Here is a 144,179-nt window from a genome sequence, read left to right as displayed (position 1 = left end):
TGCGCGGATCTACCTGAATCTGGGCCACTGCCAAATACAGACTAAATAAACCTGAAATCAAGTTGCATTTGACCATCTACACAGGCCATATGGATACCATTATAATAATGTCTAATGAAGTAATTTTTACATGAATTTATTAGACCCACAGTGCTTTAAAGGCTACCTTTTTGTCTGTGTCATCATCAACTCCTGTTGCTGTCTTGCTGCTGCTGGTCCTCTTTCTTTTTTTTTTTGGGGGGGGGGGGGGGTATTTTAGTATTTATTTTTTATGTATTGCTTTTTTTTCTGCAACAAAAAAATTTATTTCGGGTTCTATTGTTTTTAAGAGCGGCTTAGAGTTTGGGGTTTTAGTTACATTTTCTTGGAGTCAGCAATGTGGACCCAGACAAAGCTGCCTATTGTTAGCAGCACATCACTTCTAAATATTGCTGTCCAGTTTACTGCACAAAAACACCACAATGTAAATTACACAAAAGCTCCACATCTGCAATCCCCTTATCGCCATAGCTGCTAATAAAATGAGACAATCCCCTATTGTTATCATGCCAGGAAGCCATAAAGGAGAGGCAGAGGTTCATCACATGGAGCTTGAAGGGGGTGTTCAGGTTGTGCATCCTTAGGCCAACGTGGTAAGCTGTACCACTGAGAGGGAGGCCAAGTCTACCATTCTGTTTTGGTGGTGGGCGTGCTATACAGCCAGAGAATGCAATGAAAAGAGGTGAAGATTATAACTAAGCCTTCGTTGTCATTCTATTTCTCCTTCTCCCAGGTGCAGATCAGTGCAATGCTATCAGCAGCTGCAAATATGCCCTCTTCATACTCCTCTTCAATATATAATCCAGCCATGGCAAATTTGCATTCAGGTGTCGACTGAATTATTTGAGCACATCATCAATAACTTCCTGCAGGAGAAAATGAGAGAAAGTAGCAAAGAGGGAGGGGACAACAGGCAATAAGACGCAATTGCCCGTGATGTTCCTGCAGATCAACCCTACTGCCAAGTGGATTAGAGGAATGAAGAGGGTAGGGATGATGAAGTGGCAGTCCCTACCTGGGTGCCTAAGAATATAGATGAAGAAAGTGAAGGAGAGACATTGGTGAGGCAGGATGTCATGCAAGGGAAGCTTGCAGAGGAGTGGAGGGAGAAGCTCCCCAGCAGGTGTAGGTCACTGGAATCCCGAGATCCACTCCGCAGGATACAGCTGTCTGGGCCTTTTTTCATGCATGTGCTGTAGACAGCTTTGTAGTGTTGCAGTCTCTTCTTGCAGCATATGAAGTGTTGTAAATCTATTATTTATTTGGGTACCACATGCATAAGGAGACACATAACTGTTTATCACGCAACTCCGGGGGAGCAGAAAATGCATGATACCGATCAGCAGTAAAAAGCCCACAATCCTTTCCCTTCTCTTCCTTCCTCTTTCACCTCTTGCAGCAATCCACAGGAATCTCTATCCACATCTATGACTGCATCTGTGTCCATGAGCGATACAGATAAAAGTGTGACAAGGGTTTTGAGAGATATACATTTAGCATTTTAAATGGTAAAGTGGGTAAGCATAGGGGCATGCTTAGCAGGGCCAATTGTAGGTTTCAGCCAGGTTCAAAATCTTCTAACCCTATTTTTCAGTCTCCAGCTACATCCTTGATCAGGTAGGCGTCTCTTTTCCAGCTACTGGAGTAGAAGAAAAAGTAGGCACCAAGTCACCCTGACCAGCTTCCCAATGCCAGTTTGGCAACATTGGTGGCTTACAGCTGCTACCATTGCAGCTAGTGGAGTCTTCCCCACTCCTTGAATTTGCAGCCTGTGCTGTACCACAGTGACGGGTAATTGTTCATTATTATTTCATCCAGCAGGCCATCCCAGCCCTGTGTAAGCATGTGGGAGGTGATGTCTCTTTTTCTCTGGAGCATGCAATCACAGTCCATACGATCACAGACATTTGGTCCAGAAAGCATGGGCAGGGATGTTACATCTCCTCCACATCCCCCTTGGTCAATATGGTTGCAGCTGGGAAGGAAATGGTTCTGAAAAAAAGGCAGAAAAAAGCATGACCCCACACCATCTTAGAACAGGAAAGGTCATATGTGACAGGGGCACCAAACAGAGAAAGTTCACACACTTGCCTTGTCTAGCACACATCTTCAGTATGGTGGTGCAGTGGCTCCTAGAATGGTATTCTTGCTTTCATGGTGTCCCATGGCAGGCCAGGAGAGTGTGCAGCAACTTTAGGCAGTCATAGCCACCCAGTGGTTGAAATTCAGCAGCAACACCAACTGCCTGCCAACCGCCTGATATTTGATACTTCAGTATAGAACTTGACCTTGGTCAGTTGCTAAGGGTGCACTTGCATCAGCAGACTGTAAATTAGTATTTATTCAAACAAAGCCCAAGGAGTGGCTATAGAATTCAGTTTTTTTTTCACCACCTCAATGGCTCCTCATTCAGGATGTGTTTACTGTATTGTCACCTTTGCAAGAGGTGATCAGTATGATAAGCCATGATGAGGTGGGGATTAGCAACATGATTCCTCTGGTGTTTCTGCTGGATCACACACTGTGTGATGTAATAGACCAAGCACTAGAGGCACAGCAGCAGGAGGAAGACAAACTTCCTGATGTCTCAGGGCCTACTTAATTCTAATACTGCACTGTGAGGTAGCACCAGTCACTGGAGGAGCATAAAGAGGATGATGGTTTGAGTGATAGATGTGAGGAGATGGAAGTCATGGGGCAGACCTCCAGTGGTTCAGTTTACCCCTTCCGAAACACTGGGAATTCAATGTGGGTGTGGGTTAGATGGTTGAGGATACTCAACTACCAGACATTTGTGGCAGATGGGTGCCCCAGAATTTAGGGAATAAAGGAGGAGGACCATTATTGGTTGGTCACCCTTTTGAATCCATGTTACAAGGGGAAAATGTCAGAGCTCATCCTGTTAACCCAGACGGAGCAAAAATGCACCAACTGCAAGAGGTGTTGTGAAGAAACATTTTAACAGCTTTCCCAGAGAGTGACAGAATCCCTTTTCATGGCCCACATGGTCTGGATATGTATGGTTTTGATAGGAGGAGAAGAGGTGAGGCTGCCTAAGTAAGCTTTCAGGTCCTCGTATGCACTATTCATGCCTGGTTGCTGCAAGTAGTCAATGATTTTATGGTGGTAGAGACTGATATGAACACCCTGACAATGGAAGACCCCTTTGACTCTTAGGCGTTGAAGGTAGACAAGTGGCCAACTGTGCCTCTGAAATAGTATAGTCTAAATGTGATTTTTTTTTAACTGCCTGATCTCTCCAAATAAACTGTGGGCTGACAAAAGTGCTTACTCACATACTGTGACATAAAAAAAATCTGACTTTTTTTGGTTAAATAATGCAGTCCATAGACACACACATCATGTCTTGGCCCTACCCCCTGTTCCCTCCTCACAGGATTTGGCTGACAGCAGGATAAGCCAATAGCTGCTGCTGCTGCTCGATCCTGTGAGAAGAGAAAGACAGGTGGGAATAACTGTAGCTAGACAAAGTGCTGGATTAATATCGGACTCAAGAAAGTGTTTGGGGTGGGCACAGCAAGTGTCAAAATGTTTTTTTTACCTCCATGCAGGGAATGCATTAAAGAAAAACATGTTTTAGCTTTGGAACTTTAAGTACATTTTTGACCTTTTTCGTCAAAATATATACACTGATAGAAGAACTATCACCAGAAGAAAATGTTTTTAAATCTCAGTGAATAAGTTGCACAGAGCACTTGTCCCCATCTGAATCCATGCAGAGGTTGCTGAGCAATGGTATTGGATAGCTAGCCCCACCCACCTAGCTATCCAACAATGATCAAAGGAGATGGATTTTTGACTGACAGGAGATGCATACAGTGCACACAGACCCCACAGACTTATGCCCCCTCCTCCAAAGCTACCAGATGAAACTCTGGTGTGCATTGCTGTCTGCCCACCTCTCATTTTAAGTTTACACTAACCCTAAGGCCGCGTACACACGGTCGTTCAAGACCGATGAAAATGGTCCGACGGGCCATTTCCATCGGTTCACCGCTGAAGTGGCCTTATGGTCTGATGTGCGTACACACCATCGTTCCAAAAACCGATCAGGTCAGAACGCGGTGACGTCAACCACACAACGTGCTGAATAAAATGAAGTTCAATGCTTCCAAGCATGCGTTGACTTGATTCTGAGCATGCAAGCATTTTGAAACGATGCTTTCTGTACTAACCATCGGTTTGGACCGATCGGGCAGCGGGCCATCGGTTCGATTTTAAAGCATGTTTTAAAATTTTGGACCGAAGGACAACAGACCGATGGGCTATACACACGGTCGGTTTGGACCAATGAAACTGAACCTCGGTCCATTCTCATCGGTTTTGTCCGACCGTGTGTACGCAGCCTAGGTTTTATTCTAACACAAGTGGAGCTTTGCAGTGATGTCATCACGTCACCTCACCACGGGTGAAGGTTGTCAGTTTTAATGTTTGAATTTAATCACTTGCTTTTGAGTATTCTACTTTTTTTTAATAAATCAATCTGAAAACTACTACACTATGTGAATTATTTCTTCTCTTGCATATGAGATCTGCTTCTAGTAAATGTGGCCACTTATGAGCTGCACAGCGCTGAGCACCCTCCATCCATCTATCTGCAGGCAGTAAAAATCCATATTCGACCTCCTGTGTATTGAGGTCTAATGTGGTGGCCAGGAGCACTGTAATTGATAAAGGTGGTAAAAGGAATACAAAAATCCACAGTGGACTTTTTCTTTTGGAATGTTTATTGATTATGGACTTTTTTCTATAATTTACAGATGAATCACTGAAATTATGTATTTAATTATTTATTGGATTTGTAACAGTGCAACGCATTGCTTGTTTATATTGAATGTGTAATATTTATGCCTTGTGTCTGTGACATGATCTACCGTCATTGTTGTTTCTGGATCAAAAAATGCCTCATATCTTCCTCTTGAAAATGCAGCCAATTAAATAGGCTTACATGATGTTCAGCATGTCTCTATAATATTTCTGCTTTGTGTATATGATGTAATTTTATAATCGTTAATTTTTTTTTCTAAAATAGCCTCATCTCTTCATCTTACATTGCTACACAGTTGCACTGCTTACATGCTCTCCGGAAACTGTCTGACAATTGTCTCTGAAATATTGCTGTGTAATATTTATTTCTTTATAATAATTGCCTTGTAGACAATACAGTGTGGTACTTCATTAAATATAGTATTGATTACACATACAAAAATGATTACACATACAAAATAATGTGATGCCAGAATACAGTATTTTTGAATTGTACTCTTTGGTAAACCCACATATAGGTTAAAAGTGTGCATCTGTGAAGCATATAATTTGAAGAATTTGTGTTTTTACATGTCTCTCTCAAATTTGCATAAAATAGAAGGCCCTCTCCCTGCCATTTTTTTTTTACTTTTTTATTTGCATTGGTACATGTCTCCCTGTCAGTGCCTGTCTCCCAATGCCCTTTGTAAATCCATTGACTATTATGCCGCGTACAGACGGTCGTTTTTTGTGATGAAAAAAAACGACGTTTTAAAAAACGTCATTTAAAATGATCGTGTGTGGGCAAAACGTTGTTTTATGTCTTCAAAATTCGAACATGCTTGATTTTTTTGTGTCGTTTTTCAAAACGTTGTTTTTTGTTTCACAGAAATTGACCGTGTGTAGCAAAAAACGACGTTCAAAACGACGTTTTTAAACCCGCGCATGCCCAGAAGCTAGTTATGAAGCGAGCTTCAATGGAAAAAAGTGGTGAAACGTAACCTCGCTTTGCTAGAGCATTGTGAGAAAAACGATGGTGTGTAGGCAACTTCGTCTTTGAAAATGATGTTTCAAAAACGTCGTTTTATTTCATGATTTAAAACGTCGTTTTATTTCATGATTTAAAACGTCGTTTTTTTCATCACAAAAAACGACCGTCTGTACGCAGCATTAGCCTTGAATAAATGGACAAAACTGATTTTCAAGATTTTCTTTTACACTTTGAATTTTACAGTTAGTTGTTCAAATGTTCCTGCATATTGCACTCTTGCAGATTCAATTATCACTACTGGCTACATATTTCAGTGTGCTGGTTATAATAAAAATACATTCATGTAGTTAAAATTAATCTGACAAACCTGTACAAAACTGGGCTAAGTAACAGATTCACTTGATAATGCCCTTCACCCAGTGGTGTTAATTAACTTTCCTGAATTCCCCTTATATTCTGTTTACCCACCTGATTCAAATCTGGTACTTCCAGGGGCATGTTACCTTCTGCCTTGCATCCTTTGGTGCAGCACTGAGTGTTTAAAGTGACATTAAAGGCTAATTTTAGGTCTCCTTCCAGTGCTCCTGGTGCCTCCTCTTCAGCCAGTGTCCCCAATAGCAAGCCGCTTGCTCTGGGGGCACTTGTGTGTGCTCGCTTCCAAACCCCACTCTATGCGTTCATAAGACACATAGAGCCTTGGCTCAGCCATGCCCCCTGCTCTGTCCTCATTGGCTCACTGGCTGTGATTGACAGTAACAGGAGCCAATGGCTCCCACTGCTGTCTAAGCCATTGAGTAATCTAATGAGAGGCCCTGGAGAAGATCACTGGATTGAGAGGGAGCTCAGGTGAGTATTAGGGGGGACTGTCTGGGCCGCTACACACAGAAGGTTTTTTCATCTCCATGCATAGAATGCATGAAGGTAAAAAACCTTGAGTCTTTAAAATCACTTTAAGTATCTAATTGCTTAAAATCATTGTTGTGGATCCATAACCCTGGTGTAGGCTCCAACCAGATCCACTTGGGTGAAAAGGCAATTAGGGAGTTTAGTAGAGTGAATATTGCTTTGTCCTGAATGTGTATAATACAGAGGACACATAAGAAATATATAAGGGCTTGTTAGTGGGAGACAAAAGCACAATCAAAAAAAAAATCAATGTGCTAACGTGACCTAATGAATCTGCTAACTTTTTATGAAGATTTTCTTATTATCTTCAGTTATTGCTATTAATTATTTGTTCTAATAATTAGCACATTTTGGAAGCCAAACCCAATGGAAATCTCAGCTTTGGGCTTTGAAGTGTAGGTATAGCCATAACTTTTTTTTTTAGTGTTGCATAGAGTAGGGAAAGGTTAAAATCATTGCAGGATATTTTTTTTTGTCTGTGTCCTGTTGGGCAGATTTTTCTTCCTTTTCTGTCCCTTACATTGACATTGATCATTTCTAAATTCAGTAATGATTTAGTAGTTATAGACTGTAAGGCCTCATACCCACGATAGGTTAACCAGAGGACAATGGTCTGATGGACCGTTTTCATCGGTCCAAACCGATCGTGTGTAGGCCCCATAGGTTATTTAACCATAGGTTAAAAAAAAGCCAACTTGCTTTAAAATTAACCTATGAATTCCTATCCACGCATGCTCAGAATCAAGTCGTTGCATGCTTGGAAGCATTGAACTTCGTTTTTTCAGCACGTCATTGTGTTTTACGTCACCGCGTTCTGACACGATCGTTTTTTTAACTAATGGTGTGAAGACACGACGGACCATCAGTCAGCTTCATAGGTTAACCTATGACAACGGTCCTTCATACCGTTGTCCTCTGGTTAACCTATCGTGTGTACGAGGCCTTACCGAATCATGCATTTGTGTAAAATGCTGATCACAGCTAACAAAGAAATGTTAGTTTAGGTTTATAAAAGCACACAACTGCAATGCATTTTATTAACAGTTATATAATAGAAAGTATGGGTTTCTGGCAATAATACGTGTCAGTTGCTATTTCTTTCATCTGAAAAACAAAGATAAATTAACGCTGAGATTAAATGTTCAGTCATGCTCAAATTAAGCATGTTGTTTCCAAGGTAAGCATGCAGCTGTCTTGCTGTCACTTAATGTTGAAAAAGAAAAGTCTAATAAAATGTCTACCTAAAACGCCTGACAGAATAATCCTTAGCAATCTAATGGAATTTGTCAGAATTCAAAAACCATGCATATACTGCAGTATTTTGTGTTGCTTCTGGCTAACAGGAAATCAAAAGTCCTTACCATCTGCAGGAAGATATGTCTCTGATTTTAGACTGGGGAGTTGTTAACATATCAAATGTAATTATGTCTCACTTTTACTATTTGTAACTCCAGATTAATAGTTACATGAACTTAGTGCAAGGGGATTTATGCAAATGAAAGTGAGGAATGCTTAAACATTTAATATGGTGTATGTATCTAAGTCAAATAAGTTACATTTTATTGCAGGGGAATGACCTTATCGTTAACATTAAGCAACTAATAAATATTTTAATACAGATTTGATTTACTTCCAGATTCTCTGGAATTTCAGGCATTCATAATAAAATTTGGTACAAACAAACCTAAACCAATGTATCACGAGAGAAAAAAAATACACCATAAATGTAACATTTAACAAGTTTAAGTAGTAGTAACTGTCACAATAAATTTGTTTAAGTGATATAGTCTATGTAATTATATCATGATATAAGGTTTAACAAAATATTTATTTTACAGCATATTTAACATTTAATTATCAGTTGTATCAATGTATCTTAAGTTGATGCTGTTTTAGGAATCATCGGGTTTTTCAATAAACCAATGCATGGACTAAAGCACTAACTGAAAATGCAGTATCCCTAACAACCTGTACTGATCTGACCTCACTTATGCGAACTTTGGCTTGTGAAACCAGTAGTTTGCACTTAGTTATTTTCTATTTGAACTGTTTATGGAATATATGTTTTACCTGACCCTGCTAATTTATTCCTTTCTACTCAACACTAGCCTCTAAGATCCTTATTACCGTTGCCATCACTAAGCATCACAGACCTGCACATTACAGAAAAGTTCCACGTTCTTAAAAAATATTTTATAACATTGATACATCTGCCATTTTGTTATTTAAAGGACACCTATTAGGAATTAACATCGGACATTTACCACAAGTGAATAAAAGATGATGATAAGACAAAAATGACAGAACAACTATTTTAATTATTGTATAAAATATTTTTTTTCCTAAAAAACAAAACAAAAAAAACCCCAAATAAAATACTTAAAGTGGATGTAAACCCGAAATGTTTTATTTATTTTTTTGATGTCACAATGTACAGTATGTAATCTATAAGATTACAGTATACTGTATGTAATGTGTTTATTTACTTTTTTGAATTTGGCGCCGATCTCTGCCCCCGTGCGTCGTAACGTCGCAGGGAACGGAGATCGGCGGCACACAGGGACAATGTGTGAATCGAGCTAGGACGCCGCTCGCTCACACAGCGGGGAGGCATCGCAGGATCCATAAAAAAGGTAAGTAACATTGTCTGTGGCTGCTGCGAGGCGATCCAGAGTCTGGCTCAGGGATACTGATTTTGGTACAGAAATCTTACCCCGAGCCAGACTCGGGAATACCGCCAGGGGGGTTAAATGTTAATTGCGCGGTCATGTAACACTGTACCCAAACTACATTTTTATCATGTTGGTCACACAACAAGAGCTTTCTTTTGATGGTATTTATTCATCACTAGGTTTTTTATTTATTTTTTTGCTAAATAAATGAAAATAACTGAGACTTGAAAAAAAAAGTAGCATTTGTCTTAATTTCTGTTATAAAACTTTTCATACAAATAATTGTTTTTCATATATTTAGACCAAACTGTATTTGGTTAAAAAATGAATTAATGTATGTTATTAAGTCTGTAGGGAAGTTATAGAGTCCACAAACTATGGTATATATCTGAAAATTGATCAATCTCATGTCATGAGGCACTAAACTGCCAGGACAGTACAAATACCCCTTTTTGTAAAGTAGACAGTCAAAGGTATTTAGTAAGAGGCATGACGTTTTTTTTGAAGTTGTAATTTTTTGTTATACGTTTTGGGGAAATTAATGGTCAAAAGTTTAGTACCGTGTCATTGTATAACTGGTGTGGTGGTGAATAGAATGAAATAAAAATAATGATAATAAATAAAAAAAAATAATAAAGAAAAAAACAAGAAATGTTGGAAGCGGCTAGACTGTATCCATCAAAAAAATTATGCACAAAATGAGGTTTTGTACTAATAATTATAAAGATAATTAATCCACCCTAATATCGAGGGCAATGAACCTTCATGAATACTACAATTTGGTGTGTAGTACATGGCTAAAATATTTAAAACCAAGCATGAAAAACTCTAATGCCCTGTACACACGATCGGTTCATCAGATGAAAACAGTCTGATGGATTTTTTCATCAGATATCCGATGAAGCTGACTTTCATCAGTCTTGCCTACACACCATCAGTTAAAAAAACGATTGTGTCAGAACGTGGTGACGTAAAACACAACAACATGCTGAGAAAAATGAAGTTCAATGCTTCCAAGCATGCGTCGACTTGATTCTGAGCATGCGTGGATTTTTAACCGATGGACGTGCTCACAGACGATCGTTTTTTTCTATCGGTTAGTTAACCATCAGATAATTTTAAAACAAGTTCCTAGTATTTAACCGATGGATAAAAAACCGATGAGGTCCACACACGATCGGTTAGTCTGATAAAAATGGTCCATCAGACCGTTTTCATCAGACAAACCAATCGTGTGTACGCGGCATAACATTAAACAACATTATGTACGTCCAGGGCCCCATTAAGGCCATTTGGTGACAAAGATCCAAAATTATAGATCCAAAAGACTGCCCTCCTACAAAGGAGAGAAAACCTCTTGTTGTCAGTGAGGGTACCTTCAATCACCATCACCTCCAGGCATCTAAAAATGTTGTTATGCGCCTGGAGGAAATGGCGAAGAACACAATGTTTATCACAGCCCTTGTGTATGAATCTGCCAGAACTTACCTATGCACTTGCAAATGGTACACATAATGCAACCTTCAACCAAGGTCTTGAGATCTAATGAGAAGCTTTGTAATAGGTCAGAAGCAAATTTCATGTAGGTGATTGTATCGGCCAAGAGGCAACAAAAGCCTCTTAGAGATAGTCAACCCTATTTTGTACCACCAGGCTGCCCCCCTTATCGGCCTGCTTGACAATAATATGCTTGTTATTAGTTAGCTCATTAGGAGCCTGTCGTTCTGTTAGGGTGAGATTGCAGTGTGTTCTCTTTTTTGAGGACAAAGTTTAAAAAAAATCTTTATATGCAGCTTGATAATATGTTTCAATATATGGTCCTTTGGAATAGATTGGGTTAAATGTGGATTTTGGTTTAAAGGCTGGTGTGTCTAATTTCTGGATCCAAGAATGGGACCATGAACTGACTGCCAGTATTATTATCCAGCCATAATGCCTCTAAAATGTGTAGAATATGATCATTCTGTAAAGAAGATTAGTTTTCTGATGGATCTTGAATAGAGAGGGACTGAATTTACCCTGTTTGAACTGTTGTCATTGGCATAATGTTTCTTAATTGTAAGTAGGCGTGTGAATTTGTTTAGGTCTTTGAAAAGACCAAACACTTTTTGGTTCTGTAGAAGGAGAAAAACCAACACCACTTTTTAATAGTAAAGATTCAGCATTGGTAAGGATGTGGGAAGATAAATTGTACATTTTAACCGTTTAATTTGTTACCTCAAGCCCACTCTTTCTTTTATGTTTACTCTTGAGGCGCGAACTGAATCTTTGTCCTCGTCTAGTTTTATCTTTTCTTTTGGAGCTCCCTTTGGAGGAAGGATTGGAAAAACCAGACCATCTAAGAGAGATGTCTCTTCTATTTGATGGGACCGTCTTAGAATCTTTTAGGGATTGACAAGATTTGGGCCTTGCTTCTTTCTTTATATAGCCCTCAAGATTATTGAATATATATTTAAAAGCCTCATGTTTATAGGTTATATGTTCTTCTCATGGAAAGGGCACATATGGGTTAACTGACAAAAGATCTTTCCCTTCAGCTCTGCCCACTCCCCGCCCCTACATCGGATTTAAAAGGCTCTTTTAGCCATCATTCCCGTGACTTGACAAAGCGGATGTGCACAAAACACATTGTCATGGCAAGAGTGATGCATGTGTTCCACGCTGGCCATGGCGGCTTCCACTTACAGGTACTGTGCTTCCACCCAGGACTCCTTACACACCGGCGGGTCTGGCTTGGATACTGTCTGCTTGTTCCACCTTGTGGCCATGATGGTCTATGCCTCCCATGGATTTCCCTGTTCTGGACACAGTGATCCATCAGTGCCCGAGGTAGCCTTAGGCCCCGTACTCACGACCAAACATGTCTGCTGAAACTGGTCCGCAGACCAGTTTCAGCAGACATGTTTGGCCGTGTGTAGGCCCGAGCGGACCATTTTTGGGCAGATCGGACAGGTTTCCAGCGGACAACTGTTTCCTGGACTTGCTTTAAAACAGTCCGCTGGAAACCTGTCCCCCCGACATGTACGGTCGTCTGTACAGACCTACCGTACATGTCCGGCCGCCCGCCATCCCTCGCATGCGTCGAATGACTTCGACGCATGCGTGGAAGCATTTTAAAGGCAGGCCGCCCACGTCGCTGCGTCATTGTCGCAGCGACATCGCGGACACGCCCCGCGTATTGTTTACGCGCGGACCTCTGTTCGATGGCGTGTACAGCCATCGAACAGAAGTCCCCAGGCAGACATGTCCGATGAAAACGGTCCGCGGACCGGTTTCATCGGACATGTCTGGTCGTGAGTACTCGGCCTTACAGTCAGCACAGTAATGTTGCAACCATATGTTCAATGCATTATGTACTGTTTTTAATCTTTCAATTATTTAATAAATCACCAGCTAGTCTCCTGGGCACATTCTGTGGATTATTGCAAACACCCTTTATAATTAATCACTTCAGCCCCTGAGCTCTGTCAGCCTTGTTTGTCTTTAGCTTTTCAGCATCCAATCCTATAGTACTGGATAGCAGCACAGTTGAGCTTTGATTACACTAACCCCATATTGGGTGACTCTACAGCCAAAAGCACCTGGAACCCAGTTTCTATTGAAGATTTATACGGGACTCCAAAGATCCGGGTGGCATAGGGGGCACAGAAAGAATGGGTATCAAGCAATGTAGCCAGGGGACAATTTGAAAAACTAGGTTCTGAGGTGGAAAAAAAAATATATATGAGTTTTGTTATTTTATCTGACTAAGAAAAAAAAATACTTTAATGCCACTTTAAGATTTATCCACTGGTTATTTACATAATTTAGCTTCAGTAAGCAAAGTTATTAAAGTAAGCAGGTTATTGGAAATATTCCTAAGTTGTTGCTGGTCATGGCTACCACTATTGTTTTTAGAATTATTCTACTAAATACACTTATGTATAATTTTATGGTAATACATTGTGGTAACATTCTGAGGTGACATTCTTTATATTTAGAAGACTTGCCACTGCTTTATATAACCTACACATTTTGATAGAACACAAGCACACCCAGGCACATGCATTTCCATTATTCTTCAAATATATTATTTTATATATTTATACTTTCTATTTGTAACAAGTAAATGGGGGACCTTAACTGAGTATGTTAATTATCTAGGAAAAACAAAATGCACTCCACAGGAGATGCAACAGGATAGAAGTTTGCAATGTGGCATTTTCAAGTTTTAAAATGTTCTGTTTCACATCCCCTTGGGTATTTTCTCTGGCTTGTAAGAAGAAAGAGAGCTATCATTTCAGATGTTTAGAAGATATATTTCCAAGTATAGCCTGAAATTTTCTGACAGGCTATCAATTTTAGATTGTTGAAAGTTTCATAAACTTAATTGCAAACAATTTAAAAAAGCAGAAAAAGTGTTTATTGCTTAGTGCTGTGCTGCTGGTTTGATACAAGTGGTGTAAAATTAGACTGAAGTGAGAACAGCATCTGCCATTGCCATTAGTGCAAATTACTTTCTCATTTGGATCCAAAGTCAGCTATGTCTTCAAAAGACCTGTAACTATAATGGTATAATTCTTTGTGGAGATTAAGACATATATAAAAACAGTTGGAATCCAATATACAGTTCAATTGGTCGTGAATGCAGACTTTAGAAATACATATTTATTGGCTTTAAAAAGATCTGATTTTTGTTCTTATCTCTGTTTATGTTTACTTAATTTATCCTGGGGTTGACAATTCCAGTGACTGTTAGTTGCTTTAGCCTTTGGATATGCAATTATATATAACGTTATATAATACATCCTACATGATTTAAAGGAAAACCTATTTGCATGATTTATTCACTGTAAATAATATAACTACTCGATCAATCTTTAAACACTGTTTAACTGTATTATGTATTAGTCTACCATAAAACGACTTTCATTTATTTTTATTTTTTTTATATATAAATTTTTAGACACTTAAGCCTCGTACACACGCTCGGTTTTCTCGGCAAGAGCCAGCAAGAAAACTGCTGACAGAGCGTGTGTACGAGGCTTTGAGGTTTCTCGTCAAGACAACTGCCCAGAATCTAGACGAGAAAAATAGAGAACCTGCTCTCTATTTTCTCTTCGTGATTCTCGGCAGTGTTTTCCTGCTGAGAAACCAGAGCGTCTGTATACTTACCTGTCGCCGTGGAAACCCATGCATGCTCGAAATGACTTTGACGCATGTGCGGTAGCTTCCAAGGCATAGGTAGGGTGTAGCAAGATGGCGGCGACGGCATCGAATGTGACAAGCGCATGCTCATCGTAAGTTGATGACGTCACCGCGTTCGTGCCATTCAAAAGAAGTTCTTTTGAATGGAGTCTGAGTACACTCGGCCGGCGAGAAAACAATGTTTTTTTCCTGACGAGATTCTGGGCCGTATGTACAGGGCTTAATTCTTCATGCAGCTTTTGGTCTCTTAATTTCTGCACTAAAAGAGAAGCATGGGGTTGGGAAAAAATAAACATTTATTCTCACCTAGGTGGATGCAGCATCAATTTGATGCTGCATCTGTCCCCCATTAGCTCTCCACTCAGAACTGTACTAAGTGATGAAACACCACTGATTTCTCAGTTCTCCCCTCCATTCTGAGCAGAGAGCAGTGACTGTCAGACACTGGCTTTTTGCTCTGCCCCTGCAGTGGAGACTTGGACTGTGGAGGGAGTGGGAGCGGCTGGCTCCATTTCGGCTTGCATAGAGGATGTTCCAGCTTCCGGTCCCGGCACTGGGGTGTAATCCAACTGTAAAGTTGGGGTTGATCCAGCACCTGGATCAGCTGAGTGGAAATGGGTCACAGGGGTGCAAAACTAACTACACTCATGTGATCCATAAGATAAATAGGGTCAAAATAGCTTTGACCATACTTCAACTTTAATATTGCAAATAGAAACTGGACACGTGTTCCCACTGATATAAAGTTTACCAGACTCCAGCTTGCTTTGTCAAGAAGCCACACTTTACTTTATTTATCAACTTGTCTCAAACAAAGATTACCTCTATTGCCCCAGAGTAACCAGATTGAAACTTTCATCCAGCAATTATAATTTTTCAGGGCAGGTTTAAGTCTATTCTTATTTGAGTCACTTTGATAAATAAGAGAGTGTCCACACACTAGAGAGGTGTCCTAGAGGATGCACAACTCTGCACTACATTCAAGGTGCACCCAAGCTGCTGCTTGCAGGAACTTTGCAGGGCACAGCCAAAACACACTGCATGTAATCTTATATATTTCAACTGAACCAATGAATAAAATGGTATATTTCTCTACATGTGCAATTTGTCATGTGATGTACTGCTGATGTACTAGATGTGACCAAACTCCAAGACTGACTGTAAAAAGATATCAAATTTTTGTCAAAAGACATAATTGAAATACAGTTAGCTGCTTCATCAAAGGACTATAAAATGATCTTGGATGGTCAAACATTTGGCTATGCTGTGCTACATGCACTGTTATTCACTTGGCTTGTGACCATTTATCTTCTTTTTTTTTAAACTAAATGTGCATATTATACTACAGTTAGTTTGTGTCCTCTGGAGTCTGTTTATCATATTACTGGTTGGGGATATTCCATGATCTTAAAACTGCCGCAAATGTAATGAGATGGAAACCTGTCGACTTCTGATGTACTGGCCTTGGTGGACTTTTTAAAATACTATATCTATGAATTAAGGCTCTGTTAATTATGTGCACAGTGGCCATCTTTGCGCCCCTGACTATCTTTTTACTAATGTCAAGAAAAGAGTTGGGACTGAAGATAAGTGGCTAGAGACATTAAACAAGCTGACATAAGATAATTGTAAGATTAATTAACGAATCCTTGTAGACTAGCTGGGGCAACACCCAGAACATTGGTCAGTTGAAATCCACATGTCCAATGTGTATCACTATCATGCATCGAGATCGGGCATTGCTGATATGTTCCACAGTATAGTTGAAAGTTAGGGGACATTAGACCATGTGCTGGTATGTAATCTAGAGGTTGTGCATGTAACAAGTTTATTGCACACTTTTGCAATGCATTGTTGTGTTTGTATACAATAACAAATGTAAAGAAAGTTACAAATCTACACTCAAAAGGTTTTTACTTTTGCATAGAGCATATTGCAGTCTGCGCCCCCTCGCTATCTGTGCTGATAAAAAAAGAAATAGGAAATCTAAAATGCTATAGTTGTAACTAAAACAGGAGGTGAGGGGGAACCTGTTTCAGGGGCAATTATCCAATGGGGGAATTTATAATCACATTGGAAATATTTCCTCTCACTTTCTGTTTTGTCTTTAGGATAGGGAATGATGGAAATCTCTGGGATAGCCAATAAGATTTAATTTTTGTTCAATAAAGTGTATTGACTTTAGGCTATCTAGATATAGGCACTCCAGGCAGAGGTTACTAAAGTGAGAGATAATGGGCTAGTGTGATTGTCTAGACCGCAAAGAGATTTTTCCCAGTGGTAGGCTAATCATGTCCAGTGTGTGTGTTTATCATCAATAACACTAGTAAACCTGGTGAGGAGGACATACATCTGTATATACAATGAATACCATCTTACTTTAAAGATACTATACACTTGCTTATTATTATTAGCGGTATACAGATCCCAGAAAAAAAAGAATATTAGCAGCTACTGCTGTGGAACCATTATATTCATGTATTCCATACTGAAAAGGACTAAATGGGATTAAAAATTCTAAGTGAGCAAGGACAACAATACTTGGAGTAGAATGTATTTGTTGTTGAATTACTAGAATTTACTTTGAGTCATAACTTTTTTGCATTTAATGATTTCCACTGCCTTCAGGTACAGAGCATGGCAATGGGCACTGCGTGATATGTAATCTTTATCTGCAAGTGAGAAAAAGCATATTTTTTTCTGATAAGGCCTTGTCAATTTACCTGTGCCATGGTTTTACATGACATCCTTATCATGTGGAGTCTTGTGGACAGGCACAGACAAATTGAGAACATTTGTTCATTAATAAGGTGCAAATGCTGGAACCAATTACTGAAATTGCTCCAATCAATTGTCACTACAGCAAATAATCTATCCTCTGTTGACCTCCTCCTGGGCCTAATGGTTCCTACGTGGCCTAGAAAATCTTAAACCTTGGTCACCCACATCCTTATTGCCGCAAGGCTGGCACTAGCAAGAAAATGGAAAAGTACTCATCCTTCTAACATCCAGGAAGTAATTACAATCTTAAACAGCAATTTTAAATTGGAACACAGCTTCTCCGAAGCCCAACTTACCACTGAAAATTTTTACAGAAATTATGACTAATGGGTCAATAACCCCAGAAGTATACAGCTGGACTGACTTTCCATTCACAAAGGTTTCATTTTTCTCAGCACGTCATAGTGTTTTACGTCACCGCGTTGGACACAGTCGGATTTTTGACCAATGGTATGTAGGCAAGACTGATGAAAGTCAGTTTCATCGGATAACCGACAAAAAAATTCATCGGATTAGATTCCATCAGATATCCGATCATGTGTACAGGGCTTAAGTCTCATAACGTTTTTGTCACTACCTATAAAAGACAATGTATACGCATGCTATAGCTCTTTTGTTAGCACTCTTGAGAAATATATACCTAAATGTTATAGATACATACCAATGTGCATACATACCATGACCTGAGAATGTATCATTGTACTCTTTATGTTGCTTCTTGTACATTTTGGAAAATTAATGAACTTTGAAGTTAAAAAAATAAATAAAGCGCAAATGCATTTAGTTTAAACTCTCTAATTTGATTTGAATAAGATATTTTGTAGATGTGGAAATTTTAAAACAGAACATTGAAACACTGGAAACAAAATTATATAGTAAGCCTATGCTATACATAATACAATAGTATACAGTATGTGATAAATGTACATGCAAAATCCCTCATCCATGGTGTCTTTTCAGGCCAATATTTAATTTTGAATTGCATTTGCTCAAACTTGGAAGATTTTAAAGTGGAACAAAAACTGAGTAAAAACTTAGTAAAAACTCTTTCTCAAAAAGGTATGCAAAAAGGGAAGGAATAGCTTATGATATCAATTATTGTATGAAAGTAAAAAACAAACAAACATAAAGAACTCTTTGAAAAGTACGTATTATAATGAAATACAGGCATAAATCAATTTTGTGAAAGTATTGAGTTATTGTGATGGAGACAAAAAATTTGATAGGTGTATAGACACTTCCCCAGGTCTGGTCTTTATAAAAGCAAGTTCCATATGGGCCACATTAGGATCCAGCCATTACAACGGCTCCAGATGAGTGAATATTTGTAAATATCTAATAAAAGGAATATTTCCCTGTAGACATTGTGCTCAATGTAAGTATGTTAGTAGACAGCAGAACATTCATTTACCTAATGGTGCAGAATACATTCTTCGCTATTTCGTAAATTGCAGATAATAGGGATCATTTATTTGTTGAGCTTCAAATGCAGGGCAATCTTTATTAGTAAAGCCAAATGACCTTTCCACAAGAGGATATACAATATGTATTAGATATCACTTAAGGAAATAATCAGACCCCTGTGGATCAATTACAGACCAATACCAACCCTAAACGTAATGAGCATATTAGTTTTACATTTTTTTATAAATTCATTGGTTACACTTCCTAGTGATTGTGTAACATCTGAGTGAGTTAATATACTCTTAATTACATTTGTGAACCTCATTGAAAAACTCCCATGATTTGTTAACTATCACGATATTTGCACAAAGGCATTTTTTTTATTTACTATTAATAAAGTATATTCAATAAAATGGCAATGTTACAGTATTTCTCTACCCGCTTTCTGGTTCTTTTTTTGTTCTATGTATTTTTTATTCGGATCCCCCCCCCCCATCTTCCTGTTGCTGGGGTAGACAATAAATACTTAATGACCATGTGCCATTGATCACACCTCTTTTGGTTGTGACATCTCTGCACATCTTTCCCAGAACACAGCCTGCTCATTTTGTTTGATTTGGAAAATGTCAACTAGTCAGTGTGATCTTGGAGGGCATACTTTATTTATGAGCCATGCCACACATACACACAGGGGTTGATTTCCTAAAATCTGGTGATTGCAAAATCTTCTGCAGCTGTGTATGGTAGCCAGCTTCAAACTTAGGGCCCTTTCAAACAGACGTGGCCATGTACGGGCTCCGCTTTGCTCAGTGGGGATCGCTCCATCGATCCTCGCTGAGCAGGCAGATGACAGGTCTGTCTCTGCACACTGTGCAGGGACTGACCAGTCAGAGCACTGCTCTCCTCAATGCGTGATCATATGAAGATGATCCGTCTTTAGACGGATGGAAAATAGGGTTTCCATCCGTCACACTTTAGCAGACCGAAGCGAGTCGGATGTCATAGCTATGAGTAAGCATCGGTTATCGATGTGAAACGCGTCAGCTCTGTTACCCCACTGTTTGCAGTTTTTTTGCTGTTGTAGTTTTCGTTTTACTGGAATAAAAGGCACCATTTTTTACACTTTTTTGGAGTGCGGCTGTCCATCATCTCCTCCCTCTTATTTAGGGTTTCCCTTGAGAAAGGAATAGAAATTCATGCTTTTTTTACCATGCCATATCCTTGTGATATTTTGCTGTAAGTTTTTTGTTGACATTTAAAAACACCATATGCTGTTGGATGGTTATGATTAATAGCATGATTTTTTTATTAGAAATATAACTGTGCTTTTTTTTTTTTAGATAATGAACACTCATCTGATCAATTTACTTTGATTAAGAAGACATTTCATGGAATTAATAATGACTGGGAGAAAGTGTCTCCCATGAGTTCCCAAAGAGACCCAGCATGCAACAAAATTATGTACCTGTCTAGAACTTGCATTTGAATTTGGCACATGTTGTGCCACTTTTACAATGCATGAGAGGCGCATTCACAAAATCTCTCTGCGCCAATTTTTCTCTCTGTATGCTACAATAGTATAATAGTATGGTGGTGTCAGTGCTTCAAGAGCCACCACACACAAACTTATCCAGGACATGGGCTACAACGGTTGCATTCCTTGTGTCAAGCCACTCCTGAACCAGAGACAACGTCAGAAGCGTCTTAATTGATCATTGTATCACTGTGCTCGATTGGCCAGCAAACTTGCCTGAACCAAAACCCCATAGAAAATCTATGGCAAGTATTGCAAAGAGGAAGATGAGAGACACCAGACCCAACAATGAAGATGAGCTGAAGGCCCGTTTTTAAAGGAACCTGGGCTTCCATAACACCTCAGCAGTGCCACAGGCTGGTCGCCTCCATGCCACACCACATTGATGCACTAATTCATGCAAAAGGAGCCCAGACCAATTATTGAGTTCATACTATATAGTACATCTACATACTTTTCAGTAAGCCAACATTTCTGTATTAAAAATCCATTTTTTATTGATCTTATGTTGGGCTGTAACTAACGTTTATTTTCATAATCGATTAGTTGGCCAATTAATGTTTCGATTAATCAAATAATCAGACTATCAAACTATATATTATAGTGCATATATTAGTTAATATGTAAAGTTTAAAAAAAAGACAATTTATTCTTGAATATCTATATGCAGTGGTAAATACAAATAACCAGCTATATGGTTAGGTAACAAAAGATATAATGCACTCTGATAATAACAGAACAAATATATATAGTATATTAAAGGTTGAATTGGGTCATTGTTATTTAGAGAAAAAGAAACAAAAAAAGACCTATAATGCTGTTTTTCAGAGTTTCAGAGGGGATTATAATATAATATTTTGCATGACAGACCACCTTGTCATAGGCAGGCAACTTGATACAAGCTACCTGTGCTTGCTGTCACCTACGCTGGACATGCACAAACAAAAATTTTCCTTCAAAAAATGTATTTTAAGAATATTTGATGGGGTCGTATCGATGTTCAGTTTTCAACCGCAGTCACAGGAAAATTTGAAGGAGCAGAATAGAAAACTTTTCTTGATCAAACTAATTTTCAGGCAGTTTATGTGGTTATCATTAATAAATTAAAATTAATTTACAATTGGATGTTAAAAGCAAGTGAAATATTTGAACAACAATTGTCAATTTATCGGATGTAAAAATAATTTTCGGATGAATATTGATCTAGATATTCTCGTCCAAGAATTAATACTTGTATGTCCAGCATAGGACATTTAGTAGCAGCAGCATGCTTTTTGTATCACCTATCATTATTAAGTTAAACAAATAATAATAATTAGCCCTTTATAGTACAAAAATAGCAGTCACTACTAAAGTGTTAATTTATACTGTGAAACAGTGAAAGTAATAATAATATATATAAATTAATTGTAATGCCTTATGTTATCTCCAGTCTATCAGCCTCCAGTCTCTGGATTCAGATACAGATTTTTCCCTGTAGAGAGCCCTTAAAGTGATTTTAAATGTTGGATTTTTTTTAAACAACAAGCTTGTCATACTTACCTGCTATGTGCAATAGTATTTCACAGAGTGGCCCCAATCCTCTTCTTTTAGGGCCCCCTACCATCGCTTCTGGCTCCTCCTGCCTTCAGAGTACCCCTATAGCAAGCCGCAACGTATAGTATAGAGTGCCTCTATAGCAAGTTAAAAAAAAAAAAAACATCTGCCTTTAGAATCACTCACTTCTTTCTCCTGCCCAGGACTACATGTCCCACGAGGCATTGCGCCTCGCACATTCACAAGTTCTCAGAAACTTACTGACATGTATAGAGGGTGTACTGAGTTGTATGTGTGCTGCACTGTATTTTCTAATATGTAAGCAAATAATGCATTCTGTTTGCAGGCCAACTAGTTGGCTGACCAACTAATTGATTAGGACAGTTGACAACTATTTTCATAATCTTCATAATCGATTATAATCGATTATGTTGATTAGTTGTTTCAGCCCTAGTCTTATGAAATCATTTTCTGAGATACGGAATTTGGGGTTTTCACTAGCTGTAAGCCATAATCACCAAATTTTGATAAATACATGCTTAAAATATATCACTCTGTGTGCAATGAATCTTTATAATATATGTTTCACTTTTTGAATTGAATAACTGAAATAAATTAACTTTTTGATGATATTCAATTTTTTTGAGATGCACGTTAAAAAAAGGAATGGTTTGCATAACATTTAGTAAACAAAAAAGTTGAGGATGTGTTTACCACCTACTAAACTTGACTCTAAATTGAGTTCTTATGAAAATATATGAAAATGTTAACTGATTAAAGGCAATCTGTCTTCCATTCTAAGTATTTGAAAATAAAAGTGCTCCTTAACTTGCTGACCTGCCGCCGTCATTATACTGCGGCAGGTCGGCACGATCCAGCGGTTGTGATAACCGCCGGCAATGCGCGATCGCGGGCGCGAGAGGAATAACAGGGACGTGTGTGTGTAAACACACACGTCCCTGTTCTGTGAAGAGAGGAGAGGTGATTCAGATAGTGAGTTCCAAATAGCTAGGAACCCCGATCTGTCATCTCCTATAGTGAGTCCCCTCCCCCCACAGTTAGAACACACACTAGGGAACACAGTTAACCACTTGATTGCCCCCTAGTGTTAACCCCTTCCCTGTCAGTGTCATTTTTATAGTAATCAGTGCATTTTAATAGCACCGATCACTGTATAAATGCCAATGGACCCCAAAATGTGTCAAAAAGTGTCCAATGTGTCCGCCATAAAAAAAATAATAATAATAAAAATGCCATAAATCTTTCCCCTATTTTGTAGACGCTATAACTTTTGCGCAAACCAATGAATATATATGCTTGTTGCAATTTTTATTACCAAAAATATGTAGAAAAATACATATTAGCCTAAACTGAGAAAAATGAGTTTTTTTTTTTTTTAATTGGGATATTTATTATAGCAAAAAGTAATTATTATTTTTTTCAAAATTGTCGCTCTTTTTATGTTTTTGCGCAAAAAATAAAAACCGCAGAGATGATCAAATACCACCAAAAGAAAGCTCTATTTGTGGGAAAAACAATGAAGAAGTGTTTCTGGACACTGACAGTGTGGATAAGGTTACTGGACAGGGTACAGGTGAGTGAGGCTTAACCGTGGGGTGGATCTTTTGTCTAATGTCAAAAAAAATAAGGCTTTGCTAGCAACCCAAAAAAAAATCTTATACAATGCACCAAACAGACCTGTTTCCTGTACAAAGGAGGCAATAGCAGCCACCTTTTAATACCTGCTGTTATGAGAATCTTTTAGTTTCCAATAATGACAATGGATGATAGGTTCAGTAATGCTATTTTCATTATAAAATGGAGAAACATCCTTTCACTGCTAGTGCCTTAAAATAAAAAGGTGTCTAAGTAAAAATGTCAAAGTGATATGTATTACTGATTATGATCCATTTTGCAGGGATGAGGCTGCCTGGTGTGTTTAACATATGCTGTTATCCAAATGACCTGTCAGGAAATGCACAAGTTCTCCATATGCTTGACTATTATAATTTGCCAATGATGTGAGAGTCCAGATGTGTAAATGCATATGAAAGTTTTACAGGCATGTTTTACCAAAATTCACTATACCAAAGTTAATCACAATTCAGTAGCTGAAGTAATATATCTTGGACAAGTTTAAAATTATACGTGCACGTTAAATTACAATATGGTGGTAGTTCCAGGTGGTAAATGAGCAGTCCACCTAGTAATATATGCAATCTTGTGTAAAGTAAAGATAGATGCCAGTAAAGCAGGAAAGGTAAAGAATAAGAGTGTGTAAACAGAAGGTTTAGTGCAAAAAATTTACAATATGCTGAAAGCAGTTATTAATGGGAAACACAAATACAGGCAAAAAATGCTGTTTTGGAAGTGCTTGGAAAACAAGTGTATGTTTGGAAAACAGTGCAATTGTTCACCCAGTCACTCTACTTTTGAGGAAGCCAGCTACGATGCCCCCAAAACTTGCCAGATGGCAAATTTCAGCATAAAGCAACAGGGTTTTTTTTTTTTTTTTAAAAGAACATGGATGATCTCCATTCTGCAACCCCAGCAGCCCTGTCCTCTCCAACCTGGTATTGGTAAATATATAAGCTGGAAGAGTTTGTTTTCCCGCACTAATCACTTCCTGTACCAGCTTCCATGTTTACAGTAACAACATGCCTCTTCGATGTGCTGAGCTTCCAGCCTCACTGCCCCTCCTGAGGACTTCTCCCTGACAGGTAAGTGGTGGGATTTTTCTGTACTATATGTGGGGGGCTTTGTATTGTGTCGGAAAGGGATCAGTACTATGGAGGGAGGACTGTACTGCGTGGGTGGCTCTGTACAGTGTGGGGTGGCTCTATACTCTTATGCTGCGTACACACGATCACTTTTTGTGATGAAAAAAAATGTCATTTTTTATCATGAAAAAAAATTGAAATTTTTCCAACTTCATCATTAAAAATGATGTTGCCCACATACCATTGTTTTTGAAAAATGATGAACAAAGCGACGGCACTCTAAAGGGGAAGTTCTATTCGCCTTGAGACTGCTTTTAGCTGGTTACTTGTTAGTAAAAGATGATTTGTGCTTTTTTGTCTGTTACAGCGTGATGAATGTGCTTACTTCATTATGAATGGTAGTTTTACCTCCCGTCTCATAACTTGCTTCTGGGCATGTGCGGGTTTAAAACTTCGTTTTTGCCCACACACGATTATTTTTTACGACACAAAAAATGACATTTTAAAAAATGACATAAAAAATTGAAGCATGTTCGAAATTTTTTTTGCTCGTTTTTCAGAAGACAAAAAAATATGTTTAGCCCACACACGATCATTTAAAAATGACGTTTTTAAAAATGTCATTTTTTTTCATCACAAAAAGTGATTGTGTATACGGGGCATAGGTGGTAGCTCAGAACAGACAGAGAAGGGTGTGGGGAGAGCCCTGTGCTGTGGAGGAGATCTCTGTACTAGAGGGGAAGGGAGAGCTCTGTATGGACCACACCTATTATTCAGTGCAGCATTCTAAGCCTGCCACTTTACTTGTCTCCCCCAAGGGTTGGCAGGGGTTTCGGAGTTGTCAGAAAGGGGGTGAATACCTGCACCTATTCTCTGAAAAAGACCTGTGTAGCAATATATAGCAACAGTGTAATAGAAAAACCTATACCTTTTATAATTTAAAAGCAGTTTCGTGGAACCATTGATTTGACTGTATTTAGGTCTGATTGAAATGATTTATGGAAAATATGTCAGCAGTCTACTGCAGGCAAGTGCTCTAGAACTGTTGTAACATTGTCACTTTCTAGCTGGTGAAAGGCAGAAATGGGGGGTCTAATCTGTGTGACACTGCATGTATACACATTTATAATATATACACTAATGTACATCCATTAGAGATGTCATGATTTTGTCATCTTGAGGCCAGTATCTTCATCCAGGACATAGATACTTCATACTATGGATGATGCCAGAAAAAAGATGATTCTGGTCATCTCGGGAGAAAGCCAGATGTTAGGAACAGTACTGTGAGTTCCATTAGGACCCATTCACACCAGACCAGTCCTCTGCAGTGCATTAAATGCATGTGTGTTAAAGTGGTAGCCAATTAATTAGAATTTATGCTATCTAACACACCACAGCGGACCAAAAAATGTGCATGCATTGTTTTTGCCAGTGCAGAGCACCACAATGCATGGTAGTGCATTAGCACATGTTGTGTTGTTCTGAAAAATTAAGCCTCGTACACACGCTCATTTTTTTGGGCAAGAACCAGCAAGAAAACTGCTGGCAGAGCTTTCTTGCCGAGTAAACTGAGCGTGTGTACGAGGCTTTCAGGTTTCTCGTCTGGAAATCTGCCCAGAATCTCGATGAGAAAAATAGAGATCCTGCTCTCTATTTTCTCGTCAAGATTCTTGTCGGCCTGTTTCCCGACGAGAAACGCGAGAGCGTGTATACTTACCTGTCACCGTGGCTTCCACAGCATAGGTAGGGTGTAACAAGATGGCGGCGACGGCATTGAATGTGACGAGCGCATGCTCGTCGTAGGCGATGACGTCACCCCGTTCTTGCCTTTCAAATGAACCGCGGTTCTTTCGAAAGGACTGTGTGTACACTCAGGCAGCAAGAGATTCTTGCCAAGAATCTTGTCAGGAAAAACTATGTTTTTTTCCTGACGAGATTCTGGCCCGTGTGTACGAGGCCTATGTGTGCTGGGAAGCTGCATTGGGGTGTCATTCATGATGCATGGCACTGCACTACACTAATGCGCATACCACATGCTTTCCAGTAACAGACACATTATTGGAGTGCACTGGTGTATGTATGATCTTAATGTTAAAATATCTGCAGGTGTTGCACATGTGTTGACTGTTTGCCGACCAGCCGCCACAGTTTTACTGCAGCAGAATGGCACGGCTGGGTGAAGCGACTTTACCTTATGTCACTTCGCCTTTTGGCCACTCAAAAAAAGCTTGTGACAGAGCGAGAACCAGGATTTGTGTGTGTAAACACACAGATCCGGTTCTTTCAGGGGAGAGGAGACTGATACAATACAATGTATGAACATCGATCTCTCTCTTATTCTATTTAGTCCCATCCCCCCTACAGTTAGAACACAGTGAAGGAACACATTTAACCCCTTGATCGCCCCTAGTGTTAACCCCTTCCTTGCCAGTGACATTTATACAGTAATCAGTGCATTTGTATAGCACTAATCGCTGTACAATTGTCAATGGTCCCAAAAATGTGTCAAAAGTGTGTCCGCCGCAATATCGCAGTCCCAATAAAAATTGCAGATTACTAGTAAAAAAAAAAATTATAATAAAAATGCTATAAATCTATCCCCTATTTTGTAGACGCTATAACTTTTGCGCAAACCAATCAATATACACTTATTACGATTTTTACCGAAAATATGTGGAAGATTACATATCGACCTAAACTGAGGAAAACATTTATAAAAAAAAAAAATTGGGGATATTTATTATAGCAAAAAGTCCAAAATATTGTGTTTTTTTAAACATTGTCGCTCAAATACAAAAGAAAGCTCTATTTGTGTGAACAAAAAGACGTTAATTTTGTTTGGGTACAGCATCGCACCACCGCGCAATTGTCAGTTAAAGTGGCGCAGTGCCGTATTGCAAAAAATGGCCTGGTCATTGAGCAGCCAAATCTTCCAGCGCTGAAGTGGTAATATGTACAAATGATAGTATTCATTTATTAGAGGTATTTATATATCGCCAACAATTCACACAGTGCTTTACACACTGTGCATTCACATCAGTTCAGTTCCTGTCCTCAATGAGCTTACATTACAGGGGCTCTATCTCACATACACATACTAGGGCCAATTTGGAAAGGCGACAAATAACCTACCAGCATGTCTTGCAGGGAGGAAATGTGTGGGAGGAAATCCATGCCAGCTCCATGCAGATAATGTCCTGACCTGGAAACAAATCAGGGGCCCTAGTACTGCAAGGCAGAAGTGTTCACCACTAAGCCGCTGTGATGCACAGGTAAGAGAGGTGTCTACCCAAAATTGCTTTAGCGCTATATGAAACTGTTAGAATTTTTCCATACAATTAAACAAATTCCTTTGAAAAGAGCATCAATGTTTATATTAAGTTGATCACTTTAATGTTCAAATTTGATTGGTCTTATCCTACATTTTTTCTACATGAAGCATGCCATGGTCCCCAACACATGGGTGAATAGCTGATGTTTGCTAAATGATACTTTCGTACTATAAATAAACTGTACAGAATATGTACAGTATAGGGCCACAAAATATAATACAATACCAAACAAATATTTTTTCTACCTTTGTGCGATGTACCACAAGTAACTGTAATCAATTCTGCTCCAATTCTACTGTATTTTTACACAACAAGGTTACAGTACAGGTTACACACCTAAAATATCTATCCTGTCACAAAGTGCCTCTACTTTATTATGATTCATCCCCAGTTAAGTAATGTTTCTTAGCTTTACTCAGTAGCACTTTTTTCCATGTCAGTTAATGACTTTTACTCTTTCCTTCAGTTCATGTTTCTTTGCACATGAAAGAAATAGAACCTGACAGAAAGTCTTGACAGATGCACTGTGCAGGAAAGCTTCACTTCTTTTCTGTTATTGTAAAACCAGCTTTGGCGATAGTTGCATATATATATTGTATATATATCTATATATAGATATAAATATACTCTATGACCCGGATTCACGTAGGAGATACGACGGCGTATCTCCAGATACGCCGTCGTATCTCTGAGTCTGAGGCATTGCATCTTGGCGCCTGATTCAAAGAATCAGATACGCCAGAATTAGTATAAGATACGACCAGCGTAAGTCTCCTACGCCGTCGTATCTTAACTGCATATTTACGGTAGCCGCTAGGGGCGTGTACGCTGATTTACGCCTAGAAATATGTAAATCAGCTAGATACGCCAATTCACGAACGTATGCCCGGCCGTCGCATTACAGATACGCTGTTTACGTTAGGCTTTTTCCGGCGTAAAGTTACCCCTGCTATATGAGGTGTATATGAGGCGTACCAATGTTAAGTATGGACGTAGGGCCAGCGTCTAATTTTCCGTTGATTACGTTGTTTGCGTAAGTCGTTTGCGAATAGGGCTGTGTGTAAAGCATTGGCTTCTTGCGGGTTAATTTGGAGCATGCGCACTGGGATACTTTCACGGACAGCGAATGTGCCATTCGTAAAAAGCGTCATTTACGTGGGGTCACAATAAATTTACATAACACACGCCCACATCTTCCACATTTGAATTAGGCGGGATTACGCCGGCCTATTTACGCTACGCCGCCGCAACTTTGGTTTGTGAATACTGTACTTGCCTGTCAAAATTGCGGAGGCGTAACGTAAATAGGATACATTACGCCCGCACAAAGATGCGCTCTTCTACGTGAATCCGGGCCTATTTCTATCTATCTATCTATATCTATATATATATATATATATATATATATATATATAAATATATATCTATATATATCTATATATATATATATATATATCTATATATATCTATATATATATCTATATATATATATATATATATATCTACATGCAGCCAGCAAGCCAGCAAGTTGAGAAGCGGGGTGAGGGGCCAAAAATGACTTCTCACCAGGGCTCTAGTAATTTGGGGGCCCCTCCACAGCTCTGTGGGGCCCTAAGCGGCTTGCATAGTGAGCCAATAGGGCGGATCGGCCCTGCATGAGGCAGGGAAACCCAGGGACAGTCCAAGAAGGTTTGTCCTGCAATTTTATTTTTGCAAGGCAGCAAACAAAAAAGCTTAAATCTTGGATATCAGGATGCCCCTAATAAGTTCCACAAAACAAACAAGCAGCACTTGTACTCTTTATTGTATTCTGTCAGCAGTCAGCCTTTTCACCCAGCAGCAGGATCTCAAAGCAGAAAGTTCTGAACATCAGTCAGTTCCCATATATAAAGGCCAATGAACAGGGGGAACTAAGAACAATATTTGGCTGCCAGGTAAGTGGACCTAGCAATGGAGGCATTAACATGAATGTCTTAATGTGAACTTGCCCCTGAAAATAATGGGACTAAGGCAACACAAATCATGATGGGTAACTACCCTGTGATGCCTGTAAATACCTGTGTTAGTCTTCAAATCAAAAAATAAAAGAGCGCATAGGATTGTACAGATACCTTAACAATTACCGTAACTCCAGCATTGCCTTCGGTCTTGAACAGTTGTACTGAAAAAAACAAATAGTGGAGCACTGATCCAAAGAGTGGCAAACAGTCAATGATGGATAAAATCCATGTATACCATATGCAATTTATTGGTAGTATAAAAGTAAAATAGTGTAAGAAATTGTATATAACCAAGAGGTACAAATGGCAATGATAATCAATGAAACAATAAAAGTGCCTAAAGAGCAAATGGGCTCACAGTAGCCGTGCCAGTCATAGAAGCCAGAGCTGATGACAAGATGGCTGTCTCACCTCAAAGGCTTCCTGGAGTAACCTGAAAAAGGGGTTAAACCCCCAAAACATGTAATTTCAACACTGTTCAAGCTTCGGCACCTCTTTGCATTGTTTCCTGATTCCTTACTCCTCTCCCTTCGTTCTTGGATCACATGACCCGCTGTGGTCTGCTGGAACCTGAATGTGGTTGGTATGCCTTACATGGCTAAAGTCGACGAAACCATAAAATACCAAATGAATCCAAAATTAATTTTGTTTCATTTGTTACTTTCAGATGTTCGCAACTCCAGTTAATATCCTTCAAGATCGTTTCATTTCTCTTTATGGGTTTACCACTCTTTGGATCAGCGCTCCACTATTTGTTTTTTCTACTTTCCTCATTTGGTCACTTGAGTCTGGGTGCAGTGGCCTACTGTGGCCCCATTACAAGGCTTCCTTGGTTTTCATTTTTTGTGCCTGGCTTTCTGTTGTATTTTTCACAGTTGTACTGAATCCACTCCTGTACGTACTGTATTTAGCTTACTCTGATTATACTGCATAATTCAAGCTTCTCATAGTGGGGAAGGTTTATTAAAACCGGAGAGTGCAAAATCTGTTGCAGCTGTGCATGGTAGCCAATTAGCTTCTAACTTTGGCTTGTTCAATTAAGCTTTGACAAAAAAAAACATGGAAGCTGATTGGTTTCTATGCAGAACTGCACCATATTTTGTACTCTCTGGTTTTTAGTAAATCAACCCCAGTGTGTATTGAATGCTGCAGCAAGTCAGCTCTTTCATCTTCCTTGGCCTTCTCCTTTTTGTGAGAGCAATTTAGTTATTTTAATTGAGGGGACTCAGCATCACTTGTGGGCAATTCTTAGGGCAGTCTGTATGCAAATGCAGCCTCCCTCAGAACATCCAATCCTCCAGACTACCATCCACCTATCAAGGTGGATATTCACCTTGGCATTTGCATAACTCCTTCCTAGAGCTAGTCAACTGCTCAAATCAGGGCTGAGGGCTCTTGAAAAAAGTACTGGAGCAGGGAGAGGTAATATTTTCAGGAAGCTACAGTATATACAGTAGACATGTGCGATTCATTTCATTACAAATTGAAATTCAGACTTGCATTTTTTTTGTCTTGAGATTCTAATGTATCTGAATCTCTGAATCACAATAGTAATGAATTTCAACTAATCCAAAATAATTATAATGAAAAACAACAATTCATTTGTATTTATTAGTTTCATTTGGATGATATGATGTGATAGTTTGGGGCTTTTGTTAATGTTTGAAGCATCTGAAATAAAATAACCACATAACAAATGATCCAAATTGATTTGGATCCTTTCATTTTATTCAGATGAGAGTGTGGCAGTAATCTTTGATTCTTGGATAATCAGATGATTCTTTTTGCATTAACATTTTCCATTATAATAAAAATGCACTACTACATATGAAATGGAAACATATTGCAATAAATACAGTAAAGCATAAAAGTGAAATCAGATGATTCCTACTTATTGTGTTTGGGTTGAATAGAGAAGGATCCATCAGAATCACCAAACCATAACCTAACAAATGAATCTGAAATAAATTTTGTTTCATTCGTTTCTTTCAGGTGCTCGCAATTTCAGTCAATATTGTTCAAGCTCATTTCATTTCTCTTCATGGGTTGGACTAGCAAGGATGACTCAGAGTGCGGAAGTAATCTCCCGAAAATTACAAATTGATTCAGAACAATAAATATACAAAACAAAACCAAATATACCATAGGAATGCCAAAAGAAAATCATTCTAAAGGCCCATACACACGATCAGACTTTTTGACAACGGTCCGACTAGGGTTGCCAACTCATCCCTTTAAAACAGAACACATATTAATTACACAGGTTCTGTGGCTGATTAAGGAGGTAATTAAACTCACTTGGTGCTTTATTTGCATTAAATTAGCCTCAGAACCTGTGTAATTCATATGTGTTCTGTTTTAAAGGATTGAGGTGGCAACTCTAGGTGTGTTTGATCGGACAATCCGACCATGTGTATGCTCCATCGGACAATTGTTTTCGCTTTTTTATGACAAATGTTCGCTGTGAATGCTCTCAAACCTTTCGGCAACAAATGTCCTACATCAGCTAATCCGATTGTGTGTACATAAGTCCATCGGACTAAAGTCCAAAGTATAAACATGCATGCTCAGAACCAATACTAAAGATCAGACAACAATAGCAGAAATTGCACAAAGTGTGGCGGTAAATGTGAAAGTTGGCTGAAAATACCCCGCTGTGTGTATGCAGAACAAGTTCACGGCCAATGCCCATTCGGACCAATATCCACGGAAAAGTCTGATGAAAGTTCGATCGTGTGTATGAGGCCTCGTACACACTACCGAGAAACTCGTTGGAACAGACACATCGTTTTCCTCGACGAGTTCCTTGTTAGGCTTGTCGAGGAACTCGACAAGCTTGCTTTCCGTACACACGGTCAAGACAAAATCTCCTCGTTCTCAAACGCGGTGACGTACAACACACACAATGGCAGGGGAAGTTCGATTCCACTGGCACAACCCTTGGGGCTGCTTTTGCTAATCTCATGTTACTGCGTGTTAAGTAAAAGTTTGGTAAGAGACAATTTGCACTTTTCAGTCTGTTACAGCGTGAATTTTTTTTATCTCCATTACAAACGCTACTTTTACTGAAGGTGCGCTCCCGTCTCATACTTTATTCTGAGAATGCGCGGGTTTCTTAGCATACACACGATCATGTTTCTCGCTGAAAACCAGCCCGACGAGGAACACGACGAGGAAATTGAGACTCCCATCGAGGAAAAAGAGAACTTGTTCTCTTTTTTCCTCGTCGAGTTCCTCGACAGTTTCCTCGATGAAAAACGTACATACGACCGTTTTCCTCTGCAAAAAAAGCTCTCCCACCAAGTTTCTTGATGGTTTCTATTGAGGAAAACGGTCGTGTGTATGAGGCCTGAGGCTTAACATAATAAATGTGACAAAACAAAATGATTGAATCAGAATTGTTCCATGGTGGGAATCTCTAATGTACAGTGTACTACTGGTCCCTTCCACCAGCCATGACTTGTCAGCACAGTGTTGAGAAGCACAGAGACTCAGTAATGACGTCTCAAATATTGTATGTGAAATGTTTTTATAAAATCTTCTTAGCATGTTGATAAAGGGAAAGGTGGAACCAGGGGAGGCAAAATATAAGCAGATTAAACTCCAGTTTTAATTAGAGTAAATGAACATGATTTGCACTAACATATTTCTAAACAGGAAATATTAGATTAGGTAAAATTGGTGTTTATTTTAATGTGAAAATGCAAGCTGGTGTTTATTTCGTGCATCCAAAAGCAGAGCCTTTTTGTAAGAAAATCTATTCACATTCTATCCCATTTTCAAAAATATGGGTATCATCCTTATTTTAGGACCGTAGGCACAGGCATGCAAATCATAGTTTATACCCCATAGTTTAACTTTAAATCCAGACCTTCTGCAGTATAGCAAAGATATGGCCTATTATTATAGATCCATTTATTCCAAACTGCATACAGCTGTTTCAGGCTTCTTGACCATTACCAGTGCATTGCATGGAAACAATGGGGACAATAAGAAAGCATTATCCAAGAGATTACAGTATTGTAGGATAAAAAGAATTCCAAAACCTGCTGAACTGTACTTTCTTGCTGGTCCCTAATGTTACTAACTCACTAAGCAGAGAAAGATGTTATGCTGCAAAGTACAACCAAAGTCTTCATTACGTATGATTCACTGCTTTTTCTTGTGATCTCAAAAAACAACATATTCCATTGTTTCTATTGCAAATTTACTAATAAGGCTACAATCACCTCTTCTGATCTCCACGCTTTGAACAGTTACTACTTCTATTCTTGCTGCTTTCATTACCATGACATAGTTAAGACTATGCAATGATATCCAGAAAAATAGATTCTCTGTTTTAATAAGGTAGCAAAAGTAATTGACTTTATTCTCAGTAGACGTTCGTATCTTTGTAAGCAAGCTTCTAATAGGAGCTCACATCTTTTTCATTAAACAAGAATTGTGTTTTTTGAAGTTATATCTTAAGAATTTCTTCTCAGATATAAGATTGCAAAGCAACACTTTAATCAGACCCAAATTTGTACTGTAAATTAAAAGAAAAATTGAAAGCCACACATTAGCTAGGCTCTTTCTTCTCCAAATTCTCTAACTGTAAGAATCCACTTGGATAAAAAATTTCAGAAATTAAAAAGAGGCAATATTATTTATGCATTTACTCTACATAGTCTTTAAATATCATTTTTTTTTGGAGCAGCTGAGGTCAGTGTAGATGACATACTGTATGTTCAGTACAGTCATTTGTGTAGTCTAGCAAATTGGACTGAGCACTGATCATATAATTAAACATGTGATTTATATATCAGTCCTTGGAGTAATGTGAGCTTTTTCTATGAAAATTGCTTTTTTATTTGCTCTGTGTCAGAATGTCTTGTGTCCTTGATTTTACTAACAGAGAAATGGTTTTAGGAGAATTGGATAATCTCTATTGACTATTGTCTATTGACTATTGTCTATTGTCTATTGTCTATTGACCTATGAGTGTTGCTAATGTTTACCTGTTGGATACAATGAGACTTCAGAGGGTACTTTTTTGAAGCACAAAGGTCTTCCTTTATTTACAATGTTGTATGTACTTCCAAAGGATCACAAGCACAAAATAAATATATACAAAATCTTTCTCTTGTAATGTTATTTAATGATCCCTGTCACATTAATACCAGCTAGAAAGAATACTATACTGTGGCATACTTACACTCTAATAGGTGGTCCTGTAGCCCGTCTTTCTATGCTGTGTAGACAGGGCCGATCCTCCCTATAGGCTCACTATGCAAGCCGCTTAGGGCCCCGCAAAGCTGCGAAGGGCCCCCCAAATTACTAGAGGCCCCGCCTGGTGAGAAGTAATTTTCGCACCCTCACCTCGCTTCTAAACTCGCTGGCTGAGTCATTTCCGACAGCAGAAGAACACCCCCTCCCCCCGCTTCTCAACTTTCTTTAATGTGACATGTCACTGTCGTCAGCGCCCCCCCGCTTCTCATTTTTAATGTGCCATGTCATTTTGCTTAGGGCCCCAGGGAGGTCAGGATCGGCACTGTATGTAGAAATGTATAATGATATGTGATGATACCCCCTTCATCCAGAAGGAAGCTTAAAGAGGCCCTGTCATCTTGCTTTGAATGGTCAAGGTGAAGGGGTGTCTTTAATAATCTTGCAAACACTGTGGGGGGTTATTTACTAAAGGTAAATCCACTTTGCACTACAAGTGCAAACTACAAGTGCAAAGTGCACTTGAAATTGCACTGAAAGTGCACCTAGAAGTGCAGTCGCTGTAAATCTGAGGGGTAGATTTGAAATGAGGGGAAGCTCTGCTGATTTTATTATCCAATCATGTGCAAGCTAAAATTCTGTTTTTTATTTTCCTTGCATGCCTCCCCTCAGATTTACAAAGGCACTTTTAGTGCATTTTTAAGTGCACTTTGCACTTGTAGTACAAAGTGGATTTGCCTTTTGTAAATAACCCCCTGTACTATTTAAAACTGAATGTAATGAAATATGTTATTAATCACTTTAGCCCCCAAAAAATTTACCACCTTCCTGACTGGGCCATTTTTTGCGATACGGCACTGCGTCGCTTTAACTGACAAATGCGCGGTCATGAGACGATGTACCCAAAAGAAGCTTTCTATTGGTGGTATTTGATCATCTCTGCGGTTTTTATTTTTTGCGCTATAAACAAAAGAAAAAAAAAGAGCGACAATTTTGAAAAAAACACAATCTTTAACTTTTTTGCTATAATAAATATCCCAATGTTTTATAAAACAAAACAATTTTTTCCCTCAGTTTAGGCCGATATGTATTCTTCTACATATGTTTGGTAAAAAAAAATCGCAATAAGCGTATATTGATTGGTTTGCACAAAAGTTATAGCATCTACAAAATAGGGGATAGATTTATGGCATTTTTATTATTATAATTTTTTTTACTAGTAATGGTGATTTTTAGCAGGACTGCGACATTGCGGCAGACAGATCGGACACTTTTGACACTTTTTTGGGGCCAGTGATATTTTTAAAGTGATCAGAGCTAAAAATAGTCACTGATTACTGTATAAATGTCACTGGCAGGGAAGGGGTTAACACTAAGGCCTTGTACACAGAGTCGGACCAAACCGATGTGACTGGTCCGTCGGACCGTTTTCATCGGTTCACCTCTGAAGTGGCCGTACGGCCTGATATGTGTACACACCGTCAGTCCAAAATCCGATCGGGTCAGAACACGGTGACGTCAAACACACGACGTGCTGAATAAAACGAAGTTCAATGCTTCCAAGCATGCGTCGACTTGATTCTGAGCATGCGCAGGTTTTGAACCGATGCTTTTCTGTACTAACCATCGGTGTGGTCCAATGGGGCAGCGGTCCATTGGTTCGGTTTTGAAGCATGTTTTAAACATGAAACTTCGGTTCATTCTCATCGGTTCGGTCCGACTGTGTGTACGAGGCCTAAGTGGTGATCGAGGGGTTAAGTGTTCCCTAGGGAGCTGTTTCTAACTGGGAGAAGGAGGCAGATCGCTGTTCCTAATCCCTAGGAACAGCATATCTGTCCTCCCGTGACAGAATGGGGATCTGTCTGTTTACATTGACAGATCCCCATTCTGTCTCTCTCAGATGCAATCGCGGGTGGCCACTGGCTGGTAGACACACAGATCCCAGTTCTCGCTCTGTCACAAGCAAACATGGGTGCCCGGCGGTCATTGCGCCCGACAGGCACTTGCATCGGCTCCGGGGACACGCTGCGGTGCGCGCCTCCTACAGCGTCTTAAAGGGCCGAAATACAGCTACATCCAGGGGAGCCATCCTGCTGCAGTATAACTGTGGTGGCTGGTAGGGAACCAGTTAAATTGTTTCTAATTCCAAGAACAAAAAATCAACTAAAACAGATTATAGCAGGAAAATTTATTAAGGTGCTTTTCCATCCTAGATTCCCCCAGAGGTTCACCCCCTAGTGAGGAGATTGCATTCATATTTTTGCCACCCAAATGCAGTATTTAAACATTTTCTACATTAAACCTCGATTGCCATGTAGTTGCCCACCCCATTAATTTGTTCAGATCTTCTTGCAAAGTTTCCACATCCTGCGGAGCAGGTATTGCCCTGCTTAGCTTAGTGTTGTGCGCAAATACAGAGATTGAACTGTTTACCCCATTCTTGAGGTAGTTTATGAGTGAGTGAGTGAATTACTTATATAGCGCTACAAATGCAAACTGAATCGCCTCAAGGAGCTTGGCATCCATTTTCCTTCAGTTTAACCCTCAGAATAGATGGGTCTTTAGTTTTATTCTGAAGGCCAGGTGATCAATTTCCATTCGGATATTAGTTGGTAAAGCGTTCCATAGTCGAGGTCCTTGAACTGAAAAACGACGTTCTCCTTTGGTCTTATATCAGGCTTTGGGAATTTGTAATAATTTTTGGTTAGATGATCTAAGAACTCGATTTGGGTTTTGTTGTTTAATTTTCTCACTTAAATATAGGGGCGCGCTTCCGTGTACACATTTTTGCGTTATGCATAAGGCCTTGAAAGTGACTCGGTCCTTTATGGGCAGCCAAATCTCAGGGACGGGGTGATTGGTTCCCAGGGTTTTTTCCCTGTTACCAGTCTAGCTGCCATGTTTTGGATGATTTGGAGCCGGGCGAGTTGGTACTTTGTGAGTCCGAGGTAAAGGGCATTTGCGTAATCCAATCTGGAGTTAATTATTGACACTACCACTACCTCTGTGTCTTCTTTAGGGATGAAGGAAACCTCTCTTCGTAGGAGCCGTAGAAGATGGTGCGATCCGCTAATTACTGATCCTATTTGTGCATCCATTGTCATGTCCGAGTCAAAGATGACTCCTAGAGTTTTGACCTTGGTGCTAGGGGTGATGGTTTGTCCTAAAATGGGTGGAGGGGTCCAGGTAGTCCTGGCCAGTTTCCTCCTGTTTGCATGGAGTTGAATGATTTCTGTTTTTGCTCAATTGAGTTTGAAGTGACTCTCCGTCATCCAGATGTCTATCTGAGTGAGGCATTGTTCTAATGCGGGGTATTGGTTCTTTTTGTCGCTGATACGAAAATAAAGTTGCATATCATTCGCGTAGGAGTGATAGAGAAGGTCGTAATTACTAATAATTTTTAGGAGTGGGCGGAGGTAAATATTGAATAGCACGGGCGATAGGGGAGATCCCTGAGGGACTTCGCAAGACACGCTGCGTGATTCAGATGTGAAAGGTCCTAGTTTCACTATCTGGGATCGATTTTCCAGGAATGATGAAAACCATGGTAGATCCGAGTCTGCCACTCCAGCTATCTTATGAACAAATTAAACAGGATTGGTTCCAACACAGAACCCTGGGGTACCCCACTTCCCACCCCTGAATATTCGAAATATTCCCCATTTATCACCCCCCTCTGAACTTGCCCTCGTAGACAGTTTTCCATGTACTCACCCTATGGTCCATGCCAACGGACCTTACTTTGTACAGTAAACCATTTATGGGGAACTGTGTCACTGAGTCAAATGCTTTTGCAAAATCCAGATACACCACGTCTATGGGCCTTCCTTTATCTAGATGGCAGCTCACCTCCTCATAGAAGTAAGAACAATTCTTCATAAATCCATGCTAATTACTGCTAATGATACCATTTTCTTTACTAAAATCTTGTATATAGTCCCTTATCATCCCCTCCAAGAGCTTGCAAACTATTGATGTTAGGCTAACTGGTCTATATTTCCCAGGGATGTATTTTGGCCCTTTTTTAAATATTGGTGCTACATTGGCTTTTCTCCAATCACCTGGTACCATTCCAGTAGACAGTCAGTAAAAATTAGGAACAATGGTCTGGCAATTACTTTCCTTGGGTGCAAGCCATCTGGTCCTGGTGATTTATTAATGTTAACTTTCCAAAGTTTTTTTCTAATTCTGTCCTCTGTTAGCCATGAGGGTGTTTCCTGTAATGTTTCCTGTAATGTGTCATGAGGACAGACACTGCAGTTTTGGCTACTGATGCCCTTGATTCCCCCGTGAAGACTGAGGAGAAGAATAAATTAAATACCTTCGCCATCTCCCCCATCCTTTGTAACCAGATGTCCTTCCTCATTCTTTATGGGGCCAATATGGTCTGTCCTCCCTTTTTTACTGTTTATATACTCTGCTATGTGTCTTTCGTGTTCTATCTAATTGCACCCTTACATATCTTGTTGCATTCTTTGTAAAGTCTGAATGCTGATGATCCCTCAGCCTTGTATTTTCTGAAGGCCTTCTCCTTTGCTTTTATATGCATTTTTACATTGGCGTTAAGCCATCCAGGACTTTTGTTCGCTCTTTTACATTTATTTCCCAATGGGATGCACTGGCTAATGCCCCTATGCTAAACCAATCTTCCCTCCGTGTTCTTTGTTTCTAAGATTTTATCCCAATTTATATCTTCTGGCAAGGTTCGTAGTTTATGGAAGTTGGCTCTTTTGAAATTCAGTGTCTTTATGTTCTCCTTGTGTTTCCTTTTTGTGTGATTTATACTGAAGAAAATTGACCTGTAATCCGATGTCCTTCCTCACTCTTTATGAGGCCAATATGGTCTGTCCTCCCTCCCTTTTTTACTGTTGCGCGGTCGTACAACGTGGCTCCCAAACAAAATTGGAGTCCTTTTTTACCCACAAATAGAGCTTTCTTTTGGTGGTATTTGATCACCTCTGCGGTTTTTATTTTTTTGCGCTATAAACAAAAATAGAGCGACAATTTTGAAAAAAAATCTATATTTTTTACTTTTTGCTATAATAAATATCCCCCAAAAATATATAAAAACGTTTTTTCCTCAGTCTAGGCCTATACATATTCTTCTACTTATTTTTGGTAAAAAAATTGCAATAAGCATTTATTGATTGGTTTTCGCAAAAGTTATAGCGTTTACAAAATAGGGGATAGTTTTATGGCATTTTTTTTTTACTAGTAATAGCGGCGATCAGCGATTTTTTTCATGACTGCGAGATTATGGCGGACAAATCGGACACTTTTGACACATTTTTGGGCCCATTGTCATTTTCACAGCGAAAAGTGCTATAAAAATGCACTGATTACTGTGAAAATGACAATGGCAGTAAAGGGGTTAACCACTAGGGGGCGCTAAGGGGTTAAGTGTGCCCTAAGGGAGTGATTCTTACTGTAGGGGGGCGTGGCTGGAGGTGTGACGTCACTGATCGTCATTCCCTATAACAGTAAACAGACGATCAGTGACACTGCCACACAGAAGAACGGGGAAGGTGTGTTTACACACACCTCTCCCTGTTCTTCAGCTCCTGTGACCGATCGCGGGACACCGTCGGCGATCGGTTCCCCGGGTCCCGTGGACGGGCCCACGGAGCTTCGGACCGGGTCGCGAGCGCATTATCGGCGGCGCGCGTGCGACCCACGACTGGGCTCTTAAAGGCGACATACATGTACATGCCTGTGCCCAGCCGTGCCATTCTGCTGACATATATGTGCAGGAGGCGGTCCTTAAAGCGGGAGTTCACCCAATTATGTTTTTTTTTTATCTTTTCCCCTTAGATGGATGCTCGTTTTGTCTAGGGGAATCGGCTAGTTGTTTTAAAATATGAGCCGTACTTACCGTTTTCGAGATGCATCTTCTCCGTCGCTTCCGGGTATGGGTCTTCGGGAGCGGGCGTTCCTTCTTGATTGACAGTCTTCCGAGAGGCTTCCGCCGGTCACATCCATCGCATCACTAGTAGCCGAAAGAAGCCGAACGTCGGTGCGGCTCTATACTGCGCCTGCGCACCGACGTTCGGCTTCTTTCGGAAAATCGTGACGCGATGGATGCGACCGTCGGAAGCCTCTCGGAAGACTGTCAATCAAAATAGGAACGCCCAGTCCCGCAGCCCATACCCGGAAGCGGCGGAGAAGATGCATCTCGTAAACGGTAAGTACGGATCATATTTTAAAACAACTAGCCGATTCCCCTAGACAAAACGAGCATCCATCTAAGGGGAAAAACTGTCATGTGCGGGTGAACCTCCGCTTTAAGTGGTTAAAGAAATTCAAATAATAAATCTGCGTATTTGGGAGGCCCCTTATTTCAAAGGGATTATACAGCTTTGTATAAGTCCCACCTCCACAAACCCCCAATTCCTTTTGTGATATCCCAGATATCCTCTCCTTCCCTACATGAATGAGTACAGGATACATAGTACCCTTTGTTGCTCATTTACAATAAAAGTGAAAAAGTAAATTAAAGTGGTTGTAAAGGCTCAATGTTTTTTAGCTTCATGCATTGTATGCCTGCTTGGATGCCCCATTGCAAGCTGCAAGCTGCTTGCTCTGGGTACACTCGGCAGGATGGAAGGGCCAGAAGCGCTGGCGAGGGACCCAAGAAAAGGAGGATTAGGGATGCTTTTTTAAAAGAACTGTGTCCATTCAGTGATTTTGTTCCATGTCAATAACAACGAGCTGCCACCCAATGATGCTGGCACAGCATGATGGTCTGCTGTGCCAGACAATATTCTCCTGCTGCTACTCCTGTCACAGATTAAAGATCCCTGGCTAGTTTCTGTATTAAAAAAAAAAGGACCTGCTACTGTAGAGTTACATATTTTATTCCAATATTAAGTTATAAATGGTTTCCTTACAATGTATTTCATGTTAAAATAATAAAAAAAAATGCTGTCAATTTCTGCAATACATTCTCCCATGCTTTATCCTTTTAAATACCCTGCAAATACAAATAAATACATATTGATCTGCCGGAAATACATTCAGCTCCTAATTTCCTCTTGTGGAATTACTGTATTTGCAACAACTGGTGTCAGCCCTGGTCAAATTACCTGTTGTTAAACTACTGAATTCTGCCCATTCTCTTAATTTTCATAGCATAGTGACTAATTGTTCTGCAGTGCAATATAAGGACTGAGGGGACTTTTTGAGATAGCCCCGGATGTATGAACAAGATACAGGACAGATATAACGTTATTAATCCCTTCCCTACCAGCGCATTGTAAAATAATACCAGCAGCAACCTTTCCTCCCTCCGGGCGGACGTCATGTGACGTTCGCCTGTTCTTGTGGCTCTTGTGCGCCCCCGGGGACAAGCAGCTATGGGGGATGCGGCGTGTCCCTCGGGACACAGCCCATCCCCAATCAGGGTAGAGAGCCAATGAAAATGGCTCTTTACCATGTGACTGGCTGTGTCCAATCACAGCTGGTCACAAAGGTCAACAAAACGCTTAACTAGCTGTTACCGGGTTCACCTCCTCACACACCGATCCTGTGTGAGGAGGAGATTGCGGTAACAGCTAGTTACCGCTTACAGTGTACAGCACAAAACATAGATTACCCAGTAATAAAGAGTACCTGTCACCAGCCCATCAGAGTACCTGTCACCAGCCCATCAGAGTACTCGAGTACCTTTCTGCAGTCCATCAGAGTACGCAAATACCTGTCTCCAGCCCATCGCAGTACCCGAGTACCTGTCTCCAGCCCATCAGAGTACCTGAGCACCTGTCTCCAGCCCAGATTACCAGAGCACCTAAGTATCCGTCTCCAGCCCAGAGTACCCGAGTACCTATCTGCAGTCCATCAGAGTACCCAAGTACCTGTCTCCATCCCATCGTAGTACCTGAGTACCTGTCTCCGGCCCAGATTACCAGAGTACCTGACTCCAGCCCAGAGTACCCAAGTACCTATCTGCAGACCATCAGAGTACCCAAGTACCTGTCTCCATCCCATCGTAGTACCTAAATACCTGTCTCCAGCCCATCAGAGTACCTGAGTACATGTCTCCAGCCCAGATTACCAGAGTACCTGACTCCAACCCAGAGTACCCGAGTACCTATTTACAGACCATCAGAGTACATGAGTACCTATTTGTAGACCATCAGAGTACCCAAGTACCTATCTTCAGCCCATCAGAGTTCCTATGTACCTGTCTCCAGCCTATCAGAGTACCCGAGTACCTGTCTCCAGCCTATCAGAGTACCTGAGTACCAATCTGCAGTCCATTTGAGTACCTGAGTACCTATCTTCAGCCCATCAGAGTACCCAAGTACTTGTCTCCAGCCCATCAGAGTACCCAGATACCTGTCTCCAGCCCATCAGAGTACCTGAGTACGTATCTGCAGCCCACCGGAGTACCTGAGTACCTATCTGCAGTTCTGTAAAAAAAAGCAGAAAAAAATAAAGAAGTTGCGCAAATGATGATTTGATAACATGAATCTTTGAAGTGAACATATAAATTACATGTGAATAATGAACAATATAAGGTAAATTACATGTGAATTACCAACAATGTAAGGTAAATAACCGATAAAAAAAAAGTCATACAACAATATCCTGCCCCAGAGGGACACCCAAGATGAGAGAATGGGAGGCTGAGCCGTGAAGAGGTGGAGGGAGACCTGTGTGAGACAGTGCTGCAGCTGCTGGGGGGAAGGTGAGGCTGGTGCACAGAGAGCTGTGTGTGTTATGTAGGGTGAGCTGATTGCAGCTGCGCATTATATGTTACTGGTCACACTACTCCCATGACATACTGCTCCCCCGTCACACTTTTCCCCCACCTGACACACTGCTCCCCCACCTGACACACTGCTCCCCCACCGGACACACTGCTCCCCCACCTGACACACTGCTCACCCACCTGACACACTGCTCCCCCACCGGACACACTGCTCCCCTACCTGACACACTGTCCCCCCCAAGAAACTGCTCCCCCTGAACACTACTCCCCCACCTGACACACTGCTCCCCCACCTGACACACTGCTCCCCCACCGGACACACTGCTCCCCCACCTGACACACTGCTCCCCCACCTGACACACTGCTCCCCCACCTGACACACTACTCCCACACCTGACACACTGCTCCCCCACCTGACACACTACTCCCACACCTGACACACTGCTCCCCCACCTGACACACTGCTCCCCCACCTGACACACTGCTCCCCCACCTGACACACTACTCCCACACCTGAGACACTGCTCCCCCACCTGACATACTGCTCCCCCACCTGACACACTGCTCCCCCCTGACACACTTCTCCCCCGACACACTGCTCCCCAACAAACATCCCTACCACCCCTGGCTGTGTCTAACCCCCCTACCACCCCTGGCTGTGTCTAACCCCCCTACCACCCCAGGCTGTGTCTAACACCCCTACCACCCCTGCCTGTGTCTAAACCCCCTCCCTACCACCCCTGACTGTGTCTAACCACCCACCCTACCACCCCTGGCTGTGTCTAATCCCAACCACCCCTGCCTGTGTCTAACCCCCTCCCTCCCACCCCTGTCTGTGTCTAACCCCCCACAACCCCTGCCTGTGTCAAACCCCCTCCCTACCACCCCTGGCTGTGTTTAACCCCCCTCAATACCACCCCTGGCTGTGTTTAACCCCCCTCCCTACCACCTCTGCCTGTGTGTAACCCCTACTACTCCTGGTTGTGTCTAACCCCCCTCCCTACCACCCATGGCTGTGTCTAACCCCCCACCACCCCTGGCCGTGTCTAACCCCCTCCCTACCACCTCTGGCTGTGTTTAACACGCCTACCAACCCTGCCTCTGTCTAACACCCCTACAACCCCTGTGTCTACCCCCTCCCTAGCACCCCTGCCTGAGTCTAAACCCCCCACCACCCCTGCCTGTGTCTAACCCCCATACCACCCCTGCCTGTGTCTACACTCCCATACCACCCCTGCCTGTGTCTAAACCCCCATACCACCCCTGCCTGTGTCTAAACCCCCCCACTACCGCTGCCTCTGTCTGAACCCCACCATCACTGTTGCATGTAAATCTGACTTACTGATACATTTAATTTGGGTTTTAATTGTAATGATGTAAAACAATTAATGTGGGGGCCTTTTGGTGGGCAAGATTTTTTTTTGGAGGGGGGCGCCGATCTTCATTCCTGGGCCCAGGCAGTACAATGTCTTGAGCAGGCCATGATATATATATACACACACACACACTTTTTGTATTTTTAAAGGTGGGGAATCTTGGGTGAGTTCGGAGTTCCCACACTTTTTTTCCCAGGACTTGACCCCTGATATTTATGTATGTTTTTGAATGTCCCATTGCCTTACTTTGCTCAGTTGAGACTTACCTGTGAAATGCATACATATACATATTGTATATAGAGATAATTACATTGCTAATTTATCTATCTATTTGTGATAATAAATATCCCCTGAGGAAGCCAAAATCATTGGCCAAACACGCCAGGATTATCACCCCATAAGTACCACCAACTATTAATCAGTCTGTTAACTTCCAAAAATTATATGATCCAGCAATTGTAATTTTTTTTTTTTTTTGGTTATGTGCATTTTCTATTATGCTTATACTTTTTAATCGTAGAAAGAAATGTTTGGACAGCCGCACTCTGGAAAAACCTTCTTGGTTGCCTTTTATTGATAAAAGTTTTCAAACACCACACATCACAGCAAAGACAGGGGCATACAGCTGACGTTTCGCACTACAATCAGTGCTTACTCATATACTTTTTAATCAGTATATTAAAACCTATACATTTTAACAGTTGTTCATATTATTGGATTATTGACACCTTAAAAATCCCAGCTCTGAATGTCACAATTTCTGTGTGTTCTGTTCTCCAATTGATGGGAATGTGGTGCTTATGAGCTTTCCTCTGTTAATTCTCTTATGATCAATATGTATTTCCTGGTGCCTCCATGGCAGCATACCTGTGATAGAGCTCCGCCTCGACTCCTCCTTCAGGACTAGTGAATAGCATAAATTAAAGGCATAGTCCCTCCCCCAACATTCTCCTTTCTTTCCTCATACCTTCTTGTGCTGGTGAAGAGTAGATGTATGTCCATACCTCTGCAGTCGGGTTTAGCCTTTCCCGTGCGCAGTCCCTGTTCTTGGGCCGCTCTTAGCGCTAATAAGACTGGGAACCCCTCTGTGGATCTGTTGCGGTCTTTTCGCAGAGTTTCCTCACAGGAACGCAGTCTGCTATCGCATCCATGATGAATGCAGTGGAGTCGCAAAAGGATCAGCTCACATCTTTCTAGGCTGGTGGTTTCCATTTTATTTTTAAGCATATATTGTTTTTTGTCTCTCCCCTCTCCCATCCCTTCCTTCCTTTAACTTGCATGTTAGGTCTCCTTTTAAAAAAAAAAAAAAGTGTGCTTGTTGTTTTATTTTGTGATGCTCCCTTTAAGTCCGGTCAGTTTGATAGGGAAGGTGCCTTTTATCCTGACAGGCTTGCAGTTGTTGATTGTTTCCCCCGAAATCAGCGGTGGGCTACAGTTTTTTGTTTTGTTTTGTTTTGTATATCACTCGACATCACTGCGGCCATCTTGGTTTCTGGAAGAAGGGCCAGATTTGCCCTTTTCTTCCAGAATCAATTTGCAATGGTGGTTTATGGGATTATTAGCCCATCCACCTAAACCTAGTTAAGTTCAGATTAAGGGTTAGCTGTCAGAGTCTCCTCAGCTGTGTCCTGCTAGGTTTCACTGATGCTGCTCTGTGGTAGGTACCTTTTTTGTTTTTATTCTCAAAAAAATGGTGATAAAAAAATAAAATAAAAAATAAATGTATGTTATTAAAAAAAATAAAAATAAATAAAAAGTGTCAAAAAACTCCATAGTTCCTTTTTTTCCCTTTCTTACTAAATTTCCGCAGCTGATCCTTCTGCCTAACTCCGCAATTAGTCATTTATCTTGCAACAAAGATCCTCACACTCCTATTAGGTATGTGACCAACTATATGTGAGTATAAAAAAAAAAGAAAAAAAAGGGTGCTCACTGGTCTAATGTGAGTTCCTTACACCGTGGCCCTGCCCACTCCAAGAGGTCCAGAAAATCTTCAAGACACCGTGATGACGACAGCTCAGACCGCAGGTCTCATTCTTCACGCCACTGGTCCCAGGTCCCATTCTTCACGTCATAGATCAGAGAGATCAAGATCCAGAGGACAAGATCCTTCCCTTTCTCCTAGGACCTATACAAAGAAGAAATGCTGGACAGGTGGGGCCACACCACTACCAGACAGAGTGGTCTGTAAGGACTGTTTTATGGACTATGAGTCCAGCTGCGAGCTAGAAAGTCAGCAGCATGCTGTATACCTGCTCAAGTGAACAATGAAGGACTCCTTCTCCGAGCTTGTGACTTTGGTCCCCGCTCAACCACTTCAGCAGATGTCCCAGGTTCAGGATACAGAACCTGATCTCCCTGGTCCTTCAGCAGTCAGTACACTTCTGCCACTGTCAGGCTGACCAGCTAGAGATTCACCACCTGTAGATTCTTCAGAGGACTCTTCAGAGGAGTCAACCTTCTGGCTTCAGTCTCTCCTTGGTAAAGCTGTTCTTCCAGGCAGTCAAAACTGCAATCACCTGAAAAGACGCAGAAGAGCCTCCCCAAGAGTCTACGAGTTACTTCCCATCCTCAAAGGGAGGCAGGTTCTCTTCTCGTTGAGGGGCGACATTAGTCAGGTCATTCAGAACGAATGGTCAAAAACTGATAGAAAACTTTCATGGGGCTGGTTCAATAAACTATACCCCTTAACTACTAGCCGACCAGCCACCGTCATTATACGGCGGCAGGTCGGCTCTCCTGGGCGAGAGCCCGTAGCTATACGTCTGCTCTTCGAGCGGCCACTAGGGGCGCCTGCGCGCCCCCCGCTCGCCCCCGACTCCCGTGCGTGTGCCCGGCGGGCTCGATCGCCGCCAGGCACCCGCGATTGCTCGTTACAGAGCGGGGACCGGGAGCTGTGTGTGTAAACACACAGCTCTCGGTCCTCTCAGCAGGGGAAATGCTGATCTTCTGTTCATACAATGTATGAACAGAAGATCAGTGTTTCCCCTAGTGAGGCCACCCCCCCCCCTACAGTAAGAACACACCCAGGGACATACTTAACCCCTTCCCCGCCCCCTAGTGTTAACCCCTTCACTGCCAGTGGCATTTTTATAGTAATCCAATGCATTTTTATAGCACTGATCGCTATAAAAATGCCAATGGTCCCAAAAATGTGTCAAAAGTGTCCGAAGTGTCCGCCATAATGTCGCAGTACCGAAAAAAAATCGCTGATCGCCGCCATTACTAGTAAAAAAAATATATTAATAAAAATGCCATAAAAATACCCCCTATTTTGTAAACGCTATAACTTTTGCGCAAACCAATCAATAAACGCTTATTGCGATTTTTTTTACGAAAAATATGTAGAAGAATACGTATCGGCCTAAACTGAGGAAAAAAATGTTTTTTTATATATTTTGGGAGGATATTTATTACAGCAAAAAGTAAAAAATATAATTTTTTTTCAAAATTGTCGCTCTATTTTTGTTTATAGCGCAAAAAATAAAAACCGCAGAGGTGATCAAATACCACAAAAAGAAAGCTCTATTTGTGGGAAAAAAAGGACGCCAATTTTGTTTGGGAGCCACGTCGCACGACCGCGCAATTGTCAGTTAAAGCGGCGCAGTCCCGAATCGCAAAAAGTGCTCTGGTCTTTGGGCAGCAATATGGTCCGGGGGTTAAGTGGTTAACAAAGTCGGGAAGGCAGTCACTAAAATCCATGCCAGTGGTAGACGCATCGGTGGTGCGACTCGTAAAAAAAAAAAAAAGCGCGCTTTACCAATGGAGGATTCCGCTTCCTTCAAAGACCCTCTAGACAGGCGAACCAACCTGGAGCTGAAGAGGAGCTATTTAGCCGCGGGAGCAGCGTGTAAGCCAGCTATCACTCTCACATCGGTATCAAATGCCATAAGATCTTGGACATATAATATTGAGACGGCTTTGCGTCAGGATGTCCCCAAGGAGGATATAATTAAAACCTTGGAAGAGCTTAGATTGTCAGCAGACTTTGTCAGGGTAGCGGCCATTGACACGATCAGATGCTCTGCAAGATCCATGTTGCATTCAGTAATGGTGAAGAGGGTCTTCTGGCTGAAAGATTGGCTGGCTGACTTATTCTCCAAACAAAATTGGTGCAAAATCCCATTCAATGGGAAAGCACTACTCAGAGACAAAACGGATAAAGCTATCTCCAGGCTGCCAGGAGGGAAGTCCGGTATGCTTCCCCAGGACAGAAAGAAGGATGTGAAGATTCAGAGGCGGGTCCTCTAGGTTCCGCCAGACAAATTTTAGGCAGTCAAGACAGCCCAGAGACAACAAAAGACCTTGGAAAGGTACTCAGACATTCTTTTTGAACAGGAAGATGAAGGACCTTTCCAGCTCCACAGGAGCAGAAGCAGTCTTTTTTTTTTTTTTTTTTTTTTTTTTTTTTTTTTTTTTTATTTTTTTTTTTTTCCGTCCACTTCAGACTTCGCCAACAAAAGACTACCCTGACATAGGACAGGGAGACCTGCTCACGGTATAACCGCCCATAGCGTCTCATTTGTGGCTTTGCATCATATGTGGTTATTTCTTATTATATAGATTTTTTGTCCTGCCTTGTTTGCTATGTCATGTGTGTATATTAAGCCAGCATGGGCACAGTATTGCCATACGGCAGTATGGCAAAGTACAAAAAGAAAAAAATTACATCATAAGACCAAAGTGCCCCTACCCAAGTCAACTAACCCACCCCCCCCCCCCATACCCTGACCCACCCCTTTCTCTCCGAACCTCAGTCTCTTAGTTTGTCAACTTTTACTTCACAACCTGTCCTATACCATCCGGACTAGATAACTCTGTGATGACTTATAGTCAACCCAGTCCTGCCATTTAAGTTTGAATCCCCTTTCACCTTCCTCCCCCATAAACTTAAGCTGTTCAATATAAAAAATATCATTTATTTTATCAAGACAATTCTTCATTGTTGGGCTCTCGGGATCTTTCCACTGTTTAGGGATCAGGCTCTTTGCTGCATTCAGGATATGGGGGAGCAAGGTTCTCATATACTGTTTACTAGTCAAATTTGTCCCGTGGAACAAACACACCCACGGGTCTACTGCTATTTTATTTCCAGTGATTTCCTTGATTACTGATACCACGTTATGCCAATATTTGTTGATTTTGGGGCATGTCCACCAAAGGTGTGACATGGTTCCGGGTTCCATACAACCCCTCCAACAGAATCCGGAAGTCTCCCCTTGGAATCGATGTGCAATATCTGGGGTGATATACCATCTTGATAAACATTTAAAATTCATTTCTATCAACCCGCAGTTAGTTGAAGTGATATGTGTCATCTTCAATATTTTCCCAAAATCTCTCTCAGTGTCCCCTGTTGCCAACTCTTCATCCCACTTTTTAATATACGGAGGTAGCCCCTTATTTTTTAGTCCCGACAATATTTTATAAATCCGTGAGATCCCGCCTCGTCCGCTCGAGGCCAGGCACATACGCTCTAGTGGGAGCAAATCTCCCTCTAGCCTGATCGGACGAGGAAGGGAGTCCACAAAATGTTTCAACTGTTGGTATCTCAGCCAATTCAACTCAAACATTTCTTTGTGTTTCCCTAGTTCCTGATAATTATAGATTTTGCCATCTTTCAGTATATCCCTTAATTTTACGTCAGTTTTCTTTATCCAACTCCCAGACAAGCTTACTTTCCCTGGTGCAAAATAATTTGTGTCGTATAGTGGTATTAATAAGGAATTGTACCCCCATTTTTCATTTTTGTGAACCCTATCCCATATTAACATAGATGTCCGTGTAATCGTGTACAAGTGCTCTTTAGGCTGTCTAAATTGTGCCGGAATCCAAATCTCCTTTCCTAACCTAGTTTTATTTAAACTACTTTCCAATTTAACCCATAATTTTTCTTTATTTTCTCTAACCCATTCAACCACCCGTGTCATGTGAATGGCCATATAATATGCCTTGATGTCAGGTAACCCCAACCCGCCCTGCGCCTTGTCTCTGGTGAGTATAGACATGGCTATGCGCGCTTTCTTTTTCCGCCATATGAATCTAATTAATAATTTTTTTAATGTTTTAAAATATACTTCTGGTATTGCAATCGGCAACATTTGTAATTTATATAGAATCTTGGGCAAAGTTAACATTTTAAAACTATTTATTCTTCCTAATATGGACCTCTGTCTGGAAGCAATTTTATTTAAGTCCATTTTAATATCGTTCAGTAATGGAATAAAATTATACTGATAAATTGTCTCAGGAGATGTTGTTATATTGACACCTAGGTATTTTAATACCGTGTCTCTCCAAATAAATGGGAAGTCTTTTTTAAATCTGGTTACATCCTGTGCTTTCACAGTAATATTCAAGATTTCGGACTTTAAGGGATTAATTTTGAAATTAGAAACTTCACCATAGACTTTAAGAGTTTTTAAAAGATTAGGGAGAGATGTAATCGGGTTCACTATATATAACAGGATATCATCGGCGTAAGCCGCAATTTTATGTTCTCTGTCATCTGTCTGTATCCCCTCGATGTCAGGATTATTTCTAATCGTAGAAAGTAAAGGTTCTAAGGACAAAGTAAACAATAAGGGTGACAAGGGACAGCCTTGACGGGTCCCATTAAACATCTCAAAAAGCCCGGATACCGTTCCATTTACCTTAACCCTTCCCGTTGGGTGGTTATATAGAGCTTTTATCCACCCCAACATCTTGGGGCCTACCCCAAAAAACTCTAAAGTAGTCTGAAGGAATCCCCAGTCTACTCTGTCGAAAGCTTTTTCAGCGTCTATCGACAGTAGTAGACCTGGGGACTTACCTTCTTTTATTCTCTGAATCAGTAACAGTGTCTTGATACTGTTATCCCTACTTTCCCTACCTGGGATAAAGCCCACTTGATCATTATATACCAATTTATTCATGATATTCCTCATTCTACCAGCTAAGATTTTGGCGAACAACTTTACATCCGCATTTAATAGGGAAATAGGTCTATAACTGGAACACTGTGAAGGGTCTTTACCCTCTTTAGGGATAATCGTAATTGCAGCTTCAAGTGCCTCACGACGAATGTCCCAATTTGTGCCAATACCGTTCATATAAGCACACATCCTAGGAACTAGGATATCGCTAAATTTCCTATAATACTCAGTTGTTAGCCCATCCGGGCCAGGACTTTTCCCTAATGGGGACTCTCTTAAGATTTTCCTAATTTCCGTTTCTGTTATAGGGTCCTCTAGAGAACTAAGTTTATCTACTGGTATTTTTTTAAGACCTGCTCCCTCTAAGAATTTTTTTTGGTATTCTAATCTCCTTTTCGCTTTCTCAGGGGGATCATTTTGAGATATAGCGTACAGCCTCCCATAGTATTCTTGGAATATTCCCGCAATCTCAGGGGTTGTAAATACTTTATTTCCTTTACTAGTTTGTATACTTTCAATAAAATTTCTGGTAGATTCCTTTTTTAACATTTTGGCTAAGTATTTTCCCGACAAATCCCCCCATTGGTACCTTTCTTTTTTAACTTTAAGACAGACTGATCTATTTTCTTGTTCAATAAGGTCCCTTAGTTCTGCCCTTTTTAAAATAACCGAATGTCCAGCTACACAATCACCTGTTAATTTATGTCTTTGTTCCAGATCGAGAATTGTTTTATATAAGTCATCTCGTTTCTTACTACTTTCTTTTTTTTTACTTGTTCCGATTGCGATCATAATACCTCTGATATAGGCCTTGTGAGTTTCCCATATTAATGCTTCTGACAGAAATTCTGAACTATTTTCTTTAAAATACAATCCTAATTCCCTTTTAATCTTATCTACAACCTCTTCGTCTTGCAATAAATCCTCATTTATTTTCCATGTTCTATTATTCTTTTGTATTCCCGCTATGTTTAAATTAATTGATACTGGGGCATGATCCGACAAAGTTACTATTCCGATATCAGAACTTTTGACTGTCTCCAAAGATTCATGGTCCACCAAAAATAAATCAATTCTGGAATACGTCCCGTGTACAGAGGAGCGGAATGAATAATCCCGTACTTTTGGGTGTTGAATTCTCCATACATCCATTAATTGGTGTTGATGTAATTTCTTTTTTAGTAATTTCCGTTGTACGTTCCCTCTCCTCTGTACACGCGACGTGCAGTCGGCATCTAGATCCAGACAGAGATTCATATCTCCGGCCATAATTACCCTGCCGGACCTAAAATCCATGAACCTCTCAATTACTCCCTTAAGAAATTTAACAGGGTTTTGGTTTGGGCCATAGATATTAGCTATAGAGTAATCGACTTCATTTATTTTGCCCTTGAGGAAAAGATAGCGCCCCTCGGGGTCTACCATTCTCTCCCCCAGGGAAAATCTGACTCCCCTGGCAAAGCCAATGGCAACACCCTTAGCACGTTTAATCGGTGAGTCCCCATAGTACCATAGCGGGTAGTCATATGAACTTATTTTAAGATTAGAGTCCAGTGAAATATGTGTTTCTTGTAATAGAACTATATCTGCTTTAAGAAATTTAAGTTCTCTCAAAATATTACCTCTTTTTGTAGGGTTATTCAAACCACGAACATTATACGAAAGAATTTTTAGGGTTCCTATTTTAACTGCCGGATGGTATGTCACCAGGACTACACTGAAGGTTCGGAGAGAACCTCAATCCAAAACCCACCCCCCCCTTTCCCACTTCCCCCCCATTCCATCCATCCCCTCCCGCCCACCCACAACATCCCGTACCAGGCCTACCCCCCCAAAACCTCCCCCTACTACCCCTATCATATTGGGGGATTGCAGCCTTCAAAAGGCTTAAGGATCCGTGGCCCTCCTTCTCCATCCGGCCCTACGGTTCTCCCCCCTGAGGTTGAGCTCTGATACAAGACCCTCAGAGAGCTTCTGCCGCCCGCCCCCGATATCCGCGCCCCTACTTAAACTTCCATCACTTATAAAGTCGACTCTAACCCCATATCATTCTTCGTTTCCTCCCCCCTCTTTTTTTTTTTTTTTTTTTTTTTCCTTTTATTCCCCCCCTCCTCCTTTCCCAAAACGCTCCATGCCGTGGGATCCTAGGCCTTTATTCCACAGCCCTCCCCCCTCCATTTAAAGCCACCCTACTACTCCCTCGTTTTTATTATTATTTCTGCTATTACTATTTTCCTCTTTTATTTTCCTCTTTTATTTCCTGGAATGCGGTGCCATGTCTGTTGTTCAAGTGCTTGCGATGTTTTCTCTTCATTTTCACTCCATCCAGGTATATCTATCAGTGGAATGTCAAGTCTTTTGCAGAACTTAGCCAGCTCTTCAGGAAATCTTAGGGTCGCGGACCTGCCTTCCTTTCTTCCCGTTAAACAAGCAGGGTAACCCCAAAAATATTGAATATTATTCAATTTAAGATGTTCCAATAATGGCTTTAATAGTCTCCTTCTGGACAAGGTCTCGGTAGCGAGATCCGGAAAGATCTGTAAGTTGACCTCATTTAACTTCGCAGGTCTTAATTTCAGGGCTTGCCAGATTTGTTCTTTATCTTGGAAGTTATGGAACCGCGCGATAACATCTCTAGGTATTTCCGCAGCCAATTCCGTAGGTTTCCTGATCCGGTGAAACCTTTCAAATTTAATTTTTTCAGTTTCAATTTTTCCCAATAATTGACCAAAAACTTTATCCAATTTTTCTTGAAGATCTTCTCCTTCCTGATCTGGCAAACCACGGATCCTCAGATTTTTCCTCCGGTTCCGATTTTCTTGATCTTCCATTCTGTACCGCATATTCCGTTGCTCTCTCTGTAAATCCTTCATCTGTTTTTTTAACTCTATCACTTCTTCTGCCTGGCAGTCCAGTTTTTCCTCTGTTTCTTCAACTCTTCTTAATAGATGATTCATGTCATCATGTACTATTGATATCTCATTTTTTAACGTATTCTCCATCCGAGTGATAGATATTTGCAATTTTGAAAACATCTCCAATAACTCCCCTTTTGTTGGGGGTAGGTCTATATAACTTGCTCCGCTTGGTCCTGCAGCAACCTCCTCTGTTTCTTCAGTTATCCCAATTTCTGATTGTCTTCTTTGACTGTTTTCTAATTGGCCCTCCGATAGTCTACTTTTGGCCCCTGCTATTCTCCCAGAGTTATCTTTGGTGCCATTTTGAGTCATATATTTTTTTATTGTGCCTGGGCTAGCACTGGTTTTGGGGGCATTGGCTACCACTCCTCTTACAGGACGGCCTCTCATTCTCCCTTCCCTCTTTTCTGCTTTGCCAAGAAAAGGCACCCCAGAGAAAAAAGAGAGGCCCGGTTACAATACAAAAATATGAATGTATAAGAAGGAGTAAATAATACCCGCTGCTTATAATAACAATTATATTTTTATTATTGTAGTTACTACCTGCGGTACGATTGAGCAATAACCATTAGTGAGACAGCCCTCGTGTGCATACAATCGGTGCTGTAAAGCTGGCCAATCTGTATCACGATTAGGGAGTAATCAAAAAGGCACCTCTTAAAGTCTTATTAATAGTCACAGTTAAATTCCCATGCAAAACTCACTTTAGCGATCATTTTCATTCATTTCATCTTGCAGAACAGTCTTTGAAACACATCAAATATGAGATAATTTCAGAGATGGTGACACTTCGTTTATTTACCTCCGAACTCTCTATGTGGGCTGATTTTAATTTGTTTCAGAGTTACCTAAAGAGCAGCCTCTGCATGTTCGATGTTCGCGTCAAAAAGCAGTCTTTTTGACGCCAGAGTAGCCCAGGCACTCCCGGTGGGAGCCAGGCTAAAGTTCTTCGTCCCAGTCTGGGCCACATGCTGTCAGGACCCCTGGGTTCTGTCAACAATTCAATGGGGGCACCTCTGGAATTTCTCTCATCCCCCACCTCGGGATTCCTTTAAAGGAACAGAGATTCCATCCTCTCCGCCAAAGGCTCAAGCTCTGTAAAACTTCCTAACATCACTCCAGCTTCAGGGGGGCGGCTGTTCTGGTTCCCTTGGCAGAGCGCTTCGCAGGCGTCTACTCCACCCTATTTCTGGTCCCAAAGAGGACAGGTGGGTGGAGGCCTGTGACAGACCTTCAGAGGCTCAGCCGGTATATCTGCCCCAAAAGCTTCAAAATGGAGTCCCTGCAGAGGATTATTCAGGCAGTCCAGCCATCAGATTGGATGATTTCTGCAGGATGCGTACCTACACGTTCTAATTCTACCTGCATTTCAAAAATGTCTGAGATTTGCAGTGGGATGGACCCACCTACAGTTTCAAGCCCTGCCTTTCGGTCTGTGCACCTCTCCCAGGGTGTTCACCAAGATACTAAAATCCGCTTTGGTTCCCCTGCGGGAGAGGGGCTTGAGGATATTCCACTACTTGGACGACATCCTCCTCCTAGCAAGCAATCCGGATCAGTTGGTATGTCACCGGGAAATTCTTCTACAGTCCCTAAAAGAGCTAGGGTGGCTAATAAATTCCGAAAGAAGTCAACTAGCACCCAGAGAATGATCAAGGTCATCCGGAGCCCGTATCTGACAGCTTCACAATGCCTGAGCCTCATTTGCACAGTGTCTTCTTGTATACCCATGGTTCCTTGGGCCCATTGGCACTTGAGGTAGTTCCAGACAGGTTTCTTGGTGCAGTGGAAGAAACAACGACTATCCCAGACGATACTGCTGACGGGAGTAATGCACAGGAGTCTTCACTGGTGGACAGTTCCAGAAAACCTCTCCAAACCTCGTCACCTGGTCCCCCATCCTTGGATCACAATTATGTCCAATGCAAGCAGACAGGGCTGGGGAGCCCATTCCGGGGAAACCAGAATACAGGGTAGATGGTCATGTTCTACCCAGGGAGTGGTATCCAACATCTTGGAGATAAGGGCAGCCTTCTTAGCACTAACTTTGGCGTCCCAAATCAGAGGCCAGAGAATACTTCTACATCTAGACAACATGGCAGCTGTCGCTTATCTGCAGAAGCAAGGAGGCACTCGCAGCAGGTTGTTCCTCAAGGAGGTGATGCTGATCACACTCTGGGCAGAGAAGAACCTCCTGGACCCCAGAGCAATGTATCTGCCGGGCAGGTTGAACACGGAAGCAGACACGTTGCCCAGAAACTTCCTGGACAACAACGAATGGGCTCTCCACCCCCTCGTCTTCCATCAGATTGCCAGCATATGGGATCCCCCTCAGGTAGACCTGTTCGTCTCCCCAAAGAATACCAAGCTGGACAGATTCTTCTCTCGAATGCAGCATCCACAAGCCGAGGCACTGAATGCCCTGTCATGCCCCTGAAGGTTCACCACAGCATATGCCTTTTCGTCCCAGGCCATTAATATTCAAATTCCTCCTGAGGCTCCTCAGGGAGTCAGTCCAGGTGGTGGCAGTACTTCCGTATTGGCCGAAGAGACCCTGGTTCCCTCTAGCCATGCGCCTCAGTGTGAGCTCTCTAATCAGGATCCCTCCTTTCCCTCAACTTCTGTCGCAGGGCAGTCTAGTTCATCCAAACCCTCAGAAGTTGAATCTTTAAATCTGGAGGTTGAGAGGCGAAGGTTCGAGTCCCTAGGGTGTTCCCCAGGAGTCATAACAACCCTTCTAAAAGCCAGAAAGCCGGCAACTAATGCCATATAATCAAAAATCTGTGACAAGTTCTTGTCATTTGCTACCGGAAATGGATTTGATCCAATCCTCCCCTCTACGTCCAATATTCTAGGTTTCATTCAGACAGGACTTGATCTGGGGCTTGGTCTGAGCTCCCTCAAAGTGCAGGTAGCAGCAATCTCTGCCGCAACAAGTAAGAGATGGGCGGAGGATCTCTTGGTAGTCACTTTCCTCAGAGGAGTATTGAAGATTCGTCGACACCTGTCATTTCCTAAGTGGGATTGTCCCTGGTCCTTGAAATTCTATCTGACCATCCCTTTGCTCCAGTGGAACAAGTAGCAAGATGGAACCTGACACTAAAGACGGCTTTCCTGCTAGCCATTACATCTGGCAGAAGGCTCTCTGAACTTCACACCTTAGGGATAGGTGACGGCCACATCTCCTTCTTCCCGGACAGGGTGGAACTTTGCCCCTTCGAGGGTTCACACCTAAGGTCGCTACTCCAAGCCACCTGTTGGAACCTGGGCACTACCAGTGTTTACAGACAAAGGTTCAGAGTCTTGGCGTGAGCTGGATGTATCCAGAGTGCTCAGGGCCTACCGAGCAGCCACGACCCCTTCAGAAACTCTGAGAGACTTTTCATTGTACCGTTCAGTAAATACAGGGGCAAAGAAGCTTCCATCAGAACTCTGGCATTTTGGGTTGTAAAGTTAATCCAGAAGGCTTACAGGGTAAAGAATATTCTTCATCCTGAGTAAATGCTCATTCTACAAGGGCAGTCTCAGCTTCCTGGGCAGCAAGAGCTAATGTTTTGTTGAAGACGGTGTGCAGGGCCGCCACCTGGTCTTCTCACCATACGTTCCTCAGACACTACCATATTGGTCCAGGAGCTCTCACGACTGTTGAGTTTGGAAGAGGGGCAGTTCAGGCTGCTATGTCCTCTTCTAATTAAACATTTATTGTTAAGCATTATCCCACCCATGTCAGCTAGTTATTTATCACAGGTATGCTGCCATGGAGGCACCAGGAAAATGGAAAATTGTATCATACTTACCAGTAATTTTCCTTTCCTGGTGCCTATCCATGGCAGCATACGCTCCCACCCTCGGTATTCTATATTACAGAGAATGTTGGGGGAGGGACTATGCCTTTAATTTATGCTATTCACTAGTCCTGAAGGAGGAGTCGAGACGGAGCTCTATCACAGGTATGCTGCCATGGATAGGCACCAGGAAAGGAAAATTACTGGTAAGTATGATATAATTTTAATTTTTTTTGCATTTAAAGGAGAAGTAGGTCCATGCTTCTCCTATGGATCACAGTTGGAGTGCAGTTCATTTGACCCTGATGCCGGTTCAGGCAAAAGGCCTTTTCATTACAGGCCATTGATGACAGTGTAGTTGTTTCTTGCATGACAGGTTTACTTTAACACATTTGCTGCCTTTTCTAGCATCACATCTTTCTCCCTCGAACTAGAAGTCTTTCATTTCCACATTTCTGCAACCAGTGGATATCTGATCTCTTATTAATGAGCTACTCTTTGCTTTATAATTGCAGGATTTGCTCTTAAGCTTTAAATCTGTCACCAACTCTTCAGTGACATTTTGCATACAGATATCTTTTATACATTTTACTGCATCTAGGTACAGTACTGCACAAATTAGTTCTATACAACTTCATTATTGTATTTTCTGGCCTCTGTAACTGTGGCAATTTGCATATATTTATGGCTGCTTCTCTAGCAGCAGATAAAAATTTTGATTTTTTTTTCACCCATTACTTTCATTACGTGTTGTTATAGCTCTCATATAGAGTTGCAATTCTTGCCAAAACACATCCATATGTCTTTCATGTTACCTGACATCTTTAATCCTAGAGGCAGAATGATTTTAGTTTTTGTATAGTGAAACTGAAAAATCTAGATGCTTTTAGTAACAAGTTCTTGGTGAAACTACACTAAGGATTTACTACCCACTGGCAGCTTTAACTTCATTACTGTGCTGAAGGTAGACAGCTTTTATTTTCTGAATGTTTCAGCTTTATTTAGAGGGGTTGGTTGAGTGAAGGAGTAGAAACTGTTTACTCAGAAAAGATAATGTTCACTTAACTCAGTAAATTTTAATCTTTAACCACTTCAGAACCCGTAAGATTTGGCTGCTTAATGACCAGGCCATTTTTTGCGATACGGCACTGTGTTGTTTTAACTGACAATTGCACGGTCGTGCAACAATGTAGCCAAACAAAATTGACGCCCTTCTTTCCCACAATCAGAGCTTTCTTTTGGTGGTATTTTATCACCTCTGCGGTTTTTATTTTTTGCACTATAAACAAAAAAAGAGCGACTATTTTGAAAAATACACAATATTTTGTACTTTTTGCTATAATAAATATCCCCAATTGTTTTTAAAAAAGCAAATTTTTTTCTCGGTTTAGGCCGATATGTATTCTTATACATATTTTTGGTAGTAAAAATCGCAAAATAAGCGTATATTGATTGTTTTGCGCAAACGTTATAGCGTCTACAAAATAGGGGATAGATTTATGGCATTTTTATTATTATTATTATTATTATTATTTTACTAGTAATAGTGGCGATCTGCGATTTTTATTGGTACTGCGACATCGGACACCTTTGACACATTTTTGGGACCATTGGCATTTATACAGCGATTAGTGCTATAAAAATGCACTGGTTACTGTATAAAGGTCACTGGCAGGGAAGGGGTTAACACTAGGGGGTGATCAAGGGGTTAACTGTGTTCCCTAGTGTGTGTTCTAACTGTAGGGGGAGGGGACCGACTATAGGATATGACAGATCGTGGTTCCCAGCTTGTTGTAACACACATTCTGCATCTCCTCTTCTAACAGAACAGAGATGTGTGTGTTTACACACACACGTCCCTGTTCTGCCTCTCGTGCCTGCGATCACTCGTGGCCAGCGGCCATCATACTGTGACAATGAACGCTGGCCATGAGCATCGGGACCCCAGCAGTGCAGCAGGTGCACCTCCGGCGGCACACGCGCACGTCCGATATACCACTTAAAGGGACCGACGTATTGTATCATGCCGACCTGCCGCCGTATGACAGCGGCAGGTCGGCAATGGTTAAATAATACGTAAGCAACAATTCTGTTAATTTTCTTAGCACAGAAATGTGTATTTGACATGTTCACTAAGCAGATCTACCATATATTAAAGGGTCTGTTTACAAAAAAATTTGCATAGCAATTCAGGCAGGTAAAGTGCTCTACATTTGTTCTGTGTGAATAAGGCAAAAAACAAATGTTATTAGACTATATTATGTACTAGTTGAAAGTTTTTTATTGATTTAAAACAGAAAAGATTTCATTTGGGCACTAGATGGTGCTAAGTATCATAATACATTCCTTGAGGGGGCGTGGTCAGCAGCCAAGGTGAATGGCAGCTTGAGGAGAGAGCTCCACTAGAATCCAGAGCAATCCAGCGACTAGAAGCGACGCCAGATGGCTGTGTGAGGAGATATACCCTGCCTGATAGCCCAGCTACCATCCGCCATAGAGATGCCCAAAGACTGACTGATTTCTACAGTCTGGAATCTCGTAGGACCCAAAATGGAGCCGAGGCCTGCAACTTGCGGCGCGGCCGCGGCGGTGGATTGTCATCTAAGAAAGGCGGCCAGTTTCAAGCATCATCCCCAGGATACAGCAACAGATCCTCCCAGGAGCATCCCCTGTGCAGAGACCGCATAAAGCTTCACAAAAGCGGTTGGAGGAACACAAGTATCCAGGTGAGCTGGGGGGACATAATACCTCACAGGACAGCACCAAGGAGTTTATAGAACAAATGCATGATTTCCCCACCTATGATCAGCCACTTACTGATACCTTAATGTAAGAAATGCTAGTGACTTTGAGGGGCTCATTACATAGAGATTTGATGAAATGCACAACCCAGCTGAGAGCTGAGGTAACTGCCATAGAGGACAGAATCTCCCATGCTGAGAACAAAATGGGAGAGTTTGCTGCAGTGCATAATGAGCTTGTTGATGCATATAATGAGGCAGAGGATGAGATACAGGCAATAAAAAGCAAAATGGCAGATTTGAAAGATCGTTCCAGAAGGAACAACGTGAATTTGAGAGGGGTGGCTGAATCTAATATCCCTGTGGACCTTAGAAAAAATATGTCCAACAATTTATATCTACATTGCTGCCAGAGACACCAGAGGGGGAGGTGATTGTAGAACTTGCACACCACTTGCCCAAACCAAAGCACCTACCAGACAAGGTACCTAGAGACGTTATAGCACGTATACATTTTTTCCATGTTCACGTCACAGGCATTGAGTCGGCGTATCTTAGGGAGTAAATTCGGCGTGATACTGAGCATGCGTGCGCATGCGCCGTACGATCAGCACTTCATTTACATGGAGTCACGGCTTATTTGAATGCAACACGCCCACCTCTTCCAAATTTGAATTAGGCGGGCTTATGCCGACCCATTTACGCTACGCCGCCGCAACTTACGGAGCAAGTGCTTTGTGAATACTGCACTTGCCTGTCTAAGTTGCGGAGGCGTAGCGTAAATAGGATACGCTACGCCCACATAAAGATAAGCTCTCCTACGTGAATCTGGCCCCTAGTCTTTAATTTTCTTCAGGCTGGACGGAAAGTGATTAACATTTTATTTATTTATTTATTTATTTTGTTCATTTTTTTTTTATCTTTTTGGGCCTTGGGGAACTATTAGGGGTTTAAACAGACCTCTGTTTCACCTTTGAGACAGAGAAAGGAGATTGAGGACACAGCCCTCAATCTCCATCTCTGCAGCCTCAACTTCACAGAATGAATGAACAGGAATAACTCTCTACAGAGGCTTCCAGTTCATTCATAAATGATGAGGGGATGAGGCAGGAAGAGAGTACAGCTGGGCAGAGAGAGATCGAAGTGTGGCTGGGGAAAAGGAAACAGCAGGGCCAGGAGAAATCAAAGCATTAAAAAGTCCCCAATTTTAAGGCTGAAGCCTCCTACACACGTACAGTTTTCTCGGCAAGAACCAGCAAGAAAACTGCCGAGTAAACCGTGCATGTGTACGAGGCTTTCAGGTTTCTCGTCAAGAAAACTGCCCAAAATCTCGACGAGAAAAATAGAGAACCTACTCTCTATTTTCTCGTCGTGATTCTCGGCAGTGTTTTCACTACTCACTAACTATCACAGTTTTGAAGGCCATAAAATGCCAAAATGGCACAAAACCCCCCCAAATTACCCCATTTTGTAAAGTAGACACCCCAAGCTATTTGCTGAGAGGCATGGTGAGTTTTTTGCAGCTCTCATTTGTTTTTGAAAATGAAGAAAGAAAATAAAAAAACGTTTTTTTTCTTTTTTGAATTTTCAAAACTTTGTGACAAAAAGCTCTGCAAAATACTCACCATACCTCTCAGAGAATAGCTTGGGGTGTCTACTTTCCAAAATGGGGTCATTGGGGGGGGGGGGGAGGTTGGGGTTGTGCCATCTAGGCATTCCATGGCCTCCATAACTGTGATAGGTAGTGAGGAGTGAAATCAAAAATGTTTACACTTAGAAAGCCTTAAAGGTGGTGCTTGGTTTTTGGGGTCACGTACGCAGCTAGGCTCCCAAAAAGTCTCACATATCTGGTATCCCTGTACTCAGGAGAAGCAACATCATGTATTTTGGGGTGTGATTCCACATATACCCATGGCATGTTTAAGCAATATATAATTTAGTGACAACTTTGTGCAAAAAAAAATTGCCTTTTTCCCGCAACTTTTGTCAAAATATAAAATATTCTATGAATTCGACATGCCTCTCAGCAAACAGCTTGGTGTCTACTTTGCAAAATGGGGAAATTTGGGGGGGGGGGGGGGTTGAACTGTCCTGGCATTTTATGCACAACATTTAGAAGCTTATGTTACACATCATCCACTTTGTTTACATGAAAAAAAAAATGTTTGCAAGAAAATTATGTTGAACCCCCAAACATTATATATATTTTTTAAAGCAAAGGCCATACAGAATAAAATGGTGGGTGTTGCATTTTTTTCTCCACACAGTATTTGCGCAGCGATTTTTCAAAAGCATTTTTTTGGGAAAAATTCACTAAAACACACTATATTGCCCAAATGTTTGATAAAATAAAAAATGTGATCTTTGGTTGAGTCCATGGATTCCAAACAAGACATGCTTTAATATTGCGCACAAACGCACAGTGGCGACAAACTACATACATTTTTAAATGCCTTTAAAAGCCTTTACAGGTTACCACATAAGATTTACAGAGGAGGTATACTTCTAAAATTACTGCCCTCGATTTGACCTTCACAGTGATACCTCACATGCATGGTGCAATTGCTTTTTATTGGAGTCGATTTGATAATTGGAGCCATTCTGGTCTCTTATCAGCTCTATGGTCAGCTGGCGGAACCACTGGCTGCATTCTCAGGTTCCCTGTTGGGACAGGAGAGCCAGAGAAAACCATGGTAGAAGGTGGCGGGAGGGCATTCCCTTCCACTGCTTGTAAAAGCAGTCTAGAGGCTAATTATCTGCTAGAATTGCTTTTACATGAAAGTTGACCGCTGGCTGAAAAGAATGATACCAAAATGATACCTGCAGGCATCATTCTGGTATAACCATTCAAAGTCCAGAAATATATGAGTACGTTCCTGGTCCTTGTTGGGCATATATTGTAAAAAAAAAATTCATGCTGCCTGTTGGCTGAACGAAAAAAAAGAGATTGATCGGTGGGTATGCCCACCATTAGAATACCTCCCTTTATCCACCCACTTCTAATGATGGGCATACATGTACCATTTATATATGCCAATGCATGGGGGCATCCTCCTGCAAAAGTAAGGAGCAAATCGCTCCTCTGCCCCTGCTGTCCCCATGCTTTGGCATATATGTTATTTTTTTAACTGTGGTGGTGAAATCACCTCCTACAGCCCTGGAGTCACAGCTTTATGTATAGTGGGAACAAACGCTGTTGCTGTCAAGATTAATAAATCCGTGCTGCAGCTGAATGGCGTACCTAAAAACAAAAAAATGGTTAACAATAAAACACAGTAAACAGTAAACTATAAAAAAATGACATACCTGAAAAGCAAACACAATAAAACATAATAACAATAAAACATTGCAGAATAGAATACAGTAAAAAAACAAAACAAAAAAACAGAACAATAGAGAGAGAATAGAAAGAGAGAATAAAACAACTTTTTTTTATATTGTTTTGTGTTTTTTTTATTTTTTACTTTAACTGTAACGATTCGATTCCAGGTTTGGGTCTCTCAAAATGAGTTGGCATCTTGGGAGACCCTGTTTAAGTGTGTTCTAGTCTGTGAAATGCTGTACCCTATGCTAAAACTGCACTGGTGTGTGGTAGCATTCAAAACATTCACCAATGCAAAGACCAGGATTGTCAGGACAGTGTGGAAAATAATAACGGGTGTCACGCCAATATCCGCGCTTTCTACAGACACAACATTTTCTTTGGGGGGCTCGTTGGGTAGGTGTACCAGGGAGGACATATGGAAAATGGCTCTCATGCTGCCGGCTTACTGCATTTGGTAGGGGATGGTGAGGTGCAGCACCACCTGGATACAGGAGGGCTCTGACGATATCTCCCTGGAATTTAAGGAAAGATCTATTCCGTCCTGAAGCTCTGTATAGCACAAAAGCATTCAGCAAAGCCAATTGAAATAAGTATACAGACACATTTTTGTACCAGCGTCTGGTCTTACGGGGCAACTAGGTATGGCGCCAACAACTGATCGTTGAGGTCCACCCCTCCCATATTTGTTATATTCGTGGACACAGAGGGGTTTCTCCACAACACCAGTCGCCGTACGAATTTGGACTGTCGTGAAGGGAGGAAAGAACAAAAACATTCTTATTATCCCTCCACTTCACAGCGAGCAAATTATTACACCTTGTGCAGGCTCTCTCCCCCAGCCTAAGATGGGAATCTACAAGCCACTGGGGTAAGCCCCTGTGATTAGGTTGCATGGTGCCACATGCACCAATTTGATGATCATACAAGTGACTAAAAAGTGGCACGCTTGTGTAATAATTGTCCACATACAATTGGTACCCCTTTATGAATAAGAGTGACACCAAGTTCCACACAATTTTGCCAGTGCTCCCTGTGTAATCTGGGCAGTTCTCCTGCTCTACGTGACTATCTTTTCCCTCGTAAACCTTAAAACTACATTTATAGCCTGTGGCCCTGTCACAGAGCTTATACATCTTATTCCCATATCTGGCACGCTTGCTGGGAAGGTACTGTTTGAAAGACAAGTGGCCAAAAAATGTAATACAAGGCTGCAAAACGTTCGTTGAAGTGGTTTACGAGGGGACAAATTTTGTAGAGCCAATCGATTTCAGGATCTCTACAAGGACGACAAAGTTCATTGTCATTGAAGTGCATGAACTGCAAGATCTGCTTATATCGTTCCATGGCCATGGAGAAGGGGGAACACGGGCAAATGGTTAACTGGGTCAATGGACCAATATATCCGCAGCTCACTCAATTTAACTATGCCCATGTCGAGGGATAGGCCCAGAAAGGTCTTAAATTCTGAAACCGTAATTGGTTTCCATTCTTTGGCATTGGAGGACTGGGGATTAGCGGCAATGTATTGACTAGCATACAAATTACTTTGGTCCACAATAGATCTATAGAGATCTTCTGTGAAAAACAGTGAATAAAAATCAAGTGTTGTAAAATCAACTGTTTCCACCTGAATTCCGGCTTGGCCAGTGAATGGGGGAAGTACGGGTGCTGCAGAAGTGGTGGGCTCCCAATTAGGATTGGCGAATTCTGCAGGAAGGACACTATGGGCACGACGGGCCTGTCTTTGCCTTCTTCTTGGTGGCAGTGGGACACTACTTGTGCTTGCCATCTTGAACTGCACTTGTGGGACTCGTATGCTGCGTGCGTGGGTGTTAGCGCTACTGGCAGTAATCTGATGCTGCCTGGGGTGACGCAGACCCTATCTGATACTAAACCTAACTGATATCACCCGCCGGGGTTTAGGGGGTTAAACCTTTATTGGGTAATAAACGGCTGGTGCCCTGACACTATAAAAAGCAAACTAACTAACTAACCAGCGTCAACCGTAACACTTATACGATGATCACTGGTGAAAGGGTTAACTAGGGGGCAATCAGGGGGTTAAAACCTTTATTAGGTAGTATATGGGGGTACCTGACACTAAATAAAAACCTGGCGGTGAAGCTTGTTTTATCGGAGGTGGACATCGTATGACATCCTTCCAGTATTGTTACTTGTGAGCGCCCCTGGGGGCATGCAGCACAGTGATCTGTGATGAGCTGTGTCCCTTGGATACAGCTCATCACAGATTTGGGTAAAGAGCCAATGGCAGTGGTTCTTTACTATGTAATCACTATGTCTAATCACAGCCGATCACAGATGTAAACAAATGCAGGTAACTCGTTGTTACAGATTCTTCTACCTCACACACAGACATTGTGTGAGAGGAAGGAGGACCTGGAGCTGTGAGTTACTGTTCTTTTACCATGAACACATACACAGAGCCACACAAAGCCACCTGGAGAAATTCTAAATATTTTTGGACCTCACACTTAACATAGGACTTACGTAAAAAAAAAAAAAAAGAAGTTACATGCTTACTGGTCCACCCACCCTATTCATCACAGGCCACTATATTTATCTGTTATTCCAGATCATGAAATGATCATGCTCCTATTCCATTTAACAACAATACACTCTGCACTCCCTGAAATTAGCCTAGATATGATAAGCACAAAATGTGCCTAATTATTTGTTTTAAGAAATTTGCCTAGTTGCACATTCCTGACAAACCCATCTGTGCTGATGAGTCCCTTGTCCATGGAAATCAAATAATACATTTAAAAGGTCCAGCTATGGAGTGAAGCTATACAAGTTCTGTGAAAGGCCACAAGGTATACATATGCGTTATGTGTGTATGAAGGGAAAGATGCCCAGCTCCAGCCCTCCGACTGCCCAACCTATATTGGGACTAGTGGAAAAATTGTGTGGAACCTAGCATTTCCACTATTCAATAGAATGTACCATCTCTACCTAGACAAATTGTATAAAAGCCTGCCCCCCTTGATAACGGCCTATTGGACAAAACGTGTCAGGTAGAAGACACTAGTGCTGACGTCAGACCACTGTCCGAAACGTGGTCTGCAGTGGCACCCATTGTCATATGTTTTTATGATTCATTTTATTTGGGCTTTTAGCATGCAAATCCAATAAATACTACACTATAGAGATTTCATTGGGCTCCAGATGAGCTTTATTTACTACAGCTAAATCTGGATGGTGCGAGTTGCTGAACAGCCTTCCTCACAACATATGGCAGATTTACACTGACTGCGTGTTTGCTGCTGTAACGGAAGCCAGCTTTTTTTGGTGAGTGTCCATTTCACAGGGGTACAGTGGATGATTCTAAAGCACTGTACTGGATCACCTCTTCACTTCATCTTTGCACTTAATTATTGTGCTTTCATCAATAAGTTTATATTGCTGATCCTATCATAGGACTGTGCATTTAAATGTATATTTTTTGCTATATTGGTTTTTCATTTAACCACTTAAGGACCGCCTAACGCTGATATACGTTGGCAGAATGGCACGGCTGGGCACAATCACGTACCTGTACGTGATTGTTAAATGCCCAGCCATGGGTCGTGCGCACCGCAAGCGCGCCCGTGACTCGGTCCGAAGCCTCGTGACCGCGGCCGTGGGACCCGCGGAGCTGATTGCCGCCGGAGTCCCGCGATCGGTCACAGAAGCTGAAGAACGGGGAGAGGTGTGTGTAAACACACCTTCCCCCTTCTTCACAGTGGCGCTGTCATTGATTGTCTGTTCCCTGATATAGGGAAAGGCGATCAATGATGTCACACGTCCAGCCCCACCCCCTACAGTTAGAAACACATATGAGGTCACACTTAACCCCTTCAGAGCCCCCTAGTGGTTAACTCCCAAACTGCAAATGTAATTTTCACAGTAAACAATGCTTTTTTATAGCACTTTTTGCTGTGGAAATGACAATGGTCCCAAAAATGTGTCAAAATTGTCCGATGTGTCTGCCATAATGTCGCAAAATGTTTAAAAAAAAAAACCCAACAAAGAAAAATAAAAACAACAAAAAAATGCCTTTCCATCTGTCTTTTGATTTTTATATTTGTTTGCATGTTCTTTGTTCTTACCTTGTATGTGTTTGCAATTTTTTTCCCGTAGTAGATAATATTGTCATAGCAAGCAGTGTTTTCCTTTGGCTGACTGAGATGGCAGCAAAAAGGCAGAGTGGCGCAGCTTGGGTTTTATGAATGGGGCTAGAATCGGTGCAAAAACTGGTCGGCTTATCAGTCCCACAAAAATGGTTGTCTTTTTAGATTTGTCAGTTATGTTTGAACATTTATGGCACATTTTTGGAATGGAGCCCTGGTAAGCTCCTGAAAAAGAATAAGTGGCTGGGGGCAGTATTTGTCTTCAGGCAAGGATCAAGTGATTTTGGCTTGTAAATCTCAGATCAGCGAAAAAAGGGATTGTTTTGGTATTTGTATGCTTTGGACATCAATGTCTATGGTCTAAAAAGGTGAAATAAATCTAAGTAAATAAATAACGTTGAATTAAGGGGAATTGCTGCAATACCTAATGTGTTCACAACGACACATGTATAAAGTAAAATTTATAAATGGTCTTGCGCTATTCCCTTATGAGTGAATACAACATATAATTCAAACGTGTCCAATAATATATAGTGCAAATATTCAAACAATCCAAAAAACAAGAGTGATTGCTATCCAAACATATAATGTCCAATAGGCTGATAAGAATTAACTGCTCAAGTTGTAACCAATGATCAGTCCTTTTATAGAATACTTCCACAAATTATTTGTACTTCCACCAACACCTCAGTGCTCACAGAACTCTCACCTCATAAATACATATCAAGAGCCATTGATCAAGTTCCAGTATGGGGCTAGTGATCCTTCCTCCCAGGACCTCCTCTGTATCTCCTCTGTCTACAGTCAAGGATCCAGGCTCCTAGGGCTCCAGTTCCATAGGTGGGGGTGAAATAGGCAATATGCCTCCAATAGTGTAAAACGTTTTAAAATAAATGTAAAAGACGATAACATGCTTACATCAAAGCAAAATAAAAAGTGCACGGAAATGTAAAAGCAACAGTGTTCTCCGCCTCTCACATCACTTCCGGCCCGCTGTCCGCTTTGGCCATGCCCTGCGATTAAACGTCACATCACGTTACTTCCTCAGGAGAAACTGATGGGTTGTTTAACCACTTCAATACAGGGCACTTAACCTCCTTCCTGCCCAGGCCATTTTTCAGCTTTCTGCGCTGTCACACTTTGAATGACAATTGCGCGGTCATGCTACACTGTAACCATGTGAAATTGTTTATCTTTTTCTCCACACAAATAGAGCTTTCTTTTGGTGGTATTTAATCACTTCTGGGGGGTCCCCCCCCCCAAAAAAAGACCAAAATTGTTGAAAACATTTTTTTTCTTAGTTTATGTCAGTAAATTTTGTAAATAAGGAATTTTTCACCTTCACTGGTATGCGCTGAGGAGGCAGCACTCATGGGCACTGATAGGCTGCACTGATGAGGTGGCATTTATGGGCACTGATGAAGCAGCACATATGGGCACTGATTAGGTGACACTTATGAGGAGGCACGTATATGCCGGACTGATATATATTGCACTGGTAGGCACTGATAGACACTGATATTTGGCACTGGTGGGCACAGATAGGTGGCACGAATAGGTAGGACTGATGGGCACTGATGGCTGGCATTGATGAGCAGTGATGGGCAGCATTTATGGGCAGCAGTGATGGACATTGATGGGCAGCACTGATAACCAGCACTGACTGGCATTACTAATGGCCACTGATGGCTGACACTTGTGGGCACTGATTGCTGGCACTTGTGGGCACTAGTAGGCACTGATTGCTGGCAGTGGTGGGCACTTAATTGTAATCAGGGAACTGATGATCAGTGCCCTGACTACATACCTAGATGTCCCCCTCTGAGGAGATTCTGCGATTGGCACTCCTCTCCTCACACTCTGTCACTGTGAGGCGAGGAGCGCCGATTACCGGCATCTCCATTTTTACATGTGACCGGCTGTGATTGGACAATCACGAAAGCGTCTCTGTTCAAAGATCGGGGTCAGGCTGTGTCCTAGCAACACAGCACGGCCGCGATCGCCACATGCTCGCACCTGCATGCAGGCTAAGACATGCCCAACACCTTAAGTCTGGGAGCATAGCCATAAATCTTTCTGAACCAACCAGCAGCTGTAAGTATGTCAGAGGCTGCATATCTTTCAGCTATGTTAGTTTTTCAAAAGAGCCAAGATCTTAGGCACTGGCAATGGCACAGGTTTACAGGAAGTCCTTGTTAATTATTATTTTTTTTTTATTGGTGACACTTCATTAAGACCCATATTTATAATCCCTGACAAACAATGCCTTCTTTCGAAGACACCATATACCAAAACATCAATGCTTCATATGTATGATTTACAAAGTATACTGTACATGATTGTATACATACTGAATGAATTGGCTTAGTGTGTGTACACACTGCTATAGTTTATAGCAAAACAGATACCTAGTAAACTATATCAAGCTGCTGTAATGTTTTAAGAAGTAAAATTCTATGGCTACTGAACTTATTTTTTTCAAGGTACAGGCTTAAGAGCTTTGCTAGTGGAAGTGATTTTACATTTATCCACAAAATAACACATTCAGAACAAGAATAAACCCTGGCACATCTTTTGCAAGTTCCATTAAAAGTATATAAAAACATCTTTAAATGTCTTCCAGAATTTTGTATAATGGAGGAAAATTATATCCAAGTGTACAGAAACTTTTATCCTCCATTAGCTGTACAGCTAAATTGTTAGTTCTCACAGGTTTTTATTTTTATGACAAATACACTATGTGAAGGTTGATTACTTTCCAACGTCTACATTTGAAGGTTTATACAAAAATGGATATTTTCTTTGTGTGTAAGATATTCTGCATGGTAAAGCTGTCCACATCAGATATTTAGAAATGTAATGTATGAGGGTGCTAAGGGTAACCCCATACAGAAGGTGGCACTATGATGCTTTATGCTAGACTGGAAGGTATTTGGAATGCCTGTGAAATTACTCATGTCACATTTAATTCTGGGTCACCACATTCGGTGATGAGTTGTAGGCGATGAGTTGTATCAATTCTCAGCTAAATGTTTGATTGTTCTTTCCATATAATAGAGACATAATAATACAGACTGATGCTGCATGTCAAAGCCTTTTGCAAACACACACAAACTAAATGTACATGTGTGGAATATAGTTAAACAATATTTTTCAGCAATCAGATTATCTGACTGCCATCTGAGCTTCACCGCCTGATCAAGAAACATTGATATATAACAACATTTTTAGATTACAATATTAAGTGTTTAGATACTGATGTTAGATTCTTTATATAACCACAGGTTATAGTGGAACACAGGATCTCGTCTTTTGAAGACAAAGTTCTTCAAACCTCAAATGCTGTTCACTCCCATGATGATGCAGTGCAGGCCAACCAGAATAAGCTGGATAACCCAGAAAACCGCTTCAGGTGAAACAATCTTCTCATAGGTCTGCTAGAAACTTTCACAACCACCTCTCTGGTCACACACTACTCCTCCACTATTCCCACAGCCCTTGTGATGAACACACACACTGCATGGTGGAGCGTGTCCATAGGATTGGCCCCCTGGCCGATAACAGGTCATCTCCTCAGCCAGTCATTGTTCATTACCTTAACTACGCGGACATACAAATTATCCTACAGCATTTCAGACAACAAAACACTCTTCAGGTCGAGGGCCAGAATTTCCTACTGTTCGCTGACTACTCAGCCGAGGTGTCTTACAAGTGCAAGGCCTTCTGAAATGTTCTCATTCCTGCTCAAACATCATAATAAATTGACTCTTGCCTATCCCGCCATCTTGCAACTTACAACAGCAGTAGGTGATCGCCTAATGTTTCATACACCTCAAGAAGCAGAAAAATTTGTAAATTATTCTAATCTACAGGCTTCACATCTCTGGCCAGAAAGGCATCTCTTTACCGTAAAGCAAAGCATAGCCCCATGAAGCAGCCTGGAGAAGAAACTCAACAAAGGAAAACCACATAATTTACAAACTAATCACTAAGAAATATCACAAAGAAATCTTCAAATATCCTGGCAAAAGCCCGGAACAGTCCCCGCGAGCTCTTAAACTTAGTCGCTCAGACCATGAATCCAGCCTGCCTAGAGGCTCCGAATTATGAAACACAAGATTTTTGCAATGAATTATCGGATTATTTCATAAAAAAAAGGAAAACAATTCAGCAAAATAAAACTACAAGCCCCACCCCTTTAAATCAAAAAGGTAATATTAACCTCTTTGTCACCGTGCCATAGACAAAAGACGTCTACAGCGCGGTCGAGTTGTTCTGGGAGGACGCCTTCTGTGAACATGTGCACACACACACACATACCTATACTAACCACTTGACCACCAGGCACATAAACCCACTTAATAACCAGACCAATTTTCAGCTTTTGGTGCTCTCACAATTTGAATGACAATTACTTAGTCATACAACATTGTACCCAAATGAAATTTTCGTCCTTTTTTTTCACACAAATAGAGCTTTCTTTTGGTGGTATTTAATCACCGTTGGGTTTTTTATTTTTTTGCGCTATAACAGAAAAAATACTGAAAATTCAGTAAAAAAAAGAATTTTTCTTTGTTTCTGTTATAAAATGTAGCAAATTTCGTATTTTTTCTTCATTCGTTTGCATAATGTGAAAGATGAAGTTACGCCGAGTAAAAAGATACCCAACATGTCAACCTTGAAAATTGCACACGCTCGTGGAATGGCGCCAAACTTCGCTACTTGAAAATCCCCATAGGCGACGTTGCAGGGTATTGTGGGGTATTGCAGAGTATTGTGGGGTATTGCAGAGTATTGTGGGGTATTGCAGAGTATTGCACAGGGTATTGTGTATTGCACAGTATGGGCAGGGATAGCTGAGCATGTAGGGATGGATGGATGGCTGGATCTGTGACTGCATTTGTCACAGATCCAACCCACAGCACACGTGCTGCATCCGCTCTCTCCCCTTTCCTCTCACACTGTACCGTTCGGTACAGAGAGGGGAAGGAGGAACTTGCGTCACATGACGCTGGTTTGTTTACAAGTGATCACTCCGTCATTGGATGGAGCTATCACGTGGTAAACCGCCGCCATCAGCGGCGATTTACCGTGATCCGTGATGCGCCGGGTCCTCCGGTCACGGACATTCCCGTGTGCGCGCCCCATGGTAAGGAACCGCCTTGTAGACGTATATCGTCTATAGGGCGGTGATTAAGCGGTTAAGGAGGACACACAGGAGAGAGGTACTATGGACCACTTAGGCTTTGAAGAAGGGGGTATGCCCCAGAAACGCGTCAGCCGTTCAGATGTCTGAGGTTCTACTGGCAGGTGCCGTGAGGTCCAGTCCAGCTGTCTGAAAAGCGCTTACTATTACTTTTTTTTTACTTACTTACTTTTTATTCTGTTTTTAATACAATTTTAAGTGGTAATGCACAAGGTCGGTGCGCCCTCCTTTCTTTTCTTTTTGCAACAGCTACAACACCATTTAGACACCCACAAACTTCTGGACCCACTACAATCGGGTTTCCGTCCAGGTCACGGGACGGAAACAGCACTTCTCAAAATATGGGATGATGCTCTCGAAGCAGCAGACGAAGGAGAATCATATCTTCCGATACTGCTGGACCTGAGTGCTGCCTTTGATACAGTAGACCACAAAATATTGCTGACTTGCCTAGCAGAAGTAGCTAGAGTTGCAGACTCGGATCTACTCTGGTTCTCCTCCTTCCTGGAAAATCAATCCCAGACAGTGAAACTAGGTCCTTTCACTTCAGAAAAACGTACCGTGTCATGCGGAGTCCCTCAAGGGTGACCCCTGTCGCCCGTACTATTCAATATTTATCTCCGCCCACTCCTCAAAATTATCAGTAACCAGGATTTACTCTACCATTCCTACGCCGACGACACACAACTTTACTTTCGTATCAGCAACAAAAAGGATCATTGCCTCAGGCTAGAAAAATGCCTCACTTTGATAGAGAGCTGGATGACGGAGAGTTACCTTAAACTCAATGGATCAAAAACAGAACTTCTGCTCCACGCAAACCGAAAGAGACTTGCTACGACGACATGGATGTCCCTGCCCATCTTGGGACAAACCATCACCCCTAGCACCAAAGTCAAAAGCCTCAGAGTCACTTTTGACTCCGACGTGACAATGGATGCACAAATAGGATCAGTAGTCAGCGGATCTCACCATCTGCTGCGTCTGCTACGTAGACTCGTTCCCTTCATCCCGAAAGAAGACACAGCAGTAGTGGTGGGAACAATAATCAACTCCAGGCTCAACTATGCAAACGCCCTTTACCTCAGACTCCCAAAACACCAGGTTGCTCGTCTACAAGTCATCCAGAATACGGCGGCATGACTTGTAACAGGAAAAAAAACCTGGGAATCAATCACTCCCTCCCTGAGGTCCCTCCACTGGCTGCCCATAAAGGACCGGATCACATTTAAGGCCCTCTGCCTGATGCACAAATGTGTACAAGGAATCGCTCTCCAATATTTATGTGAGAAAATAAAATACCACAACCCCAATCGCGTTCTCCGATCAACTAACCAAAATATACTACAAATCCCCAAGGCCTGCTACAAGACCAAAGGAGAACGAAGATTTGCAGTCCAAGGACCTCGGCTGTGGAACGCATTACCAACTAATATCTGAACAGAAGTGAATCACCAGGTCTTCAGAGAAAAACTCAAGACCCACCTATTCTGAAGGCCAAATAGGAGGAAATTGATACCAAGCGCCTTGAGGCGATTCAGTTCGCATTTGTAGCGCTATACAAGTTTTTCACTCACTCACTCATGAAAGAGGCATCCAAGAAACTCATGTATGGATCCTCACCAGGGATGAGTCGAACACCCCCCATTCCGGTTCACAGCAGAACATGCGAACAGGCAAAAAATTTGTTCAAACACTGTTAAGGTCTATGGGACACGAACATGAAAAATCTAATTAAATTAATTAAAGGCTAATATGCAAGTTATTGCCAAAAAAAGTGTTTAGGGACCTGGGTCCTGCCCCAGGGGACATGTATCAATGCAAAAAAAGTTTTAAAAACTGACATTATTTCTGGCGCAGTGATTTTAATAATGCTTAAAGTGAAACAATAAAAGTAAAATATTCCTTTAAATTTCGTACCTGGGAGGTGTCTATAGTATGCCTGTAAAGTAGCCCATGTTTCCCATGCTTAGAAAAGTCCCTGAACAAAATGACATTTCTAAGGCCGCGTACACACGATCAGTCCATCCGATGAGAGCGGTCCAAAGGTTAACCGATGAAGCTGACTGATGGTCTGATGTGCCTACACACCATCAATTAAAAAAAGTATCGAGTCTAATGTGGTGACGTAAAACACAACGACTTGCTGAGAAAAATGAAGTTCAATGCTTCCAAACATGCGTCGACTTGATTCTGAGTATGCACAGGTTTTTAACCAATGCTTTTGCATACTAACCGTCGGTTTTGACCTATCGGTTAGGCGTCCATCGGTTCAATTTTAAAGCAAGTTCTAAAATTTTTGACCGAAGGTTAACTGACCAATGGGGCCCACACACCATTGGTTTGGACCGATGAAACGGACCTTCAGTCCGTTTCCATCGGTTTTGACCGACCGTGTGTACACGGCCTAAAGGAAGAAAAGTAATTTAAAACTACTCATGGCTATTCATGAATTGTCGGATCCCAACAATACAGATAAAAGTCATTCTAGCCACGAGTAGTTTTAAATTAACTTTTTTTCCTTTAGAAATGTCATTTTGTGCAGGGACTTTTCTAAGCACTGGAAACATGTGGTACTTTACAGGCATACTATAGACAGCCCTCAGGTATGAAATTTAAAGGAATATTTCACTTTTATTGTTTTACTTTAAGCATTAATAAAATCACTGCTCCTGAAAAAACTTCAGTTTTTAAAACTTTTTTTGCATTGATACATGTCCCCTGGGGCAGGACCCAGGTCCCCAAACACTTTTTATGACAATAACTTGCATATTAACTGCTTGCCGACCAGAATATGGCGATATACGTCAACAGCATGGCACGGACAGACAGAAGGACGTATATATACGTCCCCTTTAAGAAGCCGGCATTGTGGCTGTGCATGTCGCCGGTGGGGCGCGCGCGCCTGCCGGAGCCTTGTGACTCTGACCACGGATCCCGCGGACTCGATGTCCGCGGGCATACCAGCAATCGTGTCACAGTGAGGAAGAAGGGGGAAATGCTTATGTAACCAAGCATTTCCCCAGTCTTCCTAGTGACAGGACAGTGTGCACAGCTTCCTGTAATTGAAAGCTGTGATCACTGTCGTGTCACACATAGCCCATCCCCTCTACAGTTATAACCCATCCCTAGGCACACTTAAAGTGGTTGTAAACCCTCCTTGGTAACACAATCTTAAAATGTTGTCCATAGCACAGGCAGCTGATCGCCGCCTGTGATAAGGGCCCAGATTCACAAAGCACTTACAGCGACGTATCTAGAGATGCGCGGCGTAATTGAAAAATGCGCCGCGCGTATCTTTGCGCCATATCCTCAAAACGAGATACGCCTGAAAACCAGTTATTTCACTCCGACGTAAAACGATTACACTGGCGCATCTTGGAGTGCAAAATACACTAGACACACCATTGTTTTGATAGGCAAAGATGCAAATGAGGGAGATACGGCGATCCACAAAATTAAGTTTGTGCGGTGTAGGCTACGCCGTGTGCGCATCTGCTAGTTTCACGGTGTAAAGTTACACCTTATAAAAGGTGCCTTAATTTTGCACCAGCCGTGTAAAGGTCAGCTAAAGCAACACCATTAAGGAAGAGCTGAGCACACACACTTGCCAGACTACAATCTGTCTGCCAACATGCCAGGGGGATCCATGCTCATAACTATACTAGTGACTTTAGAGGCACGCAGAAGGAGGAGGGAACGGAGGAGGAGGAGGAGGAGGAGGGCACAGGAGAGGATATTCCGCAGACGCCTAGATGTCTTTGGCATGTGTGATTCTGAGGTGTATCGCACCTTCAGATTCAACCGTGAAGCCATCATGGAATTAACCAGAACCCTGCAGGATGACATCACCAGCCCAATACACCGCTCACATGCAGTGGAGCCACTGATCAAGGTACTGGCAACACTGCATTTCCTTGCCACTGGCTCTTTTCAGTGCACAAGTGGAGCAGTGGCTGGGATGTCACAATCCTCCATGAGCAGATGTGTGCACCAGGTTGTCCCTGCAATCCTGAGACGCATGGCCAACCAAATCATCAAACCCACCCAGGAGGACCTGCGGATGAAGACAATTACAGATTTCTACAAAATTGCCAGATTCCCACGCACTGTGGGGGCCATTGATTGCACACATGTGGCACTACAGCCCCCCCACGAGACAGAGCACATGTCCCACAATCGGAAGCATTGGCATTCAATCAATGTACAGGTGATAGCCGATGCCCAATACCTCATATGGCACGTCCGTGCCAAACACCCAGGGTCCAGCCATGACAGCTTCATATTCCGTCAAAGCGACATCCCAAGACAATTTGAACAGAACATGTATGGGGACAGCTGGCTGGTTGGTGAGTGACATGGGTGTCAGGTATGACTGCCCCCCCCCATGATGCAGACATCACGAGGGGCACATGCATGACTAACATCCTCCTGTCTTTTCCCTTCCAGGTGACTCTGCATATGCACTGGGACCCCATCTCATGACTATATTCCAGAACCCCCAAACCCCAGGAGAGGAAAGATACAATGCTGCACACATACGTACCCGTGGAGTGGTGGAACGCACCTTTGGCCTCCTGAAGTCCCGTTTCCGATGCCTGGATAAGTCTGGGGGTACCCTGTTGTATTCCCCAAACTTTGTGTGCCGGATCATCGGTGCATGTTGCATGCTGCACAACTTCGCCGTGAGAAGGGGCCTGGAGATTGACATACGTGATGACCTGACCCCCCAACCAGACATTCCCCCCCTAACCCAGGGTACTCCCTCTTCTGAGGGAAGAGCAGTCAGGAGACGCCTCGCAGAAGGCATCTTTGCACAGTAAACACACACATTAAACATGGCACAATGAGAAAGAATGCATGCACACCACTGTGGTCCCTAGCACACACACCCCACATCCACATCGAATTGGATTAGACCCAAGTAAACCACACAGTATTAGGGAGCAGCAACGCCACGCCAAGGCTCCAATTATGTCACTGTGCATTCATACACCATTCACATGGACCTGGGATCACTTCTCCCTGGTCCTGGGGATCCCTACTCCACCAAAAATGAGGGTGACACCCTTTTTCAACAGGAATGTCACCCCCACATTCATACATCATTCACCATAAAGAGAACAAATCATAATCACAGTAAAAAACAAAACCAAAAAAAAAAGGAACTCAAAAGCACATCCCTAACGACGGCATGAGCTACGCCTGGGCCGGCCACGGCCACGGCCAACCAGGGGAGACTCATGGGGGGAGCAGGGGAAGGAGGAGCCTCCCCTGGTGTCTGTACAACTGCTGGCCTGCCCTCCAAGGCCACGGCTATCCTGTTCAGGCCCACAGTGAGGGCTGCCGTATTGGCCTGGACAGCCTGGGTATTGGCGTTGACAGCCTGGGTCAGGGCACTCACCTCCAGGGACACGCCTGCTGTGGCGGTCTGCAGGTCACAAAAGCACGTTATTACCGCCAATGAGTTTGTGCTCACATCACTAAGCGACTCCTTAATGCAGCCCAGGCTGTCCTCCATCTGGGCCAAAGTCCGGGTGACCTGACCCAGATGGTGGGTCTGACGGGCCTGGTCCCTGTGCAGATTTGCAGGCAGGAACTCAGCCACCCCATGGTCTTCTGGGTGGCCTTCCTGCCTACAGATGAGGCTTGTGGCCTGAGAGGAGGGGAGCCATGTTGGGGGAGGAGTGGGAGGGGCTACCCCTGATGGAGGCCTGACTGCCTCCAGATGAGGCTTGTGGCCTGGGAGGAGGGGAGCCCCCTGGGGGGAGCCCTGTTGGGGGAGGAGTGGGAGGGGCTACCCCTGATGGAGGCCTGACTGCTGGAAGCCACAGGGGCAGCCACAAGGGGATCCTCCTGCAAACACACAAGAATTTCCCTGGCAAGGTCCATCGGATCATCCTCAATATCCCCCCCTCATCCTCCTCCCCCTCAACCTCCTCACGAGGTGAGGTGTGTCCACTCCCCTGCCCTGGGGACTCCTGGCTTTCTTGGGGCTCTTCAGCAGCCTGAAGTCCGGGGGTTGGTGCAGACTGGCCTGATGGCCCAGCAACCTCCTGGCCATCTGTGGATGACACAAAACATACACAAGTTGGAGGATCCACACACTTGGCACATATTCCCTTCCCCCCCCACACATGCTACTCACCAGATAGAAAAAAAAACACTTACCTGTCCTCACGGCCTCCTCTGAGTCAAAGCCAGGCAGGCCCACCACTTTCTGGCTGTGGAAGCACTGGGCCACCGCACGCTCCTCCTCAGTCCACCTTAGGGTGCAGGGTGGGCCTCCTCCAGTGCCCCTGGCATGGGCATTTATCTTGGCCAGCTTGTCACGGACCAAACTTCTCATGTCATTGATCTTCTTAGAGATCCCACTGGGGGTCCTCGTCTCCCCCTCCGCATTGATCTCATCCGTAATCTGCTGGATGATCGCCCTCTTCCTGGCCGGGGGGATGTCCCGGCTCTCAGGGCCATGTAAATATCACCCAAATCGGGTGATGGCCCTTGCAAGTATGTGCTTCTCACGCACCGAGAAGTTCAGCTTTCTTCTCTTTGGTGCCATCTCACCCAACACTCAGCACCAAACACACACACAAATCTAACAGAACAAACAAACACAAAAAGACACAGAACAAACAAACACAAAAAGACACAGAACAAACAAACACAAAAATCAGACAGCAAAATCAAACAACACAAGCAGACAGCTAATACAAAATCAAAAACAAACACAGAAAAAACAGACACAAAAAACACTCAGAAAAAAACACAGCTACTACAACCTCCTACTACAATAAATCTTTAATCTAACAATACTACACTAACCAACAAACAGCCACAGAAAACAGAACGAAAGCACCTTACTTTAGGAAGGGGAACACATGGATGTACTTTTGCAATGGAAGGGCGTTTGTGTGGGGCTATTTATACACAGGATGTATCTCACTAAGTATGCTTGGCCTATTTCCTATCTCACTGATTGCGCCGGGCCGAGTTCTGAGCATGCCCAGTGAGGTGCATATTCATGCGCGCATGCGCAGTACGGCCGGCCCTTCATTTGCATGGGGTCACGGCTCATTTCAATGGAGCACGCCCACTTCCTTCCCACTTGCAATTACCCCGCCTTACGCCTCGGTATTTACGTTACGCTGGCGCACATTTGGGCGCAAATACTCTGTGGATACGGCACTTACGTCACAAAATTCAGCCGCTGTAATGTAACTGACATGCGTTACGCCAAACTAAATATGCGCTGCTCTACGTGAATCTGGGCCAGTGTTCTTAGCACTGTATTTACCTAGAAAATCGCCTTTTTCTTTAAAATGATATCACCCGCGATTACGCAGATTTGCCCATCAAAAACGGCATCTAAAGAATGCTGTGTTTTACTGTGTGTCATTTCCACAATTGACTGAGAGCGAGCTTCCCCTCTGTTCGGCTTCCCCTCTGTTCTTGCATTGTTTCAATCTGTAGCTTGTTCCTGACACTCCCCCTTGTGACTCAAAAAGACATCACAAAAGGGGAGTGAAACAACACAGCAGCCGGAGACACACAGGGGAACGGATCAGCTGAGGAGTTCTTGTCTGCACAGAGAGAGAGATTATCGAATCTTGTAAAAAAGTAAAAATTGTAAGTACTGTTTATTAATAAATTAGTAAAAGGCTTGATTCCTGTGCTACGGCGCAGGCTCAAGATTTAGAAGAAGGACACAGTAAGGGCGGAAGTGACCTCACAAAAGGATTCTCAAAACAACAAAAGAAATGGCGCTGTCAATACCTGGAAACACAGCAGATAATTACATCAGAACAATGGTATTTACAGGCCTCGTTTTTTGAAAATGTATAGATATTATGCTTGGTGATGTGCTTGTGCAGCAAAATAATTTTAAAAAGCAAAAAAAATCGGCCGGGGTTTACTTCCTCTTTAAACCCCTTCAGTGCTACCTAGTGATTAACCCCTTCACTGCCAGTGTCATTTTCACAGTAATCAGTGCATTTTTATAGCACTGATCGCTGTAAAAATGATAATGGTCCCAAAAATGTGTCAAAAGTGTCCAATGTGTCAAAAGTGTCCGATGTGTCCGCCATAAAGTCGCAGTCACGATAAAAATTGCAAATCACTGCTATTACTAGTAAAAAAAATACAAATCAAAATGCCATAATTCTATCCCCTTGTAGACGCTATATCTTTTGCGCAAACCAATCAATATACGCTTATTGCGATTTTTTTACCAAAAATATGTAGAAGAATACGAATCGGCCTAAACGACCTAAACTAAACCCCGGCATTAGAGGGATAGCTGCCAGAGATAATAAAAAAAATCATAATTTTTGAAAATACCTACAAGTCAATTCTGAGAACGAATTTGTTGTATTTAAACCAATTACTGGGTGAATAGAAGCTCAGTTGGAAACCAACAGCCTAATTTGTGGTAAATACTTACTGAGATTGTTTTCTAAGTCCTGTTATTTATTTTATAATACATTCAATAACTTAAAATAGAAAAAAAGTGATTTCAAAATATCACAATTACTCTTATCTTTGTATTAACGGCAGATAGCAAAGTAAATGTACAACAATACATATTACAGTACATGAGAGGTTAGCACTTCTCTTTGTTCAGATGATTTATATCTACTTTCTTGCCTGGAAACCATTATCTTGACAATTCAATCGGCTTACACTGGAACACTTGTTTTATTGCAGCTATAGGTTATTAAATTAATCTTCCATTCTTGCTTCATTCTTTTTACATTCTTTTTTTTTTTCTTTTTTAAATGATAAATCAGAAAAGGCTCTATGACATTTGTCTGTTGATCTGTCAATCTATCTGTCAAAAGAGAAGGGAGAAACTGTAATTGCCGCTGCTTGGTACCACACCAGTATTACCAATGTGAGTCCTCCCCATTCCTTATAAGCATCTGCCACAACTTTACATTCTGTTGATTTAACAGGAACAATCAGCAAATGACCACAAGATTTTTTAGTGTGTCTTCTCTTTTCTATGGTGCAGTAACACACACACACACACACCACCCACACACTTGTTTTGCTATAGTTCTGTACTTTTGAGGCTGTTAGGCCTACTACCTCCCACTCTGTTGTATTAACTATTTACTTTATTTATTTACAGAGTGTCTAATGCTGGATGTCAATTCTTAAAACTGGCCTCAAAATGCCATGCTTATTAGTATGACCCCCCCCCTGCACAAATACTTAAAGATGACATTTAAATGAAATATACGAAACACAAATTATGAGTAGTTAAAAAAAAAAGAAATAAAAAAAACATACTTTATATCCAATCTTCTGCCCATGCTATCGAGGCATGAATGGCATGTTAGGCCTTTCAACAAGATCCTTGAAACACTGATTTTACAGCACTGGGGAGCATATTCAAGATTTAAGATCATCAGAGTTCCCATGATTTTACTGATATAAATGGGGTTTAAGTTCTCCACTACCATGGATTCAAGGCAAACCCTACGTGTTGCAGGTTTAGTCTGGGTTCACACTGCAACACGCTTCGGCTCATAGCCGGAGTCTGGTGCGTCCCCATTCACCATTTCAGGTCTGATTTCAGCATGAATTTTTTGCTAAATTTGGATCTGAAATTGACCGAAAGATTCACAGGACTCTTGTGCAATTTGCATCGGAGCCGCTGTAGAGATCTGTGAACCAGCTCCATAGAGAGCTGGTCAAAATCCCCTGCTATGTGAATTGAATGCAGAGAAAACCGCATCCAATTCGCAACAGTGTGAACCCAGCCTTACAGTCCTGCAGGAGTTTGCAAGACTGAATTATTGTAATTATACTGCACTGCTTGGCCTTATAAGGATCAAAAGGAGAAAACTGGATAAGACGGCCTCCTCATTTTTAAAAGGTGAGGTCACAGAAGAAACCATATTGGCAATGTGCTTTATCCATGAAAGGAAAAGTGTAGGGAGTACTGCTGACAAATCACATAGTGTAGGGCTTGTATGTACTGGCAAGTCCTTTTAAGTAGATGTAAACCCTTCGTAAATATAAGGTAGGTAGAATATGTTGTGTATCTTAGAGAATTGGAGGGTGTGGGTTTTGACTTTTTTCATCCTTTATTACATCTTAATGCTGATGATGTCCTGCAATCTCTGTACAGCTTGCCCATGTTCACATGCACTACAGTGCCCTTTATCTCTTGACCCTGAGGAAAGACTCAGAAGATAATTAGAACTGAAGGGGCATTGAAATGTGTCTATGAGTATGTTACTGTTTGGCCACACAAACTAGGACCTGGAGGTAGAGAACTGTTTTCACCAGTTTTTTACCATGTATGATTCAGGGGAACATATTCTTTCCATACTTTCATAGAAGGATAAGAAATAGCTAAGGGTGGAAAGGAAAGAGACGTAGTGGGAGAAGTGGGTGGAGGAGGGAGAGAAGAAGGAATACATGAAGGAACATTGGAAGGAAAGATGCATGAAAGAGACGGGGGGGGGGGGGTGGATGAGAAAGAGGTGAAGGAGGAGGAAGTGGAGGAACCAGAGAGGTAAGTGGAGGTAGAGGAGGCATGGTGAATGAAGAGAGAAAAGAGGAGTAGAGGGGGAGGAGCAGGTGGAGTAGGAGGTGAAGAAGGAAAAAGTCACATTAGCAACGTTTCCTCACCAACTACTACCTCCATATGACTTTTAGGCTTGCTGTAATATTTGTTTGGGGGGAGAGACAATTAAAAGTTTAGTCTGTAGAATTAGTAACAAGGATCATTGGTAGTTTAAGACTGGTTCATTTTAATAAAAGCTAGCTGATCCACACTGCTCCATAGGGCAACCCAGGACATACTGCACAAGCTCTGGACAGTGGTCCAGCCTGGGTAGTCAATCATTCAGGGTGTAGAAGAAGAATGGGGTAGAGGAGGGTGAGGAGGAGAATGTCCACATAGCCCTGAATCCATTGTAGTCAGCATTCATGTCATAACATGCCTGTGAGTGCTCCCTGTAACTGGACCTGGCTGTTTTGACTTACACAAATCTGAAAAGCAGTACTGCAGTACTGAAGTAGCCACTACCACTACTTTTCCTGCTTTTAGAGATCACATTGGCCATCAGATGGAATCTTGCCACCATCAGGAAATGTGGCAAAGAGGTTCTTACACAGCAACTTTCCTCTAGATTTTCTAATTACCCATGTATCTGGTATCTGATAAATTGGCCACTGTACAGTGATATTTCTCTTTGATGACCCAAATCCTGGGGTCCTTGGACAGACATTTGAACGTAAAGTGCTTCAGTCACCACAAATTGCCTGCAGCAGAGAATCCTCACTGACCTCAATAACTTCCCCACACCCACATACAACACTCAGGGTCTGGGAGGTTTTGAAACATACCCCCATAAAACCTATTAATTTCTTCCTTCTTGCCATAAGCCCCTAAACCCCCCACCTCCTCATAATCCTTCTCAGTTTCCTGCTGCTGACAGTGATGGTAGTTGACAGTAGTTCCTGATGGCCCTAAAACAGCAAGTTCTATTACGTATCTTATTGCTGCTTTGTCTTCAGTCCCAGTCTATCAGTCCATGCAGTGTGTACTCCATGAGAAACATGAGCAGGATTGTATCACTTATCTCGACCTCTTTGTGGCTCACAGTTTTTGTCACTTCCTCAAGCCACTGATGTGACTCGGGCCCCAGGTCACAGGGAGCCGAGTATGACTGTTTTAAGTTACCATAAAGCTTTCTGGCCTGACAGGCCTTCTAGAAAAAAAGGTACTTCATGATTAACCGCTGCACCAATAGAGGACATGTGCCAAGCAGGAAACATGTTTGAATTTCCCCTAATAAAGGGTAGATTAGCGCAAATTGTCACACATGGCATTGCCTGGCTGAAGATGCCATGGGGTCAAACACTTCTTGGTTTGAGTCTACAGAGCTGCTAACAGTATGGCGAATACTAGTTCCAAGGGGGTTGAGGATGGGTCCAGTAAAAGGGGGGGGGTTGCCAAAGGACAAAGCACATGTTGCTACCATACAGTTCAAGTAGCATGCCCTTTGTAGCATCATTCCCAGCTTCCAGAACATAAAACTAGTGTATCATGAAGGATATGTAGAATCCCTGCCCATGCTTACTGACCTAGGTGTCTGTGGGCATGTGTAACCTGCCTCTGCAGCATTGTCCAGCGATAAATATGCGTTACTTTTCATTCTGGTGAACAAAAGGGATAGTCTTCTGGGCAAAATAATGGTAGCTGAATACCTACCACTATGGCATATCACAGGCCATAAACTAGCAGAAGAGATTAATTATACTAGCTGGAATGGCTTGGCACCTGGCATGTGTTAACTCATGCATGTCGAATCTAGATGAATGGTACTTTCACCATGACTGATATACTGCAGGCAGAGGCTACAGATCACAGTGGTGCTTTCAGCAGCAGATGTGTAACATTTTTCAGGTCCACACTGGGGCAGGGCCATCAGTTGGATTAGGGCAGCTGCTCCCTCCAGTCTCCTTCAAGCTGCCCCTGTTACAGAACAAAATGCAACCTCACTGCTATTTTGCCACTCCCTCAGAACTACCCTCTTCTCCAAATGGTGGTACCCATGGATGGTCTGCCACCTCATCATCCACCACCTGCTAATTGATAAAATGCTTCTTGACAGTAAGCTCCAGCTGCTTCAACATCACTGCTTCCTGCTGCTCCCTGCCTGATGCCCCCTCTCTCTATGATCATGGCACTATCCTTTTCATCTTCAATATATGAAAGGATTAATGATTTTACATGACCACGATCATCCTCCTACAGCAAGTCAATGATTATGTAATCACACATTTTTGTTGATTCCTTAATGCCTGTTTGTGTGGCTATGGCAGGATTAACAGAAAAAGATGAAGAAGGCACATTAGCAACAGTTGCAGACAATTGGTTGCTCTGCACCTGTAAAAAATAAGGCTTTGTCAGCCACTTAACAACCTCCTGCATGTGCTGTAGCTATATACCATGACCACTCTGAGATAGAAAAAGGTGCATGTGCCCTGCCATTGCTTTGTGCTGCTGAACCTGTTCATTCTCTACCTATTCCACCTCTCTGCCTCTACTTACCTCTGCCTCTCACTTTAGGCTAGCCTGACATTTTTTCACAAATGCAATTTGCCAAATTTAAAGGTTGAATATATTTTTATTGTTTTCAAAATAAAACAGTAGCATGAATAAGGGGGGGGACAGAATGAAGAAAGGAAAAGGGGAGGGAGGGGCAGGGGAAGCGGTTCTCACATGCCGCTCATCATACAGAACATTGTGAAACAAAAATACAGAAATGTTGAAAATCGTTTCAAGCAACACAATAGCCCACAATACTATGCCCACTTTATTTGGGACACTGCCTAGAATATGTAGCATATAAGCCCATTGTCAGACATGAGGGGGTTTGGGAGCGAGGTCTGGAAAAAAAGGGGATAACAGGGCAGGGGAAAACTCAGCAGTAAAAGTCTAGAAACTTCTGGAATTCCTGTACATTAAGCCCTACTGGGGTGTCCAAACCTTCTCTATTGAGGGTCCTCCTATATTTGCGCTACCAGTGACCCACTTCTCAAGTGGAAATCCTGTTGAGGAGAAGGTCTGAGAATAAGTGGTGAAGCCATAGGTACCATATCTGTTTGTGTTTATCCCACATATCACTTATCTTTGCCTGCATCTCTTCCATAAGCATAGTATCGTTGAGGATATTTATCCAGTCAGTGATAGGAGGGATGGTCTCAGTTTTCCAGTATTGTGATATCACATGGCGAGCTGCAGGTAGAAAGAATCTGAGGAGGTTTTTCTTGCGAGATGTAATGGGGCCTGGTGGGATGGATAAAAGAGCCATAAAAAAGGATAACAGTTTGTAGTTGGATGGATGATTCGTGTGTAAGTGTGAATGAAGTATACCATTGTTTTGGGGGTATCTTCGCACCTAGATATCTGGACCACTTCTGCGTGAAGTTAGGCAGTGAGCTGTATAAATAGGCCTGTGTGTCTTTGTATATCAAAGAGAGAGGGTGTTTGGGGGTCTGAGAAAGACCCCCAGGTTTGGGAAATAAACATTAGCAATTATGAAAACAGTCTGTTGGTTTGGCAATTTCAAAAACAAATAGCGACCATTAGGATCTACAGGTATGTCTGAATCAAGCACTTCAGGGGCAAAAGAGCTATGAAAGGCTATCGAGACTCCTTTTGTTCTGGCTTCAGGATTAGTGCTTTGATACCAAGTTGTGAAGTGCTTGTCAGGCAATGATGGAATTGCGTCAGACCTATAATGGGTTTCCTGAAGTAACAGTATCTTAGTTTTAGCTTTGTGAAAATTATGTAATATTTGTCTTCGCTTTTCAGGGGTATTAAATCCTCTACAATTTAGAGAGGATATCTTAAAATCTAATGCCTCGTACACACGATCGGTCAAACTGATCAGAACGGTCTAAAGGACCGTTTTCATCAGACCAAACCAATCGTGTGTAGGCCCCATTGGTTATTTATCCATAGGTTCAAAAATTCAATCTTGTTTTAAATTTAACTAATGGATACCTAACCGATTGAAAAAAAAAAGGATCAGGACTTGATCCTCTCAGCCCGGAATAAAAGGGAACAATATGTAGAAACATGGACTGGTTGGAACCAATTTGTAAATACTGAAGAAGGGAAGAGATTACTGGAGGAGGAGAGTGAGTAGTATTGAACCCAATTGGGTAGAAGGCGAGGTAAGATAAGGGGTTTAAGCAGGGGGGGCCCTCTGTCTCAGGCTCGGAAGGGGGGGGGGTTCTTTTGTGTTTTTTTTTTTTTGGGGGGGTGGGGGGGGTTAAGTAACACATGTATGACAGAGTAAGGGAATTGTGGGGAGGCCGATGCAGTGGTATTAAGTAAGGGAAAAGAAGCTAATGGTAAAAAGTGGAAGCGGTTTGAGAATAGGGTAAGGGGATGAAGGAGGTATGAAGGAGGTATGGGTGTGCTTTGTTTAGGTTAAACTGAGAAAACCTCCAACATTTCCCCGTCACCCATATATAAGAGTACAGTGTAAGATGTATATATATATATATATATGTGTTGGTACCTACTGTATATGTTTTTGTTAATTCCCTGTGAATCTGACATATAATGGAAAAAAAAAAGGAAATAAAGAATAAATATGAAAAAAAAAGAAAAAAAAAAGGATCGTTTGTAGGCACGTCCATCGGTTTAAAATCCACGCATGCTCAGAATCAAGTCGACGCATGCTTGGAAGCATTGAACTTCATTTTTTTAAGTACGTCGTGTTTTACGTCACCGCGTTCTGACACGATCGGTTTTTTAACTGATGGTGTGTAGGCACGACTGACCATCAGTCAGCTTCATCGGTTAACCGATGGAAAAATCCATCAGACCGTTTTCATCGGATGGACCGATCATGTGTACGCGGCATAAGGGGGGAGCCATACCAAGTGGATCTTGGGTTCTCAAGCAGAACTGCAGCGCGTCACGTCGTGAAAAGGCCCAATTGTGGAACTCTTAGCTGAGTAGAAGAGGGGAAGGGGAGGAAGTAAGAAGAAAGAGGGTAAAGTAGAGGGGGAGGGTGCATGCATTGGATTGGTAGTAGAAGCATCTGAACTATGTTGGAGTCCAGTGCATTGTAGGGATGGGGAAGGTAATGTAGAGAGCTAAGTGGTACTGTTCTGGATTGTGCACCTTTGTACGTACAACTTCTATCAGTGGGGGGGTTGCTCCCTCTAGTGTCCATTTAGGGGTAGGGGCAATGGGCACTACCGTGTGGGTCTAAAGTAAACTCTAAGTAAACTTTAAGTACAGAGACAGACAATCCTAAGGTGGGGTATGTGGCTAACCTGACTAGGGGCAATCTGCCCCCGTCCAAAGCATAGTGAACAAATTAAAACAGATACTGCAGCACCATTTGCAGTGTAACCAGTTTGGCTTTTGATGATAATAACTGACTGCCTATAGGAAATTATCCCCTATACACCATCTGTTGGCATCTTTGTCCCTGCCACTTGTTAGGAATTAGTTTCATAGTAAAGAATCCTTAGCTCATACAGTACTTCAAGAAAAGTTGTTTATTTTTCACATAGCAAAGACAAGCTTTACATAGTGAGGCAACATATGGTAAGGTGATGGCTTCAGAAGAAGGAAGAGGTATCAGAAGTTACATTCTCCATATTGTAGGGTTCCTTCCCTATCTTCCTAACTAGCCATTCATCCCTCTTGAATTCTTATATTGTTTCATGAAGTTATGTCATCATTTTACAAAAGTAACACCCATTCTTGCATAGATGCTTATATGGCTTCAGTCTTTAGTTAAGCAACATAACTCCACCCATTGTCCTGACATAGTAACTCAGAATAGAAGTGCATACACAGCATTTACTTTTCTCCAGCCTCTGCCAGTAACCTTCAGAAACTAATCTTTCTATTACATTATAACATTCATGTGTTTCATATATATTTCAGAAAACTTTTATCACTTAAAATAGTAATAAACTCAAAATCTCTAATACCACTACCACTTTGCAATAATACAGTACATAAAGGTAATAAAGCAAAACAATGCTCTTCAATTCCATGCTTTTAGAATGGTAAGGGTTTTGATATTTTTTCATTACTCTATTATTGCATTGCTCGAAGGACCAGTAAACATTCATTTTCATGATATGTACATTATCCAAGAAACTATCTATTTTGGTTTGAAAGAGGGTGCTTGTGGTGTAATATACGCTCAGTTTTGGAAAGCTCCTAAAACTGTCACAATATTTTCATTGGATAAGTACTGATGCGCTACTAAAGTGTTCAAAAGACCAAAGAAATTATAATAATAATCATAAAGTGCTAAAGTGAAGGCGCAAAAAGCAGCTAGACTTCTATAGTGTTGCCAGCACCCGTGAAAATGTGTAAAAATATTGAAGTAGCGCTAATTACTCTAACAATAAAGTGCTAAGTGAATATAACAATATACAATAAATACATCTAATATAAAGTGCATCACATCGAGATGAAATTTAAATTACAAATCAATCATCTAGAAAAAAGTCCATAAAAAATTTAATTATAATAGGCTATAAACAAGTCCATATGTAAAGTGCATGCACTTTACATATGGACTTGTTTATAGCCTATTCTAACGCAATTTTTTTTGGACTTTTTTCTAGTTGATAGATTTGTACTTTAATTTCATCTCAATGTGATGCACTTTATATTAGATTTATTTATTGTATATTGTTATATTCACTTAGCACTTTATTATTAGAGTAATTAGCGCTACTTCAATATTTTTACACAATAATTTCATTGGATCATTGGAAAACAGATGTAATCGTTTTTTTTTTTTTTTAATTACTAAAATCAACAATTTAATTTTGGGGTGGCAACTGTATTTTTTGTGATCATGTTTTAATTAAACAATTTATAACACATCTGATCTCAGTAATAGTAAACTGTTCAGTAAATTTTTTTTCAACAACTGTGCATTTTTAATTAGTGGACTATTGTATTTCATCAAACACTCTTATGGAACATAAAATGGAACAGATTTGATGGGTTGTGATGTTTTGTACGAGCTCATTGATCCTATTGTCAACAAACATATTTCACTGGGAAAATTGTCTTTAGGCTCTCTAGTGTATGCATCCTCTCTTTAATTATCATTAATTTTGATGGCAAAAAATCAGATGGCAGCATATTTGTGTGTGCCAGTTTTCAAATCGAGATGCTGAAGTGGTCTTAATGCACAATCAATGGCATACTGTGCTGAATATAAATAATACATTTTGCATTCATTCAACAGATTGAATGGAGAATCTTTAATTTGAATACCGTATTATTAGAAAATTATACTTGAAAAACACAGTCAGTGTTGACTAAATCATATATTATAATATACATAGATAAGTGATCATTAATTCAAATTGCAGAAGAAATATATTTCAATAACATTTAAAATTATGTAATTTACCATGACTTGTGTTGTATTTCTCTGATTTATCTGTATATACTTTTGTGAGCTGATATTTTACAGAGACTATATATTGTAAGTGAACAATTGTGGCAACATATATTTGTATCGGTAAATTTTTAGCCTGTATTACACACGATCGGAATTTCCGATGAAAAAAGTCAGATGGAATTTTTTATCTGATATTCCGACCGTGTGTGTGCCCCATCAGAGATTTTCCTTCCGGAAATTCTGACGGACTTAGAAAGAGAACATGTTCTCTTTTTTTCAGATGGAAAAAATTTCTATTGGAAATTCCGTTCGTCTGTATGGAACTCCAAAGGAGAAAAAAAAATGCATACTCACAATCAAGTTGACGCATGCTCGGAAGCAATCAACTTAATTTTTCTCGGCTTGTCGTAGTGTTTTACGTCACCTCGTTCTTGACGGTCCGATTTTGGTGTGACAGTGTGTATGCAAGGCAGCTTGAACGGAATTCTGTCTGAAAAATCAGTTGGAGTTTATTCCGACGAAAATTCCGATCGTGTGTACAAGGCATTACTAATATAAATGTATTGTGCAGTATAGAGTATGGCAGTAATATTGAAAGTCACTCAATAGGGAGTGTGGCCTGCCCAACATGGTGTGAAATGTGTCTACCAGCAGATCCACACAACATTGATCCTGCACAATACAGTGGCTTTTGTCCTGCTCTAAAAGTAGTACCTTGGATTATCTAAGTAATTCTCTGCCTCCTTGACTCTAAATGTTGCCTTCAAAGCTTGCTTCTGTGGTCTGGACAAGTACTGATGGGCACACAAAGTTGGTGTTGAAACAATTCTGCAAGATATAAATTCCTCTGAGATGCAGGACTGCAATTCAACACTATCTGACATGGTGAAAGTACTTGCAAGAAATTTTTGACCACTAAGATTGAAAAAGTTAAGATAGATATTTCTTTGATTTGGCAAGACTGAGAGGTAAAGGGGAATTAATTAAACTAGAGTCAGAATCTGGGGCAGCTGTGCAAGGCAACCAATCAGCTTCTGTCTTTAAGCTTAACTGAACAAGCTGAAGCTAAAAGCTAGCTAACTATGCATTGCTGCCCCAAGTTCGGGCTGTTCCAATTTTAGTAAATTCTCCCCATAGATTAACAAAGACTGAAAGTAAGATTAGTACTGAGGAAGATCAATTAAATCTTTTACAGTATATATCTGATTACCATTACCTTCAGCCACAGGCTTAACAGCAGAACAAGAGAATCTAGAAAAAATATTATGCAAAAAAAACCTCTGTTTTATAGACCTCCTGGAAAAAGCAGATAGGTCTGATCCTACAGGTTATTTAGAATCTCTTGATTACTGGGAAACCTTTATACACAAACGAAACTGTGGAAATCCTAGTGGCATTTGATTGCAAAGGAAGCAGACCCGTACCTCCCCAGTGAAAGAGTCCAGTCACCAGCAGTATACACAGAGGATCCATCTGTGATTATTACTTTTATGCTGTTACCTTACAGCCGTGAGGTAAGAAGCCATCCATCACTAAGAGTCTATCAGCTAACTCGACACACCAATGCGAATAGTGTCGGATAGTGTATTTCTCTCAGAAAAATAAATCACCTTGCACATTTTTTTTTCTGCACAAAAGAAAGACAGTCACCTTTATTATTAGGGTTGTCCTGATACCACTTTTTTAGGACCGAGTACAAGTACCGATACTTTTTTCATGTACTCACCGATACCGAATACCGATACTTTTTTTTAAATGCAGCCACGTGTCCCCAAATGCAGCCTTGCCCCTAAATTCAGCCATGTCCCTTAATACAGCCATGTCCCTTAATTCAGCCATGTCCCTAAATTCAGCCATGTCCCTTAATTCAGCCATGTCCCTAAATTCAGCCATGTCCCTTAATTCAGCCATGTCCCTTAATTCAGCCATGTCCCTAAATTCAGCCATGTCCCTAATGCAGCCTTGTGTCCCCTAAGACAAAGCCAAGTCAACCCCCCCCTCCCCCCGCCGCTGCCGACATCTAGTTACTATGCGCTGGGGGAACACAACAGCTGTCATTTGCATTTGAATAGCTGTGTGTTTCCCCGCAGCGCCGTCATGTATAGCCCCTCCCCCTTGTCCAGAAACTTTGATAGACAGGTCACCCATCGTATCAAAGTGGAGGGGAGGCGCTATACATGACGGCACGGCGGGGAAACACACAGCTATTCAAATGCAAATGACAGGTGTTGTGTTCCCCCAGCGCCTAGTAACTAGATGTCGGCAGCGGCGGGGGGAGGGGGGGGGTTGACTTGGCTTTGTCTAAGGCGGCAGCAGCTCTCCTCTCCCCCATACGAGGACTGCTCTGCTCCGCTCTCCGCCCCCTCTCCACCCCCTCTCCACCCGCACTCCACCCCCTCTCCATCCCCTCTCCACCTGCACTCGGGAAAAAAAAAGTATTCTACGAGGCATCGGGACAACCCTATTTATTATTATCAATTTTTTGGATTTTGCACTTTCATAGTTTCATATTTTTGCATATTGCACTTTGCATTTTTGTATATTGCACCTTGCACTTTGTTCAACTGTTACCCTTCAGATGAGTATCTGTTATTGTTCAGAGGATTGTTATAAATACTTGTTTCATCAATACTTTTTTGTGATTTGCACAATACTTGTTTGGTGATTTGCACAAGCACCTTAATGCCACATACACACGATCATTTTTCAGCATGAAAAAAACTGCGTTTTTAAAAAATGTAACTTAAAATAATTGTGTGTGGGCTTCACATATTTTTTCAGGTTCTGAAAAACGCCAATTTTTTTTCGAACATGCTGCATTTTTTAACGTCGTTTTAAACAATGTCGTTTTTCAGGTTGTAAAACATGATCGAAGCAAGTTATGAGATGGGAGCGCTCGTTTTGGTAAAACTACCATTCATAATGGAGTAAGCATAGTCATCACGCTGTAACAGACAGAAAAGCGCAAATTGTCTTTTACTAACACGGAATCAGCTAAAGCAGCCTAAAGGCGAATGGAATTTCCCCTTTATAGTGCCGTCGTACGTGTTGTACGTCACCGCGCTTTGCTAGGACATTTTTTTAAAACGATGGTGTGTGGGCAACGTCGTTTTAATGATGAAGTTGGAAAAACAACGTTTTTTTTCATGCCGAAAAATGATCGTGTGTACGCGGCATTAGACTTTGCACTATGTCATTGTTCATGAGGATTTATTAGGGACTTTTACACATGCATTGTCAACATTTCCTATTGCACACTAATTAGCTAGTCTTTATATCATATCTAACAGCGCAGCACTATTCTTTTTATTTTGTTCTCTCTTGATTACTATTTATGGCAGAGAGAAATTCTCACCCACCTTTGTGTTTGAACAAGCTCAGCATCCAACAGCAAGATGACCATCTCCAGGGGCACCTTCCAGGACTTTTTTTGCTAAACTGCCTAGTTTAAGGGACCAAATATATCCAAAATTAAATCATCCAGAACATCATGGGTTAAAGATGGTTGTATCATCAGCCAGATATCTGGATGTGCCTTATGGATCTAGAAATGATCACATAGGGAAAAGATGTTAGCTTAATAGATTGTGCCCGGAACTACCATACATCTTGCGGTATAATAACCGACAAGACATATATAGCCAGATTCATAGAGAGTTACGCCGGCGTATCAGTAGATACGCCGACGTAACTCGGAATCTGCGCCGTCGTAAGTTTAAGTGTATGCTCAAACTGAGATACACTTAAACCTATCCAAGATACGACGGGCTGCACCGTCGTATCTTAGGGTGCAAAATTTACGCTGGCCGCTAGGTGGCGCTTCCATTGAGTTTGGCGTAGAATAAGTAAATGCCTAGATACGCCGATTCACGAACGTACATGCGCCCGTCGCAGTAAAGACACGCTGTTTCCGTAAGAGTTACGCGGCGTGAAGATAAAGCTGCCCCCTAGCTGGCCTAGTCAATGTTAAGTATGGCCATCATTGCCGCATCAAAATTTGAAATTTTTACGTTGTTTGCGTAAGTCGTCCGTGAATGGGGCTGGACGTCATTTACGTTCATGTCGAAACCAATACGTCCTTGCGGCGTACTTTGGAGCAATGCACACTGGGATATGTACATGGACGGCGCATGCGCCGCTCGTAAAAACATCAATCACGTCGGGTCACCAATCATTTACATAAAACACGCCCCCCCATCCTCATTTGAATTAGGCACGCTTACGCCGGCCACATTTACGCTACACCGCCGCAAGTTAGGAGGCAAGTGCTTTGTGAATACAGTACTTGTCTCTCTGACTTAAGGCGGCGTAGCGTAAATACGCTACGCCGCCTTAAAGATGCGGCGTCCTACCTGAATCTGGCTAATAGAGTCAGAGGGTAAAAGAAAAAACCTACACATTGTATATAGTTTACCTTAAAGTTGGAGTCAAAATGATGCGGCTGGTAGTGTCTGGATAGGTAGAGCTGAGACTGACTGAATGGCTGGAGCTCTATACATATCTGTGTCAGGGAGTCTCTGCTCTTGTCTGGACCTGGGCTTGAACCTGGGACCTCTGTCTGTGTCTGCCATTGACTCTTCCCACTGAGCTATTTGGGATGCTGGACAGTTTCCTGCCTGATCTGCTGGATAAACCTATCTGATCAATTAGACTACTCTGCTTGGTGTCTTGATTGCTATTGAACCTTGAACCCCTTGCTCCTCCCATGAACTTCCTATAAAAGCCTTGTCTCAGCACTTCCTCGTTGCCAGGTTATTGTGCCTTCCCTACCAGTGCCTTGCTGTTGTCTTTCCTGCTGCCTGATCCCAACCTGCAACCACCCGTGTTTGACCCCCGGCCTGTTTCTGGACTACTCTACTGCCTGATCCCAATCTGCAACCACCCGTGTTTGACCCTTGGCCTGTTCTTTGACTAATATACTGCTTGATCCCAACCTGCAGCCACTCATGATTGATCCCTTGGCTTGTTTACTGACCACGCTGCTGTTTCATCCTTGTCTGTTTGACCGCTATTGGACCCCGGCTTGCTCACACCCTGGTGGGGCAAACTTGAGGACCGCGACCTGGTACTAGCGTGCAGCTAAATCCATCTCCACCATCAGGAGGTCTGGGGAAAACCAGCTAGTACTTAGACTCCGCACCTCAGGGGAGCCTGTGTCATCTGCCAGAAGTGACTGCCTGTATGCCTGTCTTGCCACTGCTATTGCAATTGGTTTTCAAGCCCGACGCCTGATTGTGACAGCTCTACTTTGCCAGACACCACCAGCCACATCTCCAGCCACATCATTTTGACTCCAGGTCTTTTCAAAACTTTTTTCATGATGTTTATGTTCACCTCAAACCGCAGCTGCAACATGGCGACTGTTACTTGTTTAGTCACACTCACATTGGACTATCAAAGCTCACTCTTAGCAATGATCTCTCCTACTTAATGGTCAACGACTCGTATTGTACCTCATTTTGCATTCACAAAGACAGGTGAATGGAAGGCATCAAGCAGCACAACATAACAAGTAGTCAGTCAGTCCCTGTGCACTGATCCATCCTGGCCAGAGGGAGTGAAGAAAACCTCTGATGGAGGGGCGCTGATGCAGGCACTGTCAAGCTCAGTCCTGCCCACCTGAGTGACCTCACGCTGAAGATGAGTGACATGCAGAGATGTGCTTCTGGGAAAGCCTCCATTTCCTCATCCAACTAGGAAGAACTACCAGTGTTTATTTGTGCTATCAAGACTGGTACTGAATGAGGCAAGTATGGACAGCACCTGACAGCTGTGGATACGACAGACAGTTAACAATAACAGTTTGACTATGAAATAAGACATTAGAAGATAAAAACATTTTAAAAATAAGCTGTATTCAGCCCTTTGTGCAAAGAAATAACAATATGCAAACTAACACAGTATACCAATATAAAACCAGGTAGTGTTTGATAATCACAGATGGAAAAAAACATTATAAAAATAAGCAGGATTCAGCTCCTAAGTACTGTTGGATAACAGTATCTAAAATGATATAATATGCTAATCTATATCCCTACAGTGTTTAATCATTTTTAAAGAGCTATAATTCAGAGGATAACAAAGGAAGAAAAAAGAAAAACATGCCCAAATTCTGGCAAGCAAGCAGAGTGTGTTCATGTGTGTGCACATACAATTATTATTTATATACATTTGATGTACTCTGAATGGTGTAGATGCATTTTATGTACCCTGAATAGTGACAGTATAACATGAAGGAGGAAATATTCCTCCAAATTGGAATATATTGTGTTATTATGACACACCAGGTATTAACGTCATACCAGATATGAACTTCAGCAAAAAAAAAAAAAAGAAAATAAATCCTGCTCACTTCAACAGATGTATCCAAGCCCATATATTGGAATTCTGCCTGTCCTAGACAACTTCCACTCTAATGGGTGAGCTCTCACGCAGAAAACAATCTGTCAGTTCACAACCTAGAGAATTTAAAACTTCCATGGCACATTCCTCCTTCCTGTAATGTACACGTACACACAGGCGTTTTTCATGACGAGAAAAATGCAATTTTTTTAAATTGGTTGTGAAAATGGTTGTGTGTATGCTCCAGAGCATTTTTCTCGACGAGAAAAATGGGCTAAAAAAAATTTCTCATCGTTTTTCACATCGTTTTTTTTCATGTCGGGAAAAACGGTCGCGTGTACTCTTTTACGAGGGGGAAAAAAACGTGCATGCTCAGAAGCACGTTATGAGACAGGGAAATTAGCAAAAGCAGCCCAAAGGGTGGCGCCATTCGAATGGAACTTCCCCTTTATAGTGCCATTGTACAGTAGGTGAAGCCGATTTTGTGTCAATCTCGCTCTCTTTCTCAGCGAGATTGAGCACCTACGAGCCCCATCGCGGGAGCCAGCGCCGAGCTGGCTTGCCGCGATGGAGACAGAGCCGTCATAGAAGCGACGGGAGATCCGACTTGGATTCCCGCCAATTCTACACGTGTGCGGCGTTTGTTATGAATCCTGAGGGGGAAGTCCCCGCCGGATTTTAAATAAAAATCCGGCATGGGTCCCCCCCCTCAGGAGCATACCGGGCCCTTAGGTCTGTTATGGGTTGTAAGGAGAGCCCCCCTACGCCGAAAAAAACGGCGTAGGGGGTCCCCCTACAATCCATACCAGACCCGTATCCAAAGCACGCTACCCGGCCAGCCAGGAAGGGAGTGGGGACGAGCGAGCGCCCCCCCCCCCTCCTGAGCCGTACCAGGCTGCATGCCCTCAACATGGGGGGGTTGGGTGCTCTGGGGCAGGGGGGCGCACTGCGGCCCCCCCACCTCAGAGCACCCTGTCCCCATGTTGATGAGGACAGGGCCCCTTCCCGACAACCCTGGCCGTTGGTTGTCGGGGTATGCGGGCGGGAGGCTTATCGGAATCTGGGAGCCCCCTTTAATAAGGGGGCCCCCAGATACCGGCCCCCCACCCTAAGTGAATGAGTATGGGGTACATCGTACCCCTACCCATTCACCTGCAAGAAAAGTGGTAAAAACACAAATAAACCACACAGTGTATTAAAATATTTTATTTTTCTGCTCCGGAGGCCGCCCCCTGTCTTCTTTATTAGCTCTTTTACCAGGGGGGGCTTCTTCTTTGACGTCTTCGGGTGGGTGGGGGCCGCCGTCTGGTTCTCTTCCACCGCAGGGGGGGGATGGCTTTTAAAAAAGCCCCCACCCCCCCGGCGGGTTTCCTCCGGCGTCTTCGGCGGGGCTCTTCTTCTTCCGCTATCCCGACGGGTCTTCTCAACTCTCCGGGGTTCTCCTTCTGTCTTCGCCGCTCTCCGTTGTTGACTCGTCGCACCCCGGTTCTTCGTCTCGCAGTCCGGTCCCTTCTTCCGTGCTGTACGTCTTCTTCTGTGCTGTGAGTTCTTCTTCCGCGCTGTGACGTCATGTTCTTCACTTCTCTTCTTCTCCCCATGTTGACTCGCCGGTCCTCCTCGCTGAAATGACGGATGCGCGCCTTGCATCGGACCTATATAGGCCTCGCAATCCCATCATGCTCTGGTACCTACCCATGTGATACCTACCCACGTGGGTAGGTATCACATGGGTAGGTACAGAGCATGATGGGACTGCGAGGCCTATATAGGTCCGATGCAAGGCGCGCATCCGTCATTTCAGCGAGGAGGACCGGCGAGTCAACATGGGGAGAAGAAGAGAAGTGAAGAACATGACGTCACAGCGCGGAAGAAGAACTCACAGCACAGAAGAAGACGTACAGCACGGAAGAAGGGACCGGACTGCGAGACGAAGAACCGGGGTGCGACGAGTCAACAACGGAGAGCGGCGAAGACAGAAGGAGAACCCCGGAGAGTTGAGAAGACCCGTCGGGATAGCGGAAGAAGAAGAGCCCCGCCGAAGACGCCGGAGGAAACCCGCCGGGGGGGTGGGGGCTTTTTTAAAAGCCATCCCCCCCCGGCGGTGGAAGAGAACCAGACGGCGGCCCCCACCCACCCGAAGACGTCAAAGAAGAAGCCCCCCCTGGTAAAAGAGCTAATAAAGAAGACAGGGGGCGGCCTCCGGAGCAGAAAAATAAAATATTTTAATACACTGTGTGGTTTATTTGTGTTTTTACCACTTTTCTTGCAGGTGAATGGGTAGGGGTACGATGTACCCCATACTCATTCACTTAGGGTGGGGGGCCGGTATCTGGGGGCCCCCTTATTAAAGGGGGCTCCCAGATTCCGATAAGCCTCCCGCCCGCATACCCCGACAACCAACGGCCAGGGTTGTCGGGAAGGGGCCCTGTCCTCATCAACATGGGGACAGGGTGCTCTGAGGTGGGGGGGCCGCAGTGCGCCCCCCTGCCCCAGAGCACCCAACCCCCCCATGTTGAGGGCATGCAGCCTGGTACGGCTCAGGAGGGGGGGGGGGCGCTCGCTCGTCCCCACTCCCTTCCTGGCTGGCCGGGTAGCGTGCTTTGGATACGGGTCTGGTATGGATTGTAGGGGGACCCCCTACGCCGTTTTTTTCGGCGTAGGGGGGCTCTCCTTACAACCCATAACAGACCTAAGGGTCCGGTATGCTCCTGAGGGGGGGACCCATGCCGGATTTTTATTTAAAATCCGGCGGGGACTTCCCCCTCAGGATTCATAACACGCCGCACACGTGTAGAATTGGCGGGAATCCAAGTCGGATCTCCCGTCGCTTCTATGACGCGCTTGCTGGGATGTGCTGTCACTATTCCAGTGAGTGTGAGATGCCGGCGAGATCTCGGCACCCTGTCGCCGAGAATCAGCGCGACGCTGTCGTGCTAAAAGCACAATATCACAAACACCTACTGTACGTCACTGCGCTTTGCTTGAGCATTTTTTTCACGAACATCTGTATGCAAGGCAGGCTTGAGAGGAATAACGACAAATCACGTTGAGAAAAACTTTGTTTTTTTGCATGGCATGAATAATGGTCATGTGTACGCGGCTTTACAGCTTTTTTAAAGTGTGTTTTAGAAGTCAAAGGGTCCTTGAAAGATCAGAACAGGTACCTGAATGGAGGAAACTGATTGGAAACCTTCTAGGTTTCCAAACAGTCTGGGCTGATGTTTGCAGGTAGCAGAGCCAGACTAACATCTGAAAGTGATAGTTGGAAACAAATAGGCAGCTGAGAGACATTTGTGTTTGTTGTTATGCTAAACAACCCCTGCAAGGGTAGAAAACGGTTGCTGCTACCAGTGTTTAGTTTTAGTCCCATTTTAGTCTTCTGCAATTGTTGTAGTTTTAGTCGACTTAGTCTCCAGGACATTTTAGTCTACTAAAATGTCCTACATTTTAGTAAACTAAAACCTCCAGTACATTTAAGTTGACTAAAAATGTTTTAGTTGACTAAAATTTATTTTAGTCATCTAAAATCTAACAGGCTTAGTTACCGGTAACTGTAATTGTAATACATTATTTAAGCATTTCTCCACAATTTCCAAACTCATTATATACTACTGGAGTGAAAAATCTAATATTTATGTTATTGAGGTATGAACATGCACTACAGACCAGTGTTAATTTTGACACCAAATTTCAATTTAGTTTTAGTCTTTTGACTAAAATGGTAATTAAGTTTTAGTCCCATTTTAATCTCTTGACTAAAATGCCATTTTTAGTTTTAGTCATCTCAATCGTTTTAGTTTTAGTCATATTTTAGTAGACTAAAATGGTATTAAGTTAGTTGACTAAAATGTTTTAGTCGACAAAATTAACACTGGCTGCTACATCTTGGATTATTAATGGGTAACAAGCCTGGAGTGGAGTGAATCCTTGGAAAATTCTCCATTCAGGAAATGCTTTCTCTGTCAGAAGGTTGCAAAGCAGGACAGGGAAACATACTATTCCCATTTGGAAACAGATGTAATTTTCTGCATAAATGAACTAAGCTAATGCCCTCTAGTATTTTGTGTTTCAATAGAGCCTTATTAAAATGTATACAAAGCATATCATGCAACAAAGTTTTAGGAAGTACAGCATAAGAATCATGTGTGTAGTAAAACAATCTTATGCATTCTGGTTTCAACAATGCCACACTGCATAGCAATATATTCTTGATACAAAGGGGAGCACCATTGTATTGCTAGAATAAAACACAAAATGTCCTTACCTTGCAATTATCAATGAAAGCTAGGCAGTACCACATAATATTCCAGTAACAACATTAAAGGGATAGGAAAAAAACAAGAACAGCAACAAAACAAAAAGGAGAAAACCTCATCCAAGGGTAAATCCTTGTCATCATTTTATAATTGATATTTCAACATGCAATTTACCAGAGGTGGCACACAGTGGAAATCATTATAATTCCTGTTTTTTAAGGCTCACCAGGGAACATTGCTTGATATGATATTTTACTACACCCCGGAGAAGAGGTGTTACAGTAGATTGCAAACTTTGTGAAGTTTTTCTGCCCATAAAACATACACGTTAATTGTGTGATGAGGAGAGGGATCTCATGGAGACCCATGTGTAAAAAGACCAAGGCATGTGAAGGAGGGATTCTTATCCTAATTATGGTGGATATAAATGTAAAATTTGTGGTCCAAAAGCTGCAAAGACCTTTATATAGTCATTGGATGTCTCTCAACACATTCTCCAGCATTTAGTAGGGCTTCATTTAGAGTAGTTTGTATGGTATAGAACAGTGTTTCTCAACTCCAGTCCTCAAGGCGCCTCAACAGGTCATGTTTTCAGGCTTTCCATTATTTTGTACAGGTGATTTTACAGGTGATTTTATCAGTTTCACTGCCTTAGTAATTACCACGGCTGTTTTATCTGAGGGAAATCCTGAAAACATAATGTGTTGGGGCACCTTGAGGACTGGAGCCGAGGAACTCTGGTATAGAATACCATTTATGGTAAAAATGGTGCATCAATTCCTAATGGTTTAGGAATTGGGATGTTTATTAAGAATATTGTACAGCTTTCTCCCAGCTGGAGGCAGGGTTTATGAAGCACAATTTCCTTGCCCACTTATGCCGCGTACACACGATCGTTTTTCGTCATGAAAAAAAAACAACGTTTTAAAAACGTCATTTAAAATGATCGTGTGAGGGCTTCACATCGTTTTTCGGCTTCTGAAAAACGACCAAAAAAAATTCGAATATGCTGCATTTTTTCACGTTGTTTTTTATAATGTCGTTTTTCGTGTTGTTAAAAATGATCGTGTGTGGGCAAAAATGACGTTTTAAACCCACGCATGCCCAGAAGCAAGTTATGAGACGGGAGCGTTCGTTATGGTAAAACTACAAAAAAACAAGAATAAATTCGCGCTATCTGTGTGAAAAGCTGCCACAAACAATCTAGTGAAACAAGAAAGCGGTGAAATATGCAAAAACAATTAAGTGGCGCTGAAAAATGATGAATGTAAATATTATACCAAAGTGAATCGTACAACAATGTGAACAAATAAAAAGTCCATATATGATAAGTTAACAAACAGTGAGTCCATATATAATAAATCAACAAACAGTGAGTCACTGGAAAAGTGCACCGCCAGTAAATAATCTCCTGTGATGGACGATTGAAGACACCACGGTGAAATGGAAATGGACAACTGTGTGAAAAAGTAACCACCACCGGGAAGGGAGGCTTGCCGGAAATATTGAACCCTAATAAACATATGTTTAAAGGGTCAATATAGACTGTATGTGAGTTGGTGAAACCACATCAATCGGATCTGGATACATAAAAGGAACGATGGCTGGAAAGCATCACTGTAAACCAGAGCAGGGGGAATGGCAACGTCTTGAAGGTGTCTCCCAAGAGATCAGACTGTATCCAAGGAACATAAAAGAAAACGAAGTCCCATAGTGTGATACCGTAATAATGGTGAAAATTTATTAACGGTTAAAAACACTTACAGTTAAGTTGAAAACAAAGGGCATCAATAAAAGGTTGCGCATGGCAGCAGCAGAGTCCCGACGCGTTTCGCAATAGTTTGCATCATCTGGGGTTATGGTAAAACTACCATTCATAATGGAGTAAGCACATTCATCACGCTGTAACAGCCAAAAAAGCGTGAATCGTCTTTTACTAACACAGAATCAGCTAAAAGCAGCCCAAAGGCAAATATAACTTCCCCTTTAGAGTGCCGTTGTACGTGTTGTACATCACCGTGCATTGTTCATCATTTTTAAAAAATGATGGTGTGTGGGGCAACATCGTTTTTAATGATGAAGTTGGAAAAACTTTGTTTTTGGACATGCTGAAAAACAACGTTTTTTTTCATGCTAAAAAACGAACGTGTGTACGTGGCATAAGAGTCAGGTCCATAAATATTGGGACATCGACACAATTCTAGTCTTTTTGGCTCTATACACCACCACAATGGATGTTTGAAGGGTCTTGAATGGATATTTGGGAGGAACCCCACATAGTTTTTTTTTATTTGATGCAGGGTTCCCCTTAATATCCATACCAGACCTGAAGGGCCTGGTAATTGAATTTGGGGGGACCCCCATGCATTTTTTTTATATGAATTACTTTTCTCTGTATTGCCGGGAGCCGACAATTCATTATAGCCGCGAGTGGTTTTAAATTACTTTTTTATCCTTCAGAAATTACACTTTGTGCAGGGACAGTTCTAAGCATGGGAAACAAGCACTGTTTTACAGGCATACAATACACCCCCCCTAGGTATGAAATTTAAAGGAATATTTCACTTTTATTGTTTCACTTTAAGCATTTTTAAAATCACTGCTAAAACGGCCGTTTTAAAACTTTCTTTGCATTGATACATGTCCCCTGGGGCAGGACCCCAAACACTATTTATGACAATAACTTGCATATAAGCCTTTAAAATAAGCACTTTAGATTTTGCGATATGGCTCCCATACAAAATTGGTATTCTTTTTTTCCCACAAATAGAGCTTTCTTTTGGTGGTTTTTGATCACCTCTGCGGTTTTTATTTTTTGCGCTATAAACAAAAATAGAGGGACAATTTTGAAAAAAAAAACAATATTTTTTACTTTTTGCTATAATAAATACCCCCAAAAAAGATATAAACATTTTTTTTTCTCACTTTAGGCCGATACGTATTCTTCTACCTATTTTTGGTAAAAAATCGCAATAAGCGTATATCGATTGGTTTGCGCAAAATGTATAGCGTTTACAAAATAGGGGATAGTTTTATTGCATTTTTATAATTTTTTTTTTTTTACTACTAATTCTTTTTTTATTTTATTTTTCGTGACTGCGACATTATGGCGGACACATTGGACAATTCTGACACATTTTTGGGACCATTGTAATTTTTACAGCAAAAAGTGCTATATAAATGCATTGTTTACTGTGAAAATGACAATTGCAGTTTAGGAGTTAACCACTAGGGGGCGCTGTAGCGGTTATGTGTGACCTCATATGTGTTTCTAACTGCAGGGGGCAGGGCTGGATGTGTGACGTCACTGATCGCCTTTCCCTATATCAGGGAACAGACGATCAGTGACATTGCCACTGTGAAGAACGGGGAACACACCTCTCCCCGATCTTCAGCTCCTGTGACCAATCGCAGGACACTGGTGGCGATCGGGTCCCACGAAGCTTTGGACCGGGTCGTGGGCGCATGTGACCCACGGCTGGGCACTTAAAGGGGACTGTGCCCAGCCGTGCCATTCTGCCGACGTAAATGTGCAGGAGGCCGTCCTTAAGTGGTTAAAGCTGAAAGTCTGCAGTTAAAGCACGTCTTGTTGTTTCATTTCAAATCCATTGTGGTGGTTTATAGAGCCAAAAAAAATTGAATTGTGTAGATGTCTTAATATTTATGGACCTGACTGTATGCATAGTGGATATATTATTTTTGAAAGCTGAGAGACAAAGCAGGTTTCATTTACAAGTGTCCTGTCCATGCTGCTAAACCCCAATCCAGAAGGTAATGCAAGTAATAGTGTAGGCCCATACACGCAATCTGACTTTTTGACAACAGTTGTCATACGGACCTGTTTTAGCGGAAAATCCGACCGTGTGTAAACTCCATTGGACAAACTTTTTCATCGGACAAATGTTCGCTGTGAGAACAGACAAACTTTCCGGCAACGAATGTCCTACGTCAGCTAATCCGATAGTGTGTACAAACACGTATGCTCAGAACCAATGCTAAAGATCAGACAACAATAGCAGAACTTGCCCAAACATCTATTACGTCACTACGTTCGTGTTTGTTGGCTGATAAAGTCCTACCGTGTGTATGCATACCAAGTTCACCGCCAATGCCCATTCGGAGCAAAATCCACGGAAAAGTCAGTTTGAAGTCCGATCGTGTGAATGAGGCTTATAACTGCAGTTGCTGAGTGTATATCTAAATCAATGTTACAGATCAGAGTAATTCTACCATTTCTTTGTTATTATATCAAAGCACAATGTCTGATAGCTAGATCTGTGTTACTGTATGTGTAGTGGTCACCTTCCAATATATTGATAGGCGAACCTGCTTATTGAAATATAGTTTATATGCAGCTCCTGCTATTCTAGTTAACCCTATCATCTCTTGTCTGGGATTCTATAGCTTGGTTTAGCTTTGGACTTGATGACCAGCATAGGATAAAGCCTATGAGTAGAATGGGGGACTTGACGTTCCAGTGCAACAGTTTCAGTGCCATACCACAGCTCCTGCTGTGAGTAGATCTGTTTAAGTCTGGTTGGACCACAGTTGGAGGATCTTCTCATATCTGCAGCTCTTTTTTTCAGGTCTCCAAAACAAGGCCACGTCATTCTCAGGGGTGCGTTCAGCTAGACTTTACTGCAACATTCATCTTTAGGTATCTCCATTAATAACTATATTTACCCAGGTATATGTGCACAATTCCACCAGGACTCCAAGCGGGCCCTTTTCTGATGACACCTGTATGTACATTGGATGTATATACTGGTATTAATCTCTTCTTATATAAATCTAGTATTATTTCTATACTAGTGTGCATCTATATGCTTATGGTAAACCTTTGTTTTAGATCCACAAGGATTCTCTTTGGCTAATTTTCCCAATTGAACTCTCTCCTCACCAGTGTTTACAGGCTTTTTAAACCCCCTAAAGCAATAATGGACTTGGGTCCTGATTATGCTTTAATCTGAAGTGTTTTGATAAACTATGTTTCTCATATCCAGTTTTAATATTTTTCTTGTTCAAATATTTTATTGACAGGGTATAAAGAGGAACATGGGGTATTAATAGGTACCCAGACAAGGGAGACAGAACCATATAAACAAAGATGAAAAGGGCAGTAGGCTGGGTCGCAGCCCACAAAGATGTGTAAGGAAAAATAGTAATACAACATTTAAGTGCAAAATAATTGCATAGTATCATGGTACCTGAGGTTAAGGGATGCCGTAGACGCCCACTGAGTTTAAGGAGGAGAGAACCCTCAGAAAAGTGATATCTGTGTGTGGTAACATGAAACTTAGTAAGTGAAGGGCATCTAACAATATATGGAGTAAAGAGAGGGAGTTCTGACTCCTGGAGCATCAGATGTAGTTGGGATCAGAACAGTTTACCTTTCTTGGAATGGGTTATCCTGAATTGGGGGAACCAGTAGCTAAGAGATCTCACAGGTGAAAAGAGAAGGTAGATAAAAAAAACATGGTTTGGAAGCTAGATGGAAAGAGAGGGGGAGAGAGAGAAAAAATATGGCTGAAATGTCAGGGGGCGGGGGTAGTGATGAGAGGTTAAACATGAAATATAGAAATACAGGGGGAAGGCCAGAGGGGAGAGGAGGGTCCGGGGGGGGGGTAGGATGGGATTAAAGATCCATATCAGAGTGGCTCTGAGGTTATATTTTTGGGGAGCTCAAGGGGACAATAGAGATTTGTCAAAATCTGAGGTGAGTTAGTGATCTATCCACAGCTACCACAAGCATTTGTATCTTGGGATTCTGTCCAAAAAAACTGCTTCTATTTTGGCATGGATCAGGGCTCTGGTGATTCTGTTTTTGGATTCAATAGTGTTAATATGTGGAGTTTTCCAGGCCTTGGCGATCATTTGCTTCACCATGGTGGTAACCTGCGGGAGAAGTTTAAATTGTAGGCGAGTCACTTCAAAGGGTTTTTTTTGTTGAGCAGGGCCATTGCTGGGTTCAGGTATAGTGAGATTTTAAACAGTGTGGGGAGGATATGAAAGATTTCAGTCCAAAATGTTTTGACCAAGGGACCCGTGCATCAAATGTGGTGATGGGTGCCTGCCTCTGTGCAGCCACGAAAGCAGTGGGGGGGGGGGTATGTGTTCAAGCATTTGGAAATCCAGGCAGGGACAAGGTACCAGCGCATGAGGACTTTATAGTTCGTCTCCAACGCTACAATGTTTTGAGAGGCCACTTTGATGGCTTTCCATATATCTGACCAGTCTTTGACGTCTAGTTGGAGCCCCAAATTTCTCTCCCATTTAGTTGCATAGTGAAGTGAAGTATGGGGTGGGGGTCTAATAGGTGAGCATAGAAGTCGGAAATGAGACCATGGGCATGTGGATCAAAAAGGCATAGTGATCAAAAGGCGATTTTTTTTTTTTTTTTTTTTAATCTTTTATGATGTAAGTGCATAACTTAATAAACTGATTACCTTAAGGTATTTTTACACAATTGGAGTATCAATTTCTATCCCCACATGTGGAAAGTGTCTTTATTGATCTGAATGGAGATTGGCGTGTATAAGCGGCCCTTCAATAACATCTAATAAGGCAATATTTGCGAGACACTAGAGTGAATGGCAACAGCATCTTGTGAGCTTCATTCTTAAGGGAGTGGAATTGGTACACATCAGTTTGGTGAAGGATTTTGGTGGATCAACACGATTTTGTTTCACAATTTTTTCATCACTTTAAGTTGGACTGTATTACCATATGTATTTGCATATGTTGGAGCATATATATTTTTTGGATATGCCATATGGACACTTTTTATTATTTATGGGTTTTTTTGTTGATTATATCACAATGCTGATATTTAGGAAATTTGTAGATTAATTAGTGTGCTACTGTGAAATTATCTCTTTTTTTAGCATATACAGTAGATTATACAAAAGGTAGTACATTGTTAACTACCTTATAGAACCTGAATAGTTCATGTTGGTAAAAACAATATCCTCCCATTGACAGACACACTTTCTTACCAAAGTTTTTGAATATTTTTAAATCTGTAATTAATTATTTCCTTTATTATTTAGCGGATCAAGTTTCTTTCCAAATTCCATTTTGCTTATGCAGTTGTAAACTAATATACCATATTATATGGTGACAATTACTGCAGTAATTGCAGGCGGAGACATACAGAATCTATCATGAATTATGTATTCATTATATCTTTAACTGGATTATTTTAGCATGAAGCTGCACTGAACCCTCATACATTTTTCACCATTACAGAATAATTGCATTTATCTAACTGTATTCCATATCGAGACTAAAAAACGAATTCATAAATTTAATGGCATTGTATTCTCATTCATTCCACTTAATGCAAACAGATAACCAAACTAATTAAAGTAACGAACTCTGAATGAATTAAATGACAAAGTAATATCTTTCTCTATTATTCTAAAATTTGAAATTTAATTTCATTTAAAGACTTAATTACTTTCATTTGATTATACTGCAAGTCCTGCTGGCTGATTTCAGTCTGAATAAAATCTTCTAATTTATTTTATAATATAACCGTAAGCTTTTTGCAGTCAATTCAATTTACAGTCATCTCAAGTTACACTTATAGTATACCACGTACTGAGATTTCACCATTATCTGAAATAAAACATTAATCGCTGGTATTCAATGCTCTCGTGCTGCATTTGCAAGACTTTACAAATGTGCTTTGGAAACGTGATAGCATATGAATGGTAAGTTTTAAATAAAATTGATTTCCAGTTTTTGGTCCCAAAAAACTTGCTTTGAATCACAACTGGTAAATAAATAGATAATTATATACACTAATTAAATTTTTGTCATTTGTGATTTTGCTACAGCTCTCTCCTCCACCCCTCCTCTTCTTCTTCCTCTATGGCCTCTTCTGCAGTTTTGTCTATGAACCAGCGGTGCTCCGTAAGTGTTCATGGGGCTACGCAAGCAGTCAGGCTAAAAGGTGCCGTGTGGTGCTTGAGTTTGTCTACCTAGGAGACAGGAGTCACACTGGGGCAGAGATTCTGTCAGCTCTGCAGGGCCAGGCTCAGAGGTGCTTGACACCATGCATGCTTCAGCCAGGAATGGTTGTATGCGACAATGGCACCGACCATCTTTCCGCCCTCCCACAGGGACACTTTTATCCATGTTCCATGTGTGGAATGCGTTCTGATTTTTGTGGTGCAGTGGTTCTTGAGCAGGTACCTAGACTTACAGGATCTCCTGAGGCAGACCAGAAAAGTCTGTGGTCATTTCCGCCGGTCATACAATACCAGTGCACGGCTGGCTGACATTCAAAGGGAATGCAATCTGCCCAACAACCGCCTAATTTGTGACATGCCCACCAGGTGGAACTCAATGTTGGCAATGCTGCAGCGGCTGCACACACAGCAGAGGGCCATCAATGAGTATCTGTGCAGGTATGGCACCAGGACAGGTTCAGGGGAGCTTGCCTTCCTTTTGCCATGCCAGTGGCTACTGATCAAGGATGCATGCACTGTCCTATCACGATTTGAGGATGCCACAAGGATGGTGAGCAGTGACAATCCATGAGTCAGTGACACTGTCCCCTAGTCTTCCTGCTGGAGCACACGCTTTGTGGAATCAGGGACAGGGCACTTGAGGCAGAACAGCGGGAGAAAGAGGAGGACTTCCTTACCTCTCAAGGCCCCCTTTCTCCATATAGCATTACCGTGGGCTGGCCAAACACACAGCAAGAAGAGGAGGAGGAGGATTGTGTCAGCATGTAGAGGATAACACTGAGCGGCAGTCTTCAAGGGATGGTTTTCAGTCCCCAGAAACCCAAGGGGTTGTACGTGGCTGGGAGGAGGTAGTTACGGATAATGTGATCCTTAGTGACACAGAGGACTCTGAATCTGATGCCTCTGAAAAAGTACACTGCATGGCCTCCCTGATTCTGCAAAGCCTGCGAAAGGACCCTAGGATTTATGGTATCAAGGAAAGGGATCATTTCTGTCTGGCAACCCTTCATGAGGCACTAAGAGACTGAGCCAACTGCTGGTCAGGCATCTGGGTGGATCCTGAGATTAAAGTAGAGATCTCTCCAGAACATGGACCATAGTGACATCAACCAATAGCAGTTTTTAGCCAGTTGTCAACTAAGACACACTCGACTACAGAACTAAGTGCTCTTATGTCACCTACAGAAGGGCTAATTCGGGCTAAAATAACTTTGTCCTTACTTCTCCTTTAATGTAACAGACCAGCTAAACATTTTGTGAAATCACAAAACCTTGTCTTAATATGAAACTAGCTACAAATATTCTTATGTGTATAGACATTTACATATGGTTAATTTATAATGTTTTTTAGCCATGGTCACATTCCTTCAGATTGTATATAAGTGTTCCAAAGATTAATTTTTCTTCTCTCACTCCTCCAATATTAATGAATATATTTTTGTAAAGTTATGCATATGTACTAATAATATATAACATGACAATACAATTGCAGCATTCACCATCCACACGAGAAAAGGAGTCATTCAATTTTGTTGCTAATTAATCCAAATTATTTTAGCGGATTAACTAATACTGCAATAAATCTATGACTTGAGCATTGTACTAATTAAACTGGTTAATTAAAAATGTATTCAGGCAACAATAGAATGCAGAATGGTTTTTATGCCACAACAAATAGTGAATAAGGTTTTTTCCAAGCTCAGTCCAAGAATTCTCCAGATAAGTCACATGATAACATTGACTGATATCACTGCTTGTAAAAAATAATTACACGTTTTTTTTTTGCAATTGTTTGGGATTTAAGTCCATGATTAGTCTCTGGTACATGCCATGTAAGCAAAATATATAGTTATTAGGGATGAGCTTAACACCCCCACCCCTCGTTCGGTTCACACCAGAAATTGCGAACAGGCAAAAAATAGTGCGAACACCGTTAATGTCTATGGGACGCAAACATGAAAAATCAAAAGTGATAATTTTAAAGGCTTATATGCATGTTATTGCCATAAAAAGTGTTTGGGCCCCAGGGGACATGTATCAATGCAAAAAAAACATTTTTTTTTCAGGAGCAGTGATTTTAATAAAGCTTACAACGAAACAATAAAAATGAAATATTCCTTTAAATATCGTGCCTGGGGGGTGTCCTTAGTCTGCCTGTAAAGTAGCACTTTTTTCCCATGTTTAGAACAGTACCACAGCAAAATGACATTTCTAAAGGAAAAAATGTAATTTAAAACTGCTTATGGCTGTAATGTATTGCCAGATCCCGGCAATATACAAAAAAAAAACATTGAAAAAAATGGCATGGGTCGGGCCCCCCCCCCCCCCCAGTACATTAGGCTAGTATGAATATTAGGGGGACCCCGGACAAAAAAAAACCTGCATTAAGGTAGAAAACTTTCAACTTGCTCTTTGTCTCCCCCATAAATACTTGATCCAATGCTGTGCTCTTCTGCAGCAACATTAACCTCTCTTCCTTTTCTTACAGATCAGACTGATAGCAGCATGAGTCATTGGCTCCTGCTGCTGTCAACTAAATCCAGTGAGGAGGGAATGGGGGGTGTGGACGAGTCATGCTGTGTGTGTCTATAGACATACACACAGTCCAGCTTGGGAGAATGCCTGTGTGTATGCAGCTTGATATGGGGGCACACTCGGGAGAGAAAGAGTTGACAGCGTTGGCAGGGCATCCCAGAAGTGGAGGTAGTAGACCATTCTGTCCAATACTTGCACACAGCAGGTAAGTATAAACCTTTCTTTTTCATTTTAGGTAAAGAAAAAAATACCAGCTTTTAATACTGTCACTTCACTGGGGAAGCCTGGGATCTCCCTTGTGTCAGAGGAGGACGGGGTCACGTGACGGGTGGCCCCGCCATCACCTACATAAGAGCTGTCACTGGCTGAATCCGCGTCATTCGCCGGGCTGTCTCTGGTGGAGACAGTCGATGTGTGCGCTTTATCCCGGACCTGGATGAAGAGATCTTCTCATCGCTGGACCCTGGCGGAGAGGAGATCACCCATCGCAGGATACCAACAGCGTTGGAGCGGAGACCGAGAGTGGATTACCACCGCTGGATTCTTTTTTTTTAATAAAGGACTTTCTCCACGGTGTGTGTGTGTTTTTTTTTACAATTCTTTACACTTCCTTAGTGAAATGGTAGAGGTAGAATGTACCCTATTACCAATTTACATGCGGGGGGCTGGGATCTGGGGGTCCCCTTTGTTAAAGGGGTCTTCCAGATTACGATATGCCTCCCATCCACAGACCCCCACAACCACCGGGCAAGGGTTGTGGGGATGAGGCCCTTGTCCCCATTAACATGGGGAAATGGTGCTTTGAGGGGTCACAGACCCCCAAAGCATACTCCCACTGTTGAGGGCATGTGGCCTGGTACGGTTCAGAAGGGGCGCACTCTCTCGTCTCCCCCCCTCTTTTCCAGGTTGCATGCTTGGATAAGGGGTCTGGTGCACATTTTTGGGAGAACTCCACGCCATTTTTTTAAAAATTTGGGGTGGAGTTCCTCTTAAAATCCCCCTTAATATCCAAACCAGACCTGAAGGACCTGGTAATTGAATTTGGGGGGACCCCCACATTTTTATTTTTGAATGACTTTTCTTTGAATTGCCGGGAGCCGGCAATTCATTATAGCCGCGAGTGACTTTTTTTCCTTCAGAAATTACACTTTGTGCAGGGACAGTTCTAAGCACAGGAAACAAGCGCTACTTCACAGGCATACTATATACCCCCCTAGGTACGAAATTTAGGAATATTTCACTTTTATTTACTTTAAGCATTATTAAAATCACTGCTCCCGAAAAACTTTTTAAAGCTTTTTTTTTTGCATTGATACACTTTTAGGACAATAACTTGCATATTAACCTTTAAAATTTGCACTTTAGATTTCAAATGTTCGAGTCCCATAGACTTTAACGGGGTTCTAAAGTTCACACAAACTTTTGGTCTGTTTGCAGGTTCTGGTGCGAACCAAACGGGGGGGTGTTCGGCTCACCCTCAGTCAGTACATTAGACGTGATACATTTTCAGTGATTAGCGCCATAGCTTGTAGACCCTAAAACTTTCACAAAGACCAAATAATATGCACTTATTTGGGTTATTTTTACCAAAGATATGTAGCATTATAAATTTTGGCCAAAATGTATTAAAGTGGATGTAAACCCCCAAAAAATTAAATGTTTCTTTGATGTCACAATGTACAGTATACGATTTCCTATCATCTGTGCCCAGTCTTGCCACACAGAGTTAATCCAGCTCTGAGCAATCCTCTTTTATTGTTCAGTGAAATAAAATGGACTTACAGAGAAAAACCTTAGCCCATTCCGCCCCTTTGCTGTGAGTGACAGGTTATTTACATATCTCATGCACTAGCCTGGAGACAGGCATTATTTTTTAATTCCCACCCCCACTCCTTTTCTGAAGTCATGTGGTTACTTTTCTGGATTTTGACTGGATGTTAGTGATCATAGCAGAAAGGGGAGTGTAGAGGTGGGCGGGGAGTCTACTGACATCGCGACTCCACCCACAGAGCTCCAGACAACAGATCCACCCACAGAATCTGCAGTTTTTCAGTTCTTATAACAGACAGAGGGGAGACATTTGACAGGTAAGGATACATGCAGGAGGCATGTATATCCTTATAGATCAGCACTATGGCAGTAGTTTAGAAAGGATGAGAGTGGGTTTACATCCACTTTAAGAAAAATTACTAATTTGCAAATTGCTATAACAGAAACGAAGAGCCGGTCAGGAAGCGGTAAATGACATCACTCTTGTCCTTCAGCACCTTCACTGGCTTCTGGTCAAATATTGTATTGATTTCAAGATTTTGTTACTTACCTTTTAAGGTCATTCATATCTTCGCTCCTCCGTACCTCTCTGAACGCCTTCACATCAACCGAACCTCTCGCACTCTCAAGTCGTCTTCTTCTATTCATCCCAATGTTCCATCCACCCACTAACCACTATGGGACCGAGAGCCTTGAGCTGCTCTGCCCCCTAATTTTGGAACACTGTGCCATCTGACATCCGCAACATTGATTTCCTACCCATCTTTAAATCGTGTCTCAAAACTTATCTTTTAAACCTTGTCGCAGAGAGGCTGCATATTTGTGTACCTAAATGTAAACAAACATTTGCCTAGAGCAGGGGTCTCCAAACTGTGGCCCGAGGGCCAGATTTGGCCCTTTTCTAGCCTTTTTGCGGCCCTTGGGGCACTATTCCTCCAACTGATATGAGGCACTATTCCTTCCACTGACACCAACAAGGGAGCACAATTTATTATACTGATATCAATGATGGGATACTAATAGGGGCCATACTCCTCCTCCTACTGATCACCAACCCTGAGGCCATATTTATTGTCACTGGTGCTGGGCCCGGGACATTTTCTGCCCCCGCTGGCCACAATCCGGCCCTCCTAAAGTCTGAAGGACAATAAACCGGCCCTTTGTTTGAAAAGTTTCGAGACCCCTGGCCTAGAGTGTGCTCCCTGTGCTTTCCCGACACCGATGTCGGTGCCTAACAGAAAACTACCAGTCTACTTGCGATTGGGTAATAAGCGCTAACATTTGCGCAAAATGCATCTACCTCTATGTCCCCTGCTCCATCTGTCGACCACTTGTCATATGAAGCTTCAATAAAAGGATTTTTGGAAGTGCAGACATCCGGAATCATTTTCTTATGTTACACAGCATGCGAGCGGGGCTAGCACCTGACTAGTGTGTGTGGGGATTAACCAGCGACTCAATCACCTGGAGTGGCTTTTCTTGTTTCTTTAAAAACTTGCAATCAGGAGCTTTAGGATTACATGACCGCTGTGACAGCCAATCACGCCGTTCACATGATCATAAACCCCGCCCCACCCCCAGCATCAGAAACCCCTTAAAGGGCCAGGAGGCATGGGATTAATGGGTTAAACTAGCATACTCTGTCTGACTTCATTGATTTGTTTTTGAAATGTAATGTATATTTATTTTATGTATTTGCTTTTTTGTTGCTCTGTTGTTATCATTGTAAGGTGACCTTGGGTGTTTTGAAAGGCGCCTATAAATAAAATGTTATGATTATTATTAGTATTATTATTAAGTGTGTACTGCTTCACACACTACCTCAGACACCCGCTTACTGATTCCTGGCCTTTTCAGCCCTCTCTCACAAGCGGGCTAAATCTTTCAGGACTGGAGTCTCGTCCTCAACGAAAATGTATCCACATCTCTGAATTCCCGATCCTATAAAAATCCTAGAAAAGCTGCAAATCCGCTTTCCTCCTCTATCGGATATTGGATCAACCTGGAACCTCTCATCCTGCATGAAGGGAAGATTGAGAAGAGCAGTGATAACAAAGAGGAACACCCAATCTGATTGCAAGATTCACACATAGGTGCCTAGGATTAGTGTGTCCGTATACACCAGAACAAGACAAATAGATGGATTGAGCTGGCAACACTGTAGTCCGTATAAAAATGTATTGGTGACTGGTTACAAAGGAGTGACATAAAAAAGTTCCCCTTTTCAATGAGAACCTTAGTCGTAGTCTGGAAAACATGGAAAATCGATGGACAGCCGCACTCCGGATAAACTTGAGAAAGTTGTCTTTATTGATAAAAGTAAGACATGTACATCCAAAGATACAGTCACATAAGGGGACAGCCAGGGCTGGACTGGGACAAAAATTTGGCCCTGGACTTCATCCAGACCGGCCCACTTTGATTCAATAAAATGCTGAAAATTAGTGCTTTCACACTGGGGCTCTGCCTGGGCGTTAAAAAAAAGTCCTCCAAGCAGCATCTTTGGGGCGGTGGAGGAGCGGTGTACAAACTGCTCCTGCCCATTGAAATTGGCCACCGCAGCTGAAGCGCCTGCAAACCACTTCGGCAGCAGCGCTACACGTGCGCATTTAACCTTGAATTCAGCTGCTAGTGGGGGTTAAAAGCGCCTGCTAGATGCCGAATAGTGCAGCTAAAACGACATTAAAGTGCTGCTAAAACTAGCAGTGTTTTACCATCAATGCCCGCCCCAGTGTGAAAGCAGCCTAAGAGTCAGGGAGTGAATGAGACAGAAGAGGGAGCTGAGAGACAGAGGGGGGGTCTGAGAGATAGAGGGGGCTGAGAGACAGAGGATGGGGCTAAAAGAGGGGGGACTGAGAGACACGGGGACTGAGAGACAAGGGGGGGACTGAGAGACAGAGGTGGGAGGACTAAGAGACAGGGGGGTCTAAGAGAGTCTCAGTTTTAAAAAACGGCCCACTGAACCATCGGCCCACCGGGAAACTCCCTGTAGTCCCTATGGCCAGTCCATCCCTGGGGACAGCCGATGCGTTTCGCACACAGTTAGTGCTTAGTCGTAGTCTGCATGGGTGAGAATCCCTGAATACTCCAACTGAGCTTCTTTATACCCCCCAACAAAAAGAACTTGAAGCCAAATAAAGAGGATACATCTCTGGCTTCCAGGACCCCTCCCTGGCATCCTGTACAATATATATATAAATATACAGTATACTATGTATACATATAAGCTTCATGTACATTTTTCTCATAACCATTATAATTATATAATTATATATTAGTTATATTACAGTATTTACTGTAGCAAAGAGAATCTAGAATTTCGAATTTATACAGAAATTGCCACACACCAGTTTAGTTACAAATAAAACTGTCTGTTGTGAATAGTCTTGAAAAGAAAGAGACATAGCAAAATATAGTAAGCACAGAATATCATGCTGGGTTACTCAAAATTGGAGATTAGACAATATTTTACATCTCCGTTTCTTCTCAGTTTTAAGAAATAATGTAGACTTCATTATCTAGCTTTTCTCCCTTGACAAGGGAGAACAGCTGTTGAAGTGTTTGTCTATTACAGCACAGCTAAGGTAATCTCTTTGATGTGACATATATCAAAATAGCTCTTTGAGACTCTCATCTCCCTTGCAGGAGACTGAACATGTCCAATTATAGTAGCTACTGGTGTTAATAACATTAACTAGCAATCTGATGTTCCCAATTCAACTGGAGAAAATGTTCAACAGTTTCAATACAGAGATGTATATTCAATGGGTATCCAGCAATGAATATTCTTTGTATTTCATATACAATTTTATTTCTACAGTAATAGTTATTTATTTAATAGGACCTCAGCAAGAGTAGACGACAAGTAAACATGTGACTGTAAGATGTTGAAAGTTAGTGCATGGTTCCCAGAGAGGCATATTCAAGTGGCACTGGGACTTCAAAACCTATTCACACAAAGAAACAAAGGAAAATTTCAACACACTCTCAGGCCTTCGTTAGGTGGCTCACATACTGCAAGGCTCCCCTGGTGGGTACAAAGAAGTGACCATGAAAATACAGAAACCCAAACCAAATGATGAAGGAGTGCACATTGTTTTTAACTCCATGTTAGTAAGTGATGTGCCCTATTACCCTAGTTTTGGCTAACACAAACTTATCCCATATACATGATAAAAAATAAACGTTGAATATGTGATAAATAACCCATCAAATAATGTGAAGCAACATAAATAAGTCAAACCAAAATCCAAATATTATTAGCCAGATTCACGTACGCCGGCTTAACTTTGTGCGGGCGTATGTCATTTACGTTACACCACTGCAAGTTAGAGAGGCAAGTGCGGTATTCACAAAGCACTTGCTCTGTAAGTTGCGGCGGTGTAGTGTAAATGTGTCGGCGTAAGCGCGCCTAATTCAAATTGTGAAGAGGTGGGCATGTTTTATGTAAATAAAGCATGACCCCACGTAAATGACGTTTTTAACGAACGGCGCATGCGCTTTCCGTGGACGTAACCCAGTGCGCATGCTCCAAATTACGCCACAAAGACTCATTGCTTTCGACGTGTACGTAAATTACGGCCAGTCCCATTCACGGACGACTTAAGCAAACGACGTAAAAATTTAAAAATTTGACGCGGTTCCGACGTCCATACTTAACATTGGCTGCGCCATCTTTTTGGTGGTTTATCTTTACGCCTGAAAACACCTTACATAAACTGCGTATCTTTACTGCGACGGGCAAGCGTACGTTCGTGAATAGGCGTATCTCGCTGATTTACACATTCTAGGCGTAAATCAGCGTACACGCCCCCTAGCGGCCAGCGTAAATAGACAGCTAAGATACGACGGCGCAGGCGGTCGTATCTTAGCAACATTTAAGCGTATCTCAATTTGAGAATACGCTTAAATATACGACGGCGAAGATTCGGAGTTACGACGGCGTATCTACTGGATCTAACCTGAATTTGGCTATATGTGTCAGATGCACATGGTGTAGTGTAAATCTTTAAAACATCACATCCAGTTTTCAATTCATGTTAGTGTTCATTCTGTGACATACAAACATATTTTTTCCTACAAACTGCTTGAAATAAATGCCCAAATGTGCCCAAATTGTCAATCCACCAATAAATGCCCCCACGCCTTGGCATCTGATCTAAAATGTTGGGTCATTTGCACTTTGGTATACTGCATATGCAACACCTCCTCCAACCTTTAGCAGCCACTTCATGTACAGGATCCCATTAAGAGACCAATCCTTGCTGTCTCTGTCAAGCTTGTATCTCAAAAGGAGAGAGCTCTCATAGCACACCACATAGTACTAGCTTAAAAACTTTCATTAATATTTGTGAGTGTAAACCATACAGGTTTATATACACTATCTTCACAGTATAAGATTTTTTTATGACTGTTAGGTTTATTATAGCAGTGCACAAGTTTATTTGAACTCAGATTAATTTTAACTATTTATAAAATGATCACATAAGGCAGCCAATGCATTTCAAGGGTAAAGATACTCTCCTTTTATCAGGATTTAAAAACAAAATGAGAGCTTAAAAAGAAATGATGACCAAATCAGTTTGTATTACACCTGCTTTTTGCTCTCCTTATGGGACATTATTGTCCTAGCTACAGTACCAGGCCCCCAACTAATATCCTGTGAGCAGAGAAAAAAACAGATTTAATACAGATTTGCTTTGTCATTGTTTCCTATTAATCAATTGAAGTCCACATTTTGTACTTAAAGGGGTTGTAAAGGTTGATTTAAAAAAAAAAAAAAAACATACCATACTTACCTCCACTGTGCAGTTTGTTTTGGGTTCCCGTTCACTCGGCTCCTCCCCGCAAGAGCTAACCCCCCTCTGGAAAGCTCTCTCCCAAGGGGGTTAGCTTGTGGGCGTGCTCCTGTCTGATACAGTCGGCGGCCATAGCTGCCGCGTGTATCACTTGACCCCGCCCCTGGTTTGATTGACAGCAGGGGGAGCATTGCAGAGGCGCATTGCTGCTTGCTATACTGTCGGAATTGTCACGGGATTCGGTATTAACCCCCACTAGCGGCCGATAAAGGGTTAATACCGCCCGGAATGCGCCTCTGCAGAGGCCCTTTGCAGGCGGTATTACCGTTGTTTCCTTGTTTTAAATGGGAAGGAGTGGTATACATACCGCTCCTCTAACCGCTCCAAAGATGCTGCTGAGATTTTTTTCTCTCCTGCCAGCGCATCGCCTCAGTGTTAAAGCCCTCGGGCTTTCACATTGAGAAGGCTGGGCAGGAGTTTTTCAGGCGGTATTTAGGTGCTATTTTTAGCGCTGTACCGCCTGAAAGACTCCTCAGTGTGAAAGGGGTCTTAAAATAAATGCAAACTTGACTAAGAGGTTTAATAAGGTCTGTTGAATTTCTAAAGAATGTAACAACACATCAAATGGGCAATGGTATGAGTGAATTACATGTACAGTGTTCACTTGTGAATACCACGATAAAGTGTACAGAAACTCTAATTAAACTCTTATTTGTTTATTTTTTCGAATATTAGGCCTCTTTCACATAGATTGCCTGCTGGCGGAGTCTGACCTATCTGCTGATCACCCAATGACCATCTGATTCGATCAGCCAGATGGATAGAGAATGGATCCCCCATCTGTCTGTTTTTGGTGGATAGGATCAAATTGGATGTCAGCGGCTACTCCATAGAGAGTAATGGATAGTCTGATCGAGTCCGCTTAAAAAACGAAGAAGTTGACTTGATCGACCCGCCTGTGTGAAATGGGCCTAAAATATAAAGTCAATAAAGTCTTTTGTTGTAACTGTTTAATAATATGTACATTTACCTACAAGAATGTTGGACACTCACTGTACCAACACACAATTAATGATATAAAATATCATGTTTCCTAGAAGGCAAACTAAAATACAAGACATTTGGTGCACACTAATATACAGTTTTCTTTCACAACAATAAAAGAAAATCTGTCAGATGCTTATCCTCTATCTCATACTGACCAACTGCAAGTAATTTTTTTTTACAGTTCTTTAGACCAACAGAGTGTATATGTTTGCCACTACACACATGAAGTCCATAGATATATTTTTGTGGTGCTGGTAAATCAGTGGAACAAAGAGAACTCTATGCATTTCATAGGTATTATATAGCCTGCTTCATCAGGAGAGCATCACGAGTTTTAAGAGAAGTATCCATAAACAAACAAGGTAGGGATATGGTAAGTAGTCCCAGATTCTTTGTATGCATTTGATACAATTATAGTTACACTTAGGCCCCGTACACACGGTCGGACCGAACCGATGAGAATGAACCGAAGTTCATTTTCATCGGACCAAACCGACCGTGTGTATAGGCTATCGGTCTGTTTTCCTTCGGTCCAAAATGTCTAAACATGCTTCAAAACCGAACCGATGATTAGTACAGAAAAGCATCGGTTCAAAACCCGCGCATGCTCAGAATCAAGTCGACGCATGCTTGGAAGCATTGAACTTCGTTTTATTCAGCACATTGTGTGTTTGACGTCACCGCGTTCTGACCCGATCGGATTTTGGACTGATGGTGTGTACACATATCAGGCTGTACGGCCACTTCAGAGGTGAACCGATGAAAACGGTCTGACGGGCCAGTCTCATCGGTTTGGTCTGACCGTGTGTACGGGGCCTTAGTGCAAGCATAGTAGATTAGTGGTTAGCTCTCCTGTCTAGCAGGGCTAGAGTCATCAGTTTGAATCCCAACCATGACACTGCATGCATGACATTTGTGTGTTCTCCCTGTGCCTGCATGGGTTTTGACCCACACTCTTAAGACATGCTTGTAGGGTGATTGTCTCCCTTCTAAAGTGACCCTAGTATGTGTATGTATGATTGTGAGATGGGGACCTGAGATTGTATGCTTTTTGAGAGCAGGGACTGATGTACAGTAAACATACAATATACAGTAAATGTAAAGTGCTGTGTAAATCTTCAGTGCTATATCAATTCCTGTAATAATAAATATGTTGCATATACATACAAGGCTATTTGTGTTGGCCAGCCGTGCCACACATGAGACCCAGTACACCCCACACAAAGGGCTAAGTGCATGGTTACTATAGAGAGAAATCAGACCACTCTAAGCCATTCATATGCTTACTTCAAAGAAATGCTTTCCTTTTTTTGACCTAAGAGGGTCCTATTAATGTGGCTTATAATAAGATGTATTTCAGTAAGCATCTGAACTTTTGCTCTTGGATTTACAGTATATATACTTTAAAGATATAATAGGAAAGGTGTACCTGTTAGATGCATGTCACTCCAATATTTTGGTTTAAAAATACTATTAACCCCAACAGCATTTTAGTCATTACACAAGTTTGTATACGGTATGGTTCAAAACATGTTTGCTGTAAGAACTTTTAACTACTGTATTACATGTCTGGCTCCACTTTAGGTTTTGATTTTTTGGGGAGGAACAAACAGTATGAAGGATGCAGACAATAGGACCCATGTCAAGCTTTTTTGATTTCATAAAGAAAATAGTATTTTTTTCTGTTATTTTACAAAATGTACTGTATACTGTTTATTTCTGTTCCAGTTTTTTTCTTAGTCAGAATGAGGTTGATTTACTAAAACTGGACAGTGCAAAATCCAGTGCAGCTGTGCATCGGCTTCTAACTTCAGCTTGTTCAATTAACTGCATGCCGACCAGTGCACGACTATATACATCGACAGCATGGCACGGACATGCAAAAGGACGTATATATACGTCCCCTTTAAGATCGCAGCATTGTGGACGCGCGAGCCAGCCACGAGCTCCATGAGCCTGACCGCAGGTCCCGCGGACTCGATAGCTGCAGGGATACCCGCGATCGTCTCACGGTGAGGAAGAATGGGGAGATGCTGGTGTAAACCAGCATCTTCCTGCTCTGCCTAGTGACAATGACAGTGATCACCGCTTCCTGTAATCCGAAGTGGTGATCACTGTCTTGTCACACACAGCCCATCCTCCCTACAGTAAGAAGCACTCACTAGGGCACACTTAACCCCTACAGCGCCACCTAGTGGTTAACCCCTTCACTGCCAGTGTCATTTTCACAGTAATCAGTGCATTTTTATAGCACTGTTCGCTGTAAAAATGACAATGGTCCCAAAAATGTGTCAAAAGTGTCTGATGTGTCCGCCATAATGTCGCAGTCATGATAAAAATCGCTGATCGCCGCCATTATTTGTAAAAAAAAAAAAATGCCATAAAACTATCCCCTATTTTGTAGATGCTATAACCTTTGCGCAAACCGATCAATAAACGCTTATTGTGATTTTTTTTTACCAAAAATATGTAGAAGGCTACGTATCGGCCTAAACTGAGGGAAAAAATATGTCAATTTTGTTTGGGAACCACGTCGCACGAGCGCGCAATTGTTAGTTAAAGCGACGCAGTGCCGAATCGCAAAAAGTGGCCCGGTCTTTGACCAGCAAAATGGTCCGGGGCTTAAGTGGTTAAGCTTTGACAAAAAATACTAGAAGCTGATTAGTTTCTATTCAGAGATGCATCAGATTTTGCACTCTACGATTTTAGTAAATCAACCCCACTGAGTAGTCTATATTTGTGGAAAAACAAACTCTGACCACTAGAAGTAAAGCAATATGAAAAAAAAAGTGAATAACTGTTTGCACTGGCAGTCACTAAATACTCGTCTGTATAGAATAGAGTGACAAAAGGCAAAATAATAAGTCAAGTGTTGTATTGTAACATTGCAATGCACTGTTGATGATTGCTGGGTAATTAGTGATAATGAAAGACACAGAAACTTGAGTTTTTAAGCAGCCCAGAGATTGTAAACGCTTTGATGCTGATGAGATATACACAAATGTTGATGCTTTCAATCAAATTACATTCATAAATATTTGTTTCAAGTGACCACATAATACAATTTGGAGCTGCAAATACACATTTAAAGGAGTTGTAAAGGAAAAAAAAATGTTGCCTAAAATTAATGTCTGCAAGGTAGACAGACAGAATAGTGTAATGATTCTGTTAAAAAAATAGTGAATACCTATTAAATTCCTTCATCTATATCACCTCCGGCATTCTAGTTTCTGTTCTCTCATTCACTTCCTGGTTTGCATTGCTCGTTCATGTAAGAACTACATTTCCCAGTATGAATTGCGGCATGCCCAGTAATTTACACCTCCTTGAAGTCTCTAACACGTAGAGGGCGTCCTGCCGCACAGATGTAGTTCCCAGGAGGGGGCGAGCACGTTACTGACCACTGCAGTAAACCCTCCCGTCACGATGGTCAGTAAAATCAGACAAACAGGAAGTGAACAGAACAGATAAGAAATAGAGCAACAACGAACAATGAGGAAGTCAAAAGAGGAATGTCTGCAAGTAAAAGATGCTTATTATGAAATTTTTTTTTCCTTTACAACCCCGTTAAGTCTTGTTCTGAGTGACATGATTTATCATCCCATCTTTGGTTATTTGGTTGCTAGGAAACTATTAAGATTGGAAGCTGATTAAAAGCCACACAATTGTCCAGTGTATGCACAGTATAATAAATGCATTCTAATGACATTTTTTAAACTAGGGGCTGTGCTTGTCCCATATCCACTTGCTCAGAAAATGTATTATATTAATCTCTGGACCACTGCTGACTTTACAGCTCAGCCCAGCTGACATCCATGGTTAAATTCCTCAAAATCTAAGTCCATACAGTGTGTCAGATAATAGGTTCATCAGAAACCAAAGTTCACAAATTTGATTCCTAATAAACCTAAACTTGAGCCACACAACATGGACTTTTCTCTTAAAAAAAGACCATGCATGGCAACATAAAGGAACCTACTTAATGGGCTTAATTCACAGAACCAGATTGCATGTGGTATTTAGGTGTTTTCCCAAATACCGCATACGATCCTGAAAATGTTCAGTAAACACTGCATAAAACAGAAGTGAAAGTCAATTCTCTCTCTCAAAAAAAAGCATGCGAGCATGGTCCTGGCTAGAGTTGGGTGAACATTCTCTGGTTTGTGTCAGAACTTCTGAACATGGAAAAAGTTTGTGCCCGAACCGCAAACCCTATTAAAGGGGAGGTTCACCCTAAAACAATTATATACCATTACATCCAGCATACTTCTGCCATCTACAGTATGCTGTTTTTTTTTTGCCGTACATACTGTTTTATCGTTATTTTCCCCCCGGCTTCCGGGTTCTGGCTCCTGCGGGAGTGGGCGTTCCTATTGAGAGGTTAGATGATTGACGTCTGGTGAAAAACTTCCCTTGGCGCATAAGGCGCTTCACCAGTTTTCTGTAAATAGCCGACCTGCGAGTCGACTATATACGGCGCCTGCACCCGCCGTGTAGAGCTGACTGCGCAGGCGCCATATAGAGCCGACTCGCAGGTCGGCTATTTACGGAAAACTGGTGATGCGCCTTATGCGCCAAGGGAAGTTTTTCACAAGACGTCAATCATCTAACCTCTCAATAGGAACGCCCACTTTTTTTTAGGGTGAACCTCTGCTTTAAGGTCTATGGGACCAGAACTTGAAAATCCAAAGTCCACATTTTGAAGGCATATATGGAAGTTATTGTCCATAAAAAGTATGGGACCCTGCATTGTCCTGGGGGACAAGTATCAATGCAAAAAAAAAATTTAATATTATTTTTAAAGGAGCGGTAATTTAATGATGCTTAACCATCTGAGCTCTGGAAAGTTTACCCCCCTTCATGACCAGGCTATTTTTTGCGATACCGTGCTGTGTAAGGCCTTTTACACGGAGCGGATCCATAATTGATCCGATCCGTGTGTCCGTCGGCTCAGCGGGGATCCCCGCTGAGCTGTCGGCGGACCCCGCTCACAGTGCAGAGACCGCCCTTTCTCTCCTCCGCTCTCCCCTATGGGGAATCGGATGAATACGGACCGTGTGTCCGTATTCATCCGATCCATTCCGCCGGACGGAAGAAAAATAGGGTTTTCTTCCGTCCGCAAAAGCGGATCTTTGCGGACGCGGATGGTTGCGGACGTTAGCGGAATCGCCCCCGAAATCTATACCAGACCCTTATATGAGCATGCAGCCTGGCAGGTCAGGAAAGGAAGGGACGAGCTCTTCCCTCCTCTTCCCCTCTATCCCAAAGCGCCAAGGGCCTCTTCCCCACAACCCTGGGCTGTTGTTGTGGGGGTCTGCGGGGAAGGGGGCTTATCGGAATCTGGAAGCCCCCTTTAATAAATGGGCCTCCAGATCCTGGCCCCTTCCCTATGGTCCCTCCAAAATTCATACCAGACCAAAGGGTCTGGTATGGATTTGGAGGGGGACCCCATGCCATTTTTTTCACATTTTCTAATGCTGGCAATTGTTCCTTTCACTTACAGCTGTCAGCCAGGAACCCCAATGACAGCTCACGACTCATCGGTCATTAAGGACGCATCGGACCCTCGCTCCTTAACAATCCTATTGTTTAGTGGTTGTTAAGGATGCGGTCAGCTGCCCACTCCTTAACAACGCCTATTTTTTTATGTTAATAAATACACCGGCTGCCACTGGGTGTTCACTACTAAAATATTGGATGACTTTAAAAAAATAACGCATGCAGTATTTTAGTAAAGATTTTTTAGTGAATAATAAAATACTTTTTGAAAAACGCAATGCAGTATCTTACTGCATACTCGGGTGCGGTAATATACCGCATTAGCATACTTAATACAAACAGTTGTACTCGAATATATTTATATAGGTATATAATATTGTATACTGTATTTATGATTTTCTTCAATAAAGTAATATAGTTATGTACGATACATTATATGAAAGTATTAAAAGATCATAATTTACTTTAATCATCCTTTACCATTTCAAGCTTTTCCCGCACATGCTTAATTTAAAGTCCCGCTCTCCTTCGCTCTTCTTTTCAATATGTGAGCTTTATTTTTGCAATAAAAATAGATTTTAGACCTATTTTGATATTGTGTCTTTCACACACCTTAAAAATCCACTTGCTAATTTTTTCAGAAAAAAAAGTAAAACAATGTTGGGATGTGGTGCATTTAATAACAAATCTTGTATCTTTAGTGATTCCTCCAAAAAGAAGTTATATTTATTAATGCTGGGATAACTTTTGCTAAGTCTGATTTGAAGCCCACTTGTATGTGGCACAATACAGAATGAGACCAAACAAGTTGAAAAAACAGTCCGTAAACATAACTTTATACTCATCATATTATATTATGATCATATATTTTGAATGTATATACTGTAGTATCAAGCAGACATCTATAGCAGACAATGTGGCGCAGCTCAATGTTATATTCTCTTGCAAAGAAGCAATTCAATGGATAGCATAAAATCTTGCATTTTGTAGTTGTAATTGCATATGCATTTATACAAAGAATATGCTTGTACTTAAAGCCTCTGGGTTGCAGTTAGAATTTGCAATTTCCGGAAAAGATTCACGAAGCTTAACATAAATAAATCTACAGGACCAGATGGCTTACACCCAAGAGTCTTTAAAGAACTCAGTCAGGTTATAACCAGACCGCTATTCCTAATCTTTATGGACAGCATACTGACAGGATTGGTACCAGCTGATTGTCGAAAAGCCCACATGGTACCAATATTCAAAAAAGAGAAAATATATATTGCTACGAAAGGTTGCTCTTGCTAAACCAACCTATTAACATTCTACAAAGAAGTGAGCTGCCACGTGGACAGGGGTAGGCTGATGGATGTGGTGTATCTGGATTTTACAAAAGCGTTTGGCATATTCCACCACAAATGCTTAATCTACAAACTGAGGTTGGTGGGTATAGACCATAGGGTTTGTTCTTGGATAGAAAATTGCCTACGGAGGGAGGACAGTGGACAGTGGTAAATAATGTGTACTCAGAATGCTCCAGAGTTGTCAGTGGGGAACCCCAAGGCTTTGTCCTTGGACCAATTCTGTTTAATTTACTTATATATAATATAGAGGATGGGATAAATATCTCGATCTCAGTGTTTGCTGATGACACAAACATTTGTAGGCCCATAACATCACAGCAGAGTAATTATAGAAACTTTACAAGAGGACATTAATAAATTAATAGAATGGGCTACTAGAAATTAAGTTTAATGCACTTCGGGGGTTAAAATATAAAAGTTATTCATTAGGGGGAGAATCTCCAAACTTTTTAGCCCGAGGGCCACATTGTAAATTTTATAAATATTCGCGGGCCGAAAAAATGTATTTAGAAATAAATGAATAAAAATGTAAATAATCTTGTCAGAGCCTTTCCACGTGTCTGTGTCCCCTACCCTGATAACACACCCAGATACCCCCCCTAATATAATAACACCATTCCCCCCCCAGATACCCCCCAGCCTGATCACCACCACCCCAGATACCCCCAGTCTGATCACACACCCCTATATCTCTCCACTCTGATCACACCCCCCTCCTCATACCTCTCTCCTAACATACCCCTCCACCATCACACACACACACACTTTTAGGTTTTGCATTCCTGCAAACAGTTCCTCCTCCAGATGATGACAGTGGAGGAATCTGCAGCACCCCAGGGTGGGTCAGCTGTCACTGGAACAGGCACAATACCTTCCTAGAAATCTGGCAGTGGCAGCTGAAGAGAGCAGGAGCCTCCTCCACTCCAACCTCATCCCAGGGTTTGTAATTTGCACCCTAGGAAAGACCAGCTACAGGCCACTACAGTTTGGGTGAACAGGGTCTTGGGTAGAAATGCACCTGCATATGTGGTGTCACAAAAAAAACAAAAAATGTCTCTGCATTGATAGTGTTGCTGGAAGGACAAATGTCCTTGTACTGGGCTGTGAAGATGTTGGTGCTATATAGACATTTATATAGGTGGAGAAGGCTCCTGCTGTCCTTATACATAGCCAAAGTCAGTGTTGACACTATACTTGGTGCAGTAGAATGGGGATGGATGGTGTACAGATAATGGGGAGCTGCTCCCACTCCTTTTTTATGCCATCCCCCTCCATGTACACACTGCTCCCCTGTCATAAATATCTCTCACAGCCTATCAGTGGCCTATATTTAGGTATGTCTGTACGGGGCGAGCAGGAGGGAACAATGCAGGGGAGGCACAGTACATGGAGCATGGGGACAAGAGGGCACAATATAGTTTGGCACAGTACATGAGGTGTTACAGAGCTCCGTGACCTGGAAAGGGCCCAGTATCCAGGAGTAAAGTGTTAGGCTTACCATGACCATCTGAAGATCAAAGCCATCCACGACTCCTGTGTGTAGCTCCAGGTAATCTGACTGCTCTCATGCTTCTCATTGAAGGGGAGAGATAAACACGCACCAGCATATTCTGATGTCTTTTATCCACTCAGCCTATCGGTGTAGAAGTTCTTTGCAAGCAGTGTACCCCTCTCTGCATGCAATGCACTTTCAGCTCCATGGGGCAGCGGGGAAATGCCTGGCTCTCGAACACAAACACATGGTCCGCCCCCAAGTGTCATCAGACAGAACTCCAAGCATGCCCCATTCCAAGCTCAGCTAATGAAGAACAGCTGGCTGTTAAACTGTGCATGCACAGTTTGTATTAAACAGCGCTCGGCAGAGTTGTCATCGTTACTGACAGGCAGCTCCCCCATGTTCACAGTCTGCAGGGGAAGAAACTTCAGGGGCTCCCCATGCACCTCGAGCCCTTACCTGCGCATTAAGATGGGCTTGCCTCCTCAGTGTCTCCACCCCCTCCTAGTCTCTGGGTGTCTGCCTCTCTGCAGTGTCAGTCTCCATGCCGTTCACATCATAGCCATCCCCGGCTTGGTTCTTGGGGTGCAGCCGGCAGAGAGGGTGCTGACAGGCGTAGAGAGGGGGTGAAGCTAACTAACACAGCACGCCTCCTTCCCCCACACCGGGACATGTATTTGCAGGACCCTACCTGACTCCAGCACGCACAGCCAGCCCACATCCATGCTGCCCGATAACGGGGCCCCGCCTCCTCCCTTCGTGCATTGTAATCCGCCCACCGCTCCACCTTCCTCTGCTCTGTCAGTGGTACACAAACACCGCCCGCCTGCCTTCTGCTCTGTCCCACTGCCCGCATGGGAGAATTTAACCAGGCAGTCTCTGAATGATCTTCGGGCTGGATAAAACATCCAAGTGGGCCGGTTCCAGGATGAAGAAGGGATCTAGGGGACCTAGTAGAAGAAAGACTGAGCAATAATATGCAGTGTCAAGCAAGCAAAGCCAGCAGAATATTAGCATGCATTAAAAAGGGAATTTACCCCAGAGATAAAATGATAATCCATTCCTGACACTTTATAAAACTCTGGTTCAGCTGCATCTGGAGTATTCAATTCAGTACTAGTCACCAATCCTCAGAAAGGATGTGCTGGAGAGAAAGGCAACTAATTTAATATAGAAAGGTGGGAAAATATTGCGCAAACAGTGAGAATTATGTAACAAATTAAAAAGTATTAATAAAACCTGCTAAATTTAAATGTGACAAATATTCTAATTGAAAGGTGGATAGAATGTAGCGCTAAACCTTATGTGAAATAAAAGTGCACATGTAAAGGAGGAACATTCTGATAATCATTCAAATAAAAAATGAATATGAAAGTCCAACATAATGTGCAGGTTGAAGGCAAATCTAGTCTGATAACCCAAATCAAGTCCTATAAAGGGAAATGAAGGGTGAGTCCACAACAATGAAGTGGTGCTCCTCAAATTAATGAATATGGAAAGGCTGATGTACAGGGCATCCAAAAATAGAAATAAATCTTCTCTAAAGTAAAAAGAATGAATACCTTTATCACAGCTGGTGGACCCGTATGTCAGCGAGAGCGGATCATATGAGCATGGATAGCCAGATCGATGTGTAGCCCAGACAGTGAAAAGGACCCGGGATCTCCAGTGAAAACTCTAAAAGAACCTTGTTGCACTCCAACCAAACTAGAAGGGCAGACGACTGGATTGGATTGTCACACTAGCTATAACCCCAACACGGTATGTAGAAAAAAGAAGGGGGCTCAAATAGTGTAGGTTAAAAACAAGTGGGTTTATTTAAAACCGACATACATAGAATAAAATTGATCATGTAAGTAAAGCAATGTGGGGAGCGATGAACCTTAGCCGACGTGTTTTATCCTCAGGGACATCTACAGGGGCATCTGACTGCTCCCCCACATTGCACACATATAAATAGATAACATATAAACTATCTCAACCAATCCTGAACAATCAATCAAGTATATACAATAGAATCCAAGCCTCAATCTGAGTACCAATAAAATAACCCCTTGGATAATTCCCACCAATTGGAAACTGCCACTTGAAAGGAACAAGGAAGTGCCTTGGAACTGGGACTTTTTATATGGCTTACTTTTTCCAGATATTATTTTAATGCATTTTTAGTGTTATGATTTTTTGTTTTGAGCGCTGCACTGCTTTTTCGTTTATGTTACAAGTGGGACTCCGAAAAACAAAGACTGCAAAGCAAAGACCGCTGTGTTGATGCTAGTTATATGTATAATATATGTATTTTATTTATTCTACTCATGGCTCTACAGTAATTTCAGGCATTAGGCATCCAATATTCCACTCCAGTTACCAGTTTTTCAAATTTAGAATCAAAATCACTGTTTGTAAATTGTGTGACACATCTAAACAACCTAGGCAATCAGTAGTTACCCTATATTTCACTTGGCTCCAGAGCATTCTGTATATTTACAACAAAAATGTGTATTTGTTCACCAACTTCAGTAAAGATTTGCAAAGGTAAATATTATTTTAAAATATTCTTAGAAAAGGGGAAAAAAATTATTAGCTTACCAGTATAAAAATGTACAATACTGCTGTAATGAAAGCATTTTAGTAATTGATTTAAATACACATTCTCTATCTTTTAATGTAGATGATATAATACTGAATATTTAATTAACTAAACTAACAAAAAATATATATATCTCTATATATATATATATATATATATATATATATATATATATATATATATATATCTCTATATATATATATATATATATATATATTTTTTTTTTTTTTTCCCCACCAGGCTTGCTGATAAAATGTCATTGTCCTTTTCCTGTGCTATATAGCTTTATATTCAACATTTGTATGGCATAAAAAAAGAAAAATCGCATTGAGTTCTTTGAAGGCTACTCAGCAGTACAAAACTACCTTATTACAGATTGAAGAATGAATAGTAGAGACATGGAGCTGTGATGAACAGAGGTAAAATCGGGAATACAGCCAGTTCAATTTTCTCATCAAAAATAGATGTAATAGATTTTGTGATGGAAACCTCCAACTCTAACGTTGGCCAGAATGAAGACTTGGAAACCTTTAAGATCTGGAGATGTGTTTGTAGGTTTATAAACAGCTCTAGGATTTATAGGGTTTAATGACTATTTTTTGAAAACTCCAGTCCAATTTTCAGTGCAGTAAATGGAATGACAGAATGACTGCATTATGTAACCGTTACAAGAATAGTACATATATAACAGCTTCCTTACATGACAATAAATGTCATAGACATGCCTATATTTGGTGTGTCAAGGTGACATACGTTTAAAAATAAATAATCATTTAGACATTTATACATACTAAATCAATAAAGAATTGCTGATTGCAATTTTACAAAATGATACATAATTTGATGCACTTATGTAAAAGACAAAACAGTAGTCCTCATGCCAAATTAACCTTTAACCTCTTGCTGTCCATCATACATATATAAACATCCTGGGCAGCACGTGGTTATGCCAGAATCATGACTGCAGCTGTAGTCATGATCCTGTTATTGTTTTTTTTTTTTTTTTGCCGGTGATCAGCTGTCAAGTAAAAGTGATCCAAGCAGCTTTATAGCCACCGGATTATTTTGTCAGTGTTTGGAAGTCCCCCCATCCCCCCGATGCTCATAGTGGTTCCCGGGACCTCCCATTTCGCCAGAGAGAATAGGACCACACAAATTAGTTGTGACAACTGCCCACAGGGGAGACTGAGGAACATCTGCTCCCAGATCTCCTTTGTGACAAATGATCCCAGAAGCAATTTTTGGCTGTTACAGTCAGGGAATCAGCTGATAAAACATGATCTGTGTTTGATCAGCTTCCTTGGAGAGCAGGGGGGATATTGGGGGTCTAATAGAGAGTACCTATCACTGCCTAAAGCTATCACAACGGGGATTGCCTCCTCCCTTAAGAAAGCAATAAAGTTAAATAAAAAAAGTATAAATAAAAAATAATATAAAAACAAATGCATACACGCAAATGTAAATACACACATATGTAAAAAGTAATTGCACCGCACATGTGAGGTATCACAGCGAAAGTTTAAGTCTAGAGCCATAGTTCACAATTAACTCTAAACTAATAACCTGTAAAGCTTTTAACCACTTGCCGACCGATGTAGATTTACGTCGGCAGAATGGCACCACTGCTCGAAGGGATGTACCTGTACGTGCCTTTGGATTTGCCACTGTGTGGGCTCACAAGCGTGCCCCTGCAGTGAGCTCTATGACCGTGCCTGCTGGGACCCGTGGACTCGATGTCCGCCGTTGTCCTGCGATCGTGTCATGGAGCTGCAGAATGGGGAGATGCCTATGTAGACAAGACATTTCCTTGTTCTGCCTAGGGACAGGACAGTGATCTACAGCTCCCTGACATCGGGAGCAGTGATCACTGTGGTGTCACTCATAGCCCAGCCCACCCACAGTTAGAATCACACCCTAGGACACACTTAACCCCTCCCCCCTAGTGGTTAACCCCTTCCCTGCCAGTGTATCTTACACAGTAATGACAATGGTCCCAAAATGGCATACAAAGTGTCCGATGTGTCCGCCATAATGTCACAGTCACAAAAAAAACACAGATCGCCACCATTGCTAGTAAAAAAAATATATATGAATAAAAATGCTATAAATCTATCCCCTATTTTGTAGACGCTATTTGCAATTTGTTTTACCAAAAATATGTAGAAGAATACATAGCGGCCTGAGAAAGAACTGAGAACTGAAATTTGTTTTTTATATATATTTTTAGGGGATATTTATTATAGCAAAAATATATATATTATATATTATAATAAATATTATATATTTTTTTTTTTTAAAAGCAGAGGTGATAAAATACCACCAAAATAAAGCTCTATTTGTGGGGAAAAAGGACGTCAACTTTGTTTGGGTGCAACGTTGCACGACCGCGCAATTTTCAGTTAAAGCGACACAGTGCCAAATTGCAAAAAATGGCCCGGTCATTGGGCAGCCAAATCCTTAGGGGCTGAAGTGGTTAAAGCATCACTTAGTCCCCTTTCACACTGAGGAGTTTTTCAGGCAGTACAGCGCAAAAAATAGCACCTAAATACCGCCTGAAAAACTCCTGCCCAGCCTTCTTAATGTGAAAGCCAGAGGGCTTTCACACTGAGGTGATGCGCTGGCAGGAGAGAAAAAAATCTCCTGCAAGCAGCATCTTTGGAGCAGTGAGAGGAGCGGTGTGTATATCGCTCCTTCGCCACTCCTTCCCATTTAAAACAATGGGAAACCGCGATAATACCGCCCGCAATGCGCCTCTGCAGAGGCGCATTATGGGCGGTATTAACCCTTTATCGGCCACTAGCGGGGGTTAATAACGAATCCCGCGACAATTCCGATGTTATAGCGGTGCTATTTTTAGCGGCGCTATACCGCCACCGCACCTCCCTCCCCAGTGTGAAAGGGGCCTTATGGACAAATTTACATACCATAATCTGTTACCATTTCACAGGTGTGCATAATTTTAAATCTTGACATGTTTGCTATCTATTAACAAAAAATCAACATCATCTTTTAAATTTAAAAAATAAAAAAATGCTATTATATTGTGCCTGTGGCCATTAGATTTATATAGGTGTAGTTTTACCTAAAAAAATAGTTTTTGAAAAACATTGTACAACATAAAAAATTGAAAAAACAACCATTTTGTTCTCCGGGGCCTATGCTTTCAGAAACAAGATAATGTTTTGGGGGTGTGCTGTTATTTTATAAATTGTTATCTTTTTTTTTTTTTTTTTTTTTTTCCCTTTTTTTTTTTTTTTTTTTTAAAGTGTATTTTGTGCGTGTACTCGAGAGAGGAGCCGGACTGCAGGAGTTGGGAGTAGGCAGGCCTCCCCCAGAGGCAATCTGCCACCTTTCTCCATGCCCCGGGTGGCAATGGCGGGTGTGTGAGGGGGTCCTCCCACACCGCCCGCCCTACCTGCTCCGCTTTGAAGCCCAACGGGGCAGAGGGACTCCCTATAAGGGAGTGAGAGGATCTAGCCCGCTCAACCAGTCCTTCGCCTCTCTTTTTTAGAGACCGCGTGGTCAAAGTGCGTGCATGTTAACCCAATTTCGAGTGCGTGTAAGTGTGGTGGTTTTTGTGGGAGGGGGGTGGGCGTACTAAGCGCAGGTTTACCTCGCATAGCACACCCACCGGGAGCCAGGCTGAGACCACCAAGCTCAATTCACATGTAGCCGGGACCGGGATCCGAACCCCTAGCTGCAGAGGTGAATGGCTTGTCAGCGCAGTGCCAATCGCGTTGAGCCACCGCAGCTCCCTATAAATTGTTATCTTAATCAGAACTTTCTTCCAGTGCATTCTGGCAACAATGGAAATTGCGTTTACTCAACTTTTCTGCACAGTCACAGTGATTTTACTAAACAGCCAGCATTCACTGCAAGTGTAACTAACTAATCCTTCTCTCTTTCTCTTAACATGAATGATCATCATTAATTAATAATCATCATTCATCTGTTCAAATGGAATTTGAGAGGATACATATTTTATTCTAGTGGAAATCACTTGTTATACGGGGTTTAATCTCCCCTATAGTTTTCTCTCCAGCTTTCGTTGTCAAAAAATGAAAAATTTATGTTCAAAAATGTTATTCTTTTCAGACTTCGAATAACCCATCTTATGCCATAGGGGAGATTTACTAAAACAGTTGCACACAGAATCTGATGCAGCTGTATATAGTATCCATTCAGATTCCAGGTTTTATTGGCAAAGCTTATTGAACAAGCTGAAGTTAGAAGCTGATTGGTTACTATGCACAGCTGTACCAGATCCTGTGTGCACCAGTTTCAGTAAATCTCCATATGGTAAATGTTAACTTTATGAGGATGCCCTAATTTGTGTGTGAATCCACCAGTGGGGACCTTTGGAGGTCTCCAATCCCAGTATTAGTATAACAAAAAAGCAAATATCCCCAAAATGAGAGTTAGTTACTTTTGAGGCAGCAAAGATCAATATAAACAATATAATTGACTGCTTTGTATTATTTAATAAAGAGTATAAAAATTGATAACGTGTAAACAACGCCGACAATATATTTCATAAAAACAACAATATACAATGTTGAAGCATTTGGTGCATATTGGGTGTCAGCCTTCCTCTCGGCGCGTTTCTGGACTGTTGAGGGTTCCTTCATCAGGGGTATTTAAGATGAACTGAAATGCCCATAGCACGTTCTAAAACAAGAGAACAGACAAAAAATGTAAAAAAATAAACAGAAACAAAAAAAAGAAAGAAAACATTATATAGATCACAATAAAATATGTCCATCATGAACAGGGGCAGTTCATGATGGACATATTTTATTGTGATCTATATAATGTTTTCTTTTTTTTTGTCCTGTTTATTTTTAAAAACAAATCTTTGTTCTCTTGTTTTAGAACATGCTATGGGCATTTCAGTTCATCTTGAATACCCCTGATGAAGGGATTCTCAACAGTCCCGAAACGCGTTGGAAAGAAGACTGACACCCATTATGCACCAAATGCTTCAACATTGTATATTGTTGTTTTTATGAAATATATTGTCGGTGTTGTTTACACCTTATCAATTTTTATACTCTTTATTAAATAATACCAATCAGTCGATTATATTGTTTATATTATTCTTTGTTGCCTCAAAAGTCCCTAACACTAATTTTGGGGATATTTGAGGATGCCCTTGCACTGAAATATTGTGTGAAAATGCTAGATGTGGATGGTGTGCTTACATTTTGATATTCAAATGTTTTAGTTGGAGGCTGGAATAGAACCTCTATTTATTTTAAGCACCTGACAGGTATATTGCTAAAACATGATATATATATATATATATATATATATATATATATATATATATATATATATATATATATATATATATATATATATATATATATATATATATATATATATATTAGAGGTGAAACGAAACAAAAAAAAAAAATGTCAGGCCGAAAATGACCCATACCAAAATTGACAGTATATATTTTAAATAAAATGTATTTTTATATTTTAAATAAAATGTATACATTTTTATATAACACATTGCTAATAGTATTAGCAAAATTTCCATGCGGTGTACCTCTAGCGGATATGATGCAGGAGATGGTCAGAGACTGCAGACATAGTACAGGAGATGGCCAGAGACTGCAGACTTAGTACAGGAGATGGCCAGAGACTGCAGACTTAGTACAGGAGATGGTCAGAGACTGCAAACGTGGTACAGGAGATGGTCAGAGGCTGCAGACGTCGTACAGGAGATGGTCAGAGACCGCAGACGTGGTACAGGAGATAAATGCAGCCTCACCAGTGTCCATCAAATGCAGCCTCACCAGTGTCCATCAAATGCAGCTTCACCAGTGTCCATCAAATGCAGCTACACCAGTGCCTGTCAGATGCAGCCTACCAGTCAGATGTAGCAGCCTGACTGTGCCCTTAATGCAGCCTCACCATTGTCTGTGCACATTAGATGCAGCAGCCTGCCGGTGCCTGTCATGCAGCCTCACCAGTGCCTGTGCCCATATGTAGCAGCCCGCCAGTGCCCATGTCATGCAGCCTCACCAGTGCCTGTGCCCATCAGATGCAGCAGCCTCACCAGTGCCCATGACATGCAGCCTGCCAGTGCCCATTACATGCAGCCTGCCAGTGCCCATTACATGCAGCCTGCCAGTGCCCATGACATGCAGCCTGCCAGTGCCCATGACATGCAGCCTGCCAGTGCCCATCATGTGCAGCCTGCCAGTGCCCATCATGTGCAGCCTGCCAGTGCCCATCATGTGCAGCTTGCTAGTGCCCATGAGGTACAGCCTACCAGTGCCTGGTAATGGATGTCACACTGTGTGTTAAAGCAGGTTATGAATCGCTGTGCAGCTGCTGTAACGATGTCTCTGATCCAGCATCGCCGGCCGCCTCTCCTCTCCATCCGTTCTACATAAAGTACACAGCCTCCCTAGTGCCTGGTAATGCATGTCACACTGTGTATCAAAGCAGCATCTGAATCGCCACGCAGCAGCTCTAACAATGTCTCCAGCATCGCCGGCCGCCTCTCTCTGCCGGACACGTGGCTGAAGCTGTGACATTTCTTTTATTGGTGAGGCGTGGCCACCCGTCATGTGACTCCGTCCCCCTCTGACGCACCCTCTGCTACATCACTGGGGAAGCCTGGCTCCCCCCTTGCGTAAGAGGGGGCGGGGTCACGTGATGGGTGGCCCGCCTCACCAATAAAAGAAATGTCACAGCTTCAGCCGCATGTCCAGCGGAGAGAGGCGGCCGGCGATGCTGGAGACATCGTTACAGCTGCTGCGCGGCGATTCAGATGCTGCTTTGATACACAGTGTGACATGCATTACCAGGCACTAGTAGCGCGCCTAATTTAAATGGGAATCGCCCCCATTTGAATAGGAACGCCTTGCGCCGGCGGAATTTAAGTTACACAGCCCAAAATTTCTAGGTAAGTGCTTTGTGGATCGGGCACTTAGGTAGAAATTTTAAGGCAGTGTAACTTAAATGGAAAAAAATAAGTTACGCCGGATCTTTGTGGATTTGGCCCACAGTGCCTTAGAAAAGCTTTCCATTGCATCTTGACAGTGCTCATCTGTTATATTATAGTTATGATACCTTTTTTCTGGAATCTGCTACTGGTTTGTAAATTGATCTCTGTCCTTTTATTCTGCTGCATATCATGACTTTTGGCCTGAATGTACAATGTACCCCATACACATTCACATAAGCGGTGCGTGATCTGGGGGCTTCCAGATTCCGATAAGCCCCAGACCCTCACAACCACCGGGCCAGAGTTGTGGGGATAGGGCCCTTGTCCCCATCAACATGGGAACAAAGGGCCAAATCCACAAAAGGGATACGACGGCGTAACTGCTGTTACGCCGTCGTATCCCTGTTCCTAACTATGGAACTGATCCACAGAATCAGTTTTCCATAGTTAGGCAGAAGATCCAGCATGTGTAAGGGACTTACACTGCCGGATCTTAGGATGCAGTACTGCATCCGCCGCTGGGGGCATTTTGTGTCGAAATGCCGCCTCGGGTATGCAAATTAGCACTTACGGAGATCCACAAAGCTTTTCAGCTGTAAGTTTTAGTTTGCATATGCAAAATTAGGGCTGCTTTTACAAGGTGTAAAGTTAGTACACCATGTAAAAGCAGACCTTTCTGTCCAGCGACGCGATTTTTTTTTAATTTTTAATTTTTTTTTTCCGCTGTATCTTTTTTTTTTTTTTTACGCCAATCCACAAAGCTCGGCGTAACGTAATTTCGCGCTATGCACGTCGGGAAAATGACGTCACGAGCATGCGCAGTACGGCCGGCGCGGGAGCGCGCCTAATTTAATTGGGAATCGCCCCCATGAAAATAGGAACGCCTTGCGCCGGCGGAATTTAAGTTACACAGCCCAAAATTTCTAGGTAAGTGCTTTGTGGATCGGGCACTTAGGTAGAAATTTTAAGGCAGTGTAACTTAAATGGAAAAAAATAAGTTACGCCGGATCTTTGTGGATTTGGCCCAAAGTGCTTTGGGGGAGACCCCAGAGAACCCTCCCCATGTTGAGGGCAAGTGGCCTGGTATGTTTCAGGAGTGGAGGGGGCGCTCCCTCGCTCGCTTCCCCCTTTCCTAGCCTACCAGGCTGTTTGATCGGATAAGGGTTTGGTATGGATTTTGGGGGGGGGGACCCACGCGAATGTTTTAAAATCTTTTGCATGGAGTTCCCCTTAAAATCTATGCCAGACCCAAAGGGCCTGGTATGGATTTGGGGGGGGCACACTGTTTTTTTTATTTTGGCATGGAGTTACCCTTAAAATCGATACCAGACCCGAAGGGGAACCCACGCCAATTTTGTCCTTGATTTTTCATATAAATTGCTGGGATCCAGCAGTACATTACAGCCGTGAGCAATTTTAAATTTAAATTTTAAATTACATTTTTTCCTTTAGAAATTTCATTTTGCTGTGGCACTGTTGTACACATCACATAGATGCGCCACTTTACGGACAGACTAAGGGGACCCCCAGGCATGATATTTAAAGTAATATTTCATTTTTATTGTTTTACTTTAAGCCTTATTAAAATCACTGCTCTTGAAAAAATTGTTGTTTTTAAAAAAAAATGTATGCATTGATACATGTCCCCTAGGGCAGTACCCGAGTCCTCATACACTTTCTATGGCAATAACTTGCATATAAGCCTTTAAAATGAAGACTTCAATGTCCCAATTCTTATTGCATATAGTCCCAGTGTATGTCCATTATGAATAACACCTCTGTGAGTCCAATATGAAGGGAGAGCCCACCACCTAATGGAAAGCCGCTTACCAGAGGGCAAGCTTAACCAGCGTTGATACAATGCCCAGCTGCGGTCTCCGTCCACAGGATCAGACTCCAGGTATTCCACTAAGGCAAAGCTGCTAGGTTCTTACATACATATGGTCCGTAAGTTGTAAACATATGAGAGGAAACGAGACCATAGCATAATTCTGTACAGAAAGAATTTATTAAGGTAAAAGAAGCGTACTTACCACAAAGTCGTAATTAAAAACATGTAAACAAAGCCGGCCGATCTATTAATCCATGGCTTAAACTTTTATGTGTCTTTTTCTTATAAATCTGTGAATACTGGGCATTCCCAAAACTCTGTGCACATTTTTAGCTCAAGCCCTGAGAGTATTTTTAGGTCATGGGTGCCACAGATACTGCCTTGCTTGACACCATGCATTATTTTACTCTTTGTGTTGAGCACCAAGGAGTTGAGCAGGATTATACCACCAATGTATTGAAAACCACTCCCCACCCCAGTATCTGCCACAGTACAAGCTTTAGCTTGATTTTGATCCTTAATTGCCCGAACTTTAGCAGAAACCTCAAGGGTCATCAGGTTTCCCTTAGCTTAATGAATTAGGTGAAGCTTTGCTGATTCCATAAGCCAATCATGTGCAAGCAAGAACACAGTTTTTTTTTTCATTGCACAGCATTGGGTATTCTTTGCCAAGTGCATTTTTACCACATTTACTAAGCGAATACAACATTTTCTTTCAAAGTGAAAATTCCCTTGCAAAGTGAACAGCCTATTTGTCTTTATTAAATCAACCCTGTGTCTTAAATTAATTTGGAACTAACCCCAAACAGCCAAACAGCCAAAAAAGCTGCAATCTTAGCAGCTTTAACACCAACCATTTGATGGATTGGCAGTTTTGGTTGAGAGCCAACATAAGCCCAACCATTATCATTGAGGCATTACTTGAACATAACTGTTTTGAGAAACTTCTAAATTTATATGTTTAGTTCCACATTAAAGCCAATTTTCAGTTTACGATTACATGCTCTATTCCTAACAGTTATCCTATTCATCAATCTAACTTATCCCTTAACCCAGTGCTTAGAGTGACCCTCTTAGCACTTAACCTACCCTGACCTGGCCTTGATTTAACCCTGAAATGTACCTAAAATAAAAGCCTTAAACATTAACCTAACTCCTAAAATTAACCCCCAACACCCAATCTAATGCAAAAAAATAACCCTTTGCATAACCCTGAAAATAAATTAACATTTATCATAACCCTATCTCTCTTAAATAAACCCTGAAATACCCCACAATCTAAATATTAACACTTTAACTCTTGACCATATCCCGTTGATCTACTTTCTAACACTCATTTACACCCTAAAATGGTCTACTTACTTTATTATCAGGAAATATATCAGAACTCAACCACCACAGTTTTATTGTAATGCCGTGTACTCACAACCGTTTTTCGCGATGTAAAAAATGACATTTTTAAAATGTCATTAAAAACAATCGTGTGTGGGCTCCAGAGCATTTCTCGCGATGTTAAAAATGGGCATTAAAAATTTAGAACATGCTCTAAATTTTTGCGTTGTTATATCGTTGTCAATTTTAACGTTGTAAAAAATGGTTGTGTGTGGGCTTTAACGACGTGAAAAAAACGTGCATGCTCAGAAGCAAGTTATGAGACGGGAGCGCTCGTTCTGGTAAAACTAGCGTTCGTAATGGAGATAGCACATTCATTATGCTGTAACAGACTGAAAAGCGCGAATCGTCTCTCACCAAAGTTTTACTAACACGAAATCAGCAAAAGCAGCCCCAAGGGTGGCGCCATCCGAATGGTACTTTCCCTTTATAGTGCCGTTGTACGTGTTGTACGTCACCGCGCTTTGCTAGAGCATTTTTTTTTCACGATCGTGTGTAGGCAAGGCCGGCTTAACAATAATCGAGTAAAAAAAAACTTCGTTTTTTTAGACCATTAAAAATGGTTGTGTGTACGCAGCATAAGGTCTTGCAGCAATGAGGCAAAATTATTCATTCTTTCCCACTACGAAGTAAAGCCTAGATGGTTTACATTTTGGGTTATTTTAGGGTCAAATCTTCATTCTGTTTTTCCTAGTTTATTCTTCGGTTTTATGTTTTAACATGAAGCTAAAAGATTAAAAGCAAATATAATGCAAAACAGAATGCCATTTCTTGTTCTTTTTATGAAATACATTAGCAAAATTTTAAAATGTTTACAATATGGCTTGCAGAGCACAATTCAATGTTCCTCAGAAATTCACTAATGGAAGCTTAATTTATGTTACATTACTTAATGAATGTCACTGTGTGGCAGTATGAATCACATTCCTACTTTAAATTACATATTTAAACATATTTGTATATTCAAATTTAACCCCCACAAAGCACATTTTATTTGTAAGGCTTTTAGTTAAAAACAATGAGAATCCGTATATTACAAAAAGCCAAAGCAAATATTTTCAACAAACAAAACATGCGATCAAACACTTTCTTTAAAGGAATACTTTACAGCTTACTAAGAACCAAAACATTAACCACTTCATCTTTCAAAGCTGTTTACCACATAAGGGCAAGAGCAGTTTTTATATTTTAGCTATGAACCTATTGATTTAGCAACAGCTCTG

Source organism: Rana temporaria, chromosome 3 (genome assembly GCF_905171775.1).
Source record: "Rana temporaria chromosome 3, aRanTem1.1, whole genome shotgun sequence".
Lineage (NCBI taxonomy): Eukaryota > Metazoa > Chordata > Amphibia > Anura > Ranidae > Rana > Rana temporaria.
This window is presented reverse-complemented; position numbering follows the sequence as displayed.